At 46.3% G+C, this 143,319-nt stretch overlaps 6 protein-coding genes and 1 long non-coding RNA gene across 9 annotated transcripts in view; 4 read left to right on the forward strand and 3 right to left on the reverse strand.

Annotated features, from left to right (window-relative positions):
* Window positions 1-751: 751 nt before the first annotated feature.
* On the reverse strand, window positions 752-12,025 carry LOC135921298 (serine/threonine-protein kinase 16). Its single transcript, XM_065455620.1, has 7 exons — window positions 11,619-12,025; window positions 11,298-11,532; window positions 10,862-11,004; window positions 8,574-8,694; window positions 4,895-4,990; window positions 3,822-3,946; window positions 752-1,351 (listed from the first exon to the last, which is right to left on the reverse strand). Exons 1-7 carry the CDS (start codon window positions 11,756-11,758, stop codon window positions 1,225-1,227), a joined length of 987 nt encoding a protein of 328 aa, XP_065311692.1. The 5' UTR covers window positions 11,759-12,025; the 3' UTR covers window positions 752-1,224.
* Window positions 12,026-12,245: 220 nt separating this feature from the next.
* Window positions 12,246-30,916, forward strand: DCTN2-p50 (dynactin subunit 2). The gene is made up of 13 exons (XM_065455615.1): window positions 12,246-12,414; window positions 12,576-12,650; window positions 12,936-13,026; window positions 16,003-16,070; window positions 17,217-17,309; window positions 20,718-20,878; window positions 21,402-21,516; window positions 23,170-23,235; window positions 24,619-24,657; window positions 24,996-25,145; window positions 26,282-26,384; window positions 28,612-28,703; window positions 30,703-30,916. The coding sequence occupies exons 1-13, from the start codon at window positions 12,379-12,381 to the stop codon at window positions 30,787-30,789; spliced, it is 1,176 nt and encodes a 391-aa protein (XP_065311687.1). The 5' UTR covers window positions 12,246-12,378; the 3' UTR covers window positions 30,790-30,916.
* Window positions 30,917-30,960: 44 nt separating this feature from the next.
* On the reverse strand, window positions 30,961-37,904 carry RpL27 (ribosomal protein L27). 2 transcript variants are annotated; one of them, XM_065455617.2, is made up of 5 exons: window positions 37,757-37,904; window positions 37,315-37,399; window positions 36,777-36,946; window positions 31,154-31,264; window positions 30,961-31,046 (listed from the first exon to the last, which is right to left on the reverse strand). In XM_065455617.2, exons 1-5 carry the CDS (start codon window positions 37,852-37,854, stop codon window positions 30,998-31,000), a joined length of 513 nt encoding a protein of 170 aa, XP_065311689.1. In that variant the 5' UTR covers window positions 37,855-37,904; the 3' UTR covers window positions 30,961-30,997. The 2 variants fall into 2 exon arrangements, with proteins under 2 accessions (XP_065311689.1, XP_065311690.1); XM_065455618.1 differs by having other exon boundaries at window positions 37,753-37,806.
* Window positions 37,905-37,911: 7 nt separating this feature from the next.
* Window positions 37,912-74,339, forward strand: LOC135921295 (ceramide synthase 6-like). The gene is made up of 9 exons (XM_065455616.1): window positions 37,912-38,096; window positions 47,697-47,927; window positions 48,564-48,621; window positions 49,171-49,221; window positions 52,212-52,304; window positions 54,742-54,870; window positions 59,777-59,883; window positions 62,795-62,951; window positions 71,899-74,339. The coding sequence occupies exons 1-9, from the start codon at window positions 37,912-37,914 to the stop codon at window positions 72,010-72,012; spliced, it is 1,125 nt and encodes a 374-aa protein (XP_065311688.1). The 3' UTR covers window positions 72,013-74,339.
* A 16,991-nt stretch (window positions 74,340-91,330) lies between these two features.
* LOC135921315 (uncharacterized) lies at window positions 91,331-100,283 on the reverse strand. The gene is made up of 3 exons (XR_010570517.1): window positions 100,159-100,283; window positions 92,343-92,506; window positions 91,331-91,453 (listed from the first exon to the last, which is right to left on the reverse strand). It is a non-coding gene; the product is annotated as an uncharacterized lncRNA (long non-coding RNA).
* A 2,069-nt stretch (window positions 100,284-102,352) lies between these two features.
* Window positions 102,353-111,459, forward strand: LOC135921301 (sulfotransferase 1C4-like). Of its 2 annotated transcripts, XM_065455623.1 has the most exons (4): window positions 102,353-102,463; window positions 108,778-109,053; window positions 109,811-110,459; window positions 111,274-111,459. In XM_065455623.1, the coding sequence occupies exons 1-3, from the start codon at window positions 102,446-102,448 to the stop codon at window positions 110,420-110,422; spliced, it is 906 nt and encodes a 301-aa protein (XP_065311695.1). In that variant the 5' UTR covers window positions 102,353-102,445; the 3' UTR covers window positions 110,423-110,459; window positions 111,274-111,459. The 2 variants fall into 2 exon arrangements, with proteins under 2 accessions (XP_065311695.1, XP_065311694.1); XM_065455622.1 differs by lacking the exon at window positions 111,274-111,459 and having other exon boundaries at window positions 109,811-110,579.
* Window positions 111,460-138,080: 26,621 nt separating this feature from the next.
* Window positions 138,081-143,319, forward strand: part of LOC135921314 (actin-5C-like) — a 5,281-nt gene continuing 42 nt past the window's right edge. The window contains exons 1-4 of the mRNA XM_065455648.1: window positions 138,081-138,234; window positions 138,751-138,914; window positions 139,625-140,111; window positions 142,434-143,319. The exon at window positions 142,434-143,319 is cut by the window's right edge and continues 42 nt beyond it. Of these exons, the coding sequence (XP_065311720.1) occupies window positions 138,789-138,914; window positions 139,625-140,111; window positions 142,434-142,951 (1,131 nt within the window). The 5' untranslated portion in view covers window positions 138,081-138,234; window positions 138,751-138,788 and the 3' untranslated portion in view covers window positions 142,952-143,319. The remainder of the gene's footprint in view (window positions 138,235-138,750; window positions 138,915-139,624; window positions 140,112-142,433) is intronic.

The raw sequence follows: 143,319 nt of genomic DNA on the forward strand, positions 1-143,319 counted from the left end.
GAGAAGACCATTACTTATTCCACGTACATGGTAATGCAGCTTTTGGCACATACATAACCATGGTATTTAAACAAACAGTATGTTTTTCATGTTCGTAACATACCAGTCGGCGATAAGAACAGACTTGAGACTATTGTGTGTTGCTGAGCAGATTTCAGGTCTCAGGAGGTTAATGCACATAACTTGAGGCAAGTCTACCTCCGAAAGGTCAAGAGAGACCACTTGTTTAAGAAATGAAAGGACTTTGGCACTGTGTTGTACCATGTTTTGGGTGAAAGTACAATCTATCAACTCAGTTTGACTTCTTCTTTGTACAGTGTCCCTTTAGGCCTTTCACAAGCATCTCGAGAATAGTATTTGGATGAAATTGTCTTGTACAATAAGAGATCCTGTCGCCTCAACTGGAAACACTTTGTTCCTCAATGCGCTTGCATTCCAGTAAAAAAAACAGTTTTTTTCTCTGGCAAGTTCATTCTTGTCCCAGCTTAGCATTGCTAGCATTGCAAAATCCACCTTTATTGAGCTGCTATTCTTGTATGGCCACTACTGCTTTCGCTCAATTCCACTCTTTTTCTATTATCAAATATTCACGGCCTGCTTGAATGGTAACGTATGATAAAGTAGACGGAGCGCCGCATAGACTATCAACAAAGTGCAAGGGAGGACAGTATTGGAATACATGTAGCATTGTTACATTAGAGTTTGTCATCTCTTGGTAAGCTTCAGACAAGGCATGATGGACACAAGAATGTGCAACACAACAAAGCTCCCTTTATTTCAGCCTCTCCTAAGAGAACAGGACATGCAACGGGAGATACAACATTGCAGCGTGCATGCAAGCAGGCAGCAACACTTCACAAAATAACAAAACTCAACACGCTGTAACGCCAATACTAAAAAAAATAAAAACACCTGAACAATTGATGGTAGCACATTCACATCCGGCACAAAGATGCAGTCATTGCTGCTAAACACACCACAAGCATCCCGAATGCGTTCACTCTGACACTCATGTAGGGCTCCATTAGCTCTCCCACTTGTCACCTTTTTATTCCAGGCATTGCACAATCACACCGACTTGCATAAAATGTAGCTCCGCCTGTCTGCTGGGTCGACATCTTAGAGTCGATAGTCACGCCACACCAACATTCTGGTCCAGGCAGAAAGAGCGGCGGGTACACGTCCATGTGTGAAGCATCCCTTTGTTGGTGTGCAGTCAGTAGGTCACACCTTGTGGTTTGCTGCAGTGGAGAGAGCTGTGACCTGCTCTAAGACGCTTTCGATGAAGGGCCTCTGCAAGCAGTCCACTTCCAACATAGTGCGGATAAGTCCGTGAAGCCCTCCGGAGTACCTGAAACACACAGCGAAGGCATGCATGAACTATTTATCATTTGAAGGAGTCCACTTATTTGAGCTGGTTGGTTCATGAGTGGAACAGCAAGAAAACAGTGCCAAAGATGGCGTTGTGTGCATTATGTCCTTCATATCCTGTTGCTCTTCCTGTCGGTCTGTCTTCACTGCTCCATCATATTACATAACCAGATCATCCAGCGATCTCTTTTGTTGCATTGCTGCTTGAGTTCCAAACAGTCAAGCATATTATCAGCAGCACGTTGCTTTTTCCTATTGTTCAGTCATTTGCCTTTGCCTGCTTGGCTGCACCCTACTCACATTGCACCAGTTTTGAGGTGTCGCAAATCAGGTGTACAGGATGTTTCAGTGTTGACTGGTCTCCCAGCTAAAGAATATAGGGGATCCTTGACAAAATGATGGCTTTTTTCTTTTTTGGCCAAGGTTATAAGGCCAGCAGGCCCCTAGAAGGCTAGGTAATAAGGATTTTGTGTTTAGCACCAGTTCTGATATACCTGTCCCTGCAACCAAACACACAGATGTTCTATGTAGTTTTGAGGCACAGTGCTTTAGAAAGACAAGTCATTCTGGGAAAATGGCATGTGAAATACTAACGCATTTTACTGCTACATTGAGTATAGGTATGTAAAAGGTGGCCTCAAGATTAGGTACACAAGCATTGACTATTGATGAACTTTAAAGGCCAACTGCGACGAAAAATCGTGGCTAAATTGGCAATAAATGAGTAGCACATACAACTGCAGCAATCTTGGCAAAGCTGCAGGACTGGTAATAGTATAATTTTCTTATTAGTAGTCTTTTAATGGTGCCTAAGCAGATGATGTATGCACCTGCAATTAGCAGCTATGACGTAAGTCCCAGCACGTCACCTCTGAGATCTTTCAGTGCACCACAGCTGGTGCTTGATCCCACAAGTCTTGCTGAGAAGTAGCATGATCTTGGGCATGCAGCATTTCCAGTGAGCAGTAATGACATCTTTTTTTTAAATGTTATTTTCAGTATCAAGAATGCCTCTTTTTGCGAGTCTTTTATGATGCGTCCACTCGCTTTTCAAGTGTAAAATTTTGCATGGAGGCTGTTTTGTATGCGCACAATCTGAACCTGGGAATTTCTTTTTACACTTCGCTACAGTTGGCCTTTAAATTCACACTTGCTACATGTGCAGTTATATAAATGAATTAAGATATTTAGTGAATTAGCAAAATGGGCAGTTAATAGCAATAATAAAAAAGCTGATTGGTGATTATCACCAAATTTCTTTTGTGTCTACAAATGGTACGACATTAAAGACAGCCATTCCTGAATTGCTCGGTATGTCCCGTTGTAATATATTCCACTAAACTGTCGGGGCATTTAAAACCTTGCTCTAGTTTATACAGCAGGCCTAAGTTTTGTAACACTTTTGCCCTAGCAGCACCAAGAAAACAGCTGCAAGACACAATCTTCATAAGCCCAAATTTTCACATTGCCATTGCAAACAGCATTCAGCATAAATTTGACCTTTACATCATTTCAGTCTTGGCTCTCACTATGTAGCCTCCACACACCTCGAGAACACAAGAGAAGGAGAAGTGCCCTTGCTGAATACCACTTCTGCTTATCCTCTATTTAGAGAGCTGTGTTATGTAAACCTTCATAATTATGCATGTACCATTTCCAGCATTAATTATTTATTTCATACATACTGCAGAACAGGGCAAAATGCATTGCATCAAAATATGAATGACAAACTGTTATACACTTGTTTATACTGCAGCTAACAACAATACGTAGTTAAGCAGTACAGTAAAAGGGAGTGGCCTTCCCGGGCCAGTCCTTAATGAAGAAGAGTAATAAAGAACAATAATACAAAAGCAAGAACAACAAAAAGTACATCAAAACCAATTCAAAACAAAATGTGATGTCTATAGACAATGTCTAAAATCATGATACATACTGATGCGACATTTTTCAAGCATAGGAAGAAAATTGCCTAATGAGCGAATTATAACATCTTTGGGCAATGAATTAATATGTTGTCAGTGGAAAGAATGAATGTGTCAGTGTGGAATCTATATTCAATTTAATGAATAATTGAAATCAATATAAAGACCTGTACGTGCATGTGAACATTTCCACAGGTTTGTGTATTTTTTATCTCATTTCTTTACACCAGTAGCTGCATAGTTGATGTCTTCGGGGACTATAGCGCTGAAGTTTTGAACAGTGTGCTAAGACTATTCCATGCAAGCAGAAAAGCATGTGAAGAAATGTATAAGAAAGATTATTTTTCAGTAACAACAGAAGTTTTCATTGGCACTCTGCGGAATAAGCCAAGGCTAAATGCTAACACATTTGAGCACTAAATGCCAACACATTAAAAATAATACATCGAGGCAGCACTAACGCCATAACAGTGTGGTTCCTAGCACGATTAACTGGGCATGCATCTGAGCTAGGCCTCAACTCACGGGCTGTCTGAAGGAATGTCCACGTGGCCGCTAAGTACAGCCAAGGCCACACTATCGCCCCGCTCATGGGCGGCCTCAAATGGGGACCGGAAGAAGCACATGGCATACAGGCAGCAGCCCAGGGACTGCAACAGAAACAACAAAATTTGGCACCATGTTACCCGAAAATAGCGTGCATGCGTATATGCTGCAATAATGGACATAAGACCCTACACATTCATGTGATGCTTACACTTCAAAGTTCAATGGTGCTCAATATAAGGCACCAATGAGGTACTAGAAGATGTGTAAGTCTGTTGCTCTCATGACTCAATTTACAGGGTACACAAGAGCGAGATGTGGTCAAAGCAAAGTGAAAGCCATTTCTTTTGAAAGGGAGTTGCTAATGGAGGGATATGGGGCCCATTTGGAGAAGTACCCACTCTCATCCAAACAAAACCAAGTCCAGGATAGAAATTTGCCAGACATCTTGGCCTTTGGGCCACTGATTGCATGGCAGCTTTATGACAATAGGTGAGCCCGACTTCCTTATGGCACTACAGAGAGATTGTACTAGTTTAATTTTCAAATCAAATTACAAGGTTTAACTGTAGCGAAACATCACACATGTCATGAGGAATGCCATAGTGAGGGCTCCCAGAATCATTTCCGATTCCCTGGAGTTCCACCTAAATCTACTTACATGAGCACTCTTGCATTCCAACCCCATCGCAATGCTGCCATCAGTGCTGGAAATTTTAACTTGTTACCTCACGCCGAGCAAAATGCTATAGCCACTGCAGCAGGTTACTAATTTAATTTTGCATGGAAATAAAACAAACAAGGCACAAGGCACCTCCTAGCCCCTCTCACCTGAACTCGTCATGGACCTGACTGATTACGCCAAAGTTGGGGACATATGTACCAGAAATTACTGTTTGTGGTTGCAACAGACACTCACATTCCAGACTGGCTCAACACACATTGGCCTTACACCATAAAGGGGGGCAGAATGCACACATGAACAAACTTTATGGAAGAGACAAAAGAAGCAAAAGGCATGCCTGCTTAACATGGCCAAAGGCAGCACGTACCCATATGTCAACTCGCTCATCTATTGATGTGCGGCTTTCCACGTTGAACAGTTCAGGAGCCCTATACGACATGCTGCATTTCTCTGTAGCCAAGTCCTGGGAATATGACAAGACAAAAGTGGCTGCAACTTGACATCACATTTGTCATGCATATATCATAAGACATCTACACAGTCAAGCATCAATATAATGAAGCCATATACAATCGAACCTTGGTATAAGAAACGGGATATAATGGAGTAAATGAAATTCTCCTTGAAATCCGCATCGAGATCCATGTATGTAAACCAGCATTTTAACGAGATGAAAATGTCCTACCAATGGATATAATGAACTAGATTAGTCTAAAAAAAAAAAAACAATGATTGCGCACTGAGTAAATTGCTTTCCACGTGGTTTGGCACAGTGATGCAGCAGTTAAAAACTCCCATGTTACCGCATCGAATATGGCGTCAAGCAACACTAGTCTTTCTCACTACTGTGGACAGCTGTGCACCTGCACACAAGCAATAGCTCAATATCGCACTTCTCCATTGACCTCTCTCTCTTGCGCTTACCTCACTGCGCAAGCTGTGCCATGCTGCTAGCGCGGTGGTGTGAAAGATTAGTGCATTCATTCTTACTACGTGGCATGCCGCACAGGCAGCTGTACGTGTCCTTCAAGATCTCGTTGGCACAATCTCAGGGGTCATGCGCAAGACTGTGCAAGTTGCATTATGCTGCGCAGTCATGCATAGAAGTGCGAAAGATTAATGGATTCACTTCTTTCTTTTGCTAAGGTGCGCACAGGCAGTCGCAGCTGGGCCTGGCATCAGAAATTCTCCGGGCACATTCTTGGGGGCCATGCTGAAACCGTGCATTCACTTGTCCCCCTCCCTGCGACTCACCGCTAGGGCTGGCAGCTAGGTGTGGCCTCGGAGATTGCACCAATGTCAATGCAATCTCAGAGGCTACACCCAGCAAGCCGAGCCAAGCCGGCAAAGTGTGCCACGTGCTGCTCAACCGCGATGAGCCAAATGGAAAGCAGATGCGGAAGGCCATCAGAATGGAACAGGAGGCAGCTATCTAAAGGTCGTTGTGTCAGGTGTTGAGTCGCATGTTCCACATGCAAAAGATTCTTTTGTTTTATTCAAATTTCATCGTATGTGTGGCCATCTAGCGGTTCTGCAGGCCATAAAGCCTTCATCTTAGTTCCATGTTTAAGATTGCGCACCCCATTGGGCATACACTGCAGCAAATGGCAATAATGGATATAACAAAGAAACGGATATAATTAAGTAATGGCTCCTCCTTCAACAACATTATAACGAGGTTCGAGTGTATTCAGCTGACTACTTTGCTAAAAGTGAAGCTTGTACTTTTCGGAGGCTCAAATTACCCTGCAGTCCCCTATAACATTTCCGGCAGTTAAAACACTGCTAGTAAGCATTCATGGATGAAGCACTGAACAAGCTCAAAGAAGCACATAGTAAACATTACGGTTAAAATTTACTAAGTAAGAGATAATCATTAAAGTTTATTTAAGAATAAATATTGTTCAATGAATGTTTGAGGGAATCTTCTCATCTAAATGATTCGCAGCGTTTTGAAAGCACCAAATCAACAGATTCAAAACTGCCAACAATATGTGCTAAAAATAGGCAAGAGTTGCAAGTATACTAAATGTTTATCAAAAGCCCAAATGATAAGCAGAGTTGCAGCAACATGGTACATGTCTTCATTTCTTGTACCCAGGTCAGAGCAGGGCCGCAGATGTGCTCTGTCTATAATGCCCATGTTACAATGTTGCACATTTATCTATTGCTTAATCAACAGATTTCAACTCCTCACTCACTGCACCCTTTTACCCTTCCCGATATTGGATCTGTGCCACCTTGTTTGATCAGAACTTGAGCAAGTGTCCACCATCTGAAACCCTCGCCATTTAAATCTACCTCATAAATGCTCTAGAATCTCTGCAAGATCATGCCACCAAGTTCAGTCACTTATTTGTGTTCATACAACATAAATAAATCATCATTAAAGACTGATTCCATTTTGCCGATGCTTTCCTCTAGCTATTGTATCACCAGCCTATCACTATTCCTCAGGATATATTACTGTTCTTGCAAGCGGGAGCCCTACACTAGTATGCATATTGTTTCATACTACATGTCATTCTCTAAATACTGCTTGCCCATGTGCCAGAGCTTTCACTTTTCCGACTTCTTTTTTTCCTCGCATAGCTGCAGGTCAGAATGGTCTTCTCTCCAACATCGCTGCCACTGCCCACTTACAAGTTTTCATTGAAAATGTAAGAACTCATTTAACATGGCAAGAAGGGAATCGATGTGATGTACTACCGTGCTCGATATGAACTGCAACACGGGCATTCACCTGTCAGTTCTTTCAATAATAAAAATGACAAGTGCCACTTTTCTTGTAAAGAGAGTGCTTGTTACCAGTAATTGGATCAATGTTCGGGCATTTTTTTTACAGGCGCTCCCACACGAGCATTACATGGCAGCATCCACATCCACATCCACACACACACACACACACACACACACACACACACGCACACAAAAACGGATTCTCGCATTGCAACTTGTATTGAGCATATGGTGCATTTTGTACACCCATAATCCCAAAGATGGGGTCGTCAAGGAAATAAAGCGAAATGCACAAGTTGCGAGCAGAGAGAAAAATTAAGGTGCTATATCTCGAGTTAATTTGTGCGTCCTAATCACTGTGACCAGGTAACTGAATGTAAAAAGAAAAAACACACACACACAAGAGAGAAGACAAACACAGGCACTACTGCAGTTGTTTGATCTTTTTCTTTCTGAGGGGGAGTTTCCTGCTTAGAAATGTTTCACCAAGTTGCCTAACAACAGGTTCTGAGAATTGAAACTGGCCATGAAGTTCATGCACGCATGACGATGTGTAGGGTTTTTTGGTGCAAGCAATGGTGACGAGTTCTCAATTAATTGTGTATGAAATGGAGAAAAGAATTGCAAATGCTAGTTGTAGCATGGCTGCATAAAATTGCATAAAACATATTGCATAACATTGCATTAAATACATAAGTATTGAAATAATGAATAGAGATGTGTGCCATGACCATAAAAGTCCATTGTTATGAAGGGTTGATGTAAAATCTGTAGGTGACAGTAGTACTAGTGCTTCAACAGGGCTCTTGAATGCGAGGGTTGGGAGGCAGGTGCTCTACAAAGAGGTTATCGCAGGGATACAGGTTATTCAGGGGGACAGGCTCACTTTATTGAAAATCATTTACCTATACAAATAGCACACAAACAGCAGCAGACTTGGAGCAACAAGGACTGACAAGCAATACACTGTTTTTAAATCACAATGACTTATTCAGCGACATTGTTGTTGCTGATTTTGCCTGCTTCCGGAACTCGTCTATATAAACTTGCTCAGAGCAAGCATCCCTCCTGTGCCCTTTCACTATCAGAAGACTTCCAACAGAATGTATTTTACCCTTTTTATTCATTTATCTTTTAATAACGGTATTCAAACACTCAACAGAAGGTTTGGTGACCAATGAGACAAACTATTTTGCAAACTAAGGTTATTTTTAATAAAGCTTGATGCAACATTTGTAAAGCTTAAAGGGAGAGTAAAATTTGGGAGTGTTTGCAGATATGCACTACTGAGCAGCATCATCGCTCACCTGCAGTGCCATGGCCTCACTGGTACGGCCAATATCAAGCCGAGCTCTTCCCATACTGCCAAAGTCCATCCACACGGGAACATCGTCATCATTGAGCAGCACATTTGCAGGCTTCAGGTCTCTAGGTACAACAAAAACAGCTTGAGCTGCAGTGCTTCTTTCTCTGTTGAACATATTTAGTACTGAGTAATAATGAAGAAGTTCAGAAACGGCACAGGCCATAAGGAAAACAAATAAAGTAGATAGTAAATAAATAAATGGAATGAAAGTGAATAGGGATGAACCACAATCATGTCAAGTGTCATCCTAACAACCATAGAGTTAATCATCTCCAGCGTTTTAGGTGTTGTTTGGTTCACATCACTGCTTGAGGGTCAACTGCCCCATCTGTGTCTACAAAGCCTGTCCACAAGAGTCCTGTCCGCAGTAGTGATAGGGGGAGGGCTCAATTGGGCACACTCAAGCGTGATGTGTTCTATGTTCACATCCAACTTGGTGCCATCTACAGGCATCCGCTGGTGTCAAGTGAGTTTTGCTGCCGGGTTCCTTATTTACAGAGTGCATGATACAAAACAGCAAAAAGAAAAGATGTGGGATGAGAAAAAACAGGCAAGGACAGGCACACATTTCCAGTGATGCTTTACTCTAAGAGATGAAAACAATCACACAGTTACTGCACAGGCCAGAGTGTGCCCGACAGAACCGACATCTTATAGGTTGCACACAGTATTTCTTTGTTTACATTTTCTTTAACCCCTCTGCAGCACTTTGTGGCTCTCGACACCTTGGCTCTTTATTGACGGGGTTTAACAACCCAAAAAAGCACAAGGTCTACGGAAAATGCCACAATGAAAAAGGAGGTGGGGGGTATGTGCCAGATTATTTTTGACTATCTAAACATGAGCTTTCTTGAATTCTGCCCCATTATAGAAAGAGCCACATGGCACCTGAATCAGTTGTACATTTGACTGCTACAGACCACTGCAGCGATAATATTTATCAGCATAATATCCACAGCTCTATAAGGTGAACCATACCACCTGCTTATTTTGATTTATTTTTTAGTTCAGACAGTTTTTCTAAAAATTGTCTGTAGCAGATAGTGTTATTCTGCCTTTCCAGGCCAGTGTATTTCTGGGAGAAGCGGAAACTACCTGTACCAGAAATTCAAATTTATAAGTAGCTTATTAAAAAGAACCACACATTCACTTATTAATTATTCATTTTAGGACACCTGTTCCCATTGTGAAATTGAAGCCTAGGAGTAGCAAAGACATATTTGCTTAGCAGAAATTGTGAGGCTAGCACCACTCTGGGGATGTCATGTCCTAAAGTGTGCTGCGAAATGCATTGGCATTCTAGCAAACACTTCCCAAGACCGCGCTTCAAGCTCAGGATAATATTAACTGCAATGCCAATGCATTTTATAGCAAATTTTAAAGGTGGACATCTTCACAGCAACGTTTGTACTCGGATTTCTTACATGACTTCACTACTGCTTGGCTTCAATTTTGCAATTTGAACATGTGCCATAAAGTGAACAAATATGTTAATGAATATTTTTAATTACCTATCTAGACATTCCAGTATGTCACATAAATAGTACCCACCTCTTCAGGTTATTCACATGAACAGGCCAAACAGTGCTGTAAAGTCATGCTTCACATGACTTTTTTTTTTTTTTTGAGAAACACTTTGTGTCACTGTGGTTTTATATGGGTTCATATAATATGATGTTTATAGGTGTAATGCTGCTTACTTGACATGTTTATGACCAGAAACCTAACAAGCTGTCACAGGGCAATGACATGTGAAGTGCGTGCTGTATTAATTTTGACTGTGAAATACCACAAAAAGACCACCTAGTATGCTGTTACAAGTTGTGTGCATACAAGCCTACACGAATTCAACATTTCTTTTTCTTCATGTAAAACACGTATGGTCACTTAGAAATATCAGAACTGCTTTGTAACCTGAAATCTTACAGCCGGTTGTTTTGCTATCTTTTCCTGAAGGTTATTATGTGATTTCTTCCTATAGATCCTCTGATTATAAATACAGTTTGTATTGAGACACCAATGATTTTCAGAATTACCTAAACAAAACACTCATGCTTGCAAGTGTAGTTGTTCTGAGCAAACTGGTGAAAGCTTTGCCTTCCAGACTTCAATGTTTGAGTTCGTCTGTCTGTAGTTACGCTGCGTCCGAGTGGCGTAGTACAACGCACGCCCAGATGGTTTCGCCAGCGCTCCGCGGCCTGGAAAGCGGGTCACGGGCGAACCACGCACCTGTGCGCCAAGGCGACGGGCGTGGCACCGTGGATCGCCTGAACACCGTGACACATGCCTGTGAAGATCTCCAGCAGCCGTCCCTCTGGCATGTGCTCCCTCGACCGCGCGCGCATCGTCAGCTCGTCCTGGAGCGTCCCTCTCTGCACAGAGCGCGAATGGGTCAGAAAATGCGCACCTGCGCAGATTACACAACAGCTGTGATATAGCGTCGTTTTCGCGATCGCTATAAAGGTGCGGTTGCATATCTTCTCATCGACGTAGGCGTGATTCCCGCAAAATAAGTCGTTAGGCAATAAAAGAATATACATACAGCGAGAAGAAGATCGTGCGTACGCGATACTTCTAGGGCAGGAGAGTGCTGCAAAGCCCTCCCGCACACAAACACGGGTTTTGAAAACGCGACAGCATTTCTTGAGCGACAATGCCGGCTCACTCGGAAGTAAGGCAGCAGGATGAGGACTTCGCTGGAGAATGGTTTCGACAGGTCGTGGCACTGAACCAGGGCGGCGTCCACGCATCGGACCAAGTTAGGGTGCTCGAAGGACTTGTACAGCTCGGCCTCACGCATCGCGTCCCGCTCCGACTCCCGCGTGTGGCACGGGATGCGCTTGAGCGCGTACTGCCGCTGGCTGGTCGCGTCGTACACCAGGTCGACCACGCTGAATCCCCTGTGAAGGCCACGGCGAGACATATCAACAAGTGTCCGAAAGTGCACTTCACGAGACCGGCTGGTGCGAATAAGCGAAATACGAACCCTTCTCCCAACCTGCTCTTGACCACGTATCTCTTGCCATTGATGCATACAGCTTCTTTCGTGCACGTACAACCCATGTTAAACAGGATGCTGAGGCCCAAACTATTCATGCTGGTACGGTCGCGACGTCGGCGGTCCATATACTTGCGGGTGCGCTTGCATGGTCGACTGGGCGGGGATCGGGTTGACGTGCTAAGGAGACTCGGATTGGAAGTTTAGAAAGCGGCCACGTGTTTTCCATATCTGGCGCAGTAACTTACAATCCACTCTCCAAGCCATCACTCACATCGCATCCGACAAAGACACCCCATCAGACCCCATATCGACGCCGGTGTGTCGTCAGCTGCAGCTCTGCGCGGCGAGCCAGCTGAGCCGACGACATGACAACACACGAGTTGTCCAAGTGGAGTCAGCCTTAGCTTCAGTTTCGCTTTCATTCAACTTTCTTTAGACATTTTTAATTATTTTTATTTTAATATATTATATACAGCACAATTTAAATAAACATTAAATTAAGCTGTGAGTTCTATAAATAAATGTGTCAAGTCTATTCATATCACGTCGTGTGGCCGGTCCTGGCAAGGTCCTGGCCGGTCCTGGCTGGCTCATTCAAAAGACAAGCAGAGTTCAATGCTAGCCAAACCGGAGCCAGTGCTAGCCACGATACTAGAGCGTTGCGATTGGTGTGGGTTTATGTAAACTTAAGTGACAGGTCATTCATTCTCTACATTTTTCTAGATCGTCAACAGGCTCATCCGAAATGGCAAATCCGAAGTATGCTGATCTTCCGGGAATAGTAAGTAGAGCTATTAAAGCTGCGTTGTCTTCAGTTTTGCGAAAGTGTGCTTGAAGCTGTGACAGATGCCATGGAATTGTTTTTGATGCTAAGGGGCCTTAGCCGGACAGCCTTGTATTTTGGGAAACTCAGCGCGCTGATCACTGTATCTTCTTCATCAGGCGTACGAGCAGCCGGATATTTACGAGACAGAAGACCTACCGGAGTCGGACCAAGTGGTTTCGGACGTGGGCGTGGTGAGTGAAACTTGCGGCAAAGCCACTGGGTCCTCCGCGATCTCTCATCAAAGACTGTGTTTGGTGTTGCGATTAGCTTTCTTAAGTAACCAAATTAGGTATTGCCCTCAGGTACAAATAGACTAAGCGTATCGCTCTGCTAGAACTACACCATAGCTATTGTTATTGTTGCCTACTTTAACTATGTTTTCTTGTTTAACATTAATTACCTGTCTTGTTGGGCAGTAATGCGGTCTTCAGTTTCGACATTGGCACCGCAATCTTCATTTACTTTTATTCTTTTAGGACCAATCCGACAGTGTTAACACATTGGCGGTTTCCGTGACAGAAGCGTATGACAAGTTCAAGGGTTGTACGGTGGACGCTTCGACTGTTGGTGAGTTCGTACTAGATTATAGCTTAAAGCTTGCTGCCTTCTACAGTGTGACCATTTAACCAAATGAGTTTGGTGGAAGTTTCCAGGACGGAAGTACTCATGAAAAGGAAAGTTGCCGTTCACTTGAACATTTAGTTGATGTAGCTGCTATGAGCTCTTGTAAGAATATGATTTGTGTTTTGAGCTTTGTTAAAAGAAAGAAAAAAAAAGCCACTCTGCTGCAGCCTACGATGGGCTTTCAGTAATTGTAGCAAATCATAGGAAATAAATGCATGGGAGTATGCGTGTAGAGCTTGTTTATACACTGGTTTGGATAAACAAGCTGTTTTGTGCAGGAACAACTTTGAATCGGAAAGAAACACACACCACGCAGAGGCAAATGCACATGCAGGAGAATGCATAAACGCACCCTCAATAGTTATTTTTTCTTAAAAAATTCAATTGGTGATGGTAACATAGCAAAATTGCATCTGATCATACTACCAATTGGTCTTGGGGACAAAAAAAGGTAGGTGCATGTGTAGTGAAACTTGTACCTTTATCTTTCTTTCTGCTTATAATTTTGTAAACATGTTTGTATGACAACATATCAACAAATAATCTGTAATACAAAATTGCTAATTCAGGCTCATTATTTAGTGTGTATTCTGCCCCATTTCAATGTTGTTCCTGTGAAAAACAGCATGTGTATTCAAAACAGTGGCCGTACACATGACAGAAATACAATACATATAAAATGTTGCATAGTTGAGAGCTTAGATATAAGGTGAAAGAAAGGATTATGTGACGTCATTATTCCAGGCTTGCTGTAACAATTATTTCATAAACAAATATGTTAAGTTAATTAGGTCAAACAATTAGTCTAAAATATGTCATATATTGATCATGTTTACAATAGAGCTAGATCTTGCCTTGCACATTGTTTGCAGTGGTCTGGTGTTCATAGTTACGATCTGTAACTTATGAGATAGCGCGCTTCTTAGCTGTACATGTCTAGTGACTTCTGTCGGGTTTGGAGAAAGTTCAATTAGTTAACCTGATTTGTTATGAAAGAGTCCTTTGCCATGCTTGAGCTTTGCACTGGAACAAATGCAGCACCTAACTGATGTGGTGGCAATCTTGTCTCTATCTAAAGTTTCAAACAGCTGCATGGCGTGAAAACGGCTGAAATTTACACAGAAGCCTGTGTGCCCTTCCTCTTGAATGAGCTTCGCTTCGAGACATAGAGTCAAGGTCACATGCACAAATGCCTCTACATAAATGCACTGTCTGCAATGTTGCCATTTATGGCACATGACCTCAGGAGTGCACCTCACAGCAAAAAGAGGAAGAGAATTAAAAAAAAAAAACGACACATAAGCACTTTTTATGAGTTGTGTATGCGAAAGCATTAATGTCAAATTGTATGCTGCTATGTTATGAATTCCTGACAGGTAAGCGAGTGCGTTAAAATGCTTAGCCAATAGTACAAAGCCGGTGCACTTCAATCCATGATGCCATGCTACCTTGCCAGACTGCCATAGAATCTAATGGAGATGCTCCCGAGTAAACCATGGTGATTTTGACGTCGCCACTTTCGTCATGCCAGGCTTGGCAATGGAAACTTCGATCCAAGTACTACTATGATATTGTAAAGCAGAGTGCACAGGCGTGCCATCTAGGAGGTGTTGGTTTAGCTCAGTGGGCAAGATGCTCAGCTTCTGCATGTCGGGTCATAGGTTTGAAACTCACTACTGCCAACGTTTCTCCTTTCGATTTTTTTTTTTTGCATCAATTTCTTTACAGAAATTACTGATGCGAAGTTAGAACGCAAGCGAGAACTTGCACACACAAGGAACACACAGATAACACAGGCTTCTGAGAGCGAGAGGATGTGGTGTCGTAGTGAAGCCCTCTCCCCTTTCGCCCACACTGCTTTATCAAGGCGTGCATGACATGGCATTGCAGCCAATGGAAACTTAGGTGCTGTTTCATTGCTACAAACGCTGGCTTTTTCGCTCAATGGGCCATTCAGTGCTTTTGCATCAAAAAAGAGAAGACGCAGGGCTCGTGATGTAAATGTGACGTGATTCTTTGGCTCTAGTACGGAAGGAAGCAGGTAAGGAAAGTCACCTGCGGATGCTAGTCGAGGCAGGATGAGGGAGTGTTTACATGGGCAGTGAAGCTCACCGCCTGGTGGCATGGTGATGCAATATTTCAGTTTCTCCTATCTCCTCTAATGATATTTAAAAATTCTTGTCATAAAATGCTCCCTAGACAGCGCCCTACAACTTCAAGTATATAGCCACAATTTGCAATGAGGGTTGATTTTAACATGCTATGCTTGGTAAGCATTGAAGGCAATCACAGTTGCTGGAGGCTCATATATGTAAATTGTGGAGAGGTGTGGCACATAATTTGGTATAACTGGATGATCAGGGTCTTCTCATGTTGAATATAGATTCAGAACACTCTGAGGTTGAAGATGTAGTCGTTAGTTAGATTATGTCCCTTGATTGATTTATCTGTCATGGAGGCACAGTGGCCATGGCACTCTGCTGCAGAGCATGACAGTGTGGTTTCAGTTCTTGGCTGCCATGGCTACAAGCTATTGCTGCAAAAGAGCTCAAAGTGGCCACACTGAACCTGGAGCTTTCGAGCATGGTGTCTTTCGTAGCCAACCTATCGCGTTGACATCTTACACACATCAATGAACAAACTCTATTGATTTAAAGGACCTAAAATTGCCAATATGTTGAGATTAATGTACAGTGGTGAACCCCTTTTGTGGTGTCAGTATTTGTACACGAAAAACCACAGTTTATTCATAAAAAAATTATTTTGGTATTACGTTCATCAGCCATACAAGATCTACTTGCATGTTAGTACTTGCTAGTGACATGCAGCCTGTGTTTGATCAAATTAGAGAGGGAAAAATGTGCCCGTGATTTGGTGCCATTTCCTAACTTTCAACTTTGTTCAATTCGACTTGCACAGATTTCACAGAGGGCATCTCAAGGCAACCAAAAGAAGGCTACCATGTCATCTCTGGTGAATGGGAGTTGGTGAGTTGTGCAAGTGTATACCACATAAATCCTGGGATGGCACAGGGAAAATAAACTTTACTGAACTGTCTATTTACATTAACAGTCATGATTATGGTGCAGAGTTATGCTTCTCCTTAACTTCTCTGACAAAGGGAAATAAAATGAAAAGGGAATAAAATGTAATTTGTCAGTGGTGGGACCTGAACCACAGCATCTACATAACATGTGGGCTGCTCTACCAATTAAGCTACATCAGCGGTTATGTCATCTTTATTCTGTGTGTGTGTACATGTGTCGCCTAGCCTGAAGTTATTTAGCAAGCATTACCCATGGCCATGGTGGCTGGTGTGGAAAATGCATTAAACCACAGGTGCTGCACCAAATATGCTCCCACGATCAGGTAACTGACATATGATCATTGTATAAACACCACTGAAAGCAGGCTCTTAGGGTTCCTTTGCTAATGAGCCTATGTAAGTTCAGGAACACAGGGCTCACTTTGCTGGAACAAAATTTGGAGACACAATTGTTGGTGGAAGGTCATGGTGAAGGTCAGGTACAACAGAATAGTGCTTTCTGTGCTGCAATTACAAGTAGGGGCCATTGATAGTACACAACTGAATTGAGTTTTCCTAATCACATGGAGCCAGGAGAGTCTTCAGGACTTTCTTGCAGATAGCTAGGAGTGAAATTCTGAGTCGTCATTATATTTAAAGTTTACAAGGTTCTGCACTTAATTCAATAATAAAGTTATTGTAGGAGAATAATGTGACAGTATGGGAGCCTGTTTTGGGGATTAGTACGATCCTTTGGTGTCCTCAAATGAAACAAGTGCTTTTTTGTGTTTGTGTGTGAGAGAGAGAGAGAGAGAGTATTGTTGTCAATACTAGTCCCAGGCTGTCATTACAGAAAGATGTTTAAGCACTTCAGTCGGGCGAGTCAGCTCTTTCAAGGAATAGGATGTAGGCGGTGAGGAGTGAGGCAGTTATATACAATGTAAATGTGGTAAGGGAAGAAAAGGAAAGCGTCTGTAACAGTGGCTTCTGTATAATGTCTACTGAAAGGGCTTTGATTTAATTGTGCATCAGCCATTGTGGCTTGAATTGTTTAATTATCGTGTGCATGAATCAATTGTCAAAGGAAGGCTATGTTTCGCCTACTCAGGCTGGGGACAAGGAGCCCGAAAACCTGCAACAGAAGTACCAACGGCTCCAATTTGAAGTTCGCGAGCTGCTCAATGAAGTGCAATCCATCAAGGTAAGCCATTTTACATTGTGCTTTGTTATTACCTCGAGGGGATGGATGTTTTGCTGCTGACTTTTCATAGCTTTAAGTCCAAAGGAACATTGAAAAGAAACACCAAATTTGATTTTTTTTTGTAGGTTTAGGCAGTTGTAAACTTGATTCTTATATTTTAAGTACAGTTTTCGGTAATATTTAAAAAACATATAAATGCCTAAGTAAACAAGTCTGCTCCTGACAGTTGCTAGCATTTGATGCTTTATGGATAAGCTTCATTCTAATTGCTTTCCTGATTGCTTAATGAACACATTTCTTTGTTTCTCATTTTAATGGCAAGGGCCAAGCTGAAGCTCTCTCCTTAAAGTGCATTCATGGAGTCATGTATGCCATTAGTGGGCATACATGACCGTTTGTGAAGTTCATCTATGCCCTGCTGTGCATCACACAGCATGATCTGGGGCGGCCAACCTTCCAATTTTACCGCTTTTTCCTATCACCCTTTTCCTAGCACCATAGAGTGCCAAGTTATAGAGTGCTTTGCTGCACCCCCGACAAAAATGTGGAATCATGTTTCGCCCCCCAAGAAAAAAAGGCTGGCTCCGCCCATATATATATATATATATATATAAATATATATATATATATATATATATATATATATATATATATATATATATATATATATATATATATATATATATATATATATATATATATAGAGAGAGAGAGAGAGAGAGAGAGAGAGAGAGAGAGACTCCTAGCAGTTCCCGGGCAAGAATGCTTTAACGAGAATGCACGTTTTACAGCCGCTTCGCATCAAATTATGCTATCATCCTTATGCTATTTTTAAAAATAATGATATTAAGAAAACTAAAATTTCGTTTATGAATTGATGCATTTATATAATGTATGTCGATGACCTAGCTGGTACATGACTTAGAAAAACGAACAATGCTAAAGACGAGGCCATACAACAACAAGACAGTGCACCATAGTGTGTCTTCTCATTTGCAGGCCAGACTTGTTGTAGCCCACATAAATGTGGGCTACAACAAGTTTTTCTAGCCACACCTTCTATTGCATGGTGCGACCACGGCTACGTGCAGGGAGAGGACGGGCACTATTTTTCAAATTTCCTATCACTCAATAGCACTTTTCGGCATTGTGGGTGCGCTATCTTATTCTAGATTTAAAAATAAAGGAACGAAGCTTTGTGCTAGAATTTTGATAGTATCATATAATGCAAGTTTCACTCACTCTTGGTGACCTGCCCTTGCCTTGTTTGAGGAGATGTTTGGAAGTAACTTGCAATCATGGTTTTGTAGGCATCATGCAACGTATATTGTTATTTGATAACACTCAGGAACTAATAAGGCAGACAGTCCGGTGCAGCGGCTGCTTCCTGTTTCGAAGCCTTTGTGAAAATTATGGCATCCGTTGTTTGCAGTAAACTAATGGCTAGTAGCTCTGGGAGATTTGAAAGCGTCGTGTCTCCTGACGCCTGTCTATTCTGAAAATTGCCAAGACGTTTAGTTAGAATGGGCTCTCTACAGCAAGCAGCATGTATTACGACATGGTAGGTGAGCCTCAGCTAAGCGATTAGCCACGGCTGTCTGTTGTAGAGCAATCGGGAATTGACGAGACGCTCTCCCTATGTCCATAATTATCCGCCAACTTCATTTTTGATGGCTTATATGCGCGTCCCCCCCCTCTTTAAAATTATGTTCCAAAGTCACTGTCACACTCTTGAACATTCACCGGTTTGAACGGCACAGTGGCTGCTAACATTCCTATATTTCTGTTTCTGTGTGGACTTTGCGGCCATTCTCCTTTCTGCCCCTCCACCTGTTTGTTGCATCGGTTTCTGAGCTTCCCTGGCCCAGCACCCCCGTGCTTGATATATTTTGCTGTGCTCAAATCGGCATTCCTCTAAAGCAAAATTTTTTTGCCCGAATGTTTGCTCTCATTGGGCGTGGTGGTCCAGTGCGTGTATATACACGGAATAAACACGGCAGAGAGAAAAGAAGAAGCCAGAAACTCGCTTGGACCTGTGCATCACCACATCGAATGTTCACAATGCCCTCTGGGGCTTCCTGGGTGTCAATCACCACATTAGCCTCTTGACAGCTGTAATTACCTGTGACCCCCCACAAAACCACTGCAGAAGCTGCAGCGCCTACCTTTCTACTATATCCAAGTCCAGAGGGACGCTGATAGAATGGTAGAGAGGAGGGGGGGGGGGGCAGACAATGGGTAGAACCAACACCCTCTAGTATAGAGGGTGTTGGAATAACAGCCTTGCCACTTTTCGCTCACAGTTCCCATACACAGGGGGGGGGGGGGAGAGAGAGAAAGCTGCGTGAGAAGGAAAGGAAACGCTGCTACTATAGACACAACAGCGGTTGCAGGGAAACTGGGGACGTATTCTGAAACGTTCGCCGCGGCGAAGTTTCGCACTGGCCACGCCTCCACCATTGCGGCGCGTGCTGAATGGCTGCTTTGAAAAAACCGGAAATGCACTTGCGCCACCTGAATTTCCGGTTTTGTCAAAGCAGCCATTCAGAGCGCGCCGCAACGGCGGAGGCGTGGCCAGTGCGAAACTTCGCCGCGGCGAACGTTTCAGAATACGTCCCCTGGATAAACATAAGTTCCAGGTAAGGTGATGCGACAGCCCCCTCCTCCCCTTTCATATCGCTCTCACCTTGCTTTCACAGTCAAGCTTACTATGTCATCCATGTCGCTCTTTCGGAGCCCACTTCCTGAAACTTTACAATCTGTGGAAAGGGGAAGGGGGTTCGACCCCCCCCCCCTCTCCGGCTGCACCAGTGTGCTGCCGGTAAGAAGGATCTAACAGGGTTTGCATTAGGCTTGGAGGGATTTCGAAAACTGTAACAGCTGCCCTACTGTTGTAGCATCTGTAGTGCAAACATGTGCTGCACAGAATTATTTGATTGTGGTGTAGATGAAGAGGGCATCTTGTTGGTTTAGCCAGTGGTTCCATTTTCATAGATATCCCTTTTGCGTGAGATGGTGATGTGCAGTGTGTTCTGGCAGCTTAAGCAGGAGAATATGGACAGCTTTCAGCTTGTGCATTGGTTCAGGTGTTCACAAACCGTGAAGGTTACACTTAGGTTTGTGTGAGAACATCTGCATTAGCTGATCTTAACTATGTTACTTTTATTTTTCTTAGCAGGAGCTACATAGAAAGAGGATGGAAAGAACAGACAAGAAATGGCGCGTTGTGTCATGTATTTGTTCCTTTTTTCTCATTTCTGCACCGTTACAATTAGCTAGCCCAGGCCTTCATACTTCTTGAATGTGAGGGTTTATTTTGTATCTAAAGGAAGTCATCTCGTGTTGGTCACAACCTGACAGTGCTTGATGCAAGTGTGAGTGTGTGTGGCTGGGCAATTGGCTGTGCAGGAAAGTGCCCAAGAAGGAGACCGCACTGGCCTGGCAGAGCCAGCCCACCTGTTGCAGCAGGCACAGCTTATACAGAAGATGCTATTAGACTTGGACTTGGAGCGCGTGCTAGGGGCACCGACCTTGCAGGCACTCTCTGACCCTCAAGCTGCCCTGCACAGGCAAGGCTTGTAATGGACTCTCTTGTGCCAGTGCTGAGGCTATGTGGATACCACTTTGCAAGAGAGGAGCAAGTAAACTGAGAAATTGTGCTATTTGGTGTTTGTGCATCTTGTAATGCACTGAATGCAAATTTATAAACCATTTATAAAATAAAAGTACTCACCAGCGTGGAGCTATGTTGTGCTCCATCGTTCCAGTCTGGTGTGTGCTTTCATATTCTAATGGTTTCTCAGTAGTATTGCTTATGATTAGTAGTATTGCTAATGATTCTCAGTAGCACTGCTTTATCACTTATTGATCCCACATATTTGGTACATTTATGGGGCCTGATTTATGTAATTCCTCTCAGTTTTGAAGAAATCTGTTCAAACCAAAATAGAGTGAATGGCTGCGCAACGTATGACTGCGCAACGAATGACTGCGCAACGTCAAAGCCTCAGGGCCCGCCTGAGGCTTTGATGCATGTTTTTGGCTGCAAGTATGTCACTGCTTCATGATTTTCATAACTGGCCATGTGTGCAGGACATTGGTGAGCCAGTTAGAGCAACTTCGTACTGGTCCCCCTCCAGCCGCTCCTCAAGTCAAAGAGAAGCCACATGCTGAGCCTGCTCAGGACGCAGTGCAGACCACCATCAAGGTAGCGCACTTTTCATTTATTTACCATAATATAGGCGTTACAGAGAGAAGCATATTTAGCTTTTTCATGTGTAAAAGTTTCTTCTAGACAGATGAAAGTTCTTGAAAATATAGCATGATGAACAAAGAAAGCAGTATAAATTAAAGAAAATGTGATTACTTGACAGAAACTAAGGGGACTCATTTTGTTAAATGTCTGTAACATTTGTGCCAGGGTTCCATAGGTTCCCATAGACTTTGCTAAACCGTTTTTTTACTAAGTGTGTATTATGAATACCAATTGAATGTTTCTGCTTTAAGATTGGAGCATTTAGTTTGAAAGCAGGTTGTTTGATTTCCTTGAAAATTCACTTAGGGATGAATGTACGGGTTTGCTGAAATTATTGGAGCCCTGCCAGCTGGGGAAAAAAAAGAGGACTGTGCATGTGGTCCACTGGCCGCTTTTGAGCATCCACAGTGAGCGAGCAGTTCCCATACAAGGGGGGATAGGGAGAAGGTCACGTGAGAAGGCAAGGAAATGCTACTACTATAGACACGACAGCAGTTGCAGGGAAACTGGATAAACATAAGTTCTAGGTATGGTGATGTGACAGCCCCCTCCTCCCCTTTCTGTTTGTCTGAGCAGAACTACTTGATGGAAAAGACACACAATTCATTGCACTTTCTCCAATGCAGCTGGGCTAGTCAGGGCCTCTCTTCCTTCATGCTACAAGAAATCAGAGCTTGCCTTTCACATGTGACATCAGTGGTAACATATACAACATTGTTGTGTATTTTGCCTTCTTCTGAAAACCTAATTTGCCGAAAATTACAAAAAGAAAAGAAAATGACTACAGTAATCAATTTTAGAAAGGGGAAAATTCGACCTTGTTGTTATAAAATACTACAAGTGAAGCATGAAAAACGGGGATGGACGGAGGGTAGCGCATGTGTTATACCCTCCGTCCATCCCCATTTTCTTTAGTTCGCTTACAGTTCACTACAGTTACTTCCTAGTGGAACTTGTCAGATAATGTGTAAGCATTATTTTCAGCCAGTCACCTTCTTTTCATGCAGCAAATGATTGGAGGGAAGAGTTACATGTACTGCGGCTCACTGTGTCGTGGTGACTTAATGTGCTAAAAGTATTGAAATGGCCTGTTGCAATTTAATTAGGCAGAAGTAATATTACTGTATGAAATTAATGCAAATATTCTGAATTAGGGTTAATAACATAATATGAATAACATTTTATTATCCTTATTAATCTTGATTGGGTTCAAGCAATGTAATTAATCTTAATTAGCTATAAATACTATTAATCAAGTGTGGATGATATCGATCCATTAATGACAATCAGTCATAGTTATGCTTAACTATATTTACCTTAATTACTCTCAACACTGCATTGTTAGTCACTATATATAGCTGTAATAATCTCAGTAGTCATACATAGTCATAAGGTATTCTCATGTATACCATCATACGACCCCACGTATACCCATGGCGCACATAGTGTCAAGCATTACGGACAGACGGATGGACAGATTTCCGAAGGAAGTAGGCCTGGAATGCTTATGCATTAAAAACTTTAGACCCTTGGGTGTGGTCTATCTTGGCATAAAGATAGTGTTTTATCTGTGCTGAGTTTGTTGGGATATTCTGTGTTATGCAGGTGGCTGGCTTGGAGGAACGCATCAAGAAGCTGGAGAACCTGGTTGGGACCGATTCTCAAAAGCTGGTAATTCTTTTGCTTATCACTTGCTCGAACGCTACTGTGACACTTCTCATTTTTTGTCTTGGGGGCATTAAACAAATGAATTTGGCTAGGTGGTGGAGCTAAAGCTTTGCAAGCATAGCGTGCCCATTATTGCTCCGTTCATGCTTAGGTCTCTGGATGAAGAGCTGGGGCCATCGCATTGCTTGACAGAGGCCAAGGAGACTGTGGCTTGTGGAATAGCTGTGTGCAGCCGTGCTTGTACTTATTTGCAGTAGGGGACACAAGTGATGGCGCATGAAACAGCAGATTGAACAGCCACATGTGAACATCTTCAGGCTTGTCATTTCTTAGCGCAGTCGCTGACGTGTGGTTGCAAAGTCTTTCTTGTTTACTGTTATGTGGAGGAGCTTTCTCATGCTGTCGGGATGTGATGTTTGGTGACGACACTGTGTTGCCGCTGATGGAGTTAAGTCGTCTTCAAGCTGCATAAAGCGCACTTTTCACCGTTTCCTCTGTCTCTCTCTTGCGAAAAAGTGAAAAATAAAATTTTGCAACTTCATTAAAAAAGACAAGTAAAGCCAGTTCCATGCAGTGAAACCTGTCAAAACAGCAAAGCTGGTGGTTATTTTCTCAAGTTTAAGCTTGTGTTTAGTGTGATTTTCATTAAAGTATTTTCTCTTGTTTTCATTGTTTTGCCAGATTCGAGCTTCAGTTCCAAATTGTGCACACTCTTCAATTGCATGAGGTTGTGACCAAAGCAGTCTATCACAGGCCTTGCAGCTGTGGCTGCACTCACGGTCGAGGAATTTTCTCTTGAATCATCTGTCGGCACCTTCTGTGGGAGGAATCTCTCTGCGTCGACGTCTCTGCTCAGCCTCCTACTCTTGAAGTTGGGGTTTAGCTTGCCTCTGCTGGCGCTTGGCTTGGGTTGCTTTTTCTTCAAAGTGGGAGTTGGTTTCCTCCACTGGCGCTTTGCTTGCTCTCGAAGCACAGGATATGCGCGACATCTGTGCTGCCACTCTTATGCGAGCTCTCGCTTCTGCTTGTACCAAATGAAATCCATGTGAGGAAAAGGCATGCACCGATAAAACACCTGCTCCTATACCCCTCCTATGGCCTATCCCCCCACAGTGGGTTTGTGCCATTAACTTGCACCCCCCTCTCCCTCCGTGTGACACTGGACGGCGAAGGCTTGACTTAGAATAGCTCCGCTGTTAAAAAAAAACTGCTTACTTTCATAAAATTAAGGTGCACCTTAGTGGAAGCGCATAAAACAAAATGTTGAGTTTTGAATTCAGAAATTAAGAGAACCTGCTGAGGTTTGCCAGAAGTTGATTGCACTTTTGTGTGCAGAGACATTAGGCATTCTGCTGTCATTCAATTGCGCCTGTTTTTTCTTTTCAGTCGATGCTTACAAGTCACACAAGTGGCAGCTGCCTTACGGTGAGTGGTGCATATAAAGTAATCATTATTATTTCTTTTACATGTCACTTCCTGCTAGTGGTGCTCCACCGCTTAAAGAGTTCAGCGTGACCGACCTGCCCACGAAGTCTTTTAGACTTATGACGTTTGTTGTGATGTCTTTGAATTGCCCTATTTATTATGTACTAGCCCTTGCTGCTGCTGATATGTATAACCATCTAACTTGTCTCTCCTTTTTTTCCTTCTTTTTATGCAGGTTACGATAGTGCTAGTCTGCCTAGCTGAGATGTATGCATTTTCAGGTGCCACATAGACTCTGAGTGGCTGATGGGCCATCCCATCTCTTCTTTTTTTTATAGGACATAGCGCAGCTGCTTTGTTCACGGCTGCACCTGCTTGAATCGTCGCACCTAGACCAGGTGGAAGCACGGCTGTCGCTGCTCCAGCAGAAGATGCAACAGTGTGCTGACAAGAAGACTGCCCTGGAAGAGATTGACAAAACTGGCAAGGTACATGGCAGCTAGGCCTTGTTTACGTGCCACGACTGTCTGCATTGTTAGCCACACGGTTTATGTACTGCATAAACTACATAGGTAGTGCAGTCATAGAAGTCTCAAGGCCCAACCACATGCAAACAATTTTTGAGTGACGGCGATGAGCGACAGGTTTTGCCGTTGCGGAGGGCGATCCATCACTGTCACTTGTCACCAGTTTTTGGCCAGCCAGAAAATTTGGCTTGTTGCCACGAGGTCTGCGAAGCGACAATGTGATTGCGCAACAGCATGGCAGCAACCCGCCTGCCCGCTTCAATTTGAATTCGCTCTTGCAACTTGCTTTCTGCCATGACAGCAAAAAAGAAATATTGTTCCTTCTCAAGCTGATGACAAAATCGGCATTGCTTTGTCAATATTATTGAGATAGTTGTTTGCTTTGACGCTGTTAGGCCTGAGACGCCACCGAGATGCTGCCACGGCATTTCACGCTGTCGGCATGGGACTGATTTTCACTGGCTATGCCAGCATATTGAACATAGCACTAATACACCTTCATTAAAGCATTGGTCATGAGTATGTTTGAGATTTCTTTACGGGCGCACAATTGTATTTATTTGAACACATTTTTCCGCGATGTTGTGTGCATGTGGTTGCTCCACACCGCGACAGGGTCTGCCTGTCACATCGTTTGAATATTGTATGCATGTGGTTGCCGCTTCACTAGTGCACTTCTTGCTGTATAGTTGTTTTCAGTCTGAGACGCTTTCTACAAGGTAATGACTTCGTATAGTACAACTTGCAAACGTAAGGCTATTCAAATCACATATTATTTGTGCACCTTTGTGCTTCCAGTATGTGGCGCACTCTGTTTTGGTCGCGAGTGTAAGCAGTGGGCTGTGGTTGCAGAAATGTGCCACTCCTCTCGTTTTGTTATAAAATGTTAGCATCTATGATGCCTTATTTATCTTTAGAATTACTTTATCATATCCACTAATTTGCTATATCAAGGTTTGAATGTAGTTTTTTTTTGTCATGCATCCTACTTGCTCATAGCGTTTTATGTTGTATTCTTGTGGCGGAAGCATGTTATTCTATGTACATATGTATTTTTTTTACGTTGCAGTTTATTCCAAGTGTTCACTGATGTGCAGGTCAATGAACTGTACGAGTTGCTGAAGAAAGCGGATGCCATGGGGAACTCGCTCAATCAGGTTGTGGAGCGGCTGGTTTGCCTTCAAGGCGTGCATGAACATGGTCAGTGACGGTGCATTTTCAAGTAATCTTGCAGATTTTATTGTTTCAGTGAACTGCGTGTAGTTTGCAGCCAATAGAATGCAAAGCATTCTTTGTAAACTTCAGGTGCTTTGAGTCTGTCTAGCTATCTATCTGTTTAGCCTCCTACATTGTGGCCATTTCTTCAATTGGGTATATATCGGTATAGGCATGGGAGGGGGCGTGATATGCATGCATACAGAACATGAATGACATGATGCCATTGTAGTCATTTCATTAACTAAATACGTACCTGGACATGAATGACACCACATGCTTTACCTGGGATATATGTGAGTAACACTAATGACAAAACATGCATGACCATGTCATGGCTTCATTTCTCGCCACACGTATCTGGATGCATACCCAGCTAAAGAAGCAAGGACGATGCCATCACATCATCATCATCTCATGACGTGCATATCGTCGATATCTCGATACATAAGTTGTTAGAAAATGGACCTGACATAAGCGACAATCATGTCTTGTCACAGATATTATAAGTGAGATAACTATAATAGATTGAGAAACATGACATGCGCGTCCAGTGGACCAAGTTGTCTACTAACTTGGGCGGAGGATGGCTATAGGCTTGTGTTTGTGATGCTGTGATAGTCATTGCATTGTCATTCCAGCTTCGTTGTCCGACTCTCATGTGCTACCTGCACTTGAGCCAGGTGGCACTTGTAAGAAGGTCCCGGCGTCTCAGCAGCAGAACACCGGAAGGTGGCTGCACCCATTCAGAGAGCAATTGAAAAGCAAGTTTCCCACAAGTGTTGATTTTTAAAAGCCAACATGCTGCCTCCTCATTCCTCCTGAACCTCGTACAGGACTTTAACGGCCCTTCTCGTCGTTACCAGGCCACTTAATCAAACAAGGCCTGCTCTTTCCTGATGCACATAGTGTTTTGAGTACGACAAAGCTGCATTCAATTCCACGATAGCAGCGTCAGCACAGCTCGGCCAAGGTGAGCAGCTGCACCACGCCACTGGTTTGAATGGCTGTAAAAGGACACAGGTTTTAGGCTGTGCTGCAGTGTTGCTGTAAAGTCACCCATCTGGGTCCTTGAAGCGATACCGCATGTTGCCGTCTTTGAGCATTTAGTTTTCGAGTTTTTTTTCCCTCTCACACCTCCATCCCTCTCATTCACAGAAATCACGCAGTTGTCATCGTCTTGCCTGCTGTCATCACACACGTGCTCTCGCATTAATTCTAGTTCACTGTACTTGCACCACATACACAAATACTGAATTTGCATAAACACAGTGGTCAACCTGTAACGCTTTGCAGAAACCCAATGCTGCATAGCCAGCTGCCTGCAAAATTCTTCGCATAACATTGATTCCCACATTGTGTGGGCTCTACACAATATTTTATATGGAACAGCCAGACATGACGCAGAACTAATGCAAGACACATGCATTAACATACTTTATGCATGTTTGTGCTACAATCTGCAACTTGTAAATCTGTTTTGAAAAGTACTGTTATCAGCTGATTGTAGCATGGTTCACAGCTTCACTTTGCAGATTAAAGCACGCCTCCATATGGTACAAAGTGTTCCATGTGTCCCTCATTAATCATGAATGTGACAGTGAGTGAACCCCTTTACTATGGAGTGAAACAGGTGTGTGTCCAGCCAGTTCCATTTTCTGCAGTTTGCCACAAGGTTGCCGCCTAGTCATAAACCAACAATAAACTTTTTTCCCCTTACATTGGCGCCCTATTTGCATACTTAAGTACAGTCGCCACTGAACTTAACCTGAGCATGCCTTAAGTACCTTTTTGCTTTTCCTGTAGAGGGTGCTGGAGATTTGTGGTTGTGGTGCCTTGAATGGCGCAAAATGCATCTTCTTTCGAAAGCATTAAATGTTTGCTTGTTACAGCTCGTGTTGGCTAAAGTTAAGCCGCTGTACATGTGTCCCACTTGTTTGGGTAAAGTTTTACGGCGGCTGTACATTGAAAGCAGAAAATGCTGTGTTGTTGCAAGAGTAATAGTTTTATTTTCATCCAGCGCTGTGAAGTTGATAGCCTTTTGTCAAGCATGTGCCTTTATATACAGCACTTAGCTGCTCTGTGAAGAAAGAATAGACTTGCCCAAGGTAGACAGCTGGAAAGACAAAAGGGATGGATATTCAACAGGACGACGATTGATATCCCTGCCATAAAGCTTTTGGCTACAGCTTGTCATTGTGGTGTATTGCAGCGTTGCAGTTTTCCAAGGCAGTCTCTCAACTAGACCTTGTGCAGCAACACCTATCATTATCACTCAAGAACAATGAAAAGAACTTGGCAGAGGTGAGTTTTGAGAACTCTCTGAACCTGCAGTTTCAGTGATCGCAGATGCAGGATAAGGGAAGAACATGCTTACTGCAAGGCGTTTATTAAATATTTGTCCTTGATTTTCTTTAATCCGATATTTGGAATATTCCCTTTACTTTCAGGGAATCGAAATTACAAAAGCTTTCAGTGTATGAATATATACGGTTTTTGCACTTGAACAAATGCATTTGTATTCTACAAATGGATGACTGTGTATATGAAGCTGGAATACAATTTCAAGTTACCTTGAGGTATTGGAAATATGTTAACGCATCTTTATGGTTGTCGGTACTACACGTTTTGATGCATTTATGCAACATTTTTTGCACATAAAGGTCTTGGAGCGACCTTGGTTTTACAATCCTTTTGATTGAGATTACATACCACCTTAGCTCAAAGTGTCCATGCAACATCTTGTACAATTCCTTTGCCATTAAAAAAGTGTTGGGTGACGGGTGTCCATATTGTTGCTGATGGCACTAGTATGTTGTCGCTTTGATAGTTCTTTTTATCCTTGATATCAACTGCATTTCTAAGTACACCTACAAATACTCAATGTTGCTTCTGTAGACAAGGTATGCACAGTCCCGATTTCTAGATGAATTAGGATTGTTTCTCTCTTATGCTAATGTTTAGTGATAATACGCAAGAAATGCATTAAAACTGCATTTTAGACAGTGTTAACGCCTGAAGTGGTCATATCCATGTACACACAAATTAGCACAACGCTTTCACAAAGTGCACTACTGCACAACTATATTCCCACATTCTTCCAGAAATATGTCCCGATGCATTAAGAAACACTAAAGGCAAATACTAAGTCAATGTGGACTGTTTAAATACCATTCCAGAAACCCCTCAACACTTGTTTCGTGCCAAGAAATTTACGAGAAAATTGCATCTGAAGGGTTCGAATACCTTTCTTGGAAATTCAAATCTCCCGCCACCCAACCGGGGGAGTGATGACATTACATATGCCATCACCACCCTTTGCTGCTGCCAGCGAGTGAAACGGCACCCAACAGACGACAGTACCAAGCCAAGACAGAGCGGTGGATTTGCCGCTGTAGCTGCTTTTTGATCAAGTGGCGTAGACCCGTCGGTCATCCCGAGACATCATATGGAAGTTGAATTCTCTGCTACTTGCAGTTGGTACGAATTTTGCAAGCCAGCAAAACCAGCGCAGCACTATGCGATAATGAAATTACTTAAAACGAGAAAGTGACGCAGAGTCGAGTGAGAATGAAACTTTTGACCGCCTGCGTTGTTTTGAAGGGCAATTTCAAAGTTTTTTCTAAAAATGAAATAGAACTCGACAAGTAGCATTTCATTTCGTCTTATAATACATGGATGTTTTGTGCAACGAGTGGTTGAATACTAGTGACAGAATTCAACTGAGGAGTGCTTTAGTCATTGGGCAAGCACTTGAATGTCCCGGGGGAGTCTCTAACGTCCTGCATTTACCGAAATTATTAAGGCTCTATTCGCGATAATATTGACGTCTTAAGAGATTCTCAAGCACTAATTTATCACTTTAGCTTGACTTAACATTTGCCTTTAGTGTCCCTTTAAGTGCCAACAAGGTGGCTGGTATTTTAAAAAAAATCGCTAAGGAGTCTCTAATTGCAATACTGTAAACATCAATGTGCAAACAGCACTTGCTAATTGACAAATTGTCCGACCAGCCTTAGTGGTGCTGCAAAGACCAGCATGATCACTGAAGAGGACACTTCGTGCTCAAAAATTGGCTTTGCTATTGAAATTGTGCATGCTTCATGAGGGGGCACGAGAGCCAAGCGGCAACAGTGCTTAACGAGAATTGTTACAAACATTGGCATTTACAGACTGCCAACTGTACAGACTGCCCATATATACTTGTGCAAGGCTTTTATGCTAGCTGGCCCAGTGTGCGTCCATCCCTACGTTATGAGCATATGTGGCTAACAGGTGCATGTTGTATCACTTGGGTTTTCAGGTACAGAAGAATTTTGCAGAGAACACAGAGACTATAACGAAGAACTTAGCTTTGCTGGAAGCAAAGATGGCTGCCCTCAAGAAGTAATGCCCAACCTAGTGGCTGGCCGATGTACAATTTCCTGTTGTGTTTCAAGGCAAGAGGCACATCTCAATGCAGCTACATACGGTGATTGCATGTGAGCAACAGTGTTATTAAACTGTGCCACCTCATACATCTGGATCTGTCCATATGAGAAAACATACACCAAGAAACAAGTTGGGGAGAAATGTACAGCTTTAATATAGCAAACACTTTAGAAGCGCAGCTTCTGGAAAAACCACGGGTTCTTCTTCGACTTGTACCTGCAAAGGCAGATTGTGACAAAATGAGCAGTTGAATTTTTTTAAAAAATTCATTTTTGACATTACATGGCAAAATGGTTGGAATGCACACTGATCCTAATCCTCACCTCTCCTCAAACTTGGCCTTCACCTCACGTCGAGACTTGCGCCTCTTGGCAGGGTCCTTCCAGGTCTCCTTGTTGACGACAGACTTGTCAAATGGAATTTCCACGGTGTACCTGCACAGGTAAGAACCACCAGCTTGGTTCAATGGACAGCAAAGCTAACTCATTGGAAATAATAAAAATATGTGCCTACAAAGCAGCCAAGATGGGCTTGATCAGTTTCTGCAAAAGCTACTTCTGTACATTCCGTGCCAACCAGCCTTCTTCAAGCTCCAAGTCAGTATTCTTATAAATATGTGCATGTTGCTGCATTTGCTTATCACAGAAACCAACACATTCACTCCACGCAAACACCAAGCAGGGCAACTACTGCACACAGCCAGGAAATGGCCACCACATTCTCAATGCTCCCTCCCCAGTGGGCGTAGGGGGAACAATCTGAGAGCCGCACAATGAGTCTGGTTCCTACCTGTAGATCAAAACAGGTGCAAACATTCAATAGCACACTACATGAAGCAATACACATTCACCAGCTGCCGAAACTAGCAATGTTTCCTCACTTCTAAATCTGTCTGTTCAGAATAGATCAATGTGCAAGCAGGAAAGAGGGAACATCTACCGTATATACTCGTGTAAGGGCCGCCCTCGTGTAAGGGCCGCACCCCAACTTTGAAAGCGGATATTTCGAAAAAAAAAAAACAAAAGTTCAAAATGTCCCGCCAGAAAAGTGTAGTTAGTTCATTTACAGCCAGATGGCGCTGCACGCTTTTCCGCTTTTATTCTACTTCCGCCGACGCGCCGACCACGCTGTTGACAGCGCGCCGCCATATTTGCCTTGTGCGGCCTCTTTGTTGGCATCGTTCCTAGCATCGTGTCGATACGTTGGCAGCGCGACTTCAGATCGGTGTCGTCGGTGTCACTTTGTTGGTTGTAGTGAACCCTGCAGAAGCCAGCGCACGTGACGGACGATGGGCCGGCATCTGAGATCATTCACTGCAGCATTTAAGCTGCAAGTGATTGACTATGCCGAGGAGCACGGGAAGCGGGAAGCTGGACGAAAGTACGACGTCGATGAGAAGCGCGTGCGTTACTGGATGAATCAGAAAGATGCCCTCGCCGCTACTAACAGGAGCCGAAAGGCGTTTCGCGGGAAAAAGTGCAAGTACCCGCAACTCGAAAGCGAGCTCGTCAACTACGTCGTCGACACACGAAGGGACGGCTACGCCGTATCGACTGACATGATACGCGTCAAAGCCCTCAGCATCGCTCGCCACATGGAAATACCCCCGGCACAATTCAAGGCAAGTCGGGGCTGGGCTACGCGGTTTATGAACCGTAACCAGCTTTCTATTCGGCGCCGAACGACGATTTGCCAAAAACTGCCGCGCGAGTACGAAGACCACGTCATTAAGTTTCATCGCTTCGTGAATGCTCTCAGGAGGGAGCATGAATACGACCTGTCCCAAATTGGGAATGCGGACCAGACACCTGTGTGGTTCGATGCACCGGAAAGCACCACAGTGGATTTAAAAGGTGCGAAAAGTGTGTCTGTGCGCACGACTGGTGCAGAACGCCAAAGGTGCACTGTGATGTTGTGCATCACGGCAGACGGCAGGAGGCTTCCGCCGTACGTCGTATTTAAAAGGAAGACTCTCCCAAAAGAGAAGTTCCCTCAGGGAATCGTCGTACGTGCGCAAGAGAAGGGCTGGATGTCCGAGGAACTGGTCGTTGACTGGATTAAGACCGTCTGGGCAAACAGACCTGGAGGGCTGTTACAACGGAAAGCCCTCCTTGTTTTGGACAGCTTTAGGGGCCACTTGACCGACCGCGTCAAGAACCGAGTTGCCGCAACTCGTACGGACTTGGCCGTCATTCCCGGTGGCCTGACGAGTGTGCTGCAGCCGCTCGACGTATGCGTCAACAGACCATTCAAAGTGGAATTTCGCCGATGTTACTCTGAATGGATGGCTGGAGGCGTCCACGAGAAGACCCCTACAGGACGGCTGAAGCGGGCGTCGCTCCAACAGGTGTGTGAATGGATTTTGAATGCGTGGCGTGCCATGTCAGTAGAAGTAGTTGCTAAAAGCTTCAAGGTAACGGGAATTTCGAACTCCATGAACGGCACCGAAGATGACCGTCTCTGGGAAGACGCGGACGCCGAGGCGAGCTCCTCCGAGAACGAGGACAGCGAAATGGAATCCGAATAAAAACATTTCTGGCATGTCATTTGTGACTCTTGCACTCTGCTACTGTTGCATAAACAGTACAGACCTTTGGCCTGTACTGCCTGTACTAAATCGGCCTGATTCGTGTAAGGGCCGCACCTAGCAAAATTTTCGAAGAAAAAGTGCGGCCCTTACACGAGTATATACGGTAAATGCTAAGTGCATTCCAATGCATAACAGCCACAAGCTGTGCGATGAGCACATGCCAACATTAGAACAGCAAATTAGGGGCCTAGACAAATTTTATCCCTCATGAGCAATAACTTGCAATTGTTTGGAGAAAAAGAATCCAAGTGCAGTAAACGAAATTGGCAAATGTGCTGTCTGTCTTGCACTGAGTGATTATGTACTGTTCTACCAACAAAACTTCACATTTTGTCAGATATTGCTGTCAAATAATTTACTTTTATCTTGCAAGAAACCGTGAAAATGAGAGTCTAATACACGACAAGTAACAAGGACGTGACACTTTTGTGACATAAAAGAAGTGCAAGAAATTTGGCTCAAGTGAACTGACGCTTTTCTAGCTTTCTTTTTCTTGTGTTGCAGTTTCTGCAATGGGAGAGAAGTCATCACTTACTTCCTCGTCGTTGTGTGAGCAGACATCAGACAGTGACAAGAAGCAGCATGCATGTGCTGTGTTCCTATAGTCTCATGTCTCGAGTTTTGGTTAAAGTGAAAGGTATACAAAGACTCGAAGTGTTTCTAAATTTCCTAATGAATATGCCATGGGAGACTAATACACAATTATCAGGGCCTTTTTTTAAGGGTTCCATGCAAACAGCAGTGTGCCACAACTGGATAACGGTCACTTTCAATTGTAATTTGCCATCTTGTACTTGTGAGATAGTTCTGCTTTACTACAGCATTGGGATTGCCCAAAGTGATTTTGGAGCAATTCTTGGAGCAAATAAAATTGTGTTTTGGAGCAGGTCAACCTAAATTTGGTGCCCTTCGAAACAAGGACGAAACAGAACAAACGAACACAAGCACTGTACTGCAACTGTCTTAAGATGAATAATGAAGCAGATTACTCTGATACTGAACAGATTTGGAGTGAGTACTCTACACAGAAGTATAGCCTCCTGCATTCTTCGATGCCTACCCAGTGACTCCAATATTGGAAGTCAATTTGCTCGGCCTGTAATTTTGGGCTGAATAAGTCTTATACTTCTACTACTACTACTACTACTACTACTTGGAAGTCAATTTTCCAGCAGTAGGTCACACCTTGTAGAACAAGTTTAGGCCACACAAACTTTTTTTTCACTGCATGTCATGCAGAAGCAGCAGTGCACAGGGAAAATCGTCCATGCACTAAAAAGAGGGTTAAAATGTCTGGGCAAATGCTGTAAAAATACAGGAGGTAATGGTAAAAGGACGGTGTTTAGTTGGTAGAGGTTGCAGACCACTCTAAACCTGGCATGGTACTTTGGCGTTAGTCAACATGTTTTGATCAGCTAGGCCACTACTGTCCCTCACAGAGTCGGCATAACATGCTAACCAGAGACTATTCTAGTGCGACTACTTCAAGGTGCCCCTCACCAGGTCTGGCCATTTTGAGCTGACAAACGCAGAGCATACAATGTGCACTGGTGATTGTGTTAGCAAAGAATTACATCACTACACACTGCAGAAAGGTCTGAAATTTCAATCCGAACGCCATTTTTCCTTTCTCTCGTGGCAACCGCGCTCCAAGCCAGACGGTGACATACTCATGTCCGCAGTATGACGTCGCTTGTGGCGACTTCGAGAATTATTCAAGGCAACATCTTTCATTTGTGTGATCTGTTGCTTGAATTGACGAATTGAAGTTTAGAGAAATAATATAACACACAAACAGAATGTCTGCGTGTGTTTTTGTTTTACTTCGCACCGACACAAGAGCGATGTACTTCCGCTTTGTCTGCTTGTTCCCACGGTCGTAATGTCACGTGTGCAGGTACCGAAACTATGCCATTTTCTACTGTGTTCGTGCGTGTGATCATGCTCTCCGATCCGCATGTTCTGCCTCTGTATCCATGTAGCACTGAATATCGTTAGTCACGTGTCCTGGTGCACAGCGTGCAAAATCGTGCGCTGTGCGAAAGCTCACGCGAGATGCTGTGAGCGGAAGTGTGCAGCGCCGGGGGTGGGGTGGGGGCGGGGCGAAGAGAAAAAAATGAAGGTGGGGCCCGTAACGCAGGGAAGGAACTTCGCCTGCGAAGGCTAGATGGGGCAAGTCAAGAGAGCATCTTGCTTGTTAGTGGAGCTCGCCTCCCGAAATCATCGGTTCACGGCGCTAAAGTATTTCTATCTTGGCTATTAATGAGCCGATTTGAAAAATTTGTGCAACAGAACACTCCCTAGAGGACGCATAACTTCCAGCGTATAACCAAAATTTGCTATGGAGCCTGGTGAGGGGCCCTTCAACACAACTGTACATTTGAAGAACTTGCAAGAGATATGTACTCGTTTTCATGTTGCTAGATGCTTGCGGAGGGTTATGCTGACAGGATGTGCAATGAGAAACAATCAAACGCCCGATACAGCAGCAAGTCACTGTGCTACATTACTGAAAATGACACATATATGCCCTTGGTCAAGTTAAGCAGCCGTTATATAATGACAACCTGACTATCCGATAGCCCGTCAGTTACCTCTTCTGAACTGTTACTCCTAAGCAGCAAAAAGCATGACCGCACACATTTAGTCATTACACAAAATTCTTACATCGAGCCACCTTAATGTGCACTAAAGAAGAAGAAGAAGAAAAAAAAAAAGCGCGCGCACACACACAGACTCAAGGAAATTGTGTGCACCTTGCAGAACATGAAAGGCAAACGAATAATACACAGCGATAGCTTATGCAGTCGGCCAACACCGGGGCTATGAGAAACGGTGTTGTGAAAGGCTCTAGATTAATTTTCAACAACTGCAGTTCTTAAAAAATGCACATAAATCCAAGTACATGAGCAGTTCAGCGTTTCGCCTCTATGCAAATGTGGCCGCTGCAGCCAAAGAATAATCCCATGATTTTGTGCCCAGGAGCGGAACTCCATGGCCACTGCACTACTGCAACGGGTTTCACAGCTGTTTTGCGGTCACCCTGAGCATGCATAGCATATTTTGTGCCAGCTAAAATGGGTCACAAGCACTGAGTGCAGCTTACCGGCTCTGTTAATGATTAATTAATGGTGCACACAAAAGCACCTGTTCAACATTGGTGTTTCTCCACTATGAGCTGCGTATACTTGTGCAAGTATGCTTGTACTGCAGTGTGGTTACCCCCTTGAGGAACTTCTGAAATTTGAATCATGTCTGTCCATTGTGTTACAAGTGAGAACTCGACATATCCAAACTTATTTACATGCCAGTGCACACTAGCCAACGAAGGAACAGCAAGCTTTCTCTTCACTCACCGGGTGGGCATCAGGTGGTTGTAGTTGTACACCTTAAGGAAGGGCTTGATCTTGCTGTACTTGGTCAGCTTCTTCTTGCCCATCCTCCGCGTCACCTTTCGTGGATAACGGTCGATGCCTGCCACCAGGGCATGCCCGTACTGCTTGTCTGGCGTGCCGTCATCGTTGTTCTGCAAGTAGGGCGTCGTATAGTTAAGGGTTTCACACTACGTGCGGCTTGCCAGCAAAACTGCCGTAGTGATCCTATAGAGTTACCGGCTCAAGCAGGTAATGTACAGGTCAATGCCGCAACATGCTGTTAAGCTTGATTCAAAAGACATAACACGGGCAACATAGGCGGAATTCTTGGCTTACTGTTCAAAGGCGTCACGGAGTATCTAACACGTAAGCCTTCTTGAGCGAACAGTTCAGTTTCACGAGCATGCATGGTATCACTCCACAGACAGTAGGCTACAAAGTGTCACCGCACTGTCACGCATCACCCACGAAGTGTTTCGTGGGCTTCCAATCACTTCAGAATACACATTCGCAAGCTTACCTTGACGATGACAGCTTTCCTGCCGGCGTACTTGCCGCTGAGGATCAGCACCACCTTGTTTGGTCGCATAATCTTCCCCATTTTTCTGTATCCAAACGCAATGGTATGGGTAGAGTCAATGCCAAATCCACGAGGTAAATTCAAGCATATTGTCCATTTCGACAACGCAGACAAGCGCAACTAAACTACGTCAAACACGAAACGCGGCAGTAATTGCCAAACAAGCACGAAAACAATGCATTTCATAGATATTTGCGGATGCATTCTCATGCATGCGATGGTCGCTCCTGCATAAATACTCGTCGTGCTCCATCCCAACAGCCCAATGTAAAGCATTTGTGCACAAAATATCCCTTAAATGAATGGTACCCGCTATTTTGGTGGTTTAGTAACAAAATATAGAGCTAAATTTTCGATTAATGAAGATTGAAAATTCACCTACGGATTTTGCGCAGGCCTCCTCACGGAGATCGGCGGACGAAAAGAAAGTGGCGACACCTCGTGAAAATCTCGCGGAGTCACGTTCGTCTCGCTCACCATCCCGTGCCGTCTCGAGCGATTCGAGAGTAAGCGCAGCCCTTCACTTCAGAGTTGGAAATGGCGGGGGGTGTTGTGCAGCGGTTTGGGAAGTGGTTTTGGAATGAAGATGTTTGGTTGCCGCCGAACTTCACATGGGCGGACATTAAGAAGACGGATAAAGTAAAATACGCCCAGTTTGACGACCTGTACTACGGATTCCTGGTGGCTCTAGTACTTCTTGTTATACGCTATACGCTTGAAAGGTAAGGCCTAAGCTCAACTTCTCTTAATCGGCGGATTTATTCGGTATCACCGAGATCTGTGTTTCGCGATGTATTGTGCTTGTTTCGTTTTAGCCCGACGTTGTGCGCGAACAGCTGTGATCGGGGCATCACTTGATTGGCCGAAAAAGCGTGCGGAGCCCAGCGCGGGCGAACAGCAGTTGGATAATAGAGTCGTTCTTTTCGTAGGTGCGAACCCACGTTTTGCCGGTTGCGTGGGGCAATGTTCTCTGCACGGGCGGCTCATTCCACCTTGTCGTACTATTGTAACGGTTGCATCCGTTTGACTCTGGTTACGGAAGTTGTTTGCGCGCATTAGTGCTTGTTGCAGCCTGCCGCGTCGGTTGGAAGGCGGTGCCTGACTCATTCATTCCGCGATATCGATGAGCAAGACCGGCTTGTGCCGATAAGCGCAGCCGAAGAACGGCTGGCTCGTGTTTGCGGACCGTGCTCGCAGCCGTCGCTTGGGCGTGTCGGCGTGACTGGTGGCTACCGCCCATACTCGTACGATCGCTCGCGCGTCTCCCGCAGTCTTCCGGGAAGAGTTTAGCGTTTCGTACCGGTCCTCAACAAGTAGTGTCCGGAAGCGTCCGTATTACGGCATTGGGACATCGCCAGAGTGGCCGAGAAAAGGTTCATCAGCACCGTTACACTGCGGATTCAGCGCACCGCTGCCGATGTTCATTCAAACGCAAAACCGCTGTGCGCGTTCACTGTACAGATTAGTTTCTGTACAGATTCGTTTCAATTTCCAGAGACCTTCGCTCGTATAAAGTTGATCCGCACCAACTGAAGGACGCGGTATCGCATTACCCGCGATCCGAGATACTCTTTCCGCTGTTGCCCTGCAAATCAATGCGAACATGCCCCGATTCTGGCGCACACATATCATCGCCTCTGAGTGAAATTCTGAGACCAATTTCTGGATTGAGCAGCAAAGGAGCTATAAACGACAAGATCCGTTATGAGGTGGTCGCGTTTGGTATGGAATAAATGAACCTGATATCGAAAGGTGGGTAAGTACGTGCGTGGCCTCCAACGGTGTGTACAAACTCAAGATTTCCATTTGGGGACGAGGACGTTTTGACATTTTGAGAGCGCCCTCCGGGAGAAATGGTGCTGCGAAGCGCATCACGGCGGTGTCCCGCGCTTGGTCCATAAGGTACAGGCGTTTAAAGATGAAAGAAAAAAAAATGAAAAGATCGGCGCGCGCGCGGCAGCAAGTGGCATCCCCGCAGAGACAAATTGTCGTGAAGTTCTTAGTCCAAAGACACACCAACAAAGGACGAAGAAAAAAAAAAGGGAGGGGAGGGGGGCAGTATGTCACGCCGCATTACAACCTTGTGGTTGCTCCGGCTTCCGCCTGAAGCCGACGTCGGTACTCATCACGATTCGTTTTGAGCAGCGCTTCAAATGCGCATCACGACGGTTGCTGGCACATTAGGCGGCCCACTGCATTTTGTCGGCGGCGGGGCGACGTCTTGGCGCTGCTCAAGGAATTACGGTGCCTCGTGTAACGCGACGTCTGTCCTTGGCGTCTCCGCACTGGCACCGGTCTTCCGCTAAGACCGTGCAATTGACGACCTGTGCGGGCTGTTTGCGGAAATCGGGTTCTTCGTAGGCGGCGGCAAGCGAGGAAACCGCACGTGGACGGCTTCGACCGGTTAGCTTTTTCCCTGACGCCACTTATCGCGCCGTAATCAGATCGGTCCAGCGCCTAACGCACGCGGTGCACGATGTGATCTGTTGAAAGCAGGAGTGATAAAGTGTCAGAACAACAGTTAACGACCCCTGTGAGGGGTGTAGGTCGTGTGGGGGCGTCTGTGGAGTGGTTAAGCCCCGTTGGGATTTTGCCGAGGTGCGGGGAAGCAAGTGTGGACTTTTTGCCAGTTGTCGCAACTTGTCATAAGGATCAGCAAAGCTTATTGTGTAATCGAACCCCTCACTTCCTCCCCCTTATATTTCCCCCCTCTGTACCGCATACAAGACCCAAGAAAAAAAAAAATCAGTTTCAAAGTAACTGCACTTTGGATTATGTTGTGTGTGATCAGCTGTATTATTAGGTGCTAATTTCTCAAGGACATGGTGGACATGATTGGAGACAGCAAATGAACGAAAAAGGGCCGACTCACAGCTGTTTATTGCTGAAACATGGTTTGAAGACAGTGGCTTCCTTGGACAGAACTCCACTTTTCTGCCTTGGGTATGTCTTTTTCTAGCCTATTTAGTTGGCCAGTCCCGGAGATGCTGGAGTCTAAAAATAAGGGCCAATCCCAAAGGCAGGGTAGGCTGTTCCCGTAGATATGTGCGGTCTCAAAATGTGCACCGATCCGAAAAATATTGCAGTAAAAAAATTTTAAGCAGTCCGGCACTCCTTCTATTCCTCCCACGCTAGAAGTGTTGTGATAGTATGATGCGCAGTGTCCCCGCCCCATTCACACCCTTAACTCACTTGGGAAGACCCCTTTTGTTGACTTCAAGTAGAGGTTGAATCACCTTCCAACTTTTTGTGGCTTTGTACGTAGCAAAGAGACATGAAAAGTCAGAAGAGGTTGTTTGCTTGTACATGCATTGTGGGTGCTGCAAGTATTTGAAATAAAAATTCCTTGGTGAAACAAAGTTGCTCATCTTTAGAACCAATGTATTTCAATCAGATGTGCGATACTGATATGAAGGTCGCCAACACCCTTATACTAAGTTTCATTGTTCCACTAGCATTAATCAGTGCCTTAATTTCGCTCTGAAAGGGACAGATCTTAGTGAGATGATGCTATTGAGTGTTGGTCATCGCATCTACAGTGACTGCCTTCAAAGTGTCTTCAATGTTGTGAGGTGGTGTGTTTGACTGTTTCAGCAAAGCCTCATATATAATAGCCTATGGGGTTCAAGTCCAGTGGGTTATGGGGCTAGATGTTTGGAGTGATGTGGTCGAGGAATCTTCAAACAGCCATTCTTTTGTGATTGAAGCCATGTGCACTGGTGTAGACTTGTTGGAAGGTGTTGGTCATCCCTGGGCAACTTGTTCAACTCGATGCTTTACTGCTATCTCCACTATTTCAACATATATGCAGAGCATGGACTCTTAGGGAAGAAACGGGGCAGCATGACGTGGCCCTAGCTGCTGACAATCTCCAAGACCATGGCAATGAGGACATCCGTAGTATAGCTGCAAAGCCACCTGCCACGTCAGAAACGTTGCAATCTCTGAATTGCTCTGGCAAAGGCAATGAAAGTAGCATGTCATTTCGTTTTCATACGTGTGGCCGGAGGTTGCCATCTCCACAAATACTAGATAGATGATGCACAAGCAAATGCTGACGTGAGCCAAAAGTAGTAGACAAATGCCTGCATTTCACAAGCACTTGTGGCATGGCTGCATGTTCTGAATTACCTTCCACATCCTGTACATGTTTCCTTTGAATGACATGTACTGCTGTAATCTTGACCAATAACAGACTATAATAAAAAAATTTCTTTTGGTGTGGATGTTTCTTAATGCAGAAAAGCATGAAAATGTTTTTAATTAAATGTACATTATGAGTCTGTATAATCACTTGCTATGATATATACTAAAATTAGAATAGGAAAAAGGTGACCAGGGCTGTAGGTTCCCTTTTCATACTTTTTTAGTAAACAATAATTGGTTTAACTTGTATATAATTTTTGGTGTGCAACCTTTCTGCTCCTTGTTTCGAATTGGAGAGCACCACATGCATTAGTCAGGGTGTGATAACTCCTTCGTTGAACTTGGTTGTTACGTCACTGATGTTTTTCTGTGATACGTTGAATCAAGCATGTAAGCTTCATGTGTGTTTACTATGTTAAAGTTACTGATAACCAATTTTCATAGTACCTATTTTTTTTAATGCAATGGAAAGCATACTGGTTGGAGTGTCTGATCGCGAAGTGGTATTGTGGTATACGCTGTGCAACATTTCTTATCAAAATTTTTCTATCTGCAATGAGGATGCAATCGTTCACTGGAAGCATGCTGAAAATGGTGGTAGGTGAGAGCGATAGCAATTATACACCGGCATTAGTAGGAGGCAGACCAGTGCGGCACTAACCGTGATAAAGTATTATTTTGTTTATCCACTCAATGTTCCTGCAATTCATGTTTTCCGAATTCTTAAATTATTTCTGCGATAATAGCTATGTGTTTTCATGGTTTCCTGTCTCACTGCTTTGGCATTTAACCAGTCAAAATGAAACCGATCAGATCGAAAACGAAACGGCGCTTATGCATGTGATACGCAGCTCAGCGTGTTGCTGTATCCATGTGTGCACTTTTGATTTCCAAAGCATAGAATAAAGTGCAAGTGTCTAATAACATAGCAACTACAATAATTGTTGTACTTAATAAGAGCCAACTTACGTAATGTAATAGACGACATCCAATGTACCAAGATTTCACCGCCAGGCCTTGCCACTTGCTCGTTTTTGTGATTTTCTTGGCCAATTTAAAATTGATGCTGGATTCTATCACTATAAATTGGGGTCCTTTCACTTACATCAACATCTCACAACACATTCTGGCCAGTTGTTGGTCCCTTTAATGTGCGCACATTCTGCGAGCGTGAACATGAAGTCGTTGCTCGTATTCTGTGTTGGACAACTTATTGTATTATTTCTTGCAAGTGTGTAGCAGCAAGCCAGGGGCACGTTCTTCATGCTCAGCCTCTCTCCTTTACATGGCACTGAAATATCTAGATTTGATGCTTTCAATGGGATGAGGTCCTTGTTTGTTTACTAAACATGCATGCATGCGCATCACCAAAGTTTGACTTGTAAACATGTACAAAGTGAGACCCATCTTGTTAGTTTTTTCTCTACCTCTTTATTCATCCTAGGTTAGTGGTATCTCACTCAGCTTCCAGCCCTCCCTGATTACATTGCTGTTAGCTAGATTGATAAGACGGTATTTGATTTTGCATGGCCAAGTGGATTTTTTCTTGTGTGAATAGGCTGCATAACCGGAGATAAAATTAGCTGAGCTGCAGCTTTGGTACATCTGATTTCACTCTGTATGCCATGCACGGTGCACATGGCATAGCAGATGGCAATATGCCATTAGATTTTGTTAAGGTTGTTCCTTTATCCACATAACTGAAGGGAAATTGGGGTAACAAAAGTACATACACGAAAGGACTATCGAGACATGATGCAAGAGGAGACAGTAAACATGTCACAAAGCAAGTGAAAATGTAAGTGCATCGTGTGGTGTACAACATAGGTTTCTTTTATTTGAGTGTGCTATAGCTTATCCTTTCTGGCGTGTGCATGTGTTTCAGCATATCATGCTGGTATACGTAATTGGCGTCATAAGTGCCTCCCCCCCCCCACATTCTCCTTTAATGAAAGGTGGATCTTCTATATGTAATTCACACAATAAGTGAGACTACATGCCAGTCAGGCACCTTCAGAAGCTGGTGCATAAACATTCCCTGCCGTGTCCCGTTCTCAACGGGAAAGGTGAAATTAAGTATCAGGCATTGGTTGCCCCCTGACCAGCCACTAATAATTTTGGTTACCATGTGTCGTTTCAGTCTGGACAGCTGGACATGTGATAAGTTATTGGAAGTGTATCTGATCAGCCACACACTACATGGAAACCAAGATCACCAGGCTTGCATTGATTGCTTCTAACTAAGCCATTTATGGTGATATCGAGCTTTCCTTGAGTCTATAGTCAAGGGTAAAATGGTTGCCGACCAGAAACTTTAAAAGAAAAGAAACCAGACATTTCAGCTCCCATATGGGGGCCTTGTTGATTGTTCCCTGTATGGGAGCCGGAACGTCTGTTTCTTTTCATGTTATTGGTGTGCAACCGTTTTACCCTTGACAATGAGCAATCACGACCATACGAGTTTTCGTCAAACTCTTGATTTCATTTCCTTGTGTCTGTTGAAAATGGGTGTTATGTGCGGTCCATTCACTTACCTGCAGGTTCGTACTTTGGTGGCAAGAGGGAAGAAAAAGTGGGCTATAGGGCTCAGAAAGCAGGCATGACCGTGATAATGTGTTAGTTTATTTATTTGACATGCCCTCAAGCACCGACCCATTATAGAGGGTAGTGGGTTACATGATATATAAAGTTAAAGTAGAACTGGTCTGAGATTTGTGGAATAAATGTTGTACTATTGAACACTATTGGTCAAAAGTTTTGCATTAGCTGTTGTTAAGAAGTGGCATATTGATTTAGACTAGGATACATACTAGCACATGTGACTTTTGCCACTTTTATTTTTAGCTTTAATTTGAAATGTTCTTAACCGAAAAGAAAAAAAAAGCCAGGAGCTGGGGTTTGGTAAAGTTCCATTTTCAAGGAACTTGCTGGTGTGTTGCAGCATGTCACGTCTGCCATGTCCTGACAAGTATCTAGTGTTTTTACTGCTCTCGCGTCTGCCGTAAACACGAGTGACAGTTCAGCTGTGTGGTGCCCCTGAGATCCCCTTTTGAAATGATTGTTTGAAAGCACTTACATGTGTTTGGTTGACCTAGTTTTCATTTGATCGGTTCTCAACTTTTGCGTAAACTGTCGCAAACCAGCCAGGTAGCATAGGAATGCAAGTCTGGTGCGTTTGCTTCTTTATAGCTCTGGAGGTAGTAAGCTTGTATAGTTGCAACTGTACCGAACAGGACATGCTGTCATGGTTTGGGCATGTGAGGCAGCAGCGATTGATGTGATATTTTGTTTCAGCTCTCTACTGTGTGGGCATTGCACATTACCCACATTTTGTTGTCTTCGTCTCTAAGGATTAGGTCATGGCTTTTCCTTGTACTCCATTTTCTCATTGCTAACAAAATATCTCACTCGCTACCTGTACTTTAGGCTGTTGTGACATGTGTTTGGCCCAAGTTTTGTTTGTTTGGATATCATGATGAGCTGTCTGGACTGTGAAGGAGGTTGAATGTGACCTAGTTGTGCAGTATGAAAGTTCTCAAGGAGAGCTCTCCGAGTGTTCCCATAATGCCATCTGGACTGTTTGGAACATGCACGAGCCCTGCTCCGGAGTAACACCACATGTTCTTTGCGCTTGCATGCAACATTCTAGAGATTAGGTGCTCTTTCCTCTCTGAAAAGGAGCAACATAATTGTTCTGTCATATTGTTTTTGAGTACTGATCACCGACAGTGCCTACAAGGTGTCCATAGGAAATTTAGGAACTGTGCCCATATTTGCTGTTAGCAATTCAAAGCCTGCAGCCCAGCCATTTCAGCAGCCTCAGTGCTGACATTTGTTTGCACACTGTAGTGCTTTAAAGTATATTGTGGGGTAGGCAATGCATTCTCCTTCGTTGGCACTTCAGTAGTAACTGTTAGCAGTGATTTCTGAAGCTTTGCATGAAGGCAACTTGCTGCTGAACATTTACAAGGGAGTAAACTTGTTAACGCCTTCTGTGCCTTGGACGAGCTGGGTTCATCCATGAGTTTCTGGTAAAAACAGCCAGACGACCTCAGCTCTCAGTGGTATTTTGCATTTTCTGGCAGTGACGTGGATGAGCCGAGCTTTCTCTCATTGATTAGCAGACTTCTAGTAAATGGCAGCACCTAATCCATGGAACAGCACAAGCAGAAGCCAGTGCATTCTTTCCGAGGAGGTAAAACATATTGGCAGCTGAGGCATTTAAGAATAATTTGGCCATTTTTGGTCAAAATTCAGCATAATAGCATGAGATCTATTGGAAGAGGTTAAAAGTATGTTACAAACAGAGGTTCTTACCAAGTGCCGTCTTGGGCATGCATTGCACTGTGTATAGTAGTTGGAAACACTGTAACAAAATGATGTCCTCATTCATGGTTCTCGGGAAAGCTCGGTAAGTTCTGCAGGGTTCATGCACCTCCTTGAAATCCTTGAAAACCCTTAAAATTGGAAAAAGACATGCAAGGGCCCTTGAAACTCTTTGAAAATAAATGTGTTCCTTAAAAGCTGAGGTTAGTGCTTACTTCGTAAAGTGACAAACTCCGCATTGGTGCTATGCAGGTGACATCTATCAGGAAACTGTCCTATAGTCTCGCACTTCCACAGCCACTGATGACAGTTCGTTAACATATATTTGTTTTGCTAGTTGGTGTACATTTCAACCATCATGTCTCTGTTTTCGATGCCTGGGCTCCATAAATGCCTGGAGGAAGTAAGTTTCAGCCATTTGGCTTTAACGTGACAGGTAACTTTGGGTGAAGCCGGACACTTGTAACCCTCATCACGCAAAGTTTGTGATTTGCCATAAGGTGACTGACATTGGTGCAATGGAAAAGTCAACGTTAAGAATCCACCTGAAGAGCCTGGAGCGCACTTGCAATTCAATAGCTACTTAGCTCTAAGGAATTGCTGCTCAGAAGATTTTATTTTTTTAGTTTATGTATGACTGAAGTTTCTTTCAACCTCACTGAATTTTGGCTTTCAGCAACCTGGAAATCCTTCAATTGTCCTTTAATTTTGTGTTGGATGGTTTGTGTGAACCTTATTTCTGTCTGTTCGTGCCATCTTGGCTCGTGTGGTAAATGACCTCCTCGATCGATCTACTGCTAACTTATCTTGTAGTAGCATGGTTGTCGTATATTGATACCACATGTAACGAACAGCATGTAGCAGTGAAAGCAGTGCATTATCGGATATTGTAAAAGAAAGTAGCAATTGTTGTGGCACTGGTTCATACAATGCTGTTGCACCTATGTAGTGTATTTTTTTATATCATTTATTTCTTGGCTAACAGCAGTTTTCATTGCATCATTGAAAAGTTATTTTCTTCATCCTCCTGTCTTGCTGCGAATAAATTTCAGCCCGAGTGCTGTTTTCCCTGTACTTGTTTATCTTTTCCTCTAGGGAGAACAGCTTTGAGTGACGCAAACCTTGACCATCTACTGAAGTTATTTAATAGCATTAATTGTCTAAAGCTCTTCAATCTTGGTTTCTCTTGCCAGTACATTTTTCACAGCAGTTGTTCTATTGTTCACCCTGCAAATTGGGATCTCAATTTGTGTGAATCTGATTCATATAATTGATATGGGCTTCTATGGTTATACCAGGCATGAACAACACATTTCATATTTGGCAAGAATGTAAAAATAAAAGGTTTACGTACGTTACAGTACATGTGAACTACTTGGACACAGTATACAATCGTACTGTGTGTACACATAAGGGCTTGTAAGAATGCACAAGCAAGTCATTTGATTGCAGGCTATGAAAGACACGTACAGTGAGCTCTACGCAAGAACAGTCTGAGGTATACAAAATGTACTAAATACTGCATTACGAAGTTCTTGCACAATGTGTGGCCGAGTGGTGTTATGAACTCGTGGTTCTTTATTTGACAAAGACCACGTGGAGAGTCCCTCACTGTCATTGCAATGCCTGAATGGGCACTTCTATGTAATCTAGACAGTTTCCTTTAGCATTGTTAAAACACCTTTAGTACAGGAAGATGTGTCCTTTAGGACGAGAGGTCATGGAGATCAGAATGTTGTTGAACCTGCATCGACACAGGCGATGTTTGGCTGATATGAACACATTTTCCATATGTGTGCATTGATTTCATTTGTTACTTGTTGTAGCAATGTTTCCCTTTATTCTTGCAGGCTGGTATTCTGCCCGCTGGGTGTGCGATTGGGCCTGCGGCAGCGAGTGCACAAGGCCCCTGACAACCATGTGCTGGAGAAGGCATACCTCACTAATGGCAAGATGGGTACCAAGCAGGTGCAAGGGCTGGCTCGCCAGCTTGAGTGGACCGAGCGCCGTGTCCAGCGCTGGATTCGGCAGCGCGTTCTTCAGGAGAAGCCCTGCACCTTGGACAAGTTCACCGAGAGCACGTATGTCAACTGCTGGCTGCTTTCTTATTGCCTATCTGGACAGGATAGTTTCTGGTGGCTAGCACCGGAGAAGTTACAGCAAATTTAGAACTTGTAGGAGTCAATATTAGCCACAAACAGCAGTGCGACGAAACTGCCTGCATACGGCTACTCGGTGGTTATGAGATGGGGACAGAATGCCTGTCAGCACTTCTATTTCCCTCTGCCAACAGCTAATCAAAAGGCATCTAGATAGAAGCAAAGTGTCGTAGACATGCAGGATGTTTCTGTTCTGTGAAATACTGCCATGGTTAAGTAATGCAATGTTTTCTCAGTTAAGTGCATTCGTTAAACATTATTAGGCTTAAATGTCCAGATAGACAAACTGTACCACTGCTAATAGATAAGTACCACTGCTTGTAGTCAGTTGGGCAGAGCAGTGTGGTAGTGCTGGGGGAAAGCATGCCCTACAGAGGCACAATGTCCATTTAATATAAGTTGCAGTTTAATACATATGCACAACGCTTTCATATCTTTAAATCTTATTCTGTAAAGGGATAGTAAAGCTTTTAAATTATTCACAATCATCTGGGCTTAGTAAAAGTGGGCGTGTCTGTAAAATACTTGCCATTTCTTTGCTGCTTGTTTCTATTGCAGGTGGAGGTTCACATTTTACTTCAGCATATTTTGCTATGGATTGTACACACTTTCAGATGTAAGTTGCATATACATTGCTATTTCAAGCATGTTAGTGCATTCTGATAGCCTAGCCATTAGCTTACTTTTGATTTGTGTTGCATAAGCATAGCATCAAAAGAGGTTAAGGGATGAGGTAGTAGCAGGCACTTGCTACTACTACTCTGCTGCTAGGCTGAGCATCTGAAGTGACAGTCATCCCAAAGTCCATGGCGGCAACTTGCCGTCTCTGACCTCTCCCACCCACGATACCCCTACTAAACTCTCATAAAGTTTGCCTCATCATTTGGGAGCTTACACAGTTTGTAAGAGACGACATATGTAGAGACAGCTTTACTGCTACAATGTTCAATTTATTTTTATTGCCCTCATAGTCATGAGGATCAGCTCTAGAAATGGCATAGCATCCTTTCTTTGATTAAAAATTTGCATATGGTAGTTCTAGGCAGCTATCTAGGCACAGTAATATAATTCTGGAATCAAGACTACTGACAACTTTTTTTATTGCTTTTACTGTGACCGAGAAACATGTCGAGTTTGTCATCCTTTTTGTCTTTATTGTGAACAGAAACCATGGTTGTGGGACACGATGCACTGCTGGTACGACTATCCTCACCACGTGAGTAGCTTTTGAGATGATGTTAGAGTAGTCATAGGGCTTTATAGGTTTTAGCATTTGTCGAAGTTTCACCTGAAATATAAGACACCTGTGCTTTTGCAACAAACTTGGGTTGGCGTTGTTGTCAAGGTAGCAAAAAAAAATATTTTCTGGATGCCCAAAAATGTTATTTAGTGATTGTGTGCCAATCAGCTTCACAGCCCAGGTGAAAAGTTACTAACACATGGCAGTTTATATTTGAATACTTAATAGCTTTCAGTTTTCATTGTTAAGCTGTGAATGAAAGGCTTCAGAAAGATTCTTAACTGAAGTATAGTGGTTATGAATTGAAGAAGTTGCTTTAGGTTGTACAGTAAAAGCTTGTTAAGTCAGCCCTCGTTAATTTGTAAAATCGCATAATTCATGCTCATCTTCTGGTTCCAACTGGAGTATGTGCTTTTTAATATTATCAGACTTTCGTTTATTTGGACGTATTTTGTGGCTCATTGGTCAACTTAGCTATGTCTTACCAGTACTCACCTACGGGGCAGAAACCTGGAGGCTTACGAAAAAGGTTCTACTTAAATTGAGGACGAAGTAACGAGCTATGGAAAGAAGAATGATGGGTGTAACATTAAGGGGTAAGAAAAGAGCAGATTGGGTGAGGGAACAAATGCGAGTTAATGACATCTTAGTTGAAATCAAGAAAAAGAAATGGGGGGGGGGGGGGGAGGGGGTCATGGGCAGGACGTGTAATGAAGAGGGAAGATAACCGATGGTTATTAAGGGTTACGGACTGGATTCCAAGGGAACAGAAGCGTAGCAGGGTGCGGCAGAAAGTTAGGTGGGCGAATGAGATTGAAAAGTTTGCAAGGATGGCATGGCCACAATTAGTACATGACCGGTGTTGTTGGAGAAGTAGGGGAGAGGCCTTTGTCCTGCAGTGGGCGTAACCAGGCTGATGGTCATGATGATGATGGTCAACTTGGATAACCCTCAGAGTGCCTTGAGCACGGAGTGACGCAAGAAAGCAAAAGCGACATTAGTGTTCAACCAAAACAAAGATGGTGGCATCCGCATCACCATAGTCATCAGTGGGAACTGTACGGGTATGGCAAGAATGACTGAACACAAGCTCCTAGTTGTGCCTCTATAGCCTTTACGTATTGCATTTGCCACTGCGCATGACACCGCATTGGCTGCATGCCTTCAGAACTGTGTAGTCACTATCTATGATTGAATTGATACCTGATACAGTTTTGTCGACGGTGGTTGCTGCAAACAGTAGTTTCGTTTTGACTCGGTGCACACGTTGCTTGCGTGCCTTCAGATCTGCGTGGTTGCCGAGTGTTTTGCCGAGCGACCATGGTTTCATGCACTCGAGTTGCGGCAAAAAGTTTTGTTTTTACTCAATGCAAAGCACGCACAATGTCAAACACAGTGGAAGCTGTCGAGGATGAACAATGATTCTACCGCGGCCCAGAAGCTCCGTCATACCTACCAGCTTTATCGCGATAGTTTCATCGCGATGCTCTTGCCAACTAGCTCACTGGCAAAAAAATAATCAGGACTTGCATGCAATAAGGAAAAGCTTGTGTCCGACAAAGACGTGCGTTTTGCGCTGCGGCCACGCTGCAAAGGAAATTGCAAAGCCTTCGCCTTTGTGAGTGCTAATCAATCTAAAGGTGACGACAATTGCAACTTCAGCACTGCTTTCATGCAAAATAAAAATGGGATTTGTTAATTCATTCAGTAAATAAAAGCCTTTTAATGTGGTAGGCATTTGTTTATTGTTCTCTTGATACCCTCAATAATTCGACATTCATTTAATGTGAACATTTTTTTTAGTTCCACGAAATCCGAATTAACGAGGTTTTACTGTAGTTTGTTTGAGGCATCCTTTACTGTGATCTCAACCAGTTGCCTCGCAGTAACGAAGATCTACGGGGACCACTGTTATTTTTTTATATCCATGATTTCATTGTAACTCGAAAAAAATGCCTGCTCTCACAACTGATATTGGTCTTCGGGAAAGCAGAGGTGTGCTCTTGGTAATGGCTGGCCAAGTCAGTGCAAGAAGCTGCTGCACACAACTGTTAAGGGCCATCTAAGATTTTCTGCCGTGTCTTTATGGCAAGATGATTGCATTCTCTAATGCAGCCGTCAGTGCCTTCCGCCAGAGGATATAGGCGACGACAGCTGTCTAAGAGGAAGAGAAGGTGTGGAATATCGGTTCCTGTAACCAGTGGTGCAGCCAGGAATTATTTAGGTGGGGTTGAGGAGCACGCACTTGACCAGAGTTAAGGAGTGGGGCAGGCACATGTAGTTGCACATAATTTTGTGCCAGGTATCTTTGGTACAACGAAATTTCGGATGGGGGGGGGGGGGGGGAGAAAGTGCCTTGGTCGCATTAGTTGCATTAGATGCACTGCTGCAGCTCTGAATCTAATGGACATGCAATAGCCAAGTGGTGTGGACCATTAGGGCATCCGAAGACAATGCATCGACACATCTTTCTGCTGCTTGCAGTCAGTATGAGCTTCACGAGCCAGCAAAACCAGTTGCTACACGATATTGAAATGTGAGACTGTGGGCCATGGAAGGGGCACGTGCTTAGGATAAGTGTACGTACAAGCGAAAACTATTGTAATTGATGAACTGTTGTGCCAGTAAACGTTGGCTTATGGAGCAACATACGGTAGACTGTTTGGGTAAGAAAGTGCATATTAAAACACATTTTACTCAATTTGATGATAATCATACCTGTGCTCAGTTCCAAGTGTTGCCTGCTGTGGGTATTCCAACCTTGTTAGTGAGATGACAAATTTGCCAAAAATTATGCATACACATGGCTGGTCAAAGTGTGAGCTTATTGTGTTGCTGACGGGTGGGCTAGCTTGTGAGTGCTCTTAAACATTAATGTGGATGTGGCTGTTCGGAAATGCTTTTGTATCAGCTATTACGGTGTGTCTTGTTTAGAGCATCCTTTTTTTTCCCCTGCCATGCCGCAGTCTGTCACCAATGACCTCTGGTGGTACTACATGATCGAGCTGGGGTTCTACGTGTCACTGACGATGTCACAATTTATAGACACCAAACGCAAGGTTAGTGCTGTTCTATTTTTTGGTTTTTTCCATTCACCATGTCTTTAAGGCCTAATTTATGCAATTACAATGCTGTTATTCTGGCGCATCATGACAGTTGAATGAAGCAAGGTATTGCGAGGTAGGCACAGGTGTTTAGTAAAGACACTCCTTATTATTCATACAAAAGTTTACTTAAACATATTGATAACGCTTGTAGTTGTAAGTTTCAATATCTACACCTTCTAGTACTTTTGCCAAGAAACATTTAAAAGATAAGCTGCAGTTAGTGCATTCTAATTGTTGTGACATTGTAATTTGCACCAAATAAAATTTTCAACCTTGACATACCCATATAAGTGCAATTTGGCTAGGATTATTTTCTTTATTTTTAAGAATTTACTTAAGGTAGGATAATTGTTTCGCTTCAGTAGCACTAGAGAAATTGTAACAATTGGGCAAAATCTCTCACTGAAAATTTTGCTAGTTGCTGAGATAATGTTCCTGTTGTCAGCAGAAGCAGTGTCTTCCAGAAATCACGTTTAATGTTAATTTGTGAACCATAAAGCCCAAAATTCATCAGGAATATAATATCCCGCATCCTTTACCAGGCATTCCTTTACAAAATTCTTCCTGGCAATTACTCTAGCTTTTCTCTTGAGATTGAGGAGCAGTGGGAAACTGCCTTGTGCAGCTCAAATGGAGGAGGCCTACTCCAAGTAGTTCTTCCCCCCACCCTCTATCCTGTTGCCCTCTTCTCTTTAATGAGGGATAAAGTTTTTCGGCATCATCATCATCTTGGGATTGCTATTGAGTAATTGGGCAAGATGCCAGTGATCTTTATGGGGCTCGTGAACATGGCTTGACCACATTGTTGACACAGGTTAGTATACTGGTGTCCACTGTGGGGGTTCCACTCTGCGTGCGGCAAGGGCTGAAGGCGAGCTCCGGATCTAGCCCCACGCAGTCGCTTCGTGGTACTCCCAACCCGTAGCGCGGGAATCGCGGCTATGCCGGGTTCGAACGAATAAGGCAACCAGCGGCGTTAACGGTAATAATGTTTATTGCTATTAGCAATAACGAACACCTGCAGAGGGACGTCCTCTCAGTAATAGTAGTAAATAGGCTTGCCTCGTTGCCTGGGTGGGTCAGACAAACGAGATCACTCATGAGTTGCGGCAGTTGCTTTCGTCCAGGCGCTCCAGGTGTCTGGCGTCCCAAGAGAGAGAGTCTCCCGGTGGCGTGCTTTTATGCCTTTTTACCTTTTCGCGAGGGGAAGTCCTCCTCACCCGCCGGGTACGTTTCCCTTTCCCGTGAGCCGCGGGGGGGGGAGAGGGAGGGTACGCGCGTCACAAGAGTGACGGAAGAGGGGAGGGCGCGTAGTGCCTCTCTCCCTTGTCTACGCCGGCTCAACCCGTCCGCCACATGCGAACGGGACGACGCGAGTATGCGGGAGGAAATAGAGGCGGGTGCTCCCCACACCACAGAATCTGCTTTCTCAATTTAAATAAGAAGTGAGGCATTCCTGTTTTCTTATTGTTGCATGCGAACACAACTCCGCAGTAATCAGTTTAACGAATTTTGACTGCTATGAACAACATCGCCAACACACAAACAGGTGCACTGCCAAAGATCACTAATGCCATTTTCTATGAACGTTTGAAACTCTGAAAAGGCAAAATCTATTATAAAGGCGCAAATCTCAATTGTAAAGGAAATAAACAGATTTTTGCATGTTTCTAGCTTTTTTTAAGGAGTTGTGCCAGATTGATATGGAGCCAAGCCAATTTTTATAGGGGAGGGGAGGAGGCAACTTTGGAGGCACGTTTGTAGCATTTCTAGTGCTCAATTCGGCGTGATATTGGGACATTATATGCACTGAACATGGAATATCGCTTGGTAGCAAAAACATTTTTTTAAGGTAATTATAATTTCTTGAATTTCTCGCAGAGAACAGTAGTGAATGAAGTGGTGCATGAGCACCTTCTGGATGTATAGTTAGTTGCCCAGTACAGATGACATTGTGGACCTGTGAAAATTAGCATGCTAAAACATCAGACCAGCCATGGACAGCTCTTGCTCGGAGCTTTCCCTTCTCCATGATTTAGCTCCCTCATTTGTTTTCCACTGTTGGAACATATAACTGTGTTGGCTTGAGGATGCACTTCTGCTAGTAACTTCTGCAAGTAACTTCTGCTACCGTATGCGACTGTCAGTGTAGCAGGCACAGCATTGCTTCCTTTGTCGGCAAGTATTCAGGCGTGCGAGCCGTAAAAATTGGCACTGAAGGCAGGCATAATCTTGACGTGCACTTTTTTTTTTTTGCTTTTGCTTGTACAGTTTGAGAGTTTGCAAACAAGTATTTTCTTGCACGAACCCTCATTTGCTGTTGTTTCTATGTATGTGGGCAGCCGGTGTGAGGGGTGAATCAAGAGGACGGGGCATTTCTCTTGTGCAGGACTTCTGGCAGATGTTTGTCCACCACATCCTCACCATAGTACTCTTGTCACTGTCATGGGCCTGCAACCTGCACCGCATAGGCAGTCTGGTGCTCATTGTGCACGACTTTGCTGACGTGCCGCTTGAGGTAAGAACACACCATGAGGTCGCTCCAGATGGTTAGAGCCCTGTCAGGGCTGCTGCTGTCGGCTTTCCTGTCAGGGCTATACCTGTGCCTGGGGCTCTGTCGGGGCTTTGTTCAACATCTTGTTGTGGCCATGTTTCTTTTACACTGCCCAATGGCAGCAGCCGGTCAGAATGGCCAGTTACGATCAGTGTGAAAATTTTTTCAACCTGAAGAGAACTTTGACTATATAAATGTGAGTAATCACATATGATAAGGAACTATTGATAAAATAATTGATTTCAGTGCTATGAAAGAACATTTTCACTACACAAGTTGATGTGGAAGAAAGGATGTTACTTTGTGACACCAATATTCCGTAAAACTTATAGCTGTTCAATAGCACTGGCATCACCCGGTGATGTGCCGGTGGCTAGCACAGCCAGATATTTTCTTGTATGTATAGCCATTGTTATTATTTGTTCTCGATGTGTTATGATGCCTTGCCTATTTTCACTCTTCACCACTTTCTCAAAACCTGCCAGCTGTGGCCAGTGTATTTAGAGGGACACTAAAGGCAAATATGACGCTAAAGTGATAGATGAGTGCTTCGGAAGCTCTAAGGCATCAATATTATCCTGAACAGAAACATAGAAAGCGAGAAATTGAGGAAAATCCAGGACATGATTAGACTCCCCAAGGACATTCAAGTAGTACTTGCCCAATGATGAAGGCACTCCTCACATAAATTCTGTCACTAGTACTCAACCACTCATCATAAAAACATCATTGTATTGCATTATAAGATGAAAGAAAATGCTACTTGTCCAGTTTTATTTCATCTTTATAAAAGAGAACCAATTGATGTTACCCTTGACAACGAAGCGGGCGGTCGAAAGGTTTCGTTTTCGCTCAACTCTGCACTGCTCACGCTTTCGTTTTTCAATAGTTTTGTTATCACTTAGTGCTGCGCTGCTTTTGCTGGCTCTCAAAACTCGCATAAACTTCAAGTAGCAGAGAATTCCACTTCCATGTGATGTCGCGAGATGCCCGAACGGTCCTCACCACTTGACCAAGAGCAGCTGCAGCGGAGAATCCATCACTCTGTCGTGGCTCGGGTTCTCCGTAGCTGGGTGCTTGCGTTTTGTGCAAAACACTGCACCGCTGTCTGTTGGGCGCCGTTTTTCTCAATGACGGCCGCCAACGTCGATGATGGCGCATGCAACATCACCGCTCCCCAGTTGGGTGGTGGGAGATCTGAACTGCGATAAGAGATATTCGGACCCTTCAGAAGTAATTTTCTTGGCACAAAACAAGCATTGCGAGGTTTCTGGAAGGGTATTTAAACAGTCCACATCGACTTAGTATTCATCTTTAGTGTCCTTTTAATTAGGGCAAAGTTAATTGAGACACTGCTAATTAATATACATTTAGTTAAGCCACTTGAGCCCGCTCTGTTTGGTGGGAGTCAAACCCATGACTATTGGTGTTAATTCAGGTGAAGTTAGGAAGTCGTGGCCAACTATTTATTTTACTATGGTAGGTGTTTCTCAACACCGAGGTGTTGTATCACACTTCCATAAGGCACCACATCTTTTTCTCATCAGTTTCATGCTCACACTTGAAGCAGTTCACTGGCCTGTTTAGGTATTTGGCACATTGTTACATTAAGAGTTGCCAAAGTTTTTTCAAATGCATCACGAATAAGAATTATTCACTTTATCTCTACATGCGAAATAAGTTGCTTGCCTGTGTACTGCACTTCATTTTCTTCGAGCGCGCAGGGTGCCATGCGCCTCAGCATTCACTTGATACACCTGGTGTTTCAGTGATTACTACTTCTGTAAACTCGTTATCCATGCAGGAAAACATCAAAAATCGTTTATCGTAGTTCGCATTATCCTTGCACTTTTTTTTTTTTTTCGGGAAACCGATGCAAAGTTGAGGGTGCAATAATTACGCTGAAAAAATTTACTGCAAGAACGTACAAAGGGCTAAAAAAAAAAAAAGCGGCTGCAAATCAGGGTTCTCACACCAGCCACTACAAGCCCACAGAAGGTACTTCCAAACAGGAATTACCTTAGCAATAAGACCACAGGTTCAACACAATGGAAGATTTAAGCGGACACTGAACTAAGCAAATAAACCGTCTCTTGCCCGACGTACTCAGTCTGAGTCAAGAGTAACATTGCAGGTAGTGGACTCATTGGCAGCTTCAACATTGTCTGCATCGCCACTGTCTTGCACCAGGTCATCTTCGGTTCCGTCCAAAGCGTTTGAAATCCTAGTCTTTTTAAAGCTGTAGATTATGATGTCTGGGGAAATCATGGCTCGTGTGTCCGATATCTATGGGCAAAGGAGCTTCACTGACGGCTTCTTGATCTTGCCTGTGGGGGTCATGTGTTCACCTTCGGCCATCCATTCTGCATACAGCTTCCAAAGATTATCCTTGAACAACTTGTTTTAGGATACATCCAGAGGTTGCAGCATCGATGTGAGACTGCTGGTGATAACGGCTAGATCAGTCTGAAGCTGCTTTAGTTTCGCCCGAACGCAGTCAAAATGTTGACCACAGAAGCTGTTGAGGACAAGCAGCAATGGGTAAAGTAGTGCCCCTGGGCGGCGTCCCCAAACAGTTCTGACCCAGTCATCCACCTTTTTACGCCCGAATGTGAACGCCAGGAAGGAACGTTCCTTTTAGGAGCATCTTTCGTTTGAAAATTATGAAAGGTGGCAGCTTTCGTTCGTCTGCTGTCGCAGCGAGCATGACAGTGCACCTTTGTTTTTCAGCACCTGTAGTCCTAATGTGCACACTCTGCAGACCTTTTTGTTCAACTGTTGTGCTACTCGGCATGTCAAAATTTAGCAATGTTTGGTCTGCAGTGCCAATCTGCGAGAACAGAAAGTTCTTCACCTGCTGGATCCTAATCACAAAGCGATGAAAGTCAATGATCTTGTCTTAGTACGCCGACGGTAACTGCTGACACAGTTGTCGGTTTCCTAAGTGACAGGTCACTTCGGCGCATAAATCGCATGGCCCACCCATTGTTCATACAGAAATCTTGTGCCGGGATGCCCTCCTTCCTTGCAATTATGCGCGTCTGATTCCTGATCAATTCACTTGAAACGGTACATCTTCTGCATGGAGACCCTTGATGTATTCAAGGAGTGCCGCTTCAACCTGCAAATATTTTCCAGGCTTTGTACCACGGTAGGCCCAGTGCACCTTTTTGGTGGCTTTCAGCTTTTCATGCTGCCGTCCCCAGTAGCAGATGCGAAACTCATCAACCCCGAAGTACCTGCCGGTGGCCCTGTTGCCATTGTCCAGAGCATACTCAATCACTTTCATCTTGAAACCAGCCATGTAGCTTTCATATCGACCCACAGCGAAGTGTCGCAAACAAAAACAATGCCAATGTCAGCTTCTCATGTGTACTACTAAAATGTTACAAAATGGCAGAAACCTCGCCATTTGTGGCTTGGATTGGGCTAGGGCTGCACGCATTGATAGTGTGCATGGTGCTTGGCTGTCACATGCTATCCTCATCAGTGGCCGGAACAAGCAGACGACATCTGCTGCTGCAATTTTTGGGGGCACGATGATTACTCGAGGAAAAAAAAAATCATGTTCTTGATGGGCAATGTGGAGGGTGCTAGCATTGTGCGAATGCAAGAATTACACGAGTAAATATGTTAATCATCACTGGTGAAGTACCTAACTAGCCATAGCTCACTCTTTGGCATTTAATAAACTTAACATTGCTAGTTACAACTGTAAGGTTAAACCTGTTCAGTACTCATTGTCCATGTAGAAGGAAAAAGGTTTCATTTGTTTCAAAACATGCGAGTCCACTATATCTTACAGGACGATATTGTCAACAAAGAGTACATCCATACACGCAGAATCTTTTCTTTACATTCACTTTTTGCAGTGCCTCAGTGGCTATAGATTTCCGCTGGGGTGCACAATGCTATGTGCGCCCCAGCTATGTGCACTCCAGCTATGGGTTTCATTCCCGGCTACTGTGGCCATATATTGATAAGGGCAAAATGCATAAATACTCCTGTGCTTGAATTTAGCTGCACATCAAAGAACCCCAGCAGGTCAGAATTAACCAGGAGACCTCTATTACAATGTCCATCATAACCCACTGTCCAATTAATCGACCCCACAGTGAAATTTTTTTTTTTCATCCACTTTTGGCAAATGCTTGAAGTGAGGTCATTACGTGTGATTGTGACGTTATGATCAGACCTGAGAGCATGGGCTGGACTGACGGTCAAAAACAGGCGTTCAGGTCTGCAGGTAGTCGATCGCAACTACCGCGCATGTCTACTAAGCTCATATGCGTTGACGGAGGAGGACAAGACTCTACAGAACAGGAAATACTTTGCAAGGGACAATAGACACAGGCCTGTGTCGTTGCCGAATCTTAATATATTTGTCCCTCACTGGTCTCACCATAAACAGGCAATGTGCATGCAGATGTAAGGCAGCTTACAGGTGCAACTAAATAGAAATAAATGTCTTTTAAACGCATAGACCACTATGGCCTTCGAAAACAAACCACGCTGCACCTTGCATCACGGTGTGTTCAATTTCCTGCATGATATTAAAAACAGATCTGTGTGCGTCACGCAAGGGTATAAATAAGTTATTTTTAACTTGAATAAATTAGCGGGTGTGCCTGAAAAACAGTTTTTTTAAACTGAATTCTCCTTAATTTTGAATCGTCGTGAACTGTTTCAAACTAGTTTGAACTGTTATATCGTTGCTCTAGAGCAGAACCTTAACTGAGATGGAAAATATGCAGCAGTCTGAACCCAAACCGAAATACTTTTTGGTTCGGCACCCTGTTTGTGGCAGGCAAAAGCCATCGGTCGGCACAGGAGAAGAGCTGAACACCCTCTGTCACTTCCTCTCATGCAGGCAGCTAAAATGGCCAAGTACGTAAAACGTCAGCGCCTTGCAGATGCTGCCTTCGCTGTGTTCACCATCTGCTGGTTGGTGTCCAGGCTGGGGCTCTACCCATACAGGTAAGCGTGCATGTGGCACACCCCTGTTGTTCTTTGTACGGAATTGGTGCTGATGAAATTAGGAAATTCGCTGGCACTAGTTGGAATCAATTGGCGCAGGACAGGGGTAATTGGAAATCGCAGGGAGAAGCCTTCGTCCTGCATTGAAATAAGATAGGCTGATGATAACAATGACCGTATATTTCCGTGTGTAACTCGCACCCCCAGTTACAACAGCCTGGAAAGAAAAAAAAAGGATCCACACATAAAACCCGCAAAAATAACTGCGTAAAACAATGCTAAAATCCTTACAAAAAGTCTCCATTTCTACAACTTCGTGCACGTCTTATGTCCCGTTGCATATGCAATAGGAGATTGACTGGTGTATATTAATGCACATAAGTGGAATCCAAGTGTTAGACAATTCCCCTCCCCCCATTCCAGTCTCCAAAACTCTGATACCCAGAAACAGAGAAGGTGGATGACACACCTTCTAGTGTATGAGTAATGGCAAACTTACTGTGTCAGAAGTCAGTCTCTATCTGTCTGCTAGCTGCAAAATACTCTATCTCATCAGTTCTGTAGCTCCTGATGACAATGCAACTGGCTCCAGTAGAATGGAAACAGGGCGCTTCATAAAAGCCTTGTGAATTATGCCTAGCGGTTGCCCGCGATTCACGCATCCCCTACTTCCGTGGCACCAAAACTTCTCTCCACTGTGAGGTCCATTTCTGCTTCGAAGAAAAATACTGCCTTCTGTTTGAGTGATGTTTATGGAGCATCTTCATTGCTAGGCGCACTTGATGCAGGTGCATCAAGTGCACCTTAGCACACAGCATACCTTGCGAGCTGTTGATTGCATAGGCAGAATGGTGGTTACATCTGTGCTGGAGCTTAGTCTGTAGGCAAACTTGAAGCCTGTTTCCAAGCCATGAGAAAGTAAATGTCCACATAGTCCAACCCAGCGTGTCGGTCCAGCCCACCGCCTGTACCCCCTGATTCAGGATATTCATTTTTCGAAAAGTCGCTGGGAGGGACATAGACTTTGCACGTACAATAGATTTCCAGAGTTAGTTGCGGTCTTGTACTTAGCAACATTTTTTACTTTACAAAGGCTATTCATTGCTGTGCAAGAAATTCCAGGCGTATTGCCCTAAATGAGCTAGGCAGTCTTTTTTGTCTGCTACCTTTAAAAAAATGGACTGCGCTAACTCTGATGCGTTACTGGTTATAGCTGTGTCTTGCATGATCTCTCAGCACTATATACTATGCCCCAAGGCTCAAGACACTTAAGTGTTGTCATTACTATAGCAATTTCGATGGCATAATTAGTGGCTTTTGGACCATTTAGAGATAAATTTTGCTATTTAGCGAACAACAGCGTTTTTTATATATATATATATATATAATCGACAGGTTGAGCAATAGAGAACAGGTTTCTAGATCACACTTCATTGCTCAGAAGTGGCAGGTAGGTGGTCAAAACTCACTGTAAGGCACTCATGCTCTGTGATCAAGCTGAAGTATCTGCATGGTGCACTTGTGTCACAAAAGCCATATGCTGAGGTTATTTGCTCAGAGAGAAACAGGCTTCACATTGCGGGTACGAAATGCACCTTCTTTTTATTGTTGTTTAGGAAACCAGTGTGAATGGGTCTCAAGGCTGTGGTTGCTGCAGGTTCACTAATTATGTTTGATTGGTGGCTGATAGCAAGCATAGCAGTTAATTAATTTAGCATTTGTAATAAGACTTATTTACCTTCATTATTTATTATTAACTATGGTTATTAGTTTTGTGTTACCCATGTTATTTTAACCTACACTGTATTTATAGCCTTGCAGTCTGAAAGCAAACACAAAATTTTTTCTCTTGTGATTTGGTTCGCAAACCTTTTGTAAAGCTAGTGCCCTCTGCAGCATGCTGGTAAACGTACATTTTATTTCTTACCTGCACAGACACTGGATGAGCATAAAATGTGTCAATAGATGTGTTCGTGCCATCCTTGCTTATTTTATAGTGTGCCTGCATTAGATTAAGGGCACTCAACAATTTTAGCAATACCTTCACATTACGCGTGCTTTGCAACATCAGTTGTGCCTTGATGGTGGCTGTTCCCATGTCCACATTCTCCGATATTGATAAAGTAAGGACTGGGTGAGGTTGGTTTCACCGCAGGTATCAGGAGATGACTATGAAGGCGGGCACTGTGGGGATGAAAACGAGAAAAAATATATTTACATAATTTCTATATAGTTCTGTAGAGTTCCGAGCAATTCTGGTTGACATGAGGGCCAGGAAGACTGTAACCTCCCGAGTATATAGTCAAAATAATTGGCGGTGAGGCCCATTGTCCAGGAAAGTGGAGAGGTCTCCACCAAAAGGGTTGTTTGCCCTTCATGGTTTCACACTGGTCGGAGTTGGGTGTGAGTGCACCCGTGGAGGTGCCAGTGCCCGAGTGTTCGCCGCAGACTTTTGGTCCTCTTGGCGATTGGTGATGTCAGTGGCCTTCACGTCTTTGTTACTTGCCTTGTTGCCTGGGCCAGCTCGGGGAGTGGCAAATGCCAAAGCAGTGACGTTTTCTTGGAGAGGGGAGCAATTAGTTTGTCAGCAGCAGGCGAGCTGGAACGTTGGAACAGACTTGCGACGCTGAATTTCAGGTTGATCGTATGGGTATTTACGTAGATGTAACCCAGGAAGTGCCAGCCAGCGCCACTAATGGCCATGGCAGCGAATGTGGAACATCCTTTTGACCGATGGAGTCGTGATGTGATGGCACCTATTTTGTTACGTTGAGAAGTTTGTTTTGCATTGAGTAGAGAAATACCGAGAAAACCTGCTCATGTTGCTGCTGAGAATTTGTGTGTGTGAAATGTGTGCCACCTTTTGCAAACATATGTAGAGAATGTGATGCATTCTGTGTGGCTTTTGCAGGGTCATCTACTACACTATGTTTGAGGCGGTGAAGGTGATTGAGATGTTTGCTGCCTACTACATCTTCAACTCACTGCTGGTCGCCCTGCAGTTCCTGCACATAGTCTGGACTTGGATGATTGCTCGAATGGCGCTGCAGGCCATTACAAGCAATGGGGTGAGTTCCATGCCTGTACGAACAAGCTGTTACTACTGTTACTACTACTAGCTACTACTATTACTACTGTTACTACTACTAGCTGTGTCATACAGCTACTAGCTGTATGACACAGCTAGTAGCTGTATGCTTGCTACTTGTACTGCGCTGTTTGTTGTCTGCTCTGATATCAGATAGATGATAAATTTGTGTATAGTTTCTTTTGTATCGTGGAGAAGTGAAAGACGTAGTTGCCTGATTGAAATGAGGTGATATGGCACTTTTCATTGCAAAGGAAGCAAAATGGTGTTGGTTAGTGCTGAGAAGAATGCATAAACACACTCGACATATAATGCTTGCAGAGATAGAACAAACCAGGGAGATAAGACCATTTGTAGTCTACATTCTCCATGGTTACGTTGCCATTGCAAGATTGGCACACTCAATAGGGGATATTCAACATGCATGCTGATCTGGCAACACTCGTCACATCTGCCAGGTTCCCCGAGGCACAATTGCAAAGTGGCTGTACGTTGTGCTGGCCTAGTCCAGCACGGCACTCGTGAACATGTGGCTGTTCAAGGCTCTAGAATGTGACAGTCGCCTTCATCATCCAGCGATCATTGAAGCGGGAACTTCATTGTGCCACCACTAATCAATGAAGCCACACTTTCCTTCCTCCTCCTCCCCCCTCCCCTTTATATCAATCCAGACAGTATTCTCATGAGGCAAATTGCTTTGAAACCAAAATAGCTGCCAAACTTCTTTTTCCTGCATTGCACATTTCCAACCAGAGTAAGTACCCTAAAAAATTGTTTATACAATCTAACATTTTTGACTGCAGCCTCTAAAGCAACCTGGCTCTGCATTACTACACCCCTCCCCCAGATTCATTGCTGGTCCTCAAGCAAATGCGTCCCCTGTGAATTGAAGCTCTGGTACTTGCGCTGTTCGTAGAAGTTGATAAAGCCTCATGCGTGCAACTAATGAGCACTGTGGTTGTTCCATTTGTCTTCTATTCTCGCTTGAAGCATTTGAACTGAAAATTGTGCAAGTCAGGTCGCACATGCATGCACGTCAAGTTGAACTTGATTGGTAAGTTGACGGTCAGGAATTAATTTGTCCTGTGCGTTGTTTGCTGCCATCCTCTAGTGCAAGTACAAACTTTTGATATGATAGGGTGTCACGTGTGTTATCTCTCACTTGCGTTCTGTGCGCTGCTTAATTCTTGCACTGATTTTGTGCTTCAGGGAATGGTAAGTATTGAGGACTTCGCTGTTTACAGATGCTTCGACTTCAAGCTTAGCGCATTAACATGAGCAAGCCTGCAAATACGCTGTTAGGCACACTGTACATATTGCCGTGTCTCAATACAAAAGCCAGAAATGAAAAGAAAACACTGTACTTAAATTCCAAATGGAGGCATGGAAAATGAAGGCTCATGCGATTGGGACTGTTGCTTGCTCATTTATTTAGACTATTTGGTTACATTGACAATCATTCTCTATGCTTTTGGCATAATTTCTTCTCTCTTAAACAGCTCCGAATTTCGAATTTGGTGCTCCACAATAGTTTTTTTTTTTCGCATAACCTGCTCCGAATTGTGATTTTTCTGTTCAAATACTAAGATTTTCATTTTCCAAAAATTGCTCCATATCCCATTTCAGCTGTTGCACCCCTGCATATGAACATTTATATCTAAAAAACTGTAGCATGACGGATTGCGACTCTCGCAGCGCGCAAAGCCAAAATGGACACTGCAGGACACGCCTAGCCGCTCCCCTCGAGGCGATATTACTGCTTACGATACTGAGCAGCAGGCAGCCAGTGCTCTGCTAGGTTTCTTTTAAAACGTTCAAACTTAATGGGACATGCTCCTCAAAACAGCTTATTTCTTAATTTGTACTAGAGGTATGAAAATACTGCCATTCAGCTTTTTATGCATATTTCAGATATGTCATTAGTCTTTGTGTAGCTGATATATTGGTTTAGTGATACTCCACACAACAGCAAAATAGTGATCTTTGGAGGCACTTTCTTATGCATAAAATTTTTACTGAAAGCATCTTGCTGTAGCTTATTTAGCTCATTGTAGACCGCAACGCGCTGATATCTATTTGAACAGCATGTAAAATTACTGGAACTATGCAAAAACAATTGGGATACTTACTTAATTTCTTTCACAATCCTATTGAATCTAACTTTGTACTTTCGCAGCTACTGCTGAGAGATATTGCAAATTCAACTATATATCGGCAGTCTACATATCTTGGAAGAATGTGTACGCGAGATTTCATTAGTATAGAACAACTATGAGTGCACAATGTTATTCTCATCAGATTGTGAAGTGTGCTAATCTTCTTTTGCATAGTTTCACTGATTGTACATGCTGTTTGGATAGATATTGGCACTTTGCAGCCTTGAAAGAGCTAAATTAGCTACAGCACAATGCTTTTTGTGAAAATTTAATACACATGAAAGTGCCTGCAAAGATCACCATATTTTGCTGTTGTGTAGGACATAACTCAAGAAATATAGCAGCTAGACAAAAACTAATGATATATTCGAAATCTATTTGAAGAACTCTCTAATTGGCTCAATTTTCAATCCTCTAGTGCAAATAACTAAAAAAATAAGGTCATGTTTGAGCAGCATCTCCCTCTATTGTATAGTAACCAGCAGTGCACTCACATAGGCAAGCAGGCATTCGCACTCCCAAACAATTTTTCGTGCGGAAGCAAGTGTTGGCCTTGAGCACTAATTCAGCTGATGTGGTGAAGAGAAAACTACATTTGCAACTTCTAAGGAGGGGAAGGGGGATTTCTAGACAGTGCAGCAAACAAGCAGACACGAGGGAAAGATGGATCGAAGAAGCAGACAGATGGAAAGCATCATCTGCATTAGCCACTGCTTAGCATGCTTATTTGGTTTGATGCGCTGATTTTGTTATACCTATTGCCAAAATACGAAAAAGCCTAGCTTGTTGCCACGAGCTCCTTGCTTCACATGTGGCAGTGAACAGCAGGGGGAGGACACCACAGAACAAAGATGGAAGCAGCAGCTGTACATGTAGCTATGTTGTCGGACAGGCACATTTGTTTTGCCATGCCTTCGTCAAGAGGACGAGTGGTGCTTTGCTGGTCGCTCGGTGGCACTTGACATTTTGAATATCTAAGCCCCATGAATGAAACTAAAGGCAACAACATTGTTCCATCTAGTTGCCCGAGCCGGCAAACGAGGGCAGCTGAGGAGGTCCAGAGCTTATCCACAGGTCCCTGTTGTTGGAGCATAGTCGCATGGTAGGGCTCATGCCGTTTCTGAGGGAAAAGTGTGTGAACGTTAAGGCACTGTCGGCTGCCATACAGTTTGTTTTCATAGTTTGTTATTTTGACTTGCGCCATTGCCATGACAGTTGCTCCTGATCGCAGTGATTTTGGATCCTGTGATGGGCATTTTGGATAGCGCAATTGCAGCTATCTAAAAGAGCTAACTGAGGGAATGAGCAGCAAGGTATGGCACATGGCGGCAAGGACACAGGAGGAGAGGCCAGGAGAAGAGGAATGTGTCTACCTTGAGGGGGCTTATGAATATCCCCTACAGGGGATATTCAAAATGCATTGTGTTCTGGCAACACTAGCCACATCTGCCATCTTCCTCAAGATGCAGTTGCGAAGCACCTATGTGTTGTGCGGCCTAGTGCAGCTTGGCAATTGTCGCGTCGTGGCTGTTCAGGTCTCTAAAATGCAGCAGTCGTCTTCATTGTCCAGCGATTCATGAAAAGTGAACTTCGCTGTGCTTCCTCGAATCAACAAAAGCATGCCTGTTGGTTTTTGCATCCTTGTACTGTGAAACCTAGTTAAACTGTAGTCAGCTGGAGCTCGGAAAAAGTACACAATAAACGGTAGTACTGCTTAATCGAAATAGTGTGAGATCACCCAGTTAACTGTCAAAAATGGAACTCGGAGAGAGTGTGATGAAAGAGCAAAAAGCATGCAGTATTTATTCACTTTGCACAACAAACGTCTTATTTTCATTTGATGACATGTCGGCCTAGCAGCGACGGCAGCAGCCTCAAACTTGCTTAAGTTACGAGCCAGCTTTTCTGCCAGCCCCTCTTTTCAGCAAACACACGCATGAGGCTGTCGTAACGCGCAGCTTCTGCCACGGGTGGGCCTGAATTTCCCGTGCCCGTGCTGTTGATTTCCATGTTGTCTTCATCACTGTTGTTAGCCGACACTAACCGAAGCAACAATGGAAAAGAGTTGAACCTCGTATCGCACATCACTTCGCAGTCGCAGCAGCACTGCTGAGCAACTTCGCATTCCATATGCCACACGCCGTAGTCAACAGTCGGTCCTTCTCGTGTGCCAGCGCCAACTTCTTCGTGCCACGTTTGATAGGACGAATGATGTCTAATTTTTCTTCTATGCTGAGCACCCGGTTTTTGTCCGAGCTTCGGCACGACGCCACAACACAGGCCGCAGCGTGCTCTTGCATAGCGCCCAAATGATGTTGGTGTAGATGCGGCTTCACCCTTCGAAGTGGCCTCTGCGTTTGTTGTTGGAGGCTGTTATGATGTCTGATGCTCGTTGTTCTGCCACAACTGCATGTTGAAAAGTGCAAAGACTATGTGTTAACCGATACATACACCATAAGCTGATACAGTTTATGCGGATACAACGCGCATTATATTCAATGGCCACTGAGTCGGCGATTTGACTTCATTACTTGTCAAATGAAAGTACTGTTTAAGCGGGTACAGTTTAATGAGATTTTACTGTATACTCGTCCGGATAGCATTCTCAAGAGGCGTCCTCCTTTCAAACCGAAACGTTTATCGACTTTTTCTTTGTGGCGACATGCGCTTCGAACTTAAATAAAGTACGCTAAACAATTAATCATACACTCTCGAATTTTCGACTGAAGCCTCTAAAACAACCTTGCATTGCATTACAACCCTCCAGATTCATTGCTGGTCCTCAAGAAAATGCATCTCGCATGAGCCAGAGTTCCAGTCAGTACTAGTGCTGTGTGTCGAAGCTGATAAAGTTCAGTACACGCAACTAATGAGCATCGTGGTTGCTCCATTCGTGTTGAATTCTCGCTTCGCGCGTGTGAACTGAAATTGGGCAAGTTAGGTTGCACATGCATGTCCCGTGAGAATGGAGGACAAACGTGATCGGCAAGTTCAGGGTCGGCATACTTTTTCCGTGCACTGTTTTCTACCGTTTGCTGTCGCAAGTATAAAGTTCTCACACAATAGGGCATTGCGCATGCTCTCTCGCTAGCGTTCTGTGCACTGCATAATTCTCGCACTGCTTTTGTGTTTCAGCTGTTTGTAAGTATTGAGGACTTTGCTATTCACATATGCACTCCACCTTCAAGCACAGCGCAATAACATGAGCAACCCTGCGAACGTGCATTTAGGCACAATATGTAGTGCAGCATCCCGACCCCAGAGACAACAAAGAAACACTAGTTAAAGTGACACTAAAGCGAAACACTAAATATCTTCAGATGGATAAAATGTTTCTTGAAAACTCTCTTGTCATTAATTTCAATATAATTGTTCGATCATTAGAAGAGAAAATGAAGGTCAGAATTTCGGCTTTTTAATGTCTCGCCTCACTGTGACAGGAATTTCAAAGTATGGATTTTCTTTTATTATTATTATTTAGGCCATGCTGGCTCTGCAAAAGTTCCCTAAACTCTCCAGGTTCAATCTTTGCCTCCTTTAGAATGCAATGTAGTCTATCTTTACTGATAAAGAATTAGCTAAGGGCCCAGAAGCTGTCAAAATCCATGACATTTCTGTGAGCTGGTGTGAGAACTTAAAGGATGCGTCGCCTCTTGTATTTTGTTATTGCACTTTTCCTGGTTTACCAAGTGTCTTGTCGTGGTAAGAGGGGTGCTTTTGATATTCTAGGAGGGTAATTTACTGATGCAGAAAAAATAATTTTTCTCTTTAGGGTCCCTTTAAGTGCCAAATAAAAGTAAGAAAAACGAATATGCAGTTCAACAGGGCGCCGCTTAGCTTGAGGTTAAAGCTCGCGGTTATTGTCCATCTCTATGCCGTTGTAGTAAAGATGTGTAGAGCTATGCGCACTGACTTCCTGCCCACTCGTCTATTTTGTCTCTTATGGGAAAACCTGGTCTGACGGACTTTGCTGAGCTGTCTGGACTTTTCAGCTTGTGCTAATGTGAGAAAATCAATTTTGTAGGAATGTTAGTAAAAGTTCATCAACATCGCACTGTCTTCGCAGAAATTGTCTTCATTGTTACTTTGTATTGAAAATATTTAGAACCTGCGAGATGTTTTTGATTACATTTGCGAAATTAATCTTTTATCCGCTAAAATGCTTCATACCTAAATATCTCTAAGTTCTTTGTATCTTTGTTTATGGAACACCGGTGCCTTCACAGAAAAATCAAACAAATATAGTTTCACATTGGCTAAAGAGAAGTTAATGTTCCCAAACAATTTTTCGTTCAGAATCAAATGTTGCCCTTGAGCACATATTTAAATGAAGCTAACATGTGAAAACAGAAAAAAGAAAACAATTTTTGGTGTAAAATGTTTAAGAACGTTTAAAGGAACCAATGTAACAAATACATTCTGTAGCATTATCACTTATATCTTTGTATCTATGCTACTCACCCCCATTGATTTGGTATCGTTGGGTAGAGGAAAGAAGCCACTACTTGATCATGCATGTGTCGTGTGCGCAGACGACGCAGTGAAGCTAAATTTAGCCTCGCACAGGTCGTTCAGAGAAGCGTAGTTCGTTGGCACGCTTGTCCATCTCGGAGGGATTGGTCGCGTTTGAGAGAGCTCAGTATGCCATAGTAGGGGTGATTTACCAAGCTTAAGCTGTTGTCCATCACGAATTGTAAGTCCTGCAGATGCGCAGTGTGTTTCAAAAATTCCACGCTTGCTCGGCTGTGCCCCCTCTCCTGCATTCAACATGTACAGTCCAAAAATGGCATGAATAGATTCTGTCAGCAAGACAGAGGAATATCCACCCCCTTTGGCCACAGCGGAGTGTGCGGTCTCCATAGCAAGGGCAAGAGACTGAGGACAAGTGCAGGAGCCTCAACCATCTGCGAATACAGTGGGCTCAAGCAGCGTAGGGCAGTCTCGTGCACCACCCCTAGGGCGTGTAATATCTTTGCCCTAGGGCCCAAACACACACTGAAATACAGACAGGTCCACTGCGAATAGGGAGTGAGCACAATTGCAAAATTAGACAGTAAGACTCCAGGTAACTGTAGCATAATTTAAGCATGTAACTTTTCTAATGCGTGAATGAATGTAACTTATGTATTTGGTTGTCTACATTGGCCACTGCTTAGCATGCGGATATTACGGTATTTGCCGATTTTCTTATGCCTGTTTAAAAAAAAATATGCTTGGCTTGTTGCCATGAGCCCTTGCTTCGCAAATAGCAGCAAACAGTAGTTGGAGGACATCACATAATTGGCAGGGGTGTGACTCCTGTGCCACTTGCGCCGGTTTGATACAAACACTAATTCCTGTGCCAAATACTACATAAAATTGACCGAAATTGCACCACGCTGCGCCAGAACGGCTTCGGCATGTGCACTCCAGCAGTGGCTGCGAACAGCGAGCAGATTCGTTCCTAAAAAAAACTGCGCAGTTCACATTCTGCACACCATGCGACGGCACTTCCTGCACAGATTCTCGTAATTTTCGCGCTTATAACACTTGAGTTCTAGGCACTTCCGGCAAATGGCGTGCATGCATGCGGCCACTCCCGGTTGTCATCGCTGATGTGGAAACGGCGAGGGCAGCTGTAATTGTGGTGTTACTAGAATACGGTTGTATGGGCTGCGTGGTTCGATGCTTCCTAGCTAAGGCACAAAACAATGAAAAGAAGGCTGAGGGCGCCGTAAGCGAACAAGCTATTAGGGAGGTGCATGCTGCAGTGGGTTCAGCAGGGTGGGCATCGCTATATACTTATTTGCTATCGCAATCAATGCTTCACCTTTCGAACGAAACGGTGATTCTTTTTCTTCCAGTACGCTATAGCTACAATGTGCACTTGTGCTGCCCTGCTTTCTGATTGGCTTGCAGCAAGGCAAAACTATTTCCATTATGTAAAAATAGCTTTCAGTAAAGTGCATGAGTTCATAACTTGGGCTTCTCAGCACAATCTGTTCTCGAAGTACATTTCCAGGCACTTCACCCACACTGTTGAGACATTAAAAAAACAATGTATTTGTAAAAAGTGTCTTGGGCTACTTTTAGGAATTTAGGACTCACTATAGGATAATGCATTTTTATTTTTATTGTTACCACTAATTAAAAATTTGCAGGCACTATTACTGAAATTTGCATGCTCTAGCCATTTTCAGTGTCAGAGTATTCTGCTTCAAAATCCAGCTTAAGACAGTTGCAGCACAGCACTCATGTTGCTTTATTTTGTGTTCTGTCATGGTTTTGAAGTGTGCTGTCATATTCTATTATTCCATCAAAATTCAGATTGGTCTGCTCCAAACTGTGTCGAAATGAAATTTCATGTACTCTAAATTGCTCCGAAATGGCTTTGGGCAGTCCCATCCCTGAATGAGGTTGAATGCAGCAGCTGTGTGTTTAGCTACGAGCAACGAGCAGTTTGTCATCTTGCCCTGCCTTCAGCAAGATGGCAAATGGCACTTTGCTTCAGGTCAATAGATGGCACTTGACATTATCCTCTATTTGCTTGCATTCAAGGCTGTGCAACCTCTGAGTAACCATATTTTACATGCTCAACACTGCAGAGTGCATTTGTGCCTCAGCTTAGTTTCGGCTTGGCTCTCACCTATGCTTTTAGAGACTTGAGTACTCGGCCACAGAAGCAGTTTAATTTTCGTAGCTGCATGTGGCATTGCTACTCCAGGCGCTGTCAAGCCTGATGTGTTGAAAGGGAAATGCATTATTGATAGAGAACTGGCGTGGCATGTGCAGGTCAAGGACTTGCGCAGCGATGATGAGTCAAGCAGCCAGGAGGACGAGAAGACTCCTCAGAACAGCCATGAGTCCGGCGACTTCAAGCGGCACAAGAGCCGTAAAGCCGACTAGAGCCGAGCCAACCATCAAGAAAAGGGCCATGCACGATTCCCCGTGACAACTGCCGGCATGCATTGACACTTGCGGCTCTGCACCCCCTTTCAGCCCCTCTTTTCTGTTCTGCCTTCTTGCTAGGTGTTTTTTTTTTTAACATCTTTAGATGTTTGTTACAGTAAGTTGAGTATGGAGGGGTAGGTCTAGATGATACTCAAAAAGAATGCAGACTCGGGGTCATTGCGCTTGAATAAGAACCGTGTACGTGTCTCTCTGTGCAAGGAAGTTTAGGGGGGTCTGCTATTTCCTTTTCCTGGCTTGCAACCACGCTGCAAAAGCTTAAGGTCACACCAGCGCTGGCCCATGTTCAAAACAACAAGGTTATTTATGTCTGCTACATTGCTAAGCCTAGGGCATATGTGTAGTGCATATGACCTCGGGAGGGCTTTGCTCGAGGCTCTGAATTTACCATACCTCAGTACATCCGATGGTTGCAGCCGTAAGGTTTTTGTGCACTTATTTCTGGGTGGATTGGTCTGCTCATGTGCAGACAATGCAAATGATCCTGCATTCCTCAGGCCATAAAAATATTCAGGAGTATGCATTTTATTTATTAATATATTTCCCCTCTATTTGAGTTGAAGCTGTTATGGACACTGAGTATCGTTGAAGAGCAGAAGGCAGCCTGAACATGATCAGCTGTGTGGTCATTTTCAGAGTAGTGAAATGTCCCTTTCATATTCAAGTAGCTAAGTCTTTTACTGTTTAGTTGCTTGGGATGACATAGCATACAAAGTAGCTCCTGCAAACAATTAGCGAGCAGGGTGTGCTGTATACGCTTAGGTGCCAGGCCAGCCTTTTACTCTTGCAGCGTGGTTTTCCGATGTCCTGTCTGGGTTCCCTATTGTGTTGGGCTGCGCAGCAGGCAAGTCTGTTCTCCCCACCACCGCACGCGTGACGCCAATCTGGGCACCGTACTCTGTGGCCACTTCCTTGCTGAGTGCTTGGCCCAAGTGGCTGACTATGGTGTCAAGTCTAAGCTGGGTTCCACTCAACCTCGCGAGGCGGAGGGCAGCTTGCATAGCTTGCGAATGTGACCATTTGTGGCGGCATTAAGTGCCATAAACTCTGATGTGTGTGTGTTAAGCCATTGCCACGTGCCAGGCCAGCTCCTTGCAGAGCATGAAACTGATACCCAAGGCATAGCAGTTGGAGGGAACCCCGAGGCCAGGAGGTGGTCGCAGAGTTAGATGTGTCCCCTTCTGAAGAAGCAGGCACCGCGGGTGGTGCGGTGTGGCTGGAGCAGGAGGGCAGCATGTGACAAGCTGTGTGCACGCCCACGGGGTGGCCCCTCTTGCTGCCAGGAGAGGCGGGCCGTTCCGATTCTTCTGTCCTTGTTCTCCGTCTGTGCTGCTGCACCGTGGGTTGGAAGGTTTTCTTGAACAGCAAGGGTGGCCGGACCTGTGGGCTTCTGTCATGCAGGCAGTGCTGCAAGCTCGTGTTTGTACCCTTCAGGCTGCATGTGTAAGGTCTTGCAGCAGGCGTTTACCAGGTGTGTGGTGAATCAACAAGACTTCTTGGAGTCCTTGCTGTGTTGCTAATGTGAGGAGTCTGAGTTGACAAGACTTTACAGTGTGTTTTGCTTAGGTGATCAGCAACTGATAGTGGTTTTGATTCAGATAGAAAGGACTGGACTGCACAATTGTCTGCTGAACGTTGCAGTGCTGCTTGCATGGTGGGAGCCCCTTTCCTGTTGCTGTTAGTGCGTCGGCTTGCTCGAGACGGGCTTCTATGTGCCTAGTGCAGCAGGACTTTTCTAGATTCTGTTACCGTGACAGCACATATCTTCAGAAACCCAGGAGGTCCCAGCAATAGTTCTGCAGCTTTTGCCAAGGCACTCCCCAGAGCTTGTCACTACTTCAGATCTGGGGTGTTTTGTGTTTAGCTTAGCGAGAGTGACACACTGCCCTGGGTGGAAGAAAGGATAGAAGCTGCAGGACTTGGTCGGGCTACTTTAACCTCTCTTTGAAGATGTCGCGACCTCTTCTCTGAGCCCGTACACTCCGAGCCGCATTGGTCTGTAGCACTTAACCGAAGCAGGTCCTCGAGGAGCAGAATGGGTGGTAGTGGTTCTGTCGCGAGAGTCATTTCTTAAATCTTGGCAGCAGCTCGCAAGAATGGTTGTGCCCCATTTGTGTGCAGTTTTGTTGTGTGCCTGTGTTTCTCCCCCTTCTTTTTATTTTTGTCTACCACTCAATAACGATGCTTTTGTCATTGTCTAGCATAGAGAGAACCAAAGAGTATTTTTGTATTGCTGCTGCTGCAACATATGTACGTTATTCTTACCTGCTTTTGCCTGTGTGTTTTCTTTGGCGCATTGCGTACCCTGCACAGTCGTCGCGGCGCGCGCTCGTCCGCGCACGCGCAGACAAGTACTTGTGGCGAGCGGTCCGCGGCGGTTTGTTGTGCGTGTACGGCGAGAAGCCGGTATGTTGATTTGTACGCTGCCGCCGGCCGTGTGTAACCATCTGGCGGCAGCAGGTGCTGTGCTGGACTGCGTTCCGCTCAAACCTAGACATCTGCGGCGACGCGCGCGCCCGAGGTGCTTCCCTTTATTTTATTTATTTTTTTAAACCACGGGGAGTGCGTGTGTGCAGTTCCTTTTCTGTTACTGCCCGTATGAACCATGGTCGCGCCCAGAGAAGGGGCGCGGAAGGAGCCCTCTGGTGGGTCAAGTATGTTCGCGGACCACGGTTTTCGCGCGCCTTTCGAAGAAGCAGAGCGGGCTGTTACCGGTTTGCGTGCGGTGTGTGCCACTTGTGTCGGTGGTAGTGATAAGTGATGGACCATCGTCGGGCCATACTCGTCCGCTGCGCCCTAACGGGTGTGCACCTGCCTGCGCGAGCCGTACCTCCCTGCGTGGCCGCGTTTTCCAGACGCCGATGTCGTCTGGACGCGGGTGTCGGACCTTGGTGGCGACTAGCGGACCGCGCAGCTCCGCCCTGCCTCTACGTGGCGGCCAGGGTGGAGAGTCAAAACCATCGTTTACACCCTCGCTGAATGCAGCGTGTTTGGCCGTCCCGATCGGCGTGGACGCCGCCTTCTAGCTTGCAAGTGCGGCCGACGTTTAGCCCAGGGCGGAACTGCGCTGGGTGTGATGAGCGTCAGACGAACGGTCCGAGGGAGGCCTGCTCGATATATGGTGTGTGTGTGCGTGTGTGTTTGTGGTCCGGACAAGCATTCCTGCGTCGCACGGCGCGCCAGTGCCGCGTTTTGTTTTTGTACCGCGGGTTCGCCGTTGCTGCACGCCCCCCTCCCTCCTCCTCCCCCCCCCCCAGCTTGTGGACGGCGTCTGTGGAATAAAGGCGTTAGCCCCCTTGCGACGACGGTGAACGGCGTGTGAAACGAGATGCGTTGGACACGATCGCTCCTTGCCGAAACTGGTTGCGTCCTTCTCGTCGATTTCTTTTCTTGTCGCAGGTTCGATTGCCGACTATAACGGCGGGTCTTCGGTGTGGGTGGTATAAGAACGCCCTTGTGCTTGAGGTATAGGTGCAGAGCAGCGTTCGTACACCTTGAACCCCACCCCTGCCCCTATCTTTATTCTTCAAGGGCCTTTAGAGCTCCTTGAAAACTGGTTGGGCCTACTTTTGAACATTGGAAGCAACAAACCCCGCACTGGGGCTCTGTCATGGACACAGTATTGGGGAAACTCTCCTAGACACAGTACACTTCCGTTATTTCGACTTCGGGTCATTTGATCACAACCGAAGGTCCCGGCGATCGCCGGACAATTGGAAATTGGCTGGTCATGCACGCGTCCCACCCCTTTAGGGACCGCAGTGGTGACTCCGTGCAACGGCAGTGTCCGTCTTGGTGGAATGAATGCGCCGATGCCGAGAACGGCTATTGTATTTGCCTGCCTATGGAAGATTTAGCGGTAGCTCAGAACGAATTATGTATACCCGATTCTAACGCGGATTTGTTTCCAAGAAAATTTACGGCCTTTTGGCATTAACACAAGTATAGGACCCTACTAAAATTGTCAGAAGAGCTTGAAGCGCGTGTCTAACCCGGTAACTGCTTAGCTGCAAGAAACTGCAGCTAGGGACGCTACACTACTTTTGAAGTTTGTTTCCTCCCTCGAATTTTGGCCTTGGCATCCCTGAAATCGTTGAACTGACTGAATTCTGAGTGAAATGTTACGAAACTGAGGTGTGTAGGAGTGAAAGGCAGAGCTTAAGACTGTCCCGTTTCCTACTCTACACGTGGAGGAGGGGAGGAGGGATTGAAAGAGAATATGTGCACTAAAGGTAGAACGTTTCTGCAGTGTAGCACCGGACTGTTTTGCTTTTATGAGCTGAAAAAGCGCTCGTGTGCCCTTCCAGGCGGATGAGCCTTGAGTTCAAGCCCGTACAGCTACTGTACTGGCATTCGTACAGCTATCGCGTAGGAATATGGCCGATTCGCGTATGCCCACTCGGTGAAAATAAGAAAAAAATCGCCCATCACTTATGTCATTGTCACCGTTCCAGCCGCCGTGCTGGCGTAGTTACCTTGGCACTGCGCTATAATAGCCCGAGGGCGGGGGATTACATCGCGGCCGCCGCAATTCGATGGGGCCAAAAAGAAAAAAAAAAAAAAAAGTGAGTGTATCGTGCATTCGGTACACGTTCAAGACACCCCCCCCCCCCCCCCCCCAGTTGGTCAAAAATATTCCGGAGTCTCCTCACTAATGCTTGCCTCCTTATTGTATCGTGACCTTCAGAGGCATGTAAAGTACAGCATTTGTTTTTCGCTTCAACGAATAACGCCAAACCAGTGTGCCTGAGCATACTGGGCAATTTGCCTTTCAACGAATCTAAGGCACTGCCGAGCCCAGAGCTCCCCCTCCCCGAGTTATACTGGCCGACTATATTGAGCGTGCACATACCCTCCATTCTCTCCATGTTTTGATAAGTCCTCCCTGAAGGCTACTTTGGATCCGCCCCTGAGCTGGGGCTCTAGGTTTCGGCGTATGTCCCAACGAACCCTCGGAACTGAGTGGAAATAAAGAACCGGGAGTCCGTGAGTACGGTGTCCCAATTGCCAGCGTAGCTCGACGACGGCTGACCAGACGTTTTACCACAGAACAATTTTTTTACCACGAAAAAAAGGCCGTTCTCGCCAACTTCACTGTTGCATCGTTCGCTGTAAAGAAGCACTGAGCAAGGCAATTTTGTGACATTGGTCAGTGATGATGCGAAGAGAGGCAGCTATCCTGTGCGACCCATGCAGTAAGCTCAGATCGTAGTGCAGTTCGAAACGTGCGCGGAGAAACGGCCGGGCCGCTGTCCCTCGTTTTCCCCGCACAAGGTCGCTCAATACGATTCGTTCGCACTACTGAAGGCATCGATTTTGCAAAGTATTGTGGGGCCTCGCTGGTGCCGGTTAAGCCGGACCGTTTGGAGAGCCGCCAGTCACGAGCATGCCTTTGCGGACAGCTTGGCGACGAATATATACAGACGTGTTCTGTCCGCATATTGCGCCGTACTTCGCGCCGAATCGGCTCAAGAAGCCGAAATGAGTTCAAGGTAGCGCGTCATTCGATGTCTTCTAAACTATATGGCCTCCGAGATCACCTGCACCAATATCGCGCGACGTCTGCGGGCTCTTGAAAACCACGATGTACGGCAATATTCTAGCTCTATTGTGCTGTAGCTCCGTAGCCGGGCACTTTCGGCGTCAACAGGAAGGCTCTGGTGTGCACAAGCGTTTGCCAGGTGACTCTGGCATTGTACGAATCGCGGAGGAGCATTATCAATGCGCAGTGGCTGCGCTAGACGGCCGGCGCTGCCCATCATTCGGCGGAACCGAGCAGAAGTAACGAGCCAAGGCGCATTTGTGAATGCGAGGATTCGATATTCACTTATGCAATTTAGCTAGCGGCGACAGCTTTAATAGGTTGGCACAGCGATGCCAAGTCTTTTTTTTTTTTTTAGTGAAAGCTTAATTATAGTTGGATACAACTCAAGTCTGCAGTGAAGCCCTGCCCACGCCCTCATTACCGCCAGCCACTGTTGCTCCGCGAGGCTGCAAATAGTTCGCACGTCAAATTTTCCCTGTTGTCTAAATAGGGCGATAACCACAAAAATAAAATGGTAAGCGCGTAATTTTGTACGTTTTCACTCGTCTACTATAACGGAAGGGTGAAAGCCTAATTCTTTATTAAACTGAAATAAAACGCTTCGCTGCAACCATTTTTTGTCAAGTTTCACTTCAGTTGGCAGTGAAGTTTCATGAGTAAAACGCGGTCAGCAGTGAAATGAACTGAACCGCGGACTTTTGCAGGGCGAAATGTTCAGACTCCATAAACTTTTTTGATGTCTGTTGCACACCTCAACGCTTCCGTCGATGAAAAGGCTCTTCAAGAACAGCAGACGCCTCGGAGGTATCACGTGCGGCACCAATTTGAAATGTTCGCATGACGACGATTCTGTTTGCTTCTGTGATTGGCTGTCGGAGTAACAACACCACGCGGTCTGTGTGCCTTGGTCGCCAACTGATTCCTTTTTCTTTCTTTTTTTTTTCTAGCCGAGTTTCGCCGTGAATTTGACCTTCATTTGACCGCAGCTGTGCCGTAGCCTTGGCAACGCATCACGCCGCAGGCGCATGCGCTCCGCAACTGGGAGAGCGCATATTCGAAGTGGATACGCCTGGCAATCTCACTGGCTACAATTCGTAAATTTCAGTATGTGCCATACAATAATTAATGAGGAAGTTAATTAGTGAGCGTTATAGATTTTTCGTTGAATATGTGTTTCGATCTTTGGTGGAAGTAATGTCCGCCTCTCTGAACAGTTCAGCTGAAGGACAAGAATTATGGTGTCTGCAACAGGCGATTTTTTAAAGATTCCACAAAACTGAAAAGTGATCACCCCGTATACTATAGCCGTCGTCTTATTTTCGTTATTAAGTGTTCGTGCAAGCCGCCCTCAGTCACTCGCGCAAGCGCCTCTGCGTCAGACGCACAGTCTGCAACGTAGCCGATTATGGTACTTCGGTAAACCATCCACTGCAGAACGCGCTAAACCGCCACTGGAAGTTCACCGCGCAAAAGAAATAGAAAAACGTTCAGAGATTTGTTTTCCGAGCGAAATTAGGTTACCGTTTAAGCTGCGAGCTCTGTTGAATTCCTGGCGGTCGATGCAGCCATCGCTTCCGACAGGCATGCAGGGTTGTCCCACACGTCACTAAAGCACAAAGTGATGTTTAGCCTCGAGAAGCTGACGCATGTAGGATTCGTTAAGGAGTCATGAAATATTTAAACCGATTTGACGCATCTGAGCGTTGATGTCGGCGGATCATGAATAAAATTTGCCGAGTGCGTTCTGCACGCTTCCGTCATTGAAAAACATTAGGCTTGACAAATTCGCAGATTTGTGATAAACGAACTTCGTTCATTCCCTCGCACCACCAGCCTTGCCTGCTCCACAACTACGCGCCACGTTGTATTATATATGACGTGAAATGAGGTATACGCAGAGCGTCATATATTGGCGGCGAGGAGTTACGGAGTCGCCCTCTATCGGAAGCGCCTCGCTGGCGTAGTATGAGGGATCACGTGGCGCGCTCCTCATAGGTTTTGCTGTCAGCGCTCACTGAAAACACCACGCGCGAGCTTTCCCGGACATTTCTGTAAGGGCTTTCGAAACGAGAGAAGTTTGTTACTGTCCAAATAATAATCCTGGGCAAACTGAAAGCACACAATCGTTTACAGCCGCTATCTCTTTACCGAATACGTACAGTGAACGCCACTGCGCGCGGTCACCGCGATGGAGTCTCCCGAACCGGCTTCTTGCGCGAAAGGTAGGTAAACGCTGAGAGCAAACTATGTGAAATATGTTCTTATAGTGTTTGTATAACTAAATGGAGCGTAATAGAATGAAGCCTCAATGCAGCGATCGCGCAGATTCGCAGCGACCGACTGCGCGTCTGCATGCTTGTCCGCGCACTGTTTCGCTTTCTCCGCGTGCGCGTTTTCGCACCGTGCCATGAGCGTTAGGCCGCAGAATATGAGCATTTGACAGTATACAAGAAGGCATTGTTGCGTGGGCGCTATCAGAGCTGTTCAAAAAACAACTTCACTGTAGAGACTTCGACGCCTACGGGGACTGTGATGTGCCGTCGCGACAATTCAATCTTTTTTTCTTCTAAATTCTTTGACGTTTCAATACTATTTCTCGAGTTGCGTCGCACTGTATGTTTATCGGCGTTCTCAGCGTGCAATTCCCCGCTGCTCCTTTTTTGTAATCCAGTGCATTAATTCATAACACAAACATGACCATATGGCATGCTTTCTTTAAATGTGCGTCTTACCGCTGCCTTTCCACTCCACTGAACTGGCCAGTATCTATAGTATCGACAAGTTCATAGACCAAATCATCATGATATTAGACGGGCAGCGGACTCGGGCGGGCGTCTCAGTGCGCGTTTTCAGAACATCGCAGACCGGGCGCCGTAGCAGAAATCTTCCTCGCGTCTGTGCTTGCTGCATACCCGAGTTGTAGCCGATGACTGTTTGCCGGTTTTATCTTTCGCGAGCCAAGCTTCACACAGCCTCTTGTCCTGCGGCTACGTGTGAATACGGCTGACACCGGCCTCCGTTACGTGCGTCCGGCCCTGCGGCACCGAGTAGTAGCCTACCATGTTGCGCGCCTTCAAAGGCAGCCACTACCTATTGTAGTGCTTTCAAGCGTTGTAAAGGAGACATACGAAGCGGGAAAATTTCGCCACTAAATGAAAACCGCAGCGTACGAGGGAATTTAAACTCGTTTTCAGCTCGCTTCGGCGCGCCCGAAGCAGCCGACGCGGCCGCTATGTCCACGTGATCCCTCCTAGCTCGTCACGCCGACGGTGGCGCCAGCTTTTCCAGTGGTGGAGCTCGAGGCCAATACTTCATGAGAGCGTGCTGGGAATGAATGGCGGATGACGGGGCCGGGAAGTTAGCTCTTAGTGATCGTGAGGGTTTGGCGCGAGAAGTTGCTGTCGCGAAAAGTTACGTTCTGTGCGGACGGACAGGAGACGCGAGGCAAGTGGTGGTGCGTCGTCGGCTGCACGACCTTGAGCCGTCCGCACGCAGTTTGAGCCAATGCCGATCGCGTTCAGCCGAGGTTAAGCCTATATCACTGCAGTCTATATACATGTTCGTGCGTCTACTGCTGGTGGACCTGAGCCATGTACTGGCATGAAGCTTATTAAGCAATTATAGGATGAAGAAAGCTGATTGTGTAGTTTAGTTTTGACCATATACGGATTCGAAATAAAAAGTGGTCTTGGTGCTGGTGTAAAGCCCGACGGAAGGTAGCCTTGATATGTCGCAACAAGTTTGGAAAACGTGGCTTGAGGTCTTTGTGCTGGAGCAGCAATATAGTGACTGGGAACGCGACACAGATGTCGAATGTGTGTTCTATAAGGTTGTCAATCGTGATATATGTTGGAACCAAGTAGTCTCTAGCAATGATGATTGTTGCGTGAGTCGAGGCGCATCGCGGTAGTCCAAGATATGTCCGTAGAGCCTGGCCTTGCAAACTTTCGAGGGTGCGAATGTTTGTTTTACATGTGTTCGAACAAACCGGTAAGCTGTACCGTAAAAAGCCTAGAAACAGTGCTCTGTATACAGCTGTAGCATGGGCCGTACCGGCGTGCCCCAGGTTTTTCCGCACAGGTACATCAGTATATATGTACAATAGAAATTGCTCCCCGCTTCAGGCAGATGCAGTGGAGGCTCCACGAAAGGTCCCTGTCAGTAATCACACCTAAGAAGCGGTGAGACTTCTGGTATTTGGCACCCTGGCCATTGAGAGAAACAGGGTACGCGGTGCCATGGGTTTGCGCGTAAACGTGATCAACGCACATTTTTCGATGGGCACACAAAGGCCTTGTTTGCGGAGATACGGAGGAGTTCGAGTGACTGCCCGCTGAATTCTTGCGCGCACTTGAAGACGAGTCACCGCAGAAGAACAAAGACAAATATAATCAGCGTACATTGATAGGTGAATTGTCTTGGGTAATATTTCAGCAGAACCAACCACAGTTAGGTTTAAGAGAACAAGGCTCAATACCCCGCCCTGTGGGACGCCACCGTGACAAGAACAACAAAATGACAAAGAGGCGGTTAGCTATGACAGTGCTTTTATTCAACACCGCGAAACTGATACACAAGTTATACAAACGATACAAAACTGATAAATGAAACACTATACTGTGGGGTTCTCACCCGTGCTCTTGGGACAAAGGAACGAGAACACAGCAGTGCAAACAATCACAAAGGTATTTATTGCACCTTTCATAGACTAATGCCTGCTAGCCGGGTTGCTATCCACAAAACATGCCGACGGGCGCGCGACAAATCGCGGAAGTCCGACTCGCCGCGACCGGATAACGATATGTTCGTCCCATGCTGGACACCAACGCCTGGTCGTTCGCGCGTACGGTCACGCGAACGGTGGCGCGTTCGAACGATCGTGTTCGTCCATTCCGGGGTAGGCCTCGCGAGACGGTCTCGCAGAAGCATGGATCGGCGCACGCGCAGAACGTCCGCGCCGCTTTCCGAACCCGAGCCAAAGATGAAGAGCCTTCTGCTTCTTGCACCCAAGTAACCCCGCCGTTAGGTGGCGTTAGCAGAGCAACACTCGCACCATCTCTCCTACTACCCTGCAAGCATAGCGACTGCCGCAGTAAAGCCACGCGGCGAAGCCGGATTACAGGAGACGGGAGCTATGCGAGAAAACAACATATCAGGGGCGCGTGTGGGTCGCGCATCCCCACAATACTGACGACACACAAACCATGGTGGGACGTGAGCGCACCGCACATGAAGCGTTCCACTAAGAGGAGTAGTTTAGAGGCCACTTAGTGAACAATATTTATTTTAGCCTACACATTCCAGCATTTATTACGTAGGATGTTGATAAAGCTGCAGCCGACAACTCTGCGGCACTACATATCTGGTACATCGGGTACGTGCATGAGCTCGGGCTGCTGGTTACCGGAGCATTCTTTACCATTTACGCCTAAGCAAACCGGCGGAAAGAGGGGAGTCTCCAGACATATTTAACACCCCCCCCCCCGACCTGGTACCCGGATCCCCCCCTCCCCACCCGTTACTACGCCACTGGCCCGACCCCAACTCTTACAGACTGTAATTCGATGATACGAGAAAACATAATTCTGTTACGCGGAAACTCAAACGCAAAGCCATTTCCGAGGCAGGATTTTCGCGTGTGGGCAAAGGGAGACAGCGTCAGTATGCGCGGTGAAGCTCGCCTCCTGGCAGCTGGCAGCGCGGCATTTCAGTTTCACCTATATCCTCACAGTAATGAAATAACTCGAAAAATTCTTATGGTGGACCGCCCCTCACGCCGGCGCTCTATACAGCCACCAATGTTAGTCAAAACTGCATCTGTAGCGTGAAAGTTTCTTCCAACGCCTCTGCCTTTTCTCGATGGGGCCAGACGTACGCGCTGCGTACGTCTGGCCGTCTGGGCGTACGTCTGGCCAGACGTACGCGCTGAGTACGTGGCCAGCGTACGTCTGCGCTGTGTTAGAGGGAGCTCCTCGGTGATGGCTCGCGCGCATGCAAAGCTGGCAGGTGCACATCCTATCTCCGCGTACCGCGGTGTGTACACGCTGCTTAACCCGTGGGCGTGTTTCACCTGGACTGCATCGCCGCGCGGGACGCTTATCGCGCGCGGTGTCGAAAGCGACGTGCGTGATATATACTTAAATGCAGACAACTGTCTCCGAGTCCTCGATCCTCCACTTTCCGAAGCGCAAAGTAAGGGCGCGGCTGACTGCGTTTCCGATACGGAAATCCACGCGCGAAGGCGTCCACCAGTTCCTCGCACGTGTCGATGCCGCATTTCAAGTCTATAGCCATTCATATCGAATGTGGATGCTAACGGAAATGCACACTCAGCCAGCAAATTTCACGGGACACCGGATAGTGACTCATTAAACGATAAGAGCCGTGCCTAATTAAAACGCAGGAAGTTCACGCGTATCTTGTAGTAAACTTTTGTTGACAACTGTACGCGTCGCAGGCGTTCTTCAGACGCACTTCATATCAACGTGCTGAGAACGTTGCTCCATATATGGCGGAAATTGCGCCCCTGGCAGGCAACCGACATGAGGAACCTGCTTATCTGAGAGAGTTCCTCTTGTGACGCTTCCCGGCCTTGCCAACAGCATGCAAATATACTTCGTTGCATGGTTCCGCTGTTGTGTTTGAATCGGTGAAAGGGGAGATGGACTGTGCAGTGTTGGCTTTGTAACTACAGTTCTCGGTTTCCGGAGTCCATGCCGTCAGTGTGTCAAGTGTTTACCGATCTTTGCAAGTAACTGTCAGGCTAAACGCCCTGTATATTTTGCGTCTATGTATGTCTAGATGCGAGGATCTCGTGCGTTAAGACTTTCGACAAAACCATTATAAAGGGCCGTGGCCGAATGGCTCAAGTGTGATTTTTCTTACTGTCTCGATGACGAAGACAATTCAGTATTTTAAGTTTTCGGTAGTACTTGTAAGATTAGCGTCGTCCGTCTGTGCTGTGTCGTGTGAATATACTGACTGACTTAAAAAGCGGACGCTCACCGCTTTGCATGCGGCCTGCGGTTTATGATCAGTTGAGGACCGTGAAGCGAACTCTGCGATTGGTATACGTGTCTTCAATCGCGAATTCTCCGCAGTTCTCGAACCCCATTGGCGGATATAACGAAACGAGGTTTCTCGCATTCCGCCATGCACATGTCGCCGTAGTAGTAACTGAGTAAAGCGGAAACCACGATTTCCTGATGTACAAAGGTCTGCCCAATTTTCCATGTACAGACTTCGTAACCGGTCTAGGTATATAAGGAAGTTGCGGTTAACTGCCACGCCGTTAAGCGAATCGCAGTGCAATTCAAAGCTGCCAGTTCCATGTTGGCCTCTCTTTCCAACGGTGAGTACATAGCACTCCACGTGAAGAACAATTTTTCTCTTTCTTGCAGCTATATATATATATATATATATATATATATATATATATATATATATATATATATATATATATATATATATATATATATATATATATATATATATATATATATATATATATATATATATATATATATATATATATATATATCTAGTCGTGTCATAACAGTTAGCCGCAGAGAAAAGATGCACCGATTCTTTTTGCTTTTTGAAAAAATTTTTGAAATCAAATTTTGGGTTTTACGCGCCAGAACCACCTTGTTCGTGTTCTTTAACGTGCATCGATATTTATACGTAAGCGAGCGTGTTTTTTTTTCTCTCTCTCTTTTGTTTTTTCATTTCGTCCCCATCTAAATGCGGCCTTGGTGGTCGGCTTCGATCCCGGCCTGGAGCTCGGCATGCGCAACATCATAACCATGCAGTGGGCTCTAGGCCGCGGTGGTGCCCTGGGCTATGCATGCAGCGGAGGGTGCTTTAGCGATTGCTCGGGCAGAGGCGCGCAGGGTGCAAATTTCTATGAAGAATGTCACAAGGAACGGCGAACGCATGGTTGGAATAGGGATGTGCTTGAATCGGTGGCGAGTATGGAGAGTCAATGTATCCAACATATCCTTGCTGAGCACTCCACGCATATTGTAACTATATAATCCGTGGATATAAGTGCAGCGCAAAATAGACGGGAACGCAATGTACAGAAGACATCATTATGTACACATTAGCCGGATTGCAGTATTCGTCCGTGTCTTTCCTGTTAAGCCGCGGTGATTAGACATGCTTACCCTCTGAAAAGTTGCAACATGTAGATTTCCGGCGCGCTTTTTGGATCGATTGGCGTCATGGCCGCCACTTCACGTCGCAAGTTTCGCTTCTTCGAAGGATGTTCACGGAGCGGTGTGTTTCCTTCCCGACTGGGGAAAAGAAAGTAGTAATAAAGGGAGATCGACGAAGATTATATGTGTGCCCTTTGAAACCGCTTGCCGAAGGAACAGTGCCTCAGTGCGAGGCGCCAACGCGTCCGCGCAACATAGTGGCCTTCGAACGGAGCGGCTGTCACTTTCCTTGCCAACATTTCTCCGTGCAGCCGCGGGTGCTCGTTTTATTACGCAGCCTATATATGTATACTGCTGAACTAAGCGCCGTCGCTCGTCTTATATCGGAGGTTTTCAGACGTTCGTGGCTGGCACGACTTGCGTCGTATATGCACACGCGTGGGGCGAGTGTCTTTCTCTTCTGTCAGTGCATATACAGTGAAAGCTCGTTAATTCGAACTTCAATAATTCGAATTTATGGATAATTCGAACTGTACGATTTGGTCCGGCCAAGCTCCACAGAAGTCTATGTATAAAAAAGTCCGTTAATTCGAACGCGAGAAGGTTCTCTCACGGATAATTCGAACTACGCTCGCCTGGCACACGGTCAGAGAAACGCGCCTACTGCCTACACACAAGGCTGTATTGCCTCCGAAACGGAGTGAACGGCGAGAGAAGGCAAAATCGGAATAAGATCTAACCGACGCGGGGTCAGCCAGAAGGCAGCCGCGGCTGCCGCCTCTCCGTTCTACGTAACCTCCGAGACTTCTTGCCCGTTGCAAATCTCGGAGGCTTTGAAAATCTTGTATAGCTGCTAATGTTGTGCGGAGATGGCACGGCAAGCTCCAGAACACGGCGAATCAAGTACGTCGCAGCTGCGCTTGCAATCAAGAACCAACGAATCAGGGCCTTCGCCACCTTCACATGTTCAGCGTCTTTGTCTCGGCAGTCTTCATCGGTTGTGCACCTCTGTTTTCAGCTTAGGAGGTATCGGCCGTCGCGATTCATTGTGATGGTGTTAAGCCTCGGCTCGGTTCGTTTCGGTGGACATCGGTGGTGTGGCACAGTCGGACCCAGAGCTTCGACTTGAAGATGGCGTGTGCCCGCGGCACACGCCACCACTTTCTGACGCGCCAAATTTCTGACATGCCCTACTGCTTCTAAATCGCAGTGTACTGTTGCCCTCCTTCACTTTCGTTAGTTCGAACTTTCGTTAATTCGAAATGAAGCGGCTTCCCCTTGCGGTTCGAATTAACGAGCTTTTACTGTATACGTACGAGCTCGTGACAATCGGCGCGGTTATACGTGAAACCCGACAAAAGCGGCTCGAGTCCGTTTAGAACTTGACTCTTGACATTCGCCAGACACATAACGAGGTTCCTTTACGCGCGCTTCTTTGGGCGTCTTCTTCTTACGGACGTCGTCTCCTTCTTACTTTTTTGCTGGCTTGACGGTTATATTTGTGAGGTCTGTTCTCAGCTATTTATGTGTACATTCTGCCGCATAGCGTGCAACAAAGGCATAATTTGCAGGCCCTTTAATTCCCACGTGGAAACACGATCTGAGCAGCTCGAGCGTCTCAATTGGCATCATTTGTCAAGTGACCGTCCGTCTAAACCTCCCCGTCGAACAGTGAAATATTAGGAGCACATGCATGAGGCATATGTGCGCAGCGTGCTCGTAAACTTTCCAGTGAAGGCGCTCTTCTGTCATTGCGTCCCTCAACAAATGAACAGAAATCTGACTGCCTTTAACCGAGTTAGTAATGTGCCCGGAGATCACGTTTTCATTAAAAGAAATAGAAAATTGCCATACGATTTCTGCATCGGTATATCCTAATCCCTGAAGAGATGAGTTAAAAAAACACACACACACACACATACAAACACACACATCTGGACTCGTCTGTACAAGTCCGAAAAAAAAAAGGGGGTGTGGTGGGGGGTCGCGAGGACGAAGCAGAGCGCGAAGCATCAAGACGTTTCTTGCACGAATTGCGCCGCACTGAGCTATAGGGTGTAAAAATATGGCTCCAAAAGACGACGTCCGTGCGTGCTTCTATATATACGCAACCCTCAATCAGCTGTATATACATGTATATACAGCTGATTGCGGGTTGCGTATCCCTCACGATGAGCGTTCAGAAAAAGCGCGAACAACGACATCAATCACTGATATTATTTGTCAAGGACGTGGATGGTGCTGGACGTGCGATTGTGTGATTTACATAGCTAACGATGCACGGAGTCATATACATATACGAGCTCGCACTGCGCGTGTTAAAGGCGTTGGCCAAGCCGTGACCGCCATTAGTAAACTGCCATATACCTGTATGTGAGTTGTTTTCTATACAGCACGCGCGTCCGGTGAAGGCGCGCCTCGAGCAAGACGCGTATACACGCCGACGGAACCATCCAACTCGACCGAGCAACGGATTGAACAAGGGTGTGCTTCGGTCCCAGCCGGCCAACCCGTCAAGCAGCCACGTACAGATGCGCCGCAGGGGTTGAGAACGCATCCGCTACGCGTGGCGGAAACTTGCCTCGCTATCTCGACGGAGGTGGCCGCCGCGGCTGGCGACACTGCGGCGGCAGGCGCGACCGGACGAACCGCCTCTTCCCGGGCCGCTCACTTCCTGAGCTCGTGTCGCCCCGACGTGTCATGCAGCGGGGCCGGGCGGACCGCCTCGTTCGGCGCAGCCAAGCTGCCGAGGACGATGGCGCGCGCACGCCGCGCCGGCATATGGGCCCACCAAAGCCCCGAGCCTCTGGACGCGGCCGATTCGGAGCTGCATGCTTCGGCTTCGGCACCGCTCCTCCGAAACTCGACCGTTTCTTCAGCTTGCCGGTGCGCCTGTAAAGGTCGTATCCGAAGACAGCCGGCCACTCGGTCTGCCTGTGTAGCTTCAGCAAGCTGCGGCGCCTCCCGAAACAAGCGCAGATGCGATCACTCGGTAGACTGTTGACCGCCAACACCGACCGCGGTCCGCCGTAGCGGGCCTCGAGCGAGCCGTGCAGACGGCGCTCCTGGCCGAGTCGTTGATCGAAAGAATGCCGCACGCAAAGCCCAGACGCTGCCCTCGTAGGCGGTCGCTAACTTCGATCGCCCGAAAGAACCGTCGCGCCGCGAGAATAGGCCTGCGCGAGACGGCACCGCCGCGCGGTTTACCTGAAACGGTGCGGCGTGCCTGTGCTCGCTGCTTGAGGAGCGCCGACTGGGCGCCGGGAGAGGGGAGGGCGGCGGCCGAACGTGGACTGGCGCGCTATATTTACGCCGCCGCGGCCGAGCGCCTCCGAAGCGGGGCATCGGCGCGGCCGGCCCAGAATCGGGAGTGACGCCTCGGCCAAGGCCTTTGCAGGGCCGGTCGCTGCACCCGCTCGGCGCGGGCACGCCACGCACGCAATCTGGCAGCCCGCGGCCGGCGGGCCGGCTCGTTTGGCGGCCGAGCAGAGACGCGCGCGGAATGCAGCGATGACCCGACGCCGTGGAGTCGTCGCAGTGGACGGGCACTTCAGGTGTCGTCCGTATTGGACGGGCGAGCCGCGGTCAACGGACCAAACCAGACCTCGTTGCAAGACTCGAAAGAGTAATCCGTATGGTTGATCGATGGGAGTATGCTACAAAGCGCCGAACACCCGTTGCGGTGGCTGAATGGCGGTGAAGTTCTGATGAGTGAGCACGAGGCTGCGGGCTCGATTCCCTACTGCGGCGGTCGCATTCCGATGAGGGGAGGAGAGGCAGAGACGTGCTTGTATCGCGCTTTGGGGAACTCTTTAAAGAATCCCGGGCGGTCCAAAGTCACGTGCCTATGATCCACCGCGGCCGCTTCGAGCACCTGTTGAATAAGCCAACTATGGCAAGTGCGGTGACTGCACATTTTACTCTCTCATAAACTGCTAGATTAAGTTGCTTGGCTTTCAAGAAGTATACGGTATCCTGCGCCGCTATGTTAAAAAAAAAAAGTTGGTATATTTCTTTGAGAGGAATTTGTTATAACGCCAAGCGCCAACAAATCAAACACGGACAAAGTAGAGCGACGAACAAGAGCGCTTTGTCCGTGCTTGATTTGCTTGCGCTGTAGGTAGCAGACGTACCGACTCGCCCAGCTAGCTATACCGTATTACTTTATTCTAAGAAGCAGTGGCAGCTTCGTTGCACATTCACAAGTACTACAAGTCCACATATGTGCAGTCATTTATTAATTGCAGTTTAGCTCGAAGCAATGACAGCGATAGCACGTGTGTCACGTGCTGCTGCTCAGCGTAAACAGCACCCCGGAGGCTCCAGGTGTCGCAGACATACCTTAAGTGCGACGGTGAGTGCGTTATGTGGCCGAAACCGCTTCGTCAGCGCTCCACTATAATAAAGCAAACCTTTCTATGCCTACTTTCCTAACCATTAATTAGGTAGGCACAAAACGGCAAGGTGTCGCCATCTCGCGGATTTGCGTGACGATGATTGTGTGACAGACTTTCCGGTAGAGCAAGGCATCAAACACATTCGTGCTAAAAAAAAAAAAAAGAAGAAGAATATGTGCCCCTCCTCTCCCCATTTTATGCATATTTGTTACTTCTTCACTTAGGAGCAGATACTTGTATTCCGCATTCAACTTGACATTGCAAACCGGATAACATGCACGTTAACATCAAAATGAATTTTCAGCCGGAATCTTTACAAGTGTTCCGAGAAATGAACGTTGTAGAATCTAATTGTACACGAAAAGTAAACGGTTTTAAATGTTACGTAGTCGATGGTGTTAGTCAACTGGATTTAAATTTAACAGCAAGGGCGACAATAATAGCTGATGGTGGCAGCAGGCGTCTTCACAGAGATCATGTTAAAAAAGTATGCACATGTTTACATAACGGTCATTAGAGAGTTTGAGATTAGGGAGACGCAAGCGTTGGGGCCCGCTAGCGCTTGGGGCCCCAACGCTTGCGCCCCGCTTGCCTAAAACTCTCTATTAGAGGCTTTGAGAAGGCCCATATCCGGCATCCGCGGCGCCCTCTCACGCTACCAACGTTTGTTTCGTTTGCGCTATGGCCTCACCAAACACTACCTTTGCTCGCACGAAAGCTGCACTACACTGGGCTGAAATAGTTAAGCTACACTCGAGAGGACGAAAAGTTTCCCGCGTACATCCCTGCGACACTTGGTGTTTATGCATAAACGGGACATTCTGGAAGCGCGACGGTGTAAAGTGATTTCTCCAACGCCGGCGTTGTGTCGTTACGCGCAGCTATCGATATGAGCAAGCACCACGGCGTGTGACTCAACTGTTTGCGTACTGACGTCTCGTTTGCAAAGTATGTAGCGACCATGCTCGCTCTGCGAGCTCCCACGGTCAGCACGGCTGTATGGCGTTTCATTCATTCATGACTGACTGTTGTTTGAACTCCGACACCGCGGCCGCTTCTGTGTCATCCGCTGTCCAGACGATAACGTTCTGGCGACCAAGCTTTTCCAGCGTGTCCTAGCTTCACAATTCGGGTGATTATATTATATTGTCGCGAGCACACCGTGTACATAAGCGTTTCACAACATACTCTGCCAATTAAGAGGCACTTTTAACGGAACCTGCATTGTTCCACGCTGAGCACTCGCGACGCCGGGCATTCCGGGCTCCCGAAATCACCTGCTCCGCGAGAGAGAGAGAGAGAGAGAGAGAGAGAGAGAGAGAGAGAGAGAGAGAGAAGGGGGTTGTCAAAATCGGAGATTTTGTTTTTAATGAAATATCGAGTCTCACAATAGAAAAAAAAATGAAGTACAGCCTTGACAGGATGACAAGAAGGAGTGCAATGACATATATATATACACGTCAAACGGCGAGCGACGGGTCAGGAGAAAGAATTTGGAAGGAGTATACGAGAGTGGAGAGTTGAGCTCGATCGCGGGTGTGGTACCCGCCAGCGGCGGTGGCTTATCGATACGGTCGGAACGCAGAAATGTGTTTTTTTTTCTTTTCTGAGACTTGTTAAAGAACCCTGAACGATCGAACTCAATCCACAAGAAGGTATAAGTTTGATCCTCGAAGTAAGTTATAATCCGCAGCTTTGGGACGTCAAAGGGACGCTTACGAGAAATCCTTAGCTAAGCTTCAATTGTAAATTACACTTCGAGCGACGGCTGGATGAGCCAGAAAAGGAAAAAAAAAGAAAAACAGAAACGGAAGGCGGCTGGCGACGGCACGATGTAGTTCCCGCACCAGCTCCACGGGACGCCATAAATTTTGACAGGGCCATTCTCGGAGATATAGACAATAGGTTATGCAGAAAAGGGATTTCACTGGCTTTCTATGGAGGCAAAAAAAAAAAAATGACTACACGTACACCAAACTACTTTAAAATCAGTGACGTCACACTGACGTGTCGGTTCTGCGGAATGGGCACGAAATTGAAGAATGCGAACTTCGGCCTTACAGCTCATTGTTCATTAACCAACAATTTTCGTCCAAATAAACGCAAATAGCGGACGCGTTCCAATTCTGGTGGTGTGATAGGCAGCGTATAGCGTACAGTAGATACCTTAAGTGCCGTTCCGAGTCTGACGAAGGCAGCAAAGGAAAGAGAGAGAGAGAGACTCGCGTAGCCACCATCGAAGTCAAGAACGACGCAGGCTACTTTGGGGTTGTCCGTCCACGCAAGGTGGCTGCCGAGCAGCCTGCTCGGAAACCCGATGGTAAGGTGGCCTGCGCACAAGAAAAATGTAATCACGCTTTAATATAAGTTACGTTGTGTGTCTTATAGGTTCGTAAACGCAAAGTGTTAAAATGCAGCAATAATATTCACTTTTCATAGCTTTTTTTTTCTTTTTGGTCGACTTGAGACGGCATACGCGACGTCAACTCGCAGAGATGTCTTCCGAGGGTCTACCATTAGTTGGCTTGAAGATGTTTTCTGTAAGCAGTCAAAGCAGACTGTCCCAAATGCTGGCCAGAATCGGAACACACCCAGGAGACTCGAAAGAAGACTTGAGAGTGTTGCTCTATAATGTTCCTTTGTGTATACATCAGCAGTCAATCAAGAAATACTAAGGGGGCGAACAATGGGCCAGATTTCCCTTAGCTGCTGTAAATAGTGAAATTTAATAGATTAATTGGCTGGTGGTCGGGAAACAGCTTTTGGGAAAACTTTTTTCTCATTTACGATGGAATGTCCCTCAGTGACTCAGCTCAGTTCCAGTGATGATGGAAGCGCCGTCATTTATGTTTCTGGCAGGAAGTTCGAGGGTGATACAGAGGGCCGTATACGCCGCATTCGCGGTAAAATGTCGATAAGAGGACGAAACACTCACGGCAGTAGATTCAACGGACGCCTGCAGGCGATAACGCATCCGGGTATTGTCCCGTAACGCTGTGCGAGTGACTCGTATTTGCTTGTTATCTAATCCGTGCAGCCATTGTGAAAGATCGCGCTTCAAACGCGTTACGAAAGATCATAGCACTCCGAGCGCCCTGACACCGAGCTTCACTCACGTCATCACGCGTTCCTCCAATATGTACGTCGACAGAAGCAACGGCACAAATATGGCGACTGCCGCGCGAGAACCCTCCCGCCACTCGTTTCATGCATGGTCAGCCTGCATCGCACTGCCCCAATCATGAATGAGAAAATGCCATGGTCAACGTCGGTCCAGAGCTTCGCAGACACGCCGTAAAGACACAACAGATGCCACCCTCTTTAGAAACCTTTTTCATTTGCGATCGATGCGTTAGAAAGTCTGACCCATAGCTGTACTCGACATGGGTCGAGCGTATTGTGGATAAATGCATACCGCAGGTGAATGGCTACAGGCAAACATGTGCAGAACCCATTAAGCGGTGCTTCTTTTTCGCTCTCTACAAGGGTAGATGAGAGAAAGTATAGGGGAAAAGAGAGGGAGAGTATGATGGCAACGGAGCAGAAGCTAATGATGATGCAGGCTAAATGCCCAGTGAGATCCTCCTTGGCCTCCCGTTCAGTCCAGTCACGTGCCAAGAAACGAACATTAATTTTCAAACTCCGAGGAACAAATCCTCGGCAATGGACACGTAAGGCATCAAGACAAGACTTTCCTGATAGATACCGAAGTTCGCCCAGGAGGCCACCAGGGACAGACGTTCTCCTTACGAAGATGTCGACTGAGCTGCGTATATAGGCACTTTCGCCAGTTATGCAAACGGAGGCCCTGCGATTAGCAAGTTCCCGCGGCTGTGGGCAAACACTTCGCATGCACAAAGGCAGCAGACCTGCGCACATGGCGCTTGAGTGTTGGGTCTGGGCACATCTTGGGTGAAAGAGCACCAGAGCTAGCCGAAGACAGCACGCAGCCACCATTCTGGGTCCCGTACGTGTACTGGACTTCTCCACAGTGCCGCGTTATTGCCGCGTGCAGGTCATTTCGGCGGTCTTCGCCCGCTGAAATGACCTGCAAGTTTAGCGGGCGAAGAGGACATGTATGGACAGATCTAGTCCCATGCAGCTAATAACATGTTTATATGAATCGATTTTGTCACTGAAATACGTGATGAATTATGCGCACGTGTTCTTGAATAACAATCGCTTGCTTCTTTCATTCGTAAACACAGGAGGAGTAAGTCAGCCGAACATCTAACGGAGGAGGACCCGCCGTGGTGGCGTTCTGCAGGTGAGGCACAATTAAGAGGTCACGGGTTCGTTCACCGGCAGCGGCAGCAGCATTCAGATAAGAACGCGGAATGAACAAAGAAAATTATAGTAGTGAAATAAAAATAAAATGCTCGCACCTTACCACCAGTGCAAATTAAGAGAAACCAATGTCGTCGGAACAACACTTGTATTGCTCTGAGACTTTAAACCGCGTAAGATACATCCATCGCTGAACGCACGAGAAAGCACATTCACCCGCCTTGGTGGCGCAGTGGTTTTGGCGGTGTACTGCTGAGCCCGAGGGCGCGGGGTTAAATTTTTTGGCTGCGGGGAACACATCTTGATGGAGGGGGAGAGGGGGGGGTGCGAAATACAATAACGTCCGTGTACCGCGCATTGGATGCACGTTAAAGAACCCCAGGTGATGACAACTTAACCTGGGAGTACCCCACTACGACGTGCCTCATAACCACATCGCAAATTTGACGCACCGAACTCTGCTGAATAATTTTTTAAACACATTCTTCTTTCTCGGCATGATGATGATGAATCATTTATTGGGCCCGAAATAAATCGGTGGTGCACGCAGGCACCGGACGGGGTGGTTCCCTAGTTACGGGAAACATATGTTTCCAGCAGCTCCTGGCCCCTGTCCGTCAGTGCGAGCTGAATCGGTAGGGCGGGGCTGGATAACAAGGTCTCCCATTGCTCAAGGGGTTGAGGATTGGGGGGGTTGCTGGGAAGGGGAGTAAGGGGACTCTGTTCTGTGCACTCTGCAGAGACGTGCGGCAAGGTGCCCTTTTCTCTTTTGCAAAAAAGGACAGAGCATATCGTGTTCCGCAGGGCACATGCGGTTCATCACTATACGGGATGCGCAAGCTATCCCGACTACGCTCGACGCAGGATCGTCTGTTGCTGCCTGGTGAGCTTGAGGTGCGGATCTGGCAAAATCTTTCTCGGCAAAATCGACTGGCACGATCGAGTCCGAAAGTTTCTTGGGGCGCCGGCTGCCGCCGCACGTGCGACATATCGGGAACTCGACGGCCAAAATTTAGGCGGGCGCTCTTCTCGGTGTCCTTAAGGTGGGTCCCGACGATCGCGCAGCGTCGTCGTTGTCGCCGCCGCCAGGCGAAGCAGGTCGCCGCGGCTGAACGAGGAAGGGCGATCCAAGGCCGTCGCCGCTTGGCCGCCGGCGAACAATGCGCGCACAACCGCCGCCGCCTCCGTCATTTGCATGCGGCACCACGCGGCTACGATGCGGCGCTCTCGCTGCAGTACACAGCGTGTACACTCTCGCCCCATCGCCTCGGCACATGCGCACTACGCGAGGCGACATCCACTGCACCTCTGCCGTTGCTCGCGAACTAGAGTTACTGTATATGCTACCGTAGGTAGCACATACTGCGGTAGCAGTACCTGGCTACTGCGGTAGCACATACAGTAACTCTAGATAAAACAGACGCGCAACTCTGCTACCTGCGGTAGCACATACAGTAACTCTATCGCGAACGAGTTTTGGGCGCCGCCCGCTGCACACGGCCGTGACGGAGTTTTTTTTCGTTGGCCAGATTGTGGAACCCGCGGCATATATGTGATTCGAGACCATATATGGCTTGCCCGGTTAGTTCTCGGTAAGAGAGCGAAGCACTACGACGATTCGATTTATGGGGAGGAGTTGAGGGGGCTAACTGTATAACTTCGCGCAGCAGCGCGGAGGCTATTAATAGACGCCCTGGCGGAGGGCCACTGTTTAATTTCGACCGCGCACCTGGAGAAGGTGCGCCCAAGGATAGGCATGCACGAGCGCTTTTGCATCCCAATCGAAACGCCTGGAGTTGGACCCGCGACCTTGCGCTGTGCTGCAGAGCGCCGCATTGATTGGAGCCATCGCGACGCGTAACGATACGTCAAAGTAGTGCGCAGTAAATTGAATGGGATATACATGTACGCCCTCGCAATTTGTTAACAATATCGCGTGAGGGTCGTCGACCGCACGACGTGTCAGTGGCCTTGTAGCGGGGAGGGGCACCCCTAGAGGGCGAACAGCGCCGCAGAATACATTCGAACTGGAATTCGCCTTGCACGACCGCACGTAATGTTGCCAATCCCGCCGTCCCTCGGGCAGATGCTGCTGTCTGGCGGCAACTGCAGACCAATTCCTTTCCTTGTCTCCACATGCTACATATCTTTCATCCCGCCCTATACCCTTCCTATTGTCCCCACTGTGGGGCCAAAACCACGGTGTACCACTCCACATGGGAATTCCCTAACCCTTCGGGTGTTCCTTTCCTCTTGGGAGTCTGCGCTGCTCACCGCAAGCCGGCAGGAACAGAAATGGTTGATCCAGCGGGCTCGCGAATTCGCGCATGGCAATGGGACCCTAGCTGGACTGAGGGCCCCACTCATCGAGGAAAATTTCCTGCTTATTTTGCAAGATAGATGTTTACTCTCTCTCTCCTCCCCTTACGTCAGTGCAGAGCAATAAACCTGATGGAGATTGAAATGGTAGAAGTTGACGTCTGCCTGCCTTTTTTCGTCATTTAATCTATCTCTCATTTAAAGTCATCGGCGAAATTGAACTGCGCAAGAAGAGAAGGAAGAAAAAGAGGGACATCTGGGATGGGGCAACCGTTTTTGTGAAGCACTCCGATATCGCCACCTCGAAGAGGAACTCCGAAAAAATACCGGCGAAGGAAGCGAATGACCAGGAGCACGTGATGCTGGGCGTATACGTGTTCAGAGCGCGGCCGCTTATCAAGAATGCGAGCAGGCTTTGCCATCTCGTGCTCGCTGTTTCATCTGAACAAGGGAATCCTCGTACAAAGTACGAGAGCTGCGTTATCGCGGACGCACTGGATAGATATACGCGTCGTCGATATGCTTTGCTCCACATCTCTCGTCTGAGCTTTTGCGAAACAGTTTTATCTAATGCCACTTCACTATCAGCACAGCTGATTTCCTTGTAAAGGATCTAAGGCGGTAGTTTTCAACTATACGTCCAGGGCTGTAGGCATATACTGAACCTAAAATTGTGGCCATTAAGTGAGAATATATTCGAGAATGAGGCGAAAGAATGTTTCGAATTAGGACGTTCGCGTTTGATTATCAGTCGAGCCTATGTGCTCGCGCTCACTGTGTTTGTGTAACGCAGTTTTTTTTTTTCTGCACCTCACCATGATTAGTAACCAGACGGCCAATGCTTGCCACCTAGAAGCTTGAGCCAACACACCGGCCATCTGCCTGCCCTTCACCAATGGACAAATTGTCCTTTGTACCGGCCACTCCTGGATTTTATCTGAGAAACAGGCCTCCATCTTTTCATTTGAAGTACGCCGCAGGGCGTACTTGGGAGGAGGGCGGTGCACAATAAAACAAAAACAAAAAGGAAACAGTGCAATAGATTAGCTTGACTTCATCGACCCCATTGAGGGTACGCGGCAACCGCGTCTTTGTATAACTTTTGCGTATTGTGTTGCCGAGTGACGTAGAATTTTAGTGTTCGGAATGAAAACTCAGGTACTCTCTGCTTTGTGAGCTACCAGTTTCTTATGCCTAGTTTGTGCACGTTTAATGAGATAGCTCGCTGGAGAATAAAAAAATATATTTCAATTCTCGTGAAAGTGCAGAAAGGAAGCCGTCATATATGCTGTGCCATCGTAACTGCCGCAAGAGAGACCTTTACTGCCTTATTGCCCTCCCTCTATATGACATAATTCTCGCAAACGAGAAAACGGAGGTCTGAAGCCTAACATTTGCTTGTTGCTGTTTATTCGATCCAAATTAAACGACACGTACCAGCTGTCAGGCATTGGTCAAGGGGCCCTATAACGGGAAACAATTTCAATGTGTTTTATTCCAATCTTCTGACGTCAAATTTGTGTAACCACTGACACAAGCATTTGGCATTAAGAACGCAGCGTTGTCTGAAGAGCCGAATCAAACGCTCTCCTTGCGTATAGGAGGTCACGTTTGTTGGCTTTCGAAGCGAATAGCATTGCATACATAGAGCGGTTTTTCTTATTTCAATGGCTGAAAGAGGCGAGGGGCACATTTAAGCGGAGATGGCTTCGGTGGGGCCGAACCAGCGCAGTTAAAGTAGGCAACCGGATGAGGAGGGTAGCGCCACAGCCTGCGATTGGTCCGCTTCCCCTTAGCTTGCTGTGACTGCTCAAAAATCCAGGCGGCATGCAACAGAATCTGAAAAATGCCCCCTAGAACGAGTTATCAGGGAAGAAGAGTTGGCGATAGTGATTTCGTATAAATTTTTTTTATTATAGGCAAATAAATCCTTGCTTCCCGGCAACTCTGAGTAGCCAGTGCCAGAGCGGTCGGCAGGCAGCCATCTTTTATTCCTGTCGGAAGAAGACAGTCAGTCTGCGGCTATTCAGAAAAAATTCTGTTTTGTTCGGCATACCGATGCATCTCTACGCGTATCCGTCACTTTGACGTAACGCGTTTTCGCAGTTTTCGTGACGTCGCGCGACAGAAAGGCGTAGTGGGCAGAGCCCGAATTCTTTTGACCAATAGCAGAGAACTCATGGCGAAAAAAAAAGCGTCGAATCAGTAATAACTGCTCTTTTTTTCTTAGGTCTAATCATGCATAATCAATGTGTACACGTCATACCAGATGGGAAGTTTTCGCGGTTTCCGTGACGTTCCGTGACAGACAGGAGAAGTGGAGGTTACCCAAAAAGTTTTTGACCAGTCGCGCAAGGTTGATTGCAGAATTGGAATATAAACAGTTTAGAATGGCTTTAAGTTATAGCGTCCACGGACTGAACTCCTAGAAGTGATAGAGATATTATTTGGAATGAAAAATAAATCGAGAAATAGAATCAGTGTTGCTAAAAGCCTTGCATCGCCCTCTGCAAGAAGCGCTCAAGAAAGAACGCGCCTCAAGATTGATATTGAATGACCGAAATGCTTGCCATGAAAGTCCGGAAGACTACACAAAAGAGTACTAAAGGATAAAGGATGCGTGCTGCGAACATTACAAGCTCCCGGCAAACGGCAATACAGCATGTGCGCTTTAACGTACGAGATTGGGTCCGTAAACGTTGTAAAATAAAAACTTAAGGATCATGCTAAGCGCAAAGGAAATCTCTCTTGATAAGCAGCATGGTAATAATTGAAGAATACCAACTGTAGCATTAATTAATAAACGCTGGCATCGGATTAGTGTCAAAGTTCACTCTCAAGTCTCTTGAAAACTTCCAAGACCTCCATGTGCATGCCTAGCTTCGGTGGCAAGCAAATACGAAGAAGACAGTGCTCGCTAAAAACAACCGAGCTAGTCCCTGCCCATTTGCAATGTGTTCATTTGATTATGGTACCCGGTCATAAAGGCTTGTTCTTTAATGAAACTGCCGGTTCACTGGCAAAGACATCACTTTTTGGCCCAGTCCTTCCTCTTCTACGCGTGACCGTACACATCACTGTGGCTAGATTTTAGACGCGATCAATTATGAAAGCCTTGTCAAACCTAGTTCTGGCTGCTTCTCCAGATTATAAGCACCTAGCATTTTCCTAGCAATGTGAATACTGTAACACAAAGATGCTTGAGGTCTCTCACAAAATTACGTTGCCGCATTCCTTCCCTGAATTTCTATTTACACAGGTCAGGTTTGGTCCCCTGCCCTCTATGCTCGTTTTGTAATGAGGAAGAGACAATTCATCACTTACATCTATCGTGTCGCCGCTTTACTGCGGCAAGAAATAGAAATACTGGAAATACCTTTTTGAAGACTTGACCTGTGCTTAACAGAACCTCTCATTCTTTCGTTTGAGGCCTCCACTTTGGGATCCAGCCACAGGGACACTTGCTCCGTCGCAAAAGAGAGTTCTTATATAGAATCCAACCGATTGCCCCTCTAAATTCTATCTAGTACTTTTTTTACATTTAAATTAACTATTATTCATTCGATTTCACTTTACTGATATTATTTTAACAGATAATTCTACATTATACAGTGATAAGTCTATAAATATTTGGCAGCCTCAGTCATTATATATTGGAATAATCCATCCATTTCTTGGCCAATCCCCCATAGTGGGTAGGAGCCACATACGTGATGGGAAACAACAACAACAACAACAACCATAAGAACACGTACGATCAGGTTTGGACGAGTGGTTCACGCAGCATGCTGCGGAAAGAGAAAATCGGCAGCTACTACAAATAGCAAGAACTTAAAAAAAATGGCTGTGGCTTAGCTATGGTTAAGCCCAGGATGCGAAGCATACTAGCCTTCATTTTAGTTGTTGAACCACTGTTTAGCCTGGTGAACTGCTGTTGCTTGGCTATATTTGGTTCGGCTAGACGAAGAAACAACTCATGCAGGCGAGCGCACGAGCTGAGACCCGGCTATGTAGCTACGCGGCCGCAAGCGAGCGCACGAGTTGAGCCTCCGCTTTTGCAGCTGTTATGACGTCATATGGTAGCTAGGCGGCCGCGCGCGGCGCAGCAAGGAAGAGCGTGGTTGTGCGGCTATAGTATGCTTCGCATAAAACAGCCAACCTCTGGTGTTGGTTTGCTCGGTTATACCATGTTAATTTTCGGTTACATGAATCTCCATTCATCTTACGCTTTCCGCGCAACTATTTTTTCATGCACGTTGTGGAGCAAGCCAAGGAGCGTGCCAACTAATTGATCATCGGCCATGTCATGCTGAATACATCAGTTCTAACCATATCCCGGAAGCTAGAAGCATCTCAGTATTTCAGTCGGTACTTATTATTAATCAAGGAACCATACAAACACCACACAGAGAGAAAGAGAAACAGGCTCGCGACCGTCTCGTGAAAGGGAAGCCACAGCTGCCCGCACGAATAAAAGGGCAAAATAAGGAAAAACGAAGAGTATTTGGAGGCAGACCGTTCGGAAACCCATACTGCAGCCACTTCTACCACTTCTGCCGTCTCTGCAAATTCAAGTTGCGGACTGCTCTCGACGCTGCATACACAAACTATCGTTGACTTCCTGAAAGCAAGCACATCGAAGGGACCAACAGCGCAATTTTTTTTTTTTTGCTTGCAACACAAATAGGACGTAAGCGAACGAGATGGAAGCACATAGAATAGGCGCCGAAACACACAGGACAGACGTACATGTCCTGAGTGCATTCTACTCCCGTGTGGTTAAGTTTCTTTTGCGCAGCAAGCAAATCGAGTGGGGACACACTCGCCAACCTGTTCAACTTTGATATAGTTCAGGTGTCCGTCGTAATTGAGCGAGGCATTTGAACACAATTGAGCGAAGTCAAGTTCTTTTCACGGTTCATAAATAAACGGTTGGAAGTGTGTACACGTCGCTCGTGTGCCCTTACTATAGAACAAAATGCCAGAAACTTACTGCCACATTGTCTCGGACGACAGTTGTTATTCGAAGAGGAAAATCTTGGTGACATATAGGAACAAAACTCAAAGGTGCACCGCGGACAGTATAGCTCTTGACATTTTTGAGAGATAGTGGCTTCATATCCAGTCCATGGAATCACTTGACAGGCGCCACTGCATTGTGACATGTTGTGCACTGTACACTATAGTCGTCTTCCGTATACCCTACAAAAATCATCATATATGTAGTGTTGTGTTTTATTGATCTCCATCGCCTTTAGTGAAACTCTGTTGAGATATTATTGAATACCATGCATTACTTCCTAAAGTGCTCTCTCTCCACTCTCTATTTTCTTTTCTTTCCCAGTCTTCCCTCCTGTGCGTGCACAGCAGCAGACCAGAGACAAAGTTTTTTGGCCGACCTATCTCCTTATCTCAGACTAAAAAAATATATATATAAATAAAGACGAGAAAAAAAAAGAAAAGAAAATCTGATCCAGTTTTCAAGAAAGCAGAGCTATACTTTGGGAAGCCACCGTCGTGGATCAATATGATGAGCGAGTGGTGTATAACCGCGCCTGTCTTATTCTCGAGGGTAGAAGAAGAAGTTTGAGGCCTCGTGAAGCGCGAGCCACCGCTTCCAGCGATCTTGTTCGGACCGTTGAGCGCAGCTGAGGAAAACCACGATGGGTTGCTTGCCGATGGTGAGTCAGTTGACTGATTCAATTTGCATCCAATCCCTTGAGTTATTTCGCGAGGGTGCGGGCCATGTAATGGTTACTCGGACGCGGATTTCTTCTTACGTGCACAGACGGTGACACTGACGTTACGGGTGACTCCCGGCATAGCAGTTTCGGTCATTGATAATGTTGCACGCGTTCGCTGCTCTTTATAATTACGAGCCAGGGTAGCCAGAAGAGAAAGCAAATAATTAGGCAAAACGTATCGCATGGATCCAACACACGCGTTTCCTGGGTATTTATAATCGCTCCCTTTTTTTTTTTGTGCGCGTGTGTGTGAGTGGTGTCAGGCGTTTACGTGGGTGTAAGCAACTTGTAAGAGTCGTTGAAGAAAATTTTGGCTGACAGCGAAACGCAGATAACAGACAACAAATCTAAACTTGCTTTTGGACTGTTCGTGGGCGCACCGGCCGTGCTTTAGTTCGATTGTTGGCATATAAAACACAACAGAGCACGTTCCTGTTTTCGCAAAACTCCCACCCAGTAGTAAGTCAAGTCCTTCGCAGACTCGTATTGTATAGAAATATATTATTCTTGATGTCCTAATAAAAGAAAATTGGCACCCTGTGTACTTAGCTGTGACAACCGATACTAAATATGAGCAGTTCTTCGAAATATTTGGTGGACGCAGGAAATTATGTGAAAGTGTTTCAAAAGTTACTAACAGAAACGTGAGGCGCGGACCTTGGCGAACAACCGGCATTCTGAGGCCAATAGATCGCAAAGACAACATGTTTAAGAAACTAGAGCGAAAGCCACACAACGTTAGTTTAGAGAACAAGTATAGGACATATAAGAAAAAGCTCGAAAACCTCGTTAAAATTTTGAAGCGAAATTATTTTGGCACAAGAATTAAGCTGGCGCATGGTGACTGCAAAACAACATGGGAAGTTATAAATGCTCCCCTAAACACGCGCAATAGAAACAGCATAGGCGGTATCTCTGTAAATGGCACGTTTGCACACATTTAGGACTTTTCTTGTCGCACTGGTAGCACGCTTACCGTTAGGGCCTTACAAAAGCTTGTAGAAGCCGACAATGGAGCTCTAACTAGACGTGCGATGACAAAAGACGTAGATCATTATGATTGCCTTGGGTTCGGAGAAATATCCGACAAGAGAATTCCACAGGAAGAGATATGGCTGTCGTGACGGATATTTTTGTGCGCCCAAGACTGTTAGAATGATTACATAGTTTTCAACTACGTCTTTTGTAATCGCACGTCTAGTTAGAGCTCCATTGTGAGCCTCTATAAATTTTCGTAAGGCCCTAACCGTAAGGGTGTTAGGCAGCTAGTGCGACAAGAAAACACCCTTAAGCGTGTAAACATTTTTACAGTTTAATTGTTCAAAAATTCAACAGTTTGCAGGCACGTACCCAGGGGGGGGCCCGGGGGGGCCCGGGCCCCCCCCGAAATAAAATGGCATACCCCCCCCCCCCCCCTCCCCACCCACGCCACCACTCCTCACACATTCCTAAAGCGCCGCCAGGTCAATGTTGAGACTTCGCAGCTGATCATCGGTCAGCATTATGCTGCCTTTTTCACTCCTTTTAGATGGCGGTAGTTATCGCCATCTCTTGTAATGTGAAGGACAGTTTTCTCGTAGATTCCGCACCCGCGTGATTAACGCGAGATGCGTTCAGTTGTCACCATCTATTCAACCGCCACGCACATAGCTGTTGCTTTTGTTAGTTCAGCCTTCTTTGTTTAGGCTGATCCTGGGACCAGGAGAGGGATGCGGCTGTTACTCAGCTGGCCTGCACTCTCATGGAACGAGTTGCGGCTGGAGAAAACGCCAATTTCGTTTAACGTATCCGTTTGCTTCATTATTTCCTTGAGTTACGGCTCGCCGCGACGCTGGCAGATGTCCGGAACCATACAGACGTGATATGGGTTAGATAAGCTGGGAAATAAAATAATGTGAAAGAGCGTCCATCATGGAACCCTGCAATAACCCTTAAACCCATAAGCAAGATGACTGTCGCCCGTTACCTCGTCTGTTTTTCCCTAACTGTATAGCACTTTTCCTGCAAAATTGGCAACTGGAAACAAAAATCGCAAGGAGTTGAGAAATTAAGCGATCTACTAAGGGAGAGAGCCAAGGCAACAACCAAACTGCAAGCAAAAGCGAATAATAAAAAAGTTAACCGATGTTTATGAGAATGTTTATGGATCAACATCTTTTTATTTAAAAAGGAAGTAGAGAAAAAACGCCGCCGGTAGTGGAGAGCAATTGTTTTGAATGACGCTTCTATACAGTTATCGGTCGAACCGCCTCACGTAGCCACTTCTCTGCTGTGCTTATGTGGGTGTTTTTCTAACCTTTCGCGGTGAGCGCAGTACGTCTAGAATCGCAGAGTCCTGAGCTCTACGCGGTTGTATGGGACTGGCGGCCACACAGCGTTACGCAATTCGCGGAACTGTCAAAACTGATCAACAAGGCGAAAATAACTGATATTCGAAACTATAACATGACAAAGACTGAAGAAGCCGTAAAAAATGAATGCAGCCTGAAATCAGTAAAAAAGAAACTTGGCATAGGACAAACCATGATGTATGCACTAAAAAATAAGAAGGATAATATCATCAGCAATCTCGAAGATACAGCAAAAGCAGCGGAAAAATTCTAAGCTGACCCGTATACAGTCCCCAGAGGAGTCACGATAGTTCACATAGAAACAGTAATGAACAGGATACAGAAACTCTCCTGTAACTAGCGATGAGGTCAGAAGGGCCCTGCAAGACATGAAACGATGAAGAGCGGGAGGATAAGGTGGGATAACAGTCGATTTAATCAAAGATGGAGGAGACATAATGCTTGGAAAACTGGCGGCTCTTTATACGAAGTGTCTATCGACTGCAAGGGTCCCAGAAAACTGGAAGAATGCAGACATTATACTAGTTCACAAAAAAAGGAGACGTTATAGAATTGAACAATTATGAGACCAATAACTTGCTCCCAGTATAATGTAAAATATTTATAATCTCCAATAGAATAAAATTGACACTGGATTTTGTCAACCAAGGGAACAGACTGGCTTCAGGAAGAGATACTTTACAATGGATCACATCCATGTCATCAATCAGGTTATCGCGAAATCTGCAGAGTACAATAAGCCTCTCTATGTGGCTTATATAGATTACGAAAATGCATTTGATTCAGCAGAGATACCAGCAATCGTAGAGGCACTACGTAATCAAGGAGTACAGAACGCTTACGTGAAAAGCTTGGAAAATATTGCTACATGCGTGAGGTATTTGTTTGTTTGAACGAGGCACGTGGGCGCCATCATTCCAGATAAGAGGAGGAAGAACGAACTGGGCTCGCGCTGTGAATCTAACCGGTCAGCGCATCAACCGTTGTAAATATAATCTGTAAATAGTTTCTCGTCTTACTGACTCGTCTTTCGCGTTAGAATATCGATCTACAGCTACCTTAATTCTACACAAGAAAAGCAGGGAGATACCTATAGAGAAAGGGGTCAGACAGGGAGACACAATTTCTCCAAAGCTATTTTCTACGTGCTTAGAAGAATTCAAGCTATTAAACTGGGAAGGCTTAGGAGTAAAGATCGACGGCAAATATCTCAGCAACCTTTGGTTTGCCGATGACATTGTTCTATTCAACAACAATGCAGACGAGTTACAAAAAATGATTGGAGACCTTAACAGAGAGAGTGTAAGAGTGGGGTTGAATATTATTATGCAGAAGATGAAGATAATGATAATTAGCCGGGCAAAGGAACAAGAGATCAGGATGGCCAGTCGGCCACTAGAGACTTTTAAGGAGTACGTTTACCTAGGTCAGTTATCAGAGGGAACCCTGATCACGAGAAGGAAATTCACAGAAGAATAAAAATAGGTTGGATCGCATACGGCAGACATTGCCAGCTCCTGACCTGAAGCTTACCATTATTATTGAAAAGTAAGGTGTGCAATCAGTGCATTTTGCCAGTGCAATATGTCCAGTGCCAATGCATTTGCCAGTGCATTTCCCAGTGCATTTTGCCAGTGCATATGGGGCAGAGACTTGAGAACAAGTTAAGGACCAAGCAAAGAGCGATAGAACGAAGATTGCTAGGCATAACGTTAAGAGAGAAAGAGAGTGGTTTGGATCAGAGAGCGAACGGGTATAGACGATATTCTAATTGACATCAAGAGGAAAAAATGTAGCTGGGCAGGTCATGTATAGCGCCGGTTAGATAACCGTTGGACCATAAGGGTTACAAAATGGGTACCAAGAGAAGGGAAACGCAATCGAGGACGACAAAACACTAGGTGGAGCGATGAAATTAGGAAATTCGCGGGCGCTAGATGGAATCGGTTGGCGCAGGACAGGGGTAATTGGAGATCGCAGGGAGAGGCCTTCGTCCTGGAGTGGGCATATAAAAGGGTGGTGGTGGTGATGATGATGATGATGATGATGATGATGATGATGATGATGATGATGGAGGTGGTGGGCCCCCCCCGAAAAAAAATCCTGGGTACGTGCCTGAGTTACTTTGCAACAATGACATCTACTCTGACTACAAGCAATGCTTATTCGCATTCAGACACCGCATTATTAACGAACAGTCCTAGTTCTTTCTTCCTTCAACTTACTGCTCCACAGGAAGTCAATAACGTAATCTCTCCTTAAAATACTTCATCAACTAGTTTAGACTCCGTTTCTGTGTCCTTGCTAAAACATTGCTCGATTTGCATATGTAGCCCCTTGTCGAATATCATTGACGAGATGTTCCTTACAGGCACGTTTCCGCCGCAACCTAATATTTCCAAGGATGTACCAGTGTTTAAAAAAGGAGATAAGATGGATATGTCGAATTACCGTCCAACATCCATATTGTCTGCGTTCTCCAAATTTTTTGAGGAAGTACTGCTAGCTGGTTTAGAAGTTCTTCGTAATACAGAAAACTTACGCAAAAGAGGAGTACGGATATACAAGAGGAAAGTCGACAGAGATTCTGCTATATAATTACCATCGTGGAAAAAACAAAAGCAACCATTGAAATAATGTTATTAACTATAAGTAATTTCATGGACCTAACTAAGGCTTTTGACCTTGCTAATCACAATATATTGTTGAAAATGTTTGAGAAGCATGGTATTTGGAGCGCACCCTTAAGCCTCATTTGCAAATGCTTGAGAAAACGTAAGCAGTATGTGGCGGATAATAACATGGGGCGTCTTCACGAGTAAATACTAACAGTGGAATACTCCAGGTATCCATATCAGGCCCTTTCCTTTTTTCTGGCATATATCAACGATTTACCCGACTATATCTCTCAGAGGACTGCATCTTATATGCAGCCGATACTAATACTTTCTTAAACTGCCGAAACGGAAACAGAACTTTACAGAAGCGGGAATGATGTTCTGCAAAAACTGTCGAGCTGGCTTGACTCTAATTGTCTTAAGCAAACATAGCTAAAAGTAACCTATAGTCTTCGCTGCGAGAAACACCAGATTAACGAACACCGAATCTTTAAATTGTAACAGCTCTCCATTGCGAAAGTTTAACGAGACGAAATTTTTAGTAGTTTACCTTGACAGCCAAGTACAAAGGCATCTACAACTACAACTACAAGAAAATCCCAATAATTCATAAATTGCGCTATGTTTTTTCGTTGCACACACGTCGTATTTTCTATGTCAGCTTCGTAGCTTGCGTATTACGGGCGCAATTACCATTTCCGGACTCACGTACTCCACCACCTTATTGCCCGCAATTGTCGCAAAAAATAATGCACTTCGATACATGCTCTGTCTAAAAAGAATAAGCTCGGTTAGAGTCGCATACCCCACGCTTAACCTGTACTACCCGTAAAATATTGCATTCATTAATCACCATGTTCTTGCTTTGCTCTACAAAATTTTACAAAGGTGCTGTGAATTATTCCTGCTAGCGTTGTGGTCATTTGTGGAACGCCAGAGATTACGCATTCTGCTGCTAATAATGATAGACTATAGACTAACAAAAATAATGATATATCGACGCTTCCTTATTTCCACTGAAAGAGTTAAGCGAAATCGAAAAAAAAAAGAAAACACACTTCGATACTCTGTCTGCGGACAAAGCATGAATGTGGAAACGAAGATCGCAACTTTATGGCGTGAATCTTGGTTGTGCGAGTCACGTTCAGACGAAAGTCGAACTACTGTACCATGTTATGGCGTTGTTATCGGCACAATCGCAGACTATCCCCTGAAAATTCATCGCCGAAAGTCGGCAATGTTTCTGTGTACGTGTTTTCAATTGCTCCGTTTCGTGTCGCAGTCCGGCAACCGACTGGGCTTCTCGCAAGTGACCAAGAAGCCCAAGTTCGTGTACGTGGAGGGCATCCGGCTGTCGCCCGCGCTGACGCAGGACAGCATCGTCTTCTCGCTCAACTTCGACCCGCTGGCCACGGACATCGTGATCGACTCGTATCCCGGCTGCGGCAGCTCCTGGGTCGTGCAGATCGTCCACCTGCTGCTCAACAACGGCCACCTCGGGAAGATCGCCGAGTCGCTCACCAGGGAGGTCTGCTACCTCGAGGCGGAAGGGAACCAGGTGTGTGTGCGTGGACGCCGCATATCGTATGTATGCTCAGTTCCGACGACCGGTCAGTGCCGGAGTTTATCTCGAACGCGCTACGCACAGAGGACAGCTCAGTGAAAGTAAGACATGAGCGGTCAAGCATGATGAGGGAATCATCTGAGACAATAGGCGTCAACGTAGCGCTTCAAAGTAAAAAAGGATGTTTAAAGCACGATGCTACGACGGCGCACTTGTCTCGAGAAAGCACAAAGCAGCACTCTGCTGGAATCTTTTATTGATAGCGCTTACAATAACGTTACTTACATATCAAAAGGATAGGAAATGACATTCTTATTTTTAAGTATATGATGGAAATCGTCATTTTAAAATCATTGCCAGTGACATTAATACGCTGACCGACGAGTTGGAAAGGTCCGATAAGGCAATACTTTTAAGCAAATGACACAATTACGATAGCTGATAGCAATTATGTAAATGTCGTTTCACACTGCCCGTCATGTGTTTAATCCCAGAGAACAGGATTAGCGCATTCACGAAGCCAACAAATACCTGCAAAGCGTATACGTGTGACGCCATAGTCGTATACCACGCGAAGAGATGCAGGAGAATAAGGAACGAGGAGTAGCTGGTCAGTATTGCCCCAGCTGTTTCGCTGTTTCTTTTCAGTCTGTTCGGATTGACCAGTGGAAGTACACTGCAGTATGGAAAACACATTGATTGAATAAGGTGTACCGCACAGTCTGTCATTAGGTCCTACTTTATCCTGTAGGTCGACTCATACCGGGCTCCACGGATCATCAAGACTCACCTACCGTTCAATGGCATCGCCTACAACCCTTCAGCCAAGTACATCTACATCGCCCGCAACGTCAAAGACTGTTGCGTGTCCATCTACCACATCATGAAGGCGTACCCAGAGGACTATCAGTTCCAGAACGGGACGTTCGAGGACGTCTTCGAGTGCTTCATCCGCGGCGAGATGGAGTACAACGACTACTTCGATCACCTGCTGCCCTGGTGGAGCTACAAGAACGAGCCCAACATACTGTTCCTCGTCTTCGAGACCATGAAGAAGGAGCCCAAGGAGCACGTGCAGATCATCGCCAAGTTCCTGGGCGGCGTCGCCAACGACTTCATCCAGGACCAGAACAAGCTGCAGTCCCTGCTGCGCCTGACCAACATCCTCTTCATGAAGCTCAAGGCGCGCGAATACGCCTCCGTCTTGCCCAAGAGGAAGTTCTTCGTTCGGGAGGGCGTCATTGGCCAGTGGAAGAACTTCTTCACGGGCGAGCAGTCGCGCCGCATGAACAACAGGTTCTTCCAGAGGACTGTCGACACGCCCATGAACTTGCTCTGGAAAGGGATGGGCGTCTTCGACTGACTGCTGTCGTGTGGGCTTTTGCGACAGCTGTGCATGCGTAGGTTATATATTTTTTTTTTAAGTAGAGGTGGGCGGATGCTAAAATTGCCTTGACAGGCAATCGGTAGTTTAGATAGATTTTTCACAGGTTAGTGTTTCAATAAATTGTTAACCATTATTTTGTAGTGAGCGATGCGAAGCTTGTGGAGAGCGTATAACGTTTGCAGCATATCCAAGCAACGTGGAGTCTGTTCCAGCTTTGTCCCCATGGTTTACAAAGTAGAGGAGCAAGTAATATTACTGGAAATATATTGTTCTATAGCCTACTTTAACGGCATACGCTGGAGGAGGTTGTTCAGGAAAGCCGCTCTGTAAACATCAGCGCTCCATACGATACCAACGCATGACACCTTAGTCATTATTAGTATGATTATTCTAACTGGTCGCATTACTATAGGACGAGCTTCATAGAACGCATTAGTACTCGAATTACCCCTTCCATGCGTAAAAAGGCGTCTGCTCTACCTTGAAATTTCGGCACCCGTAATTTGAGAGGTCTCTCAAATGGTAGAATGCTTCGGATAGTTTTTCTCGGGCCACCGCCTTTCCGCTGTTTTTACAAGGCTCTCTGAAGAGATGGAAATCCGTTTTCCCTACTGCGCGACGGAATTCACTTCCAATACAAAGTTAGTGTAAATTTTGAACACTGCATGCATTGAATATGTTTCGTAAACAGATCGCATTTATGATGCGGGGCATCGCTGTGCTACAACGCTTCGATTTTTCAAGCTTACGTGGTTTGCACAACTAAGCCTCACCCACCGTTTTCATTTTCACACGACCAACTGTTGTTCCTGGTACTATGGCCACAGCTGGCGACGCACATCGAAACGTAACCGGTCGAGACAAGTGGACTCAACACCAGGACTGGGGACCGACCACGACGACTCTCTCTTGTCTCTGATGTCATTGCCACGTCTTTGTCATGTTTTTGAGAACCCGATTTGTTATGATCAATTCACCGATAACAATTAAATCTAGCAGGTACGCTGGACGCACATCAAGGTCATCAATAATATGTTCGCGACGGCACAATGCGGCGAATAGAAGGCACTCATTTGCACACTCCTGACTGATAATTTCAATAAGAAAACTTAGCACAATAACTTTTGGCAAGGCTTAAATGTTGTATTCGCTCTACTGACGGGCAATGTCGGTGCCCATGGTTCGCTTCTGGAAGACAAGCTATAGATCCACGGGGTTGGACCGGCAGCACGGGAAGTATAGTTCTAGTAACCAGCTGTCCTCACGCGTGCCAACGTCCTGTCGGGTGCAGTGGAGAACGACCCGGGAGCTGGTGCCAGTCGGACCTATAGGCGAATTCGCTCGTGTTCTTTTCTGCACGTCGCGTTGTTCGTTCAACGAAACTTGTGGTGGCCTATACCCTGCAGCAAACTGATAATGCACTGGCATGTGGAGCTACGCGGCGTGCCATGGCGGTGGACACACAATACTGGCGACTGCATGCTCGAGAGTGAGCACACAGAACTTTTATGCAAATCAACATGTCGCGCCGGAGATATACGTGCGGTCGGAGGATTGCGCTCTTGAACAGCACTCTTGAACAGGGAAATGCTATCACGCGGTGCTTCACTGGGAGCAACCTAGACCACCGCTCGGGGCCGAGGATCCGTGCCGTCAGGGGAATGGTCAGTTCAGCCGCGTGCGTTTGCTCAGGGCGGACGTTCGTTCGGTCTCCACTGGGAGCGACACAGAGCGCCGCAGGGGAGAATGACGAGAGTACAAGGAAGGCGTTTATTGGATGACCATACCTTGGCACTGTGTAGGTGCTGCACCCTATCCCCGCGGTGCGCATGAGCCTCATCAGTTCCTGCAATTCAAGGGTGACACACTAGTATTATAATTTAGGGAACGCTGGCGCTCCGCTAATAAGGGAGGATGGCTCCCAACAACCGTGCTACCAGGGCAATGTTCCTTTTGCTCGAGTGCTACCCAGCTCAGTACGACCGCGCACGTGAAAGTGAGCAGCGAATAGGTGCGCACCCACGTCGGCTAGAGGACTTTCGGCCAGGCCGGCCTGCAAAAAGGGATGACCGGGAGAACTGTTCCGGCCTCCAAGAGCTTCTCCCCGCACCCTCGGTATAGGCTCTAGCCGCCAGGAGAGAAGGAACGTGAGTTCCCGGCCAAACAGACCAATCGGATGAGCCTATGATCCGTTTGGGGGCGCACAGCAGCCCGTGTGCCGCTGCTGTGTGGTACCATGGGAGGAAAGAAAAAATTAAAAATGGCGGTCGCGCGCGCGCGATGTTCGAATGCGACTTCGCGGCGCCTCTGTATATATGTCCAAAACATGCTGTACGATGGCGCCGCAACGCAATGGACGAACTCAATCTGCAGAAGCTGCAGCTTCCCATTCCTATGTCGCACTTCTCGCGAAGTATACGTGCAATATTTCCTGACAAGGCGAAGAAGAGCGTTTCCTTCTTCGGTAGGATGGCCGTGCCTGAGGAAATGGCTGCAGTATATGAGCCCGGAGTATGGACTATGGCAATGGCATGTCCCCGTCTCTCTGATATAATGCGCCTCAGTCGCCCTTTACTACTTGATCAACCTCTTCCACTGTATTAATGTCGAATGCGACTTATTTTGCCGTCTGTTTACTTGTTTCGACAATTTGACCGTAATTCGATCTATTCTCTATAGGTCTTGGCTACTCACGCTCTGTTACTTTCTTTGGGTCTTCTTGTTTTTGTTGCAAAACTTTCGTAATTTCCTGTTTATATTATGTATTAGCCAAAACAATCAAATAATGTTTTTCTTTTTATTTTTCCACTATATATACGGCGAACGTTATCGCCAGCGGTAACCCGGCCGGGACTTGAACGCTAGGAATCATTGACAACAGTTTTTGACAGTCATTGAGAATAAGTTTACTGATAACAATATAGCAAGCGAGCTCTTTAACCCAGTCAGGCTGCCGAAAAAAAGAAATCTCTGACCAGTTTATTTTTGCATAAACCACGTCTTGTCGCCGCATTGTAAACGAACAATCCGACCAAAACAAGAACAAATCCCGGACTTGGCTCGATATGTTCCGTGATTAGACTATTACGAAGCATCTAGAATGACACAATCAACTTTTTTTTGTCTTTTATTACAGCAGTCAGTACTATTCCACGCAAGGGGCAACGCATATGAACATTCAAAATAAGATAAACTTCTTAAATCGAGGGATAAAATCACCACGCGCTCTTTCGCCGTGGCGAAGCGATGTCACGTAATCCAACTTTCGACGCAGAAGTGATTGAAGCGCCGGAAGGAGATTGTTCAATTTAGTATGTTATTTATACATTCGCAAATTTTCGTTTTACACAGCAAGTCGAATGGTAAATCCGTAGTTGAATGAAAATTAGGTTTCCTGTCACATTGTGAAAGAAGGCCAACGATCCCGTTGAAAACCACGTTTTGGAAAGATGGTCGTTGTTAGCGTCGCCTCTGAGCCCTATACTATGATATCACTGCGGCTTACTCGGGAGCGTCCCCGTTAGATTCTATGGCAGTCGGGCCAGGTAACATGACGTCACGAATGGAAGTCCACTGACTTTGCGCTATCTGAGAGCGAGAGGACATTGAATGAGCTAGCCAACGCCTCCTAGATTAAGAGAAACAAAGGGGCTCGATTATTGTTAATCGCGACCATGAAAGCCAACGGGAAATGAAGCCAAAGAAAGCATAGGGGTAATTAGCTTTGGTTGAAATTGAAATGCAAGAATTAATGAGGAAAAGGGGAGAAATGAAAGTGGACGAAAAGATAACTTGTCGCCTGTGGGAACCGAACCCACAGCTTTTCATAACGCGTGCTATGTGCTACCGATTGTGCTACAGCGATCGGTCGTCAAATTGTTAATTTGTTAATTTTAATTAGTTAATCTTAGTCAATGGAAAGAACTACAGTCCTCCCCCCCCCCCTTTTTTTGTGCTTATGACCGGTTAATGAACGTTTTCGTCTCCTCTCCTTAGACACACTGCAACAATTCCGTACAGTCGTCCTGCTGGGCATAAATATGGCGACGACGATGAAGGCATGCGGCGCTTCTAACTTAACGAATCGCTGGGCAGGTCGCCAAGCTTACACTACATATTGAAACTGAATCTGAGGTGCCGTGGCTTGGCTGGAATTCAGCTTTTCCACCAATCCCGTGTCCCGTAAACATCTGCGGACAACTGACACGCATGTGTCGGCTTAGCCATCCGGTCGTTGCACCGATCTGCGACCGTGCGCCGCGGTATGACGGATGGGATCGGCCGGCATAACGTTACACAGGGACGACAAAAAGGGAACAAGAAGCCACCTGCACGTTTCCTCTCTGCCGTCCCTGCCTAACGGTTATGCTGGCCTAACCAGTCGATATATCCACTGACTATAAGCAAAATGTACCGCGTTACAAGGTACAAACCTGCTTTTCACGTGCTGAGGCTGGCACGAGAGTATCGCAATTCGCAGCGTCCGTCACTCGATCGTTCGTTCGAGTGAGCTGTCAACGTCGTTGGGCAATGTACCCGTTTTTTTTCTTTCCTATTTTTAAAGCGAAAGCTTTACTGGCCGCGAACTTGCGATTTCGCCGTGGTCGTGCACCGAGGAGGCACATGACGTCACACCGCGTTCCTCGTCGTTGCGTTCGTCTCCGCTCGCTTCGCCAGCTGCGTCGCATGCCTCACAACATGTCCGAGGATTGAAAAGGAGAGCTCGCGTGCGCCACAACCACAGTTGAGGGGCGACAATTCTGATAAGCAGGAGGAGGCCTGGAATCGACATCGGAACGAGATGAAGAGGAAACGAATCGCCCAGGAAACAGGCGAACAGCGCGCCGAACGACTGGCTAAACGCCGCAACATAGCTAGACAACCAGACTAACCTGGACTTGCAATCAAGATTAACCAAAGCTAACCATGCTATGCCTTAGCTTTCGCTATCCTGGCATAGCCGAGCTCAGCCACTGCCAATTTTTTTTTTGCCGGCTCGGCGACGGCATGCACGGCGATGCGTCCACAAGGGCGGCGACCTCGAGAGCTTCTCCAGCGACTTCCGCCGCGTCCACAAAGCGACGACCTTGGCGCCGGCCTTATCCCCCTCGTCGGGGAAAAGCCAGTGACCGGAGAAAGGAAGGGGGCCGCGGTAGCTGTGCATGCAGCTAGATTGCGTGTGTCACGACGCGGGAGCGATCGAGACGAGTGGCACAAATAAGCGCACCTCGCGCCGTCGTCGAAGTCGTGAGCGGCGGGACCGGCGTTCGGGCGACGCGACGTGTGCGACGCTGCCGACAATCGTACGCTGCAGCCACAGCTTTCGTTGTTGTCGTTGCGGATAAATGAATCAAGGAGGATATTGTGAACAGATTTCACAAGCTCCACGCCGAGGAATCGGAGCTATAGGAGAGATAGAGAGAAAGCTTTAGTGCAGTTTTATGAAATTATGAGAGACGTTCACCACTGTTGATTCGACGAAGACAGCAAGGAATCGTTGGCCTCGGGTCTTGGAGGCTTGAGTCACCCGACCAGCATAGGGTAGGAAGGGGGGGGGGGGAGCAGTTTGGAGGAGTGGTGGGGTGACAGCAGTGCCAGAAGGAGAGAAGAGAGAAAGCGCGTTGGAACTTACTGCAGAAAAGAAATATTAAGAAGTGAATTAACCTGTTGTTGTGGGTTTGGCTCCTATAGTTTCGTTTTCGTTTTTAATTGCTGCTGCAGAAGAATACCACTCTTCAGCTTGTCGACGCGCACAGAAGTGGGACATATTAGTGTGGCATGGGAAAATCGGAACGTTTCCAGTCTCAAATTTGGATGCCTAATTCCTTGATTCCGTGCACCAAGGTGATGAGAAGTGGTTTTGGCCAGCTCTTAGCCGCCTGTACAATTACATCGCTGGTCGTGTTTATTTTTTTCTTTCAAGATAAAAGGGAAGGGGCGACAGCGTGTTGAAGTTCCGAACTTTGTTAATCTGTATATAAGATGTGAATTTAGTTTGAGCATCCTCGCCTCCACGAGCCCCTTCGCATCGTAAGATTTTGAAGCGTCTGAATTTACGCGTTTTTTTTTATTTTTTGATGCGCAGAGTGAAGAGGAACCAGAAAAACCATCACGACCATTACTAGGCTATTGCACGAAAGCATGCTGCGCAGCACTGTGTTAACATGATGATTGATTGATTGATTCTTCTAAAGTTTAGACAGCCAAGACTGTAGCATTTGAGGTTTCCACAATAAAGCGGAAAGCTCCAGTATAATTTAGGCAATCTGGCATTCTGTAACGTGCACGCTTTTGTCAAAAATTGACCTAAAGAGACGACAACTATTGTATTAACTATATGAAAAAAATAATGATACAACTGCTGTTCAAGGATACCTTTAGAATGCTCGCGGTACCTAGATTTAGGTGAACGTTAAGGAAACCCAGGTGGTCCAAATGAATCCGGAGTCCCCCCAATACAACGTCCTCCGTAGCTCACTTTGCAATCTCGAGACGTCAAATCGCAGCCTTTGCATACATACTATGCCGCATGTCACCACTTAAATGAGGACGCATGCAGCCCTCATCAGCGCCAACTCGACGCCGCGCGCTACTACTGCATGCTTTGCTGCGAGGACGGAACCTTCCCTTCGCTGTTTTCCTTTATTTACTTCTTTCGTTTTTTCAAGGTGAGCTGCGCGCTGCACTGTCGTTACGCTTGATTTGCCTGACACCTGAGCGCGGCCAAGTGCGTCAACTGTGCATTTGTCGAGCCGGAAAGTCATTCGAGCAGCCCGTTTTCTTTCTGTCGCGTCGCTGCGACGGTCGTCGAAGCATGTTATTGCTTAGGGGACAAAGAAAAAAAAAAGTCCTGCCTATTGGGTTGTACTTCAAATAGGAGCAGGGGGTCGACTTGGCGTGATCGCTTGTGATCACAAAGACATTTTCGAATGTGCTAAACCGTGCTGCATGTGATTAATTATACCGATTAGCGCCGAGGGTAATTGTCAATTTAGAGAGAGAGAGAAAACAAGGAAAGACAGGGAAGTTAAACATGACGGATGTCCGGTTGATTTGAGGCTCATGTGCATTAACTCTGCAATGGTACCTGCTGAACAGTATGTATGTATGTATGTATGTATGTATGTATGTATGTATGTATGTATGTATGTATGTATGTATGTATGTATGTATGTATGTATGTATGTATGTATGTATGTATGTATGTATGTATGTATGTATGTATGTATGTATGTATGTATGTATGTATGTATGTATGTATGTATGTATGTATGTATGTATGTATGTATGTATGTATGTATGTATGTATCGCAGCTATACCTTCCCTTTGCAAGACCAGCATTAGCAAAAAAAAAGAGCCAACCAAGTCTAATGCCCATTGTATAGAATTTCGATTCCGCCGAATCTGAGAGACAACAGGAAATTTGGGATGTTCCTGCACCGCCTGCGTCTTGGTACAGCATGCATACGTGACATTTGTCGTGCCGGACTAAATGTGCCCCTAGTCCGCAGTACTCGTGTGGCCACATAGACGAAGATGTTCACCACTTCCTTCTTCTCGAGTGCCCAAGGCACGAAGCTGCAATACTAAATTTGAACGCGCATGGAATGCTATTAGATCGACGAGCCTTCACCCTTAAAAAAGAAATACTTGTTCCATGGTCAACAGTGGGGCTTCGGAGAAAAGCGTTTCTTGCTTTAAAAGTTTTCTTTGAAAACACCAGTGTCTTAGATCTACATTAAGCTTTAGTGTCCACTGAAATACACATATATAAGTACGTATGCTATATATATGTATGTATGCTGTGTATGTACGTATGCTATATAAGTATGTATGCTTCTCAGTTTGTCAAAAGTTCATGTGGTATGTTACGCATGGGTATACTTACGGTGTGTGCAATCGTTTGTGTAAGTGAAGTTCTTTATCTGTGAAACAGGAATTCTTTATGTGTTCTCAGACGATGCGAAGCACATGTTTGCATATGCAACTGTTCACCCCTACGGGTCCTCGGACTCATGTACAGAACTTTGTGATGTTACTGACTTGCTTTTCTTTCTGTGATTCTTTTATGCTGCGTCTTCTTACACATTTTGCGACAGTATTCTTCTTTGCCAAGCGAAGAGCAGTAGCCGCTACCACCTAGAGGCGCAAACCTCTCCTATTACATCGTGTCAATAAAATAAAATGAAAAATGTCTATCTGTGAAATTCTATTAATCAAGTATGGCGAGATTGAAAAAAAAAAAAAAACACGACAGTGATTCGAAGGGCAAATGCATGCACTAGGCTGTCCATTGTGTGTATGTCCTATACTTCGAATACCCTCCCCCACATCCACCGTGCACTCGTCAGGAACTGGCCAAGGAAAGCTCAGAACCTTCACAAAAATTAGCCATATAGCTATGATGCACCGAAAAATATACCACGCTGTTACAAACAAAAAAAATATCATATTCACTAACTAAATACTAACACGTTAGTTGTCACTAAAAGCACTATCTTAGTAAATATACTTTCTTAGCAATACTTTCTTAGTAAGTGAATGTAGTCTGTATAGAGAGAGAGAGAGATGCAAATGAAAGGAAGGCAGGGAGGTTAACCAGACTTAAAACGTCCGGTTTGCTACCCTGCACTAGGGGAAGGGAAAGGGGAAATAAAGACGGAAAGAAGAGCGTGACAAAAATGAAAGCATGAGAAAAAAAAATATGAGAAGGGACGAAATGGGGTCATTAGAGGTAGTCTGTATAGATGTCTGTATAGATGTCTGTAGAAGCCTGTCTGCAGATGTGACATTAGCTTTGTTATCTGTGATGTAAACCGTCTTTCCTTTTTTGTTTCGTTTGCATAAAATTGTCGCAATTAAATATGTACTTTCGCATTGTTAAGATGTTTCTGTAGGCTGCACTACGATTTATGTATATGGCGTCGCGTAGCTGTGCAGCCGCTTTTTTGTGGCTGTGGCTTCGTCAAGCTGTCTACGTCGGCAGTTTTTTTTCCGCTAGTCTCCAGCATCATGTATGTGTGATGCGAATAAAATCATTATTATTATTTAAAAAATTAAATTGTGGGGTTTTACGTGCCAAAACCACTCTCTGATTATGAGGCACGCCGTAGTGGGGGACTCCGAAAATTTCGACCACCTGGCGGGGTTCTTTAACGTGCACCTAAATCTAAGTACACGGGTGTTTTCGCATTTCGCCCCCATCGAAATGCGACCGCCGTAGCCGGGATTCGATCCCGCGACCTCGTGCTCAGCAGCCCAACACCATAGCCACTGAGCAACCACGGCGGGTATATTATTATTATTATTATTATTATTATTGTTGTTGTTGTTGTTGTTGTTGTTGTTGTTGTTGTTGTTGTTGTTGTTGTTGTTGTTGTTGTTGTTGTTGTTGTTGTTGTTGTTGTTGTTGTTGTTGTTGTTGTTGTTGTTGTTGTTGTTGTTGTTGTTGTTGTTGTTGTTGAAGGGATAGTACCCCTCAATACCTGAAGAAGCTAATAAATAGCACTAAATGTATATTATGTACCAACTTCCGCAACCAAGTGCGTACTTTACATGGCCGCGCGCGGTCGCGCTCGCCGTATATTAAAAGGGATCTGCAGACGGCTCGTACCTTTGTGCGCGCTGTGCATGTTTTCGCCGCTCTTGCGTTGTAGCCGATAGACCGCACGAGGGTCACTTCGCTCACTGCTGCTGCAGCGCCTGCATCACAACAGCGCTTTGACAGCGAGTGTCAGCGCTCGTCGGGTGTGATGTGTTCATGTTTGCTTGTGCGCGCTGACACCCTGCTCGTTTATTCGGTTGGTAAATTGCGAATGTATTCCAAGTTTATACGGCCGATGAAACTACTATCCTTACTTCGTATTGATTTCCACTAATTATCAATCGTAATCGATGCTTTTTCCTTTCAGGCGAAACTGCGCCCTTTCTTTTCTTTTCCTTTTTTTTTGAAAGAGTGTATTCTATAGGCACTCAGCTACAGTACAGCGGCTGTAGTGTCGTGGCGCTTGCTGAAAGCAAGGTCGTCTGTAGGTTCCATTCTCGGCTTTGGCAATCGCATTCCGATTGCGGAGGAACGCAGAATTAAGACGACCGAGTGCTGAGACCTGGACGCACGTACACATGGCGCTTTAACTGGCAATATAAGTGCCCGCGCTCGAAGTTTTTCCACTGATTTTCCCGCTTTAGTTGCCTCAGGAGAACGTCGAACCGAAATTGAACGCATTTTTTTAAGGCAAAGTGAGGGAAACACAGGGCGCAATGTGTGCGTGCCTGTGTGTGTGGTTTTTTTTTTCTTTTTTTTTTGCTAACCAGCAAGTTTATAATGAAGAGAAAGCGTCCTTGGTGCGTTCAGTAAACGGGCCAATATGGCATGCATGAGCTGATCTCCTCACCCTAACTTGTGGCATGGAAAAAAAGAAATACGAGGAAAAAAGAACCGCTCACCTATACCAGCATTCTGCATATAAGGCGTCATTTCTTTCTCTCTTTAACTACAGACGTGGTAACTTGCGCGTGCCTGGCACTTATTACTATAGCGCACCACCATGAATTAAGCTACGTCCTGTGCAACAGTGTTCAAACCATGCACTTACATCTTAATCGCATTTCTAAGGTAAGCTATACACGTGGACTCGCAGATCTCAAATGTTCGTGATTTCTTTTTTTTCTTTCTTTTCTCTGGACAATCTGCAAGATCTTCAGTATCATTGAAGTGGCGCCCAAGGGTTCAAGGAATCAAGATTTATCCGGAGTAGCTCGCTAAGTTATTCGGTATCCATTCATCGAGTGGGTGCAGCTGCTGAATGCAAAAACCGAGAGTTCAATTGTTTATTACAGCAGTATAACATGACGCGCTGCCCGTTAGATGGCCACGTATGGTAAGAAGGCACTGCACGGCAGTGTCATGTGGGCACTGCCTTATGAAAAAAAAAAAAAGAGAGATAGAAAGTAATGAAACTTGAAGGCCAACCATCCTATACCCCCACAACTTTCCTAATACTGCTCTCTCTCTCTCTCCTCTAACCGTAATTTTGAGTAAGCACCTGGAACGCACTGAATTCACGCGAAGTTGCTGCATGCGGTGGTGTAAATTTCATATGTCCCACGCTCGGCACGGCGCCCTTGGTTCTCAGAACTGGGAACAATGTTGGCTTCGCGAACGCAAAAGAGCACTCAGCCGCACTTGTCTTTCGGCGAGAACAATGGCTGGACCGTATACGTACTTTCACCCAGTGTTTCACACGTTTTCATTTAGAGCGTGGAGGCGGCTCGCTGTGAACTCATTTGTCGCGAGAGTGCATTATTAAATTGTATTCCGAACCCCCTCCCACCCCCCTACCCCCCTTACCCGACTGTATACATCAAGGTTCCTTGCATGGCACCACTGACAACAGCTATACGCGTCACCGCTGGCGTTAGCAATTATTGAGTGGTTGTGTAGAAGGGCTTCTTTCTGCCCACCCGAGCGTTCAGTATCATCCCCCGTGCACATTGCCACCGCGTGTGCATGCATACCTAAAAGCGACGCTTCGTTGGAGGAAGGTGCGCCGCGTGCATAATACGGTGCAGTGCACGAATCTGCCGCGGGAGCTCGTCAGAGGGAAGCGTCCTCGCTGGAGCGCGGATTCATTGCGCGAGACAAGGCAACTTTTGCATTGACGTCTGTTTCCCAGCGTGCACTGCTGTGAGTCGCTTGATCGCTGCCTGTATCATATACCAAGAACGGTTTCGAAACAATCGTTCCGAGAATGGTTGGCTTTATAGCGCTGCAATTCGTGCTCGCACGCGCATGCGATGGGTGCATGCGATTACACTGCAGGGTGTGTTGTCCAGACGGCATCCACGGCCGGTGCACGCCGTCTTGCTGCGTCTTCTTGACTGAGGCAGAGAAATACGCGAGCACACAAATACCACCGTAATAAGCCACTGTCTATATAGCACGTAGCGTAGCCTGACAATAAGAACGGAATTTACAGAAGAATAAGAACGGGTTGTAATGTATACGGCAGGCATTATAATTACCAAATGCCGACCGGGAGCCGTGCCACCGCATGTCGTTAAAAAGAAAAGTGTACAATCATTGCATTCTACCGGTGCATATGGGGCATAAACTTGGAAGTTAACGAAGGAGCTCGAGAACAAGTTGAGGAGCACGCGCAAAGAGCGACGGAACGAAAAATGTTAGGCGTAGCTTGAAGAGACGGGAAGATACCGGTGTGGATCGGAGATCAAACGGGGATAGCCGATATTCTATACAAAATTAAGAAAAAAACAAATGGAACTGGGCAGGCCATGTAATGCGTAGGGTAGGTATACCCAGTGGACCATTAGAGTGACATAAAGGGTGCCAATAGACAGGCACCGCAGTACATGACGTCATGAAGTTAGGTGGGGTGATGAAGTTAGGAAGTTTGCTGGCGTAAGTTGGAGTCAGCTAACGCAAGACGAGTTATAGAATATCGCTGGGAGAGGCCTTCGTCTTGCAGTGGGCATAAAGAGATTGACTGGTGGAGGTGGTGGTGGTGGTGGTGGTGGTGGTGGTGGTGGTGGTGGTGGTGATGGTGATGGTGATGATGATGATGATAATGAGGAGGAGGAGGAGGAGGAGGAGGAGGAGGAGGAGGAGGCATAATCACCTGTCATCTGTCCCCCCTCTCTCGCACTTTCCCTTTCCCCAATGAGGAGTCGCGGGGTTCTTTCATGGCCGACCTCTCCTCCGTTCTCATTAACACCTCCACCTAAAATTACGGGGTTTCACGTGCTTACGCGACCCGTAAACTTTCGCTGCATCGCGCGGAGAACACAGGAACACAGGCGTCGCCGCCTTTGTCGTCGTCTGCAAAGACGGCGCCGCCTCCGTCAGCCGCCCCGCGGCAACAGCTGCGCGCGCGCGGTCCGGCGCGCCGCCTTTTCTCGTCGGCTTCGCGCTTGTCGTCTGAGCCGGGCATTATTCTCCTCGCGCGGGCAACAAACGCACAGCTCCTCTGTGTACGCGGTTCTCGACCGAATAATAGAGCGCGTCTTCCGCAGCCCGCGCTGTGAAAGCCAACGAACAGCCCGCGCCGATCGCTGCGACGTGGGCGTCGGGCGCACGATCGTCCAGCTGCGTTCGAAATTTCGCCCGTATGTTTTTTTTTCTTTCTTTTTTTTGTGCAGTAGTCGGAGGTCGTTGTGCGCCGCAGCGCACTCTCGAAGGGAGCGCTAAATGGGAAGATGGCGACGACGAGAAGGCGTCCTGTAACATAGAATAAAGAACCAACTTTGGCTATAACGAATAGAAGAGAGGGCGCTTCAATGCTCACCTTCTCGTCCCCGCGGGCGAGTGGGAGAGCACGCATAGGCACCGCAATCACATAAAGAAAGACGCCACGGCAAAAAGCCAATTTCGTCAGACCCGCGAGGGTAGAAGAAATCAAGAAACGTCGTTCTGAGTACACGTTTCTTTTTTTTTTTTGCTTCTTCTTTAATGCCATCTGGCATGCGTAATACTGATTGCGGAATGTACGTGTATTGTCGCCGATATCTCTCGCAGGTTACGTGTTCTATCAGCATAAATGGAAACGCGAACAATCGGACAAAGACTGTGGATTGTCTTGCTGCATTTCCAGATTCGCTTGCGTATCTAACTGTGGCTTAATTTTGTCTCCAAAACGTACGTCTGTGCTTCATAAGTGCATGAAAAAGGAATCACTGAAAGTCGCACTGCCGCGTATAATTTCGCGCAGCAGGTGTCCCGATCTTCCTTTTTTGTTTTCTCGTTCACGTTTCAATTTACGCTTATATACGGTAGATTATATATTCTGTAATTCCCGCTCGGCGCTTTGTACCGAGCGGGAATTCTTCTTATCAAAGGAGAACATTGAGCGCGGTAACAGAGTTTGATGCACCAAGAACATAAGAAAACTGAGAGAAGATTGCGTTTGCACGGGTGCCGAAGAACGAGACATAAAAAACGCGTAAGGCGTGCGACAACTGCGCATCCAGAAGACACACGCGCGCAGACGACACAAACACACGGGCAGGAAAACACATCCGATCGACGCCAGGACATTGGCTCGCACCACCCACCTCTTTTGTTGCGGATGCCGTGTCGTCGTTAAGTCGTTAACAGAGCTTCCCGACACGCTTGGCCGGATATCGTGCAGTGTCGTCTTTGGTGAGTCTTCCACTTTCTTCGACGTATCTTGCTAAGATGCGAGCGAGCACACGACGAAGTGGATGCAAGCACGTCTGGATCGCCTGTACTGTTAACACCTTCGCGTTTTCCTTTCAAATCGAAGCCTTCTTCTCCTACCTCTCCTGGGTTGGTCGTGACTGGTCGGTGCTCGGTTTCTCCCCGAGTAAGAAGTGGGCGTGCCGATCTTGAAGGCAGTGTAACAGCAAACTGGGTGGTCGTGGAAACTGACCAATCTGACGGCAAAGTGTCCTGATATATGTGTGGTTTGTAACACTGAGTTATCATGTACGAAAGCGATACAGTCCCGATATTCCTGTCAGGCTATCGCATAACAGTTGATGAGGTGTAGTATGCGAACGTATATATGTGCTTCTTTGCCTCCTTCTCCTGGCTAAGCGTCGGTGTATCGAAGAGTATATGGCGTCGCGGGACGTCTCACAGCTGTGGCTTGGCATTTTTTTTAAACAAAAAAGCTTCGCTTAAGCATCGTTTCCAAGGTGTGCGGTAAATGCCCGCGTCTCCTTTTTTTTTTTTTTTTTAGCACGACCGCGATGTATTGGCGATGTTCTCCTTACAAGCATTGTCTGTCATGAAGGCTAGCGACACCTCTGGCGAAGGGAGAAGTGCATCTGGAACGTTTCAGACTGAATTTTCTCTGAGCACCAGTGCGCGTGCTTTGAAAGGGGGTTCCCTGTATGACTCTGATTCCGTGGTTACGCTGAGAACCCCGCTGAATATACAACAACAATGTCTGCGGAACCAGGACTTCCGCCCTAATCGTGTCTATATAAGAAGGTACAGAGAAGCACTTGTTAAGGTCAACTGCAACAATATGCTGGACCGCGTAGAAGAAGTTCAGATAGTGTATACATATAGAGCTGCCTTCGTACCAAATATTGCGCTTGAAATATGCGAGGATACGTCACGAAAAGGTCGCCAAAATGTACATTTTAAATACAAAAATGAAAAACGTATGTTTTTTTTTTTTTTTTTTAAGCGCGACCGTTAACGTTTACCGGGCATGGCGCACACCACGCGTAACGATGAGAACACTGCGTGAACTCTGACATATGGGTGACGCCCGCTGCTAACGCCAAAGCAGCGCGCTGATAATTTCGGAGGTCGTGGTCTGGGATATGCGGCATGTCCGTTATAACCACCAGGTGCCCGCGTCTAGCATGCTATGTACACGAATGCTGTATATAAGAAAATTATATGATTACCAGCACCGCAGACTCGCCGAGATTGCTTCCATAGTATATACTACTTATTTACAGCCATTTATAAGTCACTGTGAAATGTGAAACTTCATTGCAGTAGGCCTTTAGCAACTCACGTGTACGTGTACACACACACACACACACACACACACACACACACACACACACACACACACACACACACACACACACACACATATATATATATATGCCTGTGTGTGTGTGTGTTGTTATTGTTATTGTTATTGTTATTGTTATTGTTACCTATGTGCAGAGGTTTCCATCATGGAGACGCCGAGCTATCGATGATTGCCACACGCGGCCCAATCTGCCAATGACAGTACATCAGGTCGCCATTTTCGTGAAGATGTGAAATTGCAGTGCAGGTGGCCTTTAATAACGAAGACGTGCGCGATGTCTCTTTGTTACCGATGTATAGAGGTTTCCGTGATGGAGACACGTACCGCGAACCATCGATACCTGCCAAGCAGGGCTCAATCTGCCCATTATAGTACATAAAGTCGTCATTTTTTTTTGTGTGTGTGAAAATGTGAAATTTCATTGCAGTCGGACTTTAAAAACGTAGACGTACGCCACATCTTTTTCTTATCGATGTATAGAGGTTGCCATCTTGGAGACACCGAGCTATGCATGCCTGCCGCGTGAAGGCCAATCGGCTATACTCCACTGCCTGAGGTCACATTTTTTTTTTTATGCTGTGCGTTGTATACTAAGTGCAATCGAAACTCGATATAACGAAGTCGCAATCATAGTAAGAATGTTCTTTATAGCCTGTATTCGCCGTGAAAACAGAAACTATATACGGGGTACTTTTCTTCTGTTTAGCTGCACCAATTTTTTTTTAAAAATTGCCTGTGGCAGATAGCGCGGTTCTAATCCTTGATATAAATTACTTGATCATGCGGCCATTACTTCATACTGAAATTAAAATACTCAATTAATTATTTAACATAATTACGTTAATTAGCTTACTGATTATTACATTTACGACCACCACTTCAATCTACTTATTATAGGCGGTGACTTCGGAAGGCGTATTCACTTGCAACGAATTCTCAGGACTGCGCCAGTTTCGATATGCTAATTTTCAAGGTGTGCGACGAAGTGCATGGGCGTTCCAATTACTTTCTTTTTTTAAATAAAACGCCGTTTTATTCATTGAAGCACAAAAGTATGTCGAAACTTGTGCAGTCGGGAGAATTCGTTCCAAGTGAATACGCCTTGCGAAAAAAGTTAATTAACGTGATTATGTTAATTCATTATTAGGTATTTTGGTTTCTCGTAGCAGTAATGGCCTACTGATCGAGTAATTTAGATCAAGGATAAGAGATTTTCTTTCTGCCACAGGCAATTTTTGAAAATTTGGTGAAGCTTAAAAAAAAAGGAAAAGCTCCCTGTGTATAGACGGTGTACGAACACACACACACACAAAAAAACACTATTATATCGTACTTCGACGGACCCAAAAAGTGCATTTGTGGGTCACGTTTACAAACTTATTTAAGACCTTAACGTATAATTTCTTAGATATATATGCAGTCTGTAAATTGCTTTCCTGAAACGTGTAACTTGTCCAGCCCCGCATTTTTGTTTATAACATTAAAGTATATGTGGCACTAAGATATTAAAATTTGGCCGACCAAACATTATAGGTCATTTTGCTATATCCGATAATTTGTTACACCGGTGTTCGTTACATCGATATTAATGCATGGCGCGCCAGTAGCGATATCCGATCAGTCGGAACAGGAGTGGGGACGCAAAATTTGTGGGAAATGTTAGCCACACCCAGTCGTCTCACTCTGTCGCCGTCCCCGCTGCAAAGCTTGGTCATGGCTACAACAGCGCGACTAAGCGAATGACTAGGGAAAAAAAGGAGGAGGGATGGGATGGGGTTACACCACATCGGCGCTCCCTACAAATGAAGTTTAGTGCAAGAAAACGAACAACGCTAACGCGTAAACAATAAACAATGATATGTCACCTGGTCCGAACACCCCGTCAGCATCACAAAGACTCGATCACTATCATCATCATCATCATCGTCGTCGTCGTCGTCCTCGTCGTCCTCGTCGTCGTCGTCATCATCATCATCTTTTATGTTCGCGTGGCGGATTACCCCTGTCCTGCGCCACGCAGGACAGGGGTAAAAGTGTAAAAGTGACAGGGTATAAAGTGTAGTAATTCGTCCTCCTGAGTTATGTAGGTCAAGGAGCGAACGACAAAATTCAATCAAATCTGCATAATACTGTCCAGTTGTGTTCGTGGTTTTCTGACGCGTCTGTGGACGGAACGATCGCGGTATACGCTTCGGGTTGCGTGCAGCAGCAAGGTGATCTGCATAACTGTGCAGCAGTGACTGATGTTTATTCGCGCGCTGATGTCTCATCGCGCAGTCGTGCAGTGACGTGTCGACGGCGAATGGCGTACTGAACACCGCACCTTTTGTGGCGCTTCATTTTTCACCGACTACGTGCACTATAAGCTGCATCTCTAAGTTTCATCTCTTGTTTATGAGACTGTATAAGAAACCGGAAGGAAGGAAGGAAACTACAGCAGGCCGTGCTGTGATTGTTGGTCTCGATGTTGCCGACACTTGAATAGAGATGCAAAACTTCCATAAATTTTTAATAGCTCGAAAAAAAAAACAGGAACAATTTTTGGTGTTCATTTACTATTTCTTATTTATTTATTATATTATTTTGGAGAGAAATTAAAATAAAGCATAGGTTTTACGCTGTCCATTAGAAATATTAGTAGCAGAGCGACTCTGTACGCTATACAGATGAACAATACGAACACAATATATTTGGTTCCCTCGACTATAGAAACACAAGATCGCGCGGAATGTGCCTGCTGCCAACGTGCCATCAAAACATAAATTTTCGACGAACACGGCGTAAATGTTTCAAACCACAAACACGTAAAGCAAACTCTGGCACTCTACACCTGTAGCCATCCGGTCTCGGATTCACTGCTTTTGTGCGGGGACTTGTTGCGCAGAAAGGGGACCATTTGGTCCCCTTTCTGCACGGGCGGGCACGCGTGCTGGCTTTACCGTTGCGTAGGTCGCACACTTCGAAGATCCTTCCACGTCCGAAAGACGGTACGCATCCCTTGCATCACTGCGATTTCCCGAGTCTATACAAACACTCATCATCCCCGATCCACTGCCACCGCACCCCCCCCCCCCTCCCCCTCCCCAACCTCCATCCCCAACGCACCCTCAAAGACCAAGGTGACTGAGCTGCGCAGATTCGAAGGAAATAAAACAATATCACGAAAGCATTTCAGCAATAAGTATTATTTAATTGTAGATATAAACTCCAATGTATAAAACAGACCGAAATCGCTTAAAACGCAGGAAAAAGAAAGAAAAGAAACGCATAGCTATATAGGTTGCGTAATGGAATGCTCTCCGTCGCCTGCATTCCTCGACGGTCGCTCGCTCGCATGGGCGCCGCCGTGGCGTACCGCGTCGTGTCACCGATCGGCCTGTCGCTATCGCTAATTGCTCTCGTCGTTCCGTGCAACTGCTGCGTGGAGCGTGTGCCCGCGGGCACTTCCGAAAAAACACTTCGCCTCGACGTCCGCTCGAGCGTGCAAGCACCTGAACACAAACAAATAGGACGACGCCTTCGTTCGCCAGCTGGAGAATGGCTCACGCGGTGGAGAGGAAGCCGTACCTGGGGCTGTATATGCAACAACAACCCGCCGTGGTTGCTCAGTGGCTATGGTGTTAGGCTGCTGAGCACGAGGTCGCGGGATCGAATCCCGGTCACGGCGGCCGCATTTCGATGGGGGCGAAATGCGAAAACACCCGTGTACTTAAATTTGGGTGCACGTTAAAGAACCCCAGGTGGTCGAAATTTCCGGAGTCCCCCACTACCGCGTGCCTCATAATCAGAAAGTGGTTTTGGCACGTAAAACGCCATATATTATTATGCAACAACAAACGACGAGACGTCAGAGAGGAAAGCTTTCGTTTGCGATCGGTTAAAGGGCGGTGGCCTATATATATATGCGTTATAAGCCATAATCGGCGTGTCCGAAAGGCGCGGTGTCGTAGGAGAAAACTTGCCGTTGGCGATTATGGCCGTTCGTACGTACACAGCTATACGAACACCGCACCGAAACCCGCCTTCATGTACACATGTGACCAACGCTACCGCTGAATGCGCTGCCTCCGAGATCGGCCTATAGTTTTCATCGCGCCATCTCCGTTATCAGCCCAGGTTATACTATTGCACGCTATCTTCAGGATCGGCCCACTTACTCGGCATGAAGACGACTGAGCACAGACGCCGAACCCGGCCCGCAAAAGAAAAAAGAAATGTTTTGTTGTAATACGTTTTAACACGTGTTGTAATATGTTTGAAGGCATATATGTATTTACTCTAGTCACGGCTATTGGCGGCATACGCCGCCACCCGATTTAAAGGCTTCAGCATAATCCACGAGGATACTTTGGCACGTTTGTTGTTTCGCTGCGTCATTTGAGTAAAGAACAGAGCCTGCTTCGGGCACGTTTGTGGGGCTAGTGCAGATGGCCATGGTCTATACACATAAGCCCATTCGTTACATGAGTGCTGTTCTGTCTGTGTGCTTGCGCTACTCGGAATGACAGGTGCACACGCCATTTAACCCCGAGAAGGGCTATAAGATCACATCTTTTTTTTCCCCCTAAGGCATGCACCGTCGTCTAATTCCGTGACCGTCCGCCTTGAAAATTTTACTTTAAAATTTAAACCGAGATATGAAATGTTCAAAATACGTTACAATCCGTCACGTGCCTTAAAAGAGGGCTCCCTCCCTTTGCTCACTTCTCATCATTTCGCATGAATTGGTTCCATTTAGATATTCAGAGAGCGGAAGGTGATGGAGGAAGCCTTCTGCTTCTGGTTTTCTCTTTTCTGATTGGCTGAACCATTCACCGCACAGCACGGAGTTGATGAGTTTGTGAAGCACAGTTGTATACCAACTAGACCTTCAACGAGCTTCCAGGGCGGGAAGCTTTCATGAATGACTACACGAATTTATTATCCCGGCCGTCTTCGCGACAGACGGGAACGCCCGGTACCACGTGTATCTGCACGTCAAGGTAGCGCCGTGTGCAAAGCCCCCTTTCCGACGACCTTTCGTCGCCATTAGAGACGATCGTCAGGGGAGAATGCATCAAAGCTTTGCAATGTGCGCGGGGGTAAAGCAGTTGTGCGTACACCAGCGAACGCCTTGCGTCTCGCTAAACTGCCCTTCCGTGACCTCCTATCCAACACGACACGGCCGTCTTCTCCGGTTTGCCTACGCCTAAAAATTATTCTACGCGACGCGGAAAAACGTCCCAAGTTTCGTCTATTGGCGATGCCCGGAAAACACGCCTGGAGGCGCCGCGTATACGCGAGTAAACGGGAGACACATGGTGCGATTTTGGGTGTATCCCGGTGTCTCCCGATTGACACGCGATTTTGGGTGTCTCCCCCATGTGTCTCCCGCTTTATTACGCTGTTGAACGGGCCGGCGGTTGGTTCACGGATTCACGTTGCCGACGCAGAATAAAACGTGTACGCATGGCACAGTGGCTTCGTCTACTCCTTGTGTCCCATCTTATTTTGCGCTGGCAAGACGAATCAAGGAACGGCATGTCCGCCCATCCAACTCCGCGAAATGAAAGCTACGTGTCGCGTCAGCCAATCGGAAACTATAGAGCCAGAGCAAGGGGCATAATCCTCCGTTGTCCATCTCTGATCGCCCTCCGCGATCCGAGTGGAAGCTTCACGGCGAAACGATTAGAAAGGCACAATGGGCGCGCCCTCCTCCTTTCTTACGCTCTAGTTACCGATTGCCCTGACACAACTTCACTATCGAAGAAAGAGAGAGAGGGCAAATAATAGTGTAAGAGTAAAAAGTAACTCGCTAATGAAGTTCAAAGTACTCAATTAGTGTACTCGTGAGTGTTAAGGCCTGAAAACATCTCCTCTTCTGACGATAGCTAACTGGGCACGTCCTTGTTTAACCTCCCTACCTTCCCCTCTTGGTTTTTCTCTCTAATAGAGAGAGCCGAGCTCACGTCACCGCGCAGTGGAGGACGCTCTTGCGCAGCAACAGGCGAAATGCGAGCCGGGGACAGTGCGGAGCTTCCTGCCCTCCCATGGGGGGAGATGTAGAGAGAGAGAGAGAGAGAGAGAGAGAGAGAGAGAGGATTATGACTGTGTTTTTCCCTCGGAGCAGAGCGTCCCACTGGGCGAACCCGTACAATGGCACAACAGCAGCAGGGTATACGCCACGGGAGTGGTCCCTGCCTCGCTCCCCTCGTCGGGCTTTTTTCTTCCCTTCTATGCGGCGGAGGTGCGGTCGGCCTACATGCATGCTGCATGCGCGCGGGGGTACACACACGGTGTGTGGCTTCTATGGTGCCTTTCCACGGTGACCAGAAAGCTTCTTCCGAAAGGCTGTCGGTTGGGGTGGGCACACCGCACCGGCCGCGGTGCTTCGTTGGCCGTGGCACTGTGCTGCCGAAGACAAGGTCGCGGGGGTACTCCTGGACTGGTTTCTTCAGTGTGGAGGCCAGAATGCAACTAAATTCTCAACCGTATAATAGCCTGTTGAATCGGACTTGCTGCAGTTCGTAGGTTGAAGATAACGGCGTTAAGAACAGCCCAAGGCGAGAGCCTGGTGCTTATTATAAGCTAAAACAGCACCAAGGCTCGTCTTGGTGCTGTTATGCGTATTTTTGGTATTTGTTGCTGTAATTCTGTGGGTTTCTTTTTTTCTATTGACCTGCGGCGGTCACTCAGAGGTCATGGCGTTCCGGCGTTTGAACATTAGGTGGACGGTTAGATTCCCGGCCGCGTGTGCGACGAAATACATTGACATCCCAGTCATTTTCGTCATTTAGCGCATAAAACTGGCGTTTTATTAAGAGAGAGAGAGAGTACAACAGTGCATTTTTACCACAACTTTGACGGCGCATATCTGTAGTTGAATGCATAATGGAAACACACTGGACAAGCACTTGTCCAGTGTGTTTACTTCTACGTCCGTTGTCGTTTGCGCGGTTACGTTATGCATTCAAATATGGACCACCAACTAGCCCGCCTTTCTGTGTTACATATCTGTAGTGTCACGATGAGAATTTGGTCCAAGCGATTACACCTTGCGAACTTACCGGCCGCATTTCGTAATTTCCATGTGTGCCGTAAAGTCGAATTAGTTGAAAGCTTAATTAGAGAACCTTTGTTCATTAGCCGAGTACGCATTAGGATTTTTCGTGCACGTAATGTTCATGTCTTCCAGTAACCCAGCTCAAGTGATTCAGCTGTGCTATCTACCCTAGGTGATATTTTCAAGATTCTGTTTTAGTTTAGGAAAAAGAAACCCGGTGTGTACAAATAAATAAACAAACAAATATTGGTACCCGCCGTGGTTGCTCAGTGGCTATGGTGTTGGGCTGCTGAGCACGAGGTCGCGCGATGGAATTCCGGCCACGGCGGCCGCATTTCGATGGGCGCGGAATACGAAAACGCCCGTGTACTTAGATTTAGGTGCACGTTAAAGAACCCCAGGTGGTCAAAATTTCCGGAGTCCTCCACTACGGCGTGCCTCATAATCAAAGTGGTTTTGGCACGTAAAACCCCATAATTTTTTTAAAAAAGCAAATATTGGTTTGTTGGCATATTGAGCACCTATGTTAGCTATCCTCCTTCACGATCAGTAAGTGCTTTTGAGCACAATCTGCACGATTGCTGGCCAGTTTCAGTGAGAACTTGAGCACGTATAGTGATGTGTCCTTTCATTTGTCGTTCTTGTGGAATTTATGTTGCCCCGAGCATTCCTTAACGACGAAGCACGTTTGCCCACACCGGAAACGAATCTGCATGAGCCTTAACACAACTTCAGGGCTCGTGCTATATTATATAGACTATAACCTTGAGGAAACTGGCTCACGCCACTGCAGCGCCTCTCCTTTGATCGCCTGCCTCATACGCTGTGAATCGCCCTCCTGCTATTCCAAGTGGTGGAATGCGTCTCTCTCTCTCTCTCATTTCCCCTTCTCGCCTATATTTCCCGCTATACCCTGTACGGCGCTGACAAGTTGTCCGCGCAACAGAGACGCAGGTGTATATACTCTTTTTTTTTTTTCCACAAACACCATACCTTACAGCAGGAATCACTGCCTACTTTACCGAGCTCGGGTTATACCCGCACTCATTGTAGGAATCCTTTCAGGGTGCGACTCTGACTAGAGTTGACCACCCGTTAAAACCGCAGACCACGTCCGGCACGATGTAAAGAATAATGCAAACACTGGTTACGCTGCACACACATTTATTCAAGATCCTGCACCACTGTGGTCAAGTTATATGCATCGGTCTTAGTAGCACCCGCTCGTCTTCAATGAAACTTAATGACAACATCGGCGAACACTCGACGTTGATCGACCGCGCTGTGCCGTCGATGCTGTTCGACACTTCAGTGACATTAAAACTTCCAGAGACGGCACCAACTGTTATACAGCACGCCATACGCGTTCAATATTCAATCATTGGCGAAACCTTTGTTTTTCATTCAAGCTATTCTTCAAAGGGGATAGGACTGCGTGTCTTACGGGAGTAAATACAGTATACAAGTACTATATGCCGGTTGTCCCACGCAACTTGAGCCAAACTTTAAAAATATGCAAATGCCAGGTGTAGCTGGACAAAACCAAGGTAGCGTTATTTTTTGCCGTCGCTTGGAGATATTCATGTTATTATTATTATTATTCATTTTGCCTAATTACATACTTAGTCTTAACTAGTCAATCAACTTCTCGAATATTGTAGTTAGACAAACAAGTGTCAATGATAAAATACTTGAGCAACATGAAAAACTGCCGATCCAGCTTTCTGTTTCTCAATACGCGCTATACATATAAGCGTTCTTCGAAGCATGAAAGACGCCCGGCGAATACACGATCAATTGCCGAGCGATGGCGCCTCTCTATAAGAAGGCACCAACCAACATCGTCGGAAGGCTGGAGCGCCCATCATTATACGTCTCGGAGTTCACTATACATGTAGCGCAGAGCACCACTTTCTAAATTAGGGCGCGCACTCTCGCCAAAGGGGGGCTACACACCGTTTTGCCAGTGCGGCATGCCGAGCTGCAGTCGTGTACACGCGTACACCGTTGGCAGCTCGGGTGTCGCTGTCGTGACTCCTGCCTGCCGTGCTTGTTGTTGAAGTGTAGGCACACGTCACGCGCCTCCGTTTCAAGGGCAACGAGTGGCCCCCAACTGAACGCGGTATAACCCCCCCCTCACCCTGCCCCCGTGGAATCTCTCTGACTGACTCCTGAGGGTCAGCGAAGAACGAAAGCGCGGTGTATACCTCATGTCATTCTGCGGTAATATTATAGTTTTTGCGAGTATACACGATACCTTGTTTTGTCGGGAAATCGGGACACACGCCGCGTTGCACTCAATTAGTTAGGAGCAATTAACTGGACGGGTGATAAAGCACACGTACTACTCCCAGTCTCAGTGGCGGGTTATTTTATTTACACATAAGCACAATCGTACTCTGATGGCGTTATTTGGCCATCATTAGCTCTTGCGCCAGAAAACCCCACTTATCGTCAATCGTACACTCGATCTGTACCCTCAGTAACCTAAGCTCCCAGTGCGTCCCGGTTTAGCAGTAACCTCAAAAAGTATGGGGTTTTACGTGCCAAAACAACGATTTGATTATGAGGCACGCCGTATAGTGGGGGCTCCTGAATAACTTGTACCACCTGGGGTTCTTAACTTGCGCCTAAATCTAAGTACAGGGGTACGTGTTTTCGCATTGCGTCCCCATCTAAATGCGGCCGCCGTGGCTGGGATCCGATCCTGCGACCTCGTGCTTAGCAGCACCAACCTCCTTTGTTAGCATACATACACAAGGGGAGACCACTTGCTGCTGTTGAATATCACTGGTAGGTAACGAAGCACCCTGGGAGAACGATATAGAAGCAGATTGCGACATAAGAGCTCAAGCGAAAAGCTGCATAATCACTGCCGTCGCCAAAGAGACCGTTTAAACCAGTACACGTAATGTATGAACATAGAGACGACGGGGCGTAGCTATACGATGTTGGTGCATCGCACGATTGGAACTCGCGAACTGTGCCTCCTCGATTCCAGAGGTCCTCAAACTTCCGAGCCTCGGGGAACCCCTCCTGCGTTCCAAGAGTGGCGCGAAACAGATCCGACCAGCCGGATAAACTACAAGGCGTCGTGACGGCTGGTGTTACAGCCCCAGCCGCAAGCAGCGAGCCGCCGGCGCCTCCTTGCCCCCCCCCCCCCCCCCTTGATGTGGTGCTCGACGATTGGTCTTGCAAAACCCGTAGATACCTGCTATCGCATATATGAACCTGCGCTAGCTCCCTGACTCATTGCGTACGAGTCCGAGAGGCGTCTTCGCGATGAGTCACGACTGGAACGGACAGAATACGAAAACACGCCGGCGCTCCCCTCGCGAGCTGCGACGGATCAATCGCCCATCGGCTGATTTCCGCGACCCAGGCGAACACGACTGTGCTACTTAACCCCAAGAGCACGGCTCCGTGCCCAATGGTGATTTCACGTCGGCAGCGCAACTCTGCGTTTCGAAAACCACTGGTCACACGAACGATTTAGTAACCGGGGATCTATTCTCAATTCGAACGCAACGCTCGGAACGGTTAACTAACCCAACCAATTCCAGGGCATTTTCTTAAACAAGGAAACGAAAAACGCTCCGAAAGGAGGCCACATAAGCGTGCGCGTTATGGAGAATGCAAGGCATGCGAACGAGATTGGCTCAGGACGAGCCAGCACTTACAACGGCGCGCTCACACTGGTTTAACAACAACGCTCGGCCAGAGACCCCGTTTAGGCCGCCGACAAAGCGGGCGTCGCCGTCGGTATCAAAATGTTGCAGACCGCGCCGCCACACCGCCCCGGTCAAACCGCCTCGTTTTCTAAGGTAACGGCCGCTCTCTTTTCAGCGGCTTCGGAAAATTGCGATACATCTTGCCAAAAGTGCCGCTTGTTTGGACTGATCTTGCCCAAGATGTTACGATGCACAAGCACTTGAGCAACTCAGCACCGAGCTACTAGCAGAGGCAGATAAACCTTCTGTCGCAAAATTCACGTAGATTGAATGGAGCGAAACACGTCTGGAACAATAGCGTCATTACACATAAAAGTCGCGCCAACCTGCTGCGCGTACACCCGCAAAAGAGAACTTGTGAAAACCTTAGTACGACTCGCGTGGTGCAATTGCCTACTCAACGCACGCATAGGGACGACGTAGTGTCGTCACCGATCGCGTGAATGCCGTGGCTCCACTTTATGATTTGCTCGCAGAGAGGCTGCTTGCGCCAGCGACCGTGCAGAAGAAACGCACGCGGCATGCAAACAACGCTCCCCGAGACCTTTGACAAGGCCCTTCGTGGAGATGACGCAGGTGGAAAAAGCACGCCGTATACGATCGCGCGCCGCCGAGCCTGCCCTTGAATCCCTCCTTCTCAGCGGCGAAAATTGCACAGCGCGCGGAGTGATTCTCGGGAGTGTATCGGCCGGCCTGCAAACGAGGTCGCCGGGCAGCAGAGGCGCAGCAACCAGCGCGAAAAAAAAACTGCGCACTCGAGAGCACCTCGAGCAGAGAATCCTCGGCGGTGCCGCAAAGCCCGCACAAACACACACAGTTACGTGGCTACGTACTTCGAGAAAATAAAGAAATGGAAAGAAGGGCCGACCAGCAGGAATCCATCCGACGGCGACGTACTACGAGAGCAGCCGAGCAAGCATCGTTGGCTGGAACTTCTTCGCACGCGAGAGCCGCAGTAGCCTCGCTAGGGAGAACGAAAAAGCCGGGCCGACCGATTACTGCAGCAGCAGCAGCGAAGAAGGCCCCCCGCGCAGTAGCACCGTTCGCGAGGCTTTCTTTTCGTCGTCTGTCAATTACGAGCAGACTTTGCGCTAGCCGAAAAAGAAACCAAAACCGGCTGCTGCTGCCGGCTAACCACTGGAGCATACACACAACGCCGGCCCCGCCGACCGGCGCTGCTTGCGCGGCAAAAAAAGAAAAGAGCAAGAAAAATTCCGGGTCGCCGGAAAAATGACGTCACGAACCATATATGGGCATAGCCGACGACGCGCTCGTCATTGGGCGCTGTCGACTTCCGGCGCGCCACTCTGGACCAATAGCAGGCAGCTCTGCTCAGTCGCTACCATATATGGCAATCTGGTTCTGCGATTTGAACGGCGCTAACGCACGTGCAATAAAAAGGCCGCCGGCCGCGTTCAGCCATCGCAGTCGTGTCCCTGGATTCGCTTGGGAGCCACCGTGCGAAAAATTCTCTCGTAAGTGTGCTCTGTGTTCCTCAGCAAAGTGTGGTGCTTGGGTCTTCGTCTACCGTGCTCATCTCTACAGGCGTTGGTTCGTCAAGCGAGTTGGATTATGCGATCTCCTGGATATATTTTTTTTTGAGTTTGACAGCTATATGACAGCTTCACTTAAGCCTTGTACTGGTTAACCGTGTAGCTCATGACGCTTCGTCTCCAACCTATTGGTGTCTGCTTAGGTGGAGAGTTAAAGAAAAAGCGATTGGATACGGCCCGCTGCTCACTAGTATTATAATTTAATCATTTAAGATTTGTTTTTCGGACGCAATAGCACCTTCAGTTGGGTGCTGCCCGATTCTTCTAACAGGCAGCGACGTTTAGTGCTAGTCTACTCGAAGCTTATTTGCGCGCAGCTCCAGTTAAAAGCCCAAAAGCATAGTTCAGATATTTGCAGGATTCGAGTTGAGTTGGTGGGCGTGTTCGCCGTGTTTCGCGCACAAGCACTCATCACAACGGACGCCGTTTCTCTTCTAGGTTCTTCGTAACCGGTCCGACCCGCAACTCCAAACAAAATGTGTGACGACGACGTGGCCGCTCTCGTGGTTGACAATGGCTCCGGCATGTGCAAGGCTGGCTTCGCCGGCGACGACGCACCCCGCGCCGTCTTCCCATCCATTGTCGGCCGTCCCAGGCACCAGGTGAGTCATCCCTGCTCGGCCATTGTGACACGTAACGCATCTAGCCTCCCCCCCGCTACGTACCGCAATTTAAGCAAACCCCCCTGACGTGATCGTACCGACTCTATAATGTCAGCCAGAATGCCGTGGATTTCATTCGTTGCATTTACGCTTCGATGCGCTTTATTGTAGTGGTTTTAATTTTGGCATGCCGATTGTGCGGCCACCTGTAAGCTGCTAGCCTGTCGCATAGCGACGATTCTACGTACGCCAGCAATCATGCGCTTGCGCAGGGCTCACAGACCACTCGTCTAATTGGTTTTGAAATCGTTGCCCCTACGTGGTCTATTAAAGGGGGCTCAAAACGCAAAGGTAGCCTGCCGCGACAACCGGCGTCGACTGGTTTCGCGCTCGCCGGTCTTCCGAGGAGCCGGCGTCTGGCTTTGCCCATATATGGTCAAAACGCTCCCGCCGCTGCTGTTCACGTGACCCTTAGCCCGCTTCCCCGTCCTCCTCGCCGGCCGGCATTTGCGCTTTGTTTTGGCGACCTTGCCGGTCGCTGGCCCCTTGGATCGATGCGGCGCTTCTTGCTTCGTCGGTTATCCCGTCTTTCAAGTAGCTGGGGGGGCGTGTCGCCGGACTACGCGTTTCGTCGCTGCGTGCCCGACTAGTCCGGCCGTTCGTAATCGCGTCCACGACGATGGTTTCGAGCACTGTTCTCTCTCCCGCAGGGTGTCATGGTTGGCATGGGCCAGAAAGACAGCTACGTCGGCGACGAGGCCCAGAGCAAGCGTGGTATCCTCACTCTGAAGTACCCCATCGAGCACGGCATTGTCACCAACTGGGACGACATGGAGAAGATCTGGCACCACACTTTCTACAACGAGCTTCGTGTTGCACCCGAGGAGCACCCCGTTCTGCTTACCGAGGCCCCGCTGAACCCCAAGGCTAACCGTGAAAAGATGACGCAGATCATGTTCGAGACCTTCAACACGCCCGCCATGTACGTGGCCATCCAAGCTGTCCTGTCCCTGTACGCCTCTGGTCGCACCACGGGTATCGTGCTCGACTCCGGCGACGGCGTCTCGCACACCGTGCCCATCTACGAGGGATACGCCCTTCCTCACGCCATCCTGCGTCTGGATCTCGCTGGCCGGGACCTCACCGACTACCTCATGAAAATCCTCACCGAGAGGGGCTACTCCTTCACCACCACTGGTGCGTTTGTACACCATCCCTCGCCCTTATTCCTTCACCTAAACTTAATTTTTCAACCCGTTGTTTACATGCAGTAACAGCACGTGCAACTGGGTTTATCCTAGCTAGCTGTGAAATTGGTGCAATGTTTACATTTGTCATTCAATCTACCTGATAACTGCGAAGGTAAGGCTGTAGTTTGCGTTCTTGCAACATGGCTCTGGTTCTTGTGCTTCGCGTTGCGATCGCTATTAGCCCCGAGAACGAACTACAGGGGCGCTGCGAGCGCCGCTCGCGTGACGTCAGGGCAAGGACTCGCGCCTGTCGTCTGATACAGTTCGGGCGGTGTCCGGGCGCTTTCGTTCTCTTTGCTTGTAGACTTATGGCGGCCGTCTCAAATATATTTTTACGACGTCATCATTTGCGGAAATTTATTCAAAGAGCTTATTTCTTAGACGACAATGCAGCTCTCAAAGGCAACGCTACAGTGCCAGCCAAAGGAGCGCAGTCCAGCCCATTGCGGGTTTTTCAATCGACAACCGCAAAAATATAGAAAATAAGAATCCAGTTATGATACCATACGTGCAGCGGTGCATCGAGTATATCACAGGCGCTGGCTATATATGACTTCTACAACAGTTACAATCCGCTGGTTTGCTCACGACGAGTAGTTCATGGTGTAATATCGAATTTTTGCGTTTCTTCACAGAAACGCTCAGCGGTAACACGAGGACTTAACTTATACTGCAGTTAGGTTCTACAAGTACAACTTGCTTCTTTGACTACTTCTTAAAACTAGGCGGTTCTTCATGTGTTTATTTTAAGCGGCGGCAATTTGAAGTAAAGCTAATGAAGGCTTACGTCTATTTACAGAATACAAAATGGAATGTACCAATATATATTCGCTTTTCTGTGCTACACGTTCAACTCACTTGAGAAATTTACTGGTGCATGTTACTTGAGGCATACACATGACGAATTTGTTTGGCGAACTGACACAGGCTGCGCGGCCTAAATTATTTAGTGAAATATGCCTGTTGGACCACATGCTGCAGCCAGAAAGAAGTCGAAGCGTCAATCATTAGTAGTATGGGACATATTGAAGATATAATTCCCCTGAGGAGGGTCAAAAATCAAGTGAATATATATGCAAGTCTTGTGGTGTTTTCTTTATGAATGTTTGCGACTGGATTGGAGCAAACTTTATTTTGCTTGCAGTTGGGCGAGGTTCTCTTTTATGTACCGACGACGCGAATAGTTCTCCGTTTGCACAATTAAACAACGTTGGATCGAGACATGGTGAGACAGAAAGTGCTTGAATTTTGCGTTTCCGGGCAATCTAAGCTGCGCTGTAGTAGCTCGAGAATATTTTAGCCATTCCAATTGAAGCTGTAAAAACATGCTTTATGGTTTCAATTCGAAATTGTAGTGAACTGATGGGTTTCACGAACAAAGCGTGCCTCGCCATACCGACAGTCGGTTGCTACCATTGCGTGATGGGTGTGCCATATTGTCGATAAAGGCTACTGAGGGCCACTATGAAACATTTCATCGCTTGCAATTGATTGGCTCTCGATCTTAACAACGAAACTTTTCTCTCAGGTTGTTGCTACTATGGTATTTGTGAATTAACTATGTAAACACTCTACATGACGCGCCGTGGTGCTAGCAGCCAAGAGCGATTCGTTTTTTGGAGACCTGTTTCAGAGAGGGGTGAAACTAGCAGCAAACTTCATAAAAAATGGGCGCCTAACTCTTTCTTTTACGTATTAATAAATGGCCATATTTGGCTAGAACAACTCACCAGAGTAATAAGACTCATGATGACAGCTTCGCTGGGCAATGTCTTTCAACACGGGTAACATGCTCACGCCAATTACCAAGGTTTTTCTTCATGTAAAATGCAATGTCTCTCATAGCTAAATTCTAAGGGAATGTTAAGTGTTTAGCCAAGCATCGTACACAACTTCGCATATTGAATTTGCGGACATTCTTTTTACGCAAAACTTATGGACAGACACGGCGCATATATACATTGTAAAACCAGTAGCCCCGTTCAACGCTACATAGCTTGCGATATCCATGCCCCAAATTTTATTGTTCACGTGCTTTAGAAGGAACTGTGGTTCAGGCATGGCAGCAGAAAGAAGCCGACATATAGCCTATAAGTGCGGCACGAGCCACCCATGCCTCAAGCATACACGAAGGGAACGAGCGCGCGCGGCCGCCGAGCGAGACGGAGCAAGCGGCGTCCTGGCCGTGACGTCACACGCGATAGGGCGCCACTCCTAATTCTCGCCGCTAATGCTCACGATCCGTTCTCTCTCTCTCCCCTTCCTGCAGCTGAGCGTGAAATTGTCCGTGACATCAAGGAGAAGCTGTGCTACGTGGCTCTCGACTTCGAGCAGGAGATGGCCACCGCCGCCTCTTCCTCCTCCCTCGAGAAGTCTTACGAGCTGCCCGACGGTCAGGTGATCACCATCGGCAACGAGCGGTTCCGCTGCCCCGAGGCCCTGTTCCAGCCCTCGTTCTTGGGAATGGAAGCCTGCGGCATCCACGAGACCACCTACAACTCCATCATGAAGTGCGACGTGGACATCAGGAAGGACCTGTACGCCAACACCGTTCTCTCCGGCGGCACCACCATGTACCCTGGCATCGCCGACCGCATGCAGAAGGAAATCACCGCCCTTGCGCCTTCCACCATGAAGATCAAGATCATCGCGCCTCCCGAGAGGAAGTACTCCGTCTGGATCGGCGGTTCCATCCTGGCCTCCCTCTCCACCTTCCAGCAGATGTGGATCTCCAAGCAGGAGTACGACGAGTCTGGCCCCAGCATTGTGCACAGGAAGTGCTTCTAGGCTGTGTTCTCTTCTACTGGACTTTTTTTCTTCTTGCCTCGTCGGTGCTTTTTTGCAACGCTTAACCAAAAACAAGAACACAAAGGAGCTGCCCCCGGTCCCTGCAGTTTCGGCGCCCCGACACGTGATGCGGTTCGAAAGTCGTCGCTTCTGGGCACACACAAAAGAAGGCTAAAGGACTGCGTGCCATCCACGGTGGCTTCTCTTTTTTTTTTTCGTCCTTTCCACTGCAGGTGACCGCAGCACGAACTGGTCGCGACGTTAAAAGTATTCTGCAGCAGCGTGTCCACTGCCCAGTTGGGATGCGTCCCAATCTCCGAACAATTTGTTTCAGATACCAAAAAGTCTTATTTATAATGAAGTGTTTC

This window comes from Dermacentor albipictus, chromosome 1 (genome assembly GCF_038994185.2).
Source record: "Dermacentor albipictus isolate Rhodes 1998 colony chromosome 1, USDA_Dalb.pri_finalv2, whole genome shotgun sequence".
Taxonomy (NCBI): Eukaryota; Metazoa; Arthropoda; class Arachnida; order Ixodida; family Ixodidae; genus Dermacentor; species Dermacentor albipictus.

Coding starts and splice junctions, on each gene's coding strand:
- LOC135921298 (XM_065455620.1), bottom strand. CDS start 11,758: ATGGACCGCCGACGTCGCGACCGTACCAGCATGAATAGTTTGGGCCTC. Junction 11,533..11,618: donor AAGAGCAGGTTGGGAGAAGG/GTTCGTATTTCG, acceptor TGGCCTTCACAG/GGGATTCAGCGTGGTCGACC. Junction 4,991..8,573: donor GTGAGGCCATGGCACTGCAG/GTGAGCGATGAT, acceptor TCATATTCCCAG/GACTTGGCTACAGAGAAATG.
- LOC135921301 (XM_065455623.1), top strand. Junction 109,054..109,810: donor TCGAGGCGGAAGGGAACCAG/GTGTGTGTGCGT, acceptor TTTATCCTGTAG/GTCGACTCATACCGGGCTCC.
- RpL27 (XM_065455617.2), bottom strand. CDS start 37,854: ATGGTGAGCGAGACGAACGTGACTCCGCGAGATTTTCACGAGGTGTCG. Junction 36,947..37,314: donor GGAAAGCTGTCATCGTCAAG/GTAAGCTTGCGA, acceptor CCCTACTTGCAG/AACAACGATGACGGCACGCC. Junction 31,047..31,153: donor AAGGCCAAGTTTGAGGAGAG/GTGAGGATTAGG, acceptor CTGCCTTTGCAG/GTACAAGTCGAAGAAGAACC.
- LOC135921295 (XM_065455616.1), top strand. CDS start 37,912: ATGGCGGGGGGTGTTGTGCAGCGGTTTGGGAAGTGGTTTTGGAATGAA. Junction 48,622..49,170: donor GATTGTACACACTTTCAGAT/GTAAGTTGCATA, acceptor TATTGTGAACAG/AAACCATGGTTGTGGGACAC. Junction 59,884..62,794: donor CTGGGGCTCTACCCATACAG/GTAAGCGTGCAT, acceptor TGGCTTTTGCAG/GGTCATCTACTACACTATGT.
- DCTN2-p50 (XM_065455615.1), top strand. CDS start 12,379: ATGGCAAATCCGAAGTATGCTGATCTTCCGGGAATA. Junction 23,236..24,618: donor GGACCGATTCTCAAAAGCTG/GTAATTCTTTTG, acceptor TTTTCTTTTCAG/TCGATGCTTACAAGTCACAC. Junction 25,146..26,281: donor AGATTGACAAAACTGGCAAG/GTACATGGCAGC, acceptor ACTGATGTGCAG/GTCAATGAACTGTACGAGTT.